The 115,000-nt window shown below is 47.8% G+C and overlaps 2 protein-coding genes across 3 annotated transcripts in view; one reads left to right on the top strand and one right to left on the bottom strand.

Annotated features, from left to right (window-relative positions):
- The window catches only part of LOC129829340 (thyrotropin subunit beta-like), a 1,726-nt gene extending 1,577 nt beyond the window's left edge, over positions 1 to 149 (top strand). The window contains exon 2 of the mRNA XM_055891010.1: positions 1 to 149. This exon is cut by the window's left edge and continues 1,125 nt beyond it. The gene's annotated coding sequence lies outside the window, so the exon portion shown is untranslated.
- A 10,647-nt stretch (positions 150 to 10,796) lies between these two features.
- Positions 10,797 to 112,002, bottom strand: LOC129829439 (CD9 antigen-like). 2 transcript variants are annotated; one of them, XR_008755390.1, is made up of 9 exons: positions 111,740 to 112,002; positions 84,433 to 84,535; positions 76,957 to 77,054; positions 14,761 to 14,835; positions 14,491 to 14,583; positions 12,188 to 12,244; positions 11,994 to 12,077; positions 11,421 to 11,627; positions 10,797 to 11,356 (listed from the first exon to the last, which is right to left on the bottom strand). XR_008755390.1 is itself a non-coding variant. In XM_055891134.1 (8 exons), exons 1-8 carry the CDS (start codon positions 111,806 to 111,808, stop codon positions 11,562 to 11,564), a joined length of 645 nt encoding a protein of 214 aa, XP_055747109.1. In that variant the 5' UTR covers positions 111,809 to 112,002; the 3' UTR covers positions 11,363 to 11,561. The 2 variants fall into 2 exon arrangements, 1 of the variants encoding a protein (XP_055747109.1); XM_055891134.1 differs by lacking the exon at positions 10,797 to 11,356 and having other exon boundaries at positions 11,363 to 11,627.
- Between the last annotated feature and the right edge of the window lie 2,998 nt (positions 112,003 to 115,000).

Raw genomic sequence — 115,000 nt, 5'->3', positions numbered from 1 at the left:
TTGATCATACTATGACCTGCTAAATCATGATGTTGTTTGAAGGATGGTTTGTGAGTATGTGAGGAATTGTAAAGACATTCTGTTCAGTGATCACCACATTTCATGTCTTTTAGGTGTGTTTATTAAATAGATCTGTAGCAGACTGCCTGAACCTGTCAACCCATGTACTGTGGAGCTTGTTCTGACTCTGTGTGTCGACACACACACACACACACACACACACACACACCATTAGTTGCTGAGTCGACCTTTACAGTAGTGACTATGCGTTGGTATAAAACTGTTGCTGGCACCACCAGCACTACTTAGTCAACAGATGTCGTAACTCAATTTTACAATTTTTGTACAATTTTAGAAAAGGACTAACGTGACCATATTTGGAAAATGTCAAGGGACTGGAATATTTTCCGAATGCAAATATGACATAAACATGTGCTTTATAAAGGGTGGCATAAGCACTGCTTAAAACGTCTTATGGATCAAATTCCGTTAGCGGGATCGATTTGACAACATCCGGTGAAATGGCAGAGCGCCAAATTCAAATAAAATTATTAGAAATATTTAACTTTCATAAGATCACAAGTTCAATACATCAAAATAAAGCCTAACTTCTTGTTAATCCAGCCACCGTATCAGATTTTAAAAAGGCTTTACGGCGAAAGCAAAAAAAATGTGATTATCTGAGGACAGCATGCCACCATACAAACACATGACAATCATATTCCAACCCGCAACACAAAACTCAGAAATAACGATAGAATTCCAGCCTTTGAAGATCTTCTTCTGTTGGCACTCCAAAATGTCCCATCAACATCACAAATGGTCCTTTTGTTCGATTAATTCTGTCGTTATAGCCCCAAAATGTCAATTTATTTGGCGCGTTTGATTCAGAAAAACACCGGTTTCAACTCGCCCAACATGACTACAAATTATCTAATAAGTTACCTGTAAACTTTGTCCAAACATTTCAAACAACTTTCCTAAACCAACTTTAGGTATTTCAAAACATAAATAATCAATAGAATTTAAGACGGAATATACTGTGTTCAATAGCGGATAAAATGAAAGTGGAGCGAGCCCCAAACAAAACAGTCCACTTGGCTCGACCACAAGAAAGGAAAGGGCTACTTCTTCATTACTCAAAAGAAAATTATCAACCAATTTCTAAAGACTGTTGACATCTAGTGGAAGCCATAGGAACTGCAAGCAGATGCCTCATAAATCTAGTATCCCATAGAAAACAAATTGAAAACACAGTATGCTTTAACTTGAAATAAGCAACTTTCTGACAAAATTTGAAATGTGTAATATCTGAAAATGTAGCTAGCTAGATTATCTTACCCGTATACATGGATGGACACTTCTCCCTCTCTGTCCCTCTCTGTCCCTCTCTGTCCCTCTCTGTCCCTCTCTGTCCCTCTCTGTCCCTCTCTGTCCCGGATGTCCTTAGTTTGCAGCCTTCCATGTGTTATATTTTTTACCCCCTCTGCATATTTGCAATAAAAACGGCAGAATCTTTTCCATCTTCTTAGCTATCGTACTCAAATACTTTTGCTTTTTTAAATTTCTACTACGTGATGTCGTTAAAATCTGCCTTAGAAAGGATAACCCTACACATACTGACCAGCTCACGTTATAGACAGAAGCGTACTACATGGCAGGCCAATCCGAACTAATCTCTCGGCATGTCCAGCCCACTCATTATCTCAGCCAATCATGGCTAGCGGGAAGGTTCCTACCTTTTTCTGTGGCTAAACCAACTAGGCTTGTAATTTAACAATTGTTTTTGTATTTACAGATGACATACAAGTTTATTATTAAGGCACATGAAAGTTCCCATGTTCCAAAAGGCATTTCTGGCAAAAAAACGTATTTTGACAAACTCCAAGCGAGCTGTCATGTGCCTTTTACTGAGGAGTTGCTTCCGTCTGACCCCTCTACCATAAAGGCCTGATTGGTGGAGAGCTGCAGAGATGGTTGTCCTTCTGGAAGGTTCTCCCATCTCCAACAAGGAACTCTGGAGCTCTGTCAGAGTGACCATCGGGTTCTTGGTCACCTCCCAGACCAAGGCCCTTCTCCCTCGATTGCTCAGTTTGGCCGGGCGGCCAGTTCTGGGAAGAGTCTTGGTGGTTACAAACTTCTTCCATTTAAGAATGATGGAGGCCACTGTGTTATTGTGGACCTTCAATGCTGCAGACATATTTTGCACTCTTCCCCAGATCTGTGCCTTTGACACAATCCTGTCTTGTAGCTTCTCACAAACATGATGGTGTTCTCTGTTTTTCTCCACGACCCCCATAAGTGTCAGTCATGGCTCATCTATCCATTGATCTATTAATTCACAAGAGCCGAAGACATCAGCCGGAGAACTGTTCTTCCTCCTGTCTCACAAGAGCAGTCACTGTACTTGTAAAAAAGACACCAGTCTTACTGCGGTTCTGATCCAGCTGATCCGGTCTGTTGGAATTCCCGGGAACCTGATATCAAACAAATAATAGGACTGGAAGCCTCAAGCAGCTCCAAAGCTGGTCCACTAATAAAGGCTCCTATAAAAGACTGAAAAACACACCAAGAGCCAACACAACACGCGCCTGATGCAGGTACTCAACCATGTTTTGTCCCAAACCTATTGGAGAAATCATTTTATTTTAGAATTTGCATCAATGCAAAGGGTGGCGTGAAAAATATAACATGTTTGGTTACTACATGATTCCATATCTGTTATTTCATAGTTTTGATGTCTTCACTTATTATTCTACAATGTAGAAAATAGTAAAAATAAAGAAAAACCCTTGAATGAGTAGGGGTGTCCAACCTTTTGACTGGTAGTGTACATGGCGGAGGCTCAATCAATATCGTCTTGATTACGTTCTTGTAAATCAAAAGTTTAAAAAGTGTTGATAGGGGACAGAATGCGGTCGAACCATCACATCATTGGCATATGCGGTTGAAGTCGGAAATTTACATACACCTTAGACAAATACATTTCAACTCAGTTTTTCACAATTCCTGACATTTATTCCAAGTAAAAATTCCCTGTCTTAGGTCAGTTAGGATCACCACTTTATTTTAAGAATGTGAAATGTCAGAATAATAGTAGAGAGATTTATTTCAGCTTTCATCACATTCCCAGTGGGTCAGAAGTTTACATACACTCAATTATTATTTGGTAGCATTGCCTTTAAATTGTTTAACTTGGGTCAAATGTTTCGGGTAGACTTCCACAAGTTTCCCACAATAAGTTGGGTGAATTTTGGCCCATTTCTCCTGACAGAGCTGGTGTAACTGAGTCAGGTTTGTAGACCTCCTTGCTCGCACACGCTTTTTCAGTTCTGCCCACACATTTTCTATAGGATTGAGGTCAGGGCTTTTGATGGTCACTCCAATACCTTGACTTTATTAAGGACTTTGTTGTCCTTAAGCTATTTTGCTACAACTTTGTAAATATGCTTGAGGTCTTTGTCCATTTGAAAGAAAATTTGGAAGACCCATTTGTGACCAAGCTTTAACTTGTGAAGTGCACCAGTCCCTTCTGCAGCAAAGCACCTCCACAACATGATGCTGCCACCCCTGTGTTTCACAGTTGGGATGGTGTTCTTCGGGTTGCAAGCCTCCCCCTTTTTCTTACAAACATAAAGATGATCATTATGGCCAAACAGTTCTATTTTTGTTTCATCAGACCAGACGACATTTCTCCAAAAAGTACGATCTTTGTCCCCATGTGCAGTTGAAAACTGTAGTCTGTATTTTTTATGGCGGTTTTGGAGCAGTGTCTTCTTCCTTGCTGAGTGGCCTTTCAGGTTATGTCGATATAGGACTCGTTTTAATGTGGATATAGATACTTTTGTACCCGTTTCCTCCAGCATCTTCACAAGGCCCATTGCTGTTGTTCTGGGATTGATTTGCACTTTTCACACCAAAGTACGTTCATCTCTAAGAGACAGAACATGTCTCCTTCCTGAGCGGTATGACGGCAACGTGGTCCCATGGTGTTTATACTTCCGTACTATTGTTTGTACAGATGAAAGTGGTACCTTCAGGCGTTTGGAAATTGCTTCCAAGGATGAACTAGACTTGTGGAGGTCTACAATTGTGTGTCTGAGGTCTTGTCCACTTGACATCATGGGAAAATCAAAGAGGCACTGAGTTTGAAGGAAGGCCTTGAAATACATCCACAGGTACACCTCCAATTGACTCAAATGCTGCCAATTAACCTAGCAGAAGCTTCTAAAGCCATGACATAATTTTCTGGAATTTTTCAAGCTGTTTAAAGGTACAGTCAACTTAGTGTATGTAAACTTCTGACCCACTGGAATTGTGATACAGTGAATTATAAGTGAAATAATCTGTCTGGAAACAATTGTTGGAAAAATGACTTGTGTCATGCACAAAGTAGATGTCCTGACCGACTTGCCAAAACTATAGTTTGTTAACAAGAAATTTGTAGAGTGGTTGAAAAACGACTTTTAACGACTCAAACCAAAGTGTATGTAAACTTCCGACTTTAACTGTATATTATTCTTACAGAATTTCCACGTGAAAGATATTGGAAATTTAATCAAAGCCTACTACATGATTCCATATGTCATAGTTCTGATGTCTTCACTATTATTATACAATGTAGAAAATAGTGAAAATAAAGAAAAACCCTTGAATGAGGACACACACACATGTATTTTGTATTGTAGATATGTGGTAGTGTTGGAGTAGGGGCCTGAGGGAACACACCGTGTGGTGAAATCTGTGAATGTATTGTATTGTTTTTAAAACTGTATAACTGCCTTAATGTTGCATGACCCCAGGATGGGGATCCATTATAATAAATACGAAATACAAATACAGGTTTGCATTTTAAATTATGCAGCAACAGCATGATCAAATTAAGATACAGCATCTGTAATGCCTGACTAGTCACATTCTGGTAAAACACTTCAGAAAGGAATGCAAAAGTAAGCAGAGAGACGACGAGAACGGAAGTAAAGAGACGGGGAGAAGTGGGTAAAACGGTTTAAAAGTTTATTAGTTGAACATCTATCTTCCTGAGCGGCTCGGAATGCCATCTGAACTCAAATTACATCGGCCATTAAAATAGAAAATAAATTAACACACAATCACAGACAGCGGAACTGTAACAGGTCTTTAGGGAAATAAGATACGAAACAACTTTATTGTCCTTCACAGGGAGGAGTTTAGTGACCTTGGTATTAGGCTTGGGTGGTATACCGTATATACCGGGGTATTAGGCTTGGGTGGTATACCGTATATACCGTATACCGGGGTATTAGGATTGGGTGGTATACCGTATATACTGTATACCGGGGTATTTGAAATTAGCCGTTGGATGGTTTTTCAATACCGTTGAAATTATTTGACTTAAAAAATAAAAATAAATCTGATTTTGAATATTTGTAGCTATTTTAAGTAAATACTTGCAGTCAGCTTGTGTAATACGTTAGGAGAAAAAGATGATCACATTCTTCATTTCACCGGTCACAAAAACGTTTACATTATGAAGTTTACCGGTAGTCCCGAGTCACGTGGTGTTTGTTTAGAAGCACACAATGACTAGAGACCGGAGCCTTGCGAGTCACTCACTGTTATTCAGCACACACCAGGTGATCTAGTTACAGTAGGGGACTCACAACTAAATGTCGGCCAGCGAGATATCTTCTAACTATTAAAAGTTAACCGTCTACAATGTGCTAAAATGCTCTGCAGTTTTGCATTGGTTTGCTAATTTATTAGCTTGTTAGCTATCTAGCTAAGTGCTTAGCTTCTTCCAAAATCAAGCTTCACTTGGTGGCAGCAGAGAATCCCCTGAGCTGAGATGTCTGTCCTGCAATAGTTTAGGTCAGAGACTAGAAAATGTTCGCAATGCGCTCGTTAGAATTTAATTACTATTCTCTATGGGATTTTACATGTACCCGTTAGCATTGCTAACCTTCAGATTACAGAGGTGGGGTTTGAAAATAGCAGCCCTTGTATTCAGTGCCGTCATTCCCGAATATTCCGGTATGGCACAAGGTCGGTATAAAAGGTAGGACAATCGGGATACCACACAAGCCTGCAGCCGGTATTATTTTCAATAGCGTTTATATAATAGTTATTTTGGGGTAGGTTGGGGGGCTGAGTACTACGCAACAGCCTATAACTATTTATACCGTGGCATTGTTGAATACTCTTTTCTGATTGGCTTGAAGTGCATTCTAGAACGTGCATTATTTCTCTATAACGCCCGGTATATCAGCACGGTAGAATTAAAACCCTATAGTTCATAGTTCAGCTGCTTTCAAAAGCAAAAGTCGAATTGAAAACATTACTAGCATTGTTGAATTCGATTTTCATAATGGCAAGCTAGGACTGCTGGTTTGGTTAGTTAAACTAGCAAGTTCTGTTTGTTTGGTGACCACGGCAACTACTGTCGCTATCTAGTAAACTTGCTAGCTACTTCAGTGGATGTTGAACACATTTCTAGAGGTAAATGTGTTAAGTTATAACCATGGTATGAAAGGAATATTCACCTCGGGGCTCTATGCGTTCTCTGGAAAATAACGCAACTCTGTGGAAGATCCGTTCCACTCCGCTAGTGTGTCGTGGGACACACCTTCCACGTCGTTCATTAGTTTCCATAAAATGCATAGCCCCTCGTTGATTATCCCTTACACGTTAAGTATAGCTACAAGAAACAGGTTAAGTGTAACTAAAAGATATCTAAGATGTTTCAAATTAATTATATCCAGCTCAGGGCTCCAGCTTTGCATCTGGTTTGCTAAGTAGCTATATGTCAAGATCAAGCTTCTTGGTTTACAGCAGAGACATTCTAGCCTGGGTGCCCGTGTCTTGGTTTACAGCAGAGACATTCTAGCCTGGGTGCCCGTGTCTTGGTTTACAGCAGAGACATTCTAGCCTGGGTGCCTGTGTCTTGGTTTACAGCAGAGACATTCTAGCCTGGGTGCCCGTGTCTTGGTTTACAGCAGAGACATTCTAGCCTGGGTGCCCGTGTCTTGGTTTACAGCAGAGACATTCTAGCCTGGGTGCCCGTGTCTTGGTTTACAGCAGAGACATTCTAGCCTGGGTGCCCGTGTCTTGGTTTACAGCAGAGACATTCTAGCCTGGGTGCCCGTGTCTTTAGCTCATCCACTCACTGTTGTCCTGGTCACTGAAAAAGAGACTGGCCTTTCTGTCATCTTCAAATATCAACATTTTATCATGAATGAGATTGAGGCGAACAGAGGAGTTGATCCTGATTCGATAACTCCTCCAGTCTATCCTCCAATCACAACTATTATCCAAATATTGTAACTATCGCTTTTTTTCTCTCTCTCCACAGAACACATTGTTATCAGTTGCTAAGCAACCATTAGTTGTTTGTCCAGACGAAACCAGTCTGTCAAAAGTTGCTAGCTCACTTTTAAAAACTAAATAAATACTGCAATTCAAACTGCTTTGAATTGAATTTAAACCTAAAAATATAATTACTTACCTAGCTAACATCTCAATGTTTTAATTATGTTATTAATTAAATTAAATTTTGTCATGGAAAATAATAAATAATGTTATTTCCAACAACCAACTTTGCCATAAATCCAGCTGCATATTGAACGTTGAGATGGCCGACTGGCCAAAATAGCACCAACTGTGTGCACTTCTGTTAATACCGTATACCCCGGTAAGATACAGAAACGGTATGACCCTCCGCCCCCAACCCTGTAACTATTCCCCAGGTCGTTGCTGTAAATGAGAACGTGTTCTCAGTCAATTTACCGTAAAAAAAACAACAATAAACATCTCAAATTAAATCTTATTCCTTTTAGAACGCACTACTTTGGACCACAGCCGTATGGGCCCTGTTAAAAAGTGTCATGTCAAGGGAATAGGGTGCCACTTTGGACCGCAAATGTACACTACCGCCACTGCTACCAGGGGGGCCTCACAGCTGGCTGTCACAAGGGCCACACTCCAGGCTAACTACACTGCAGACGCCTGCCAGATTTCACAACACTCGGAAATGGTGTTTAACATGTCAGCTAAAGCGCACATCACATGACACAGCCATCTAATGGCCGACTGTGTAGTCGATGACGTAGCACACTACCATTGGTTGTATGCAATGCAACGTTTAGCTAAATGTAGTTGGCCTGGAAGGCGACCATCGTGTCAACAGTCATGCCACTAGCGCTACTTGTTGGCCAAAAAAAACTAAATAACATAACATATCACATATCACTCTTTTAAAACCTTACAGTGTAATGTCTTGGAATCTAGTTGCCGGGCAGTTTAGATATTCCTACAAACGTTGCTTCTGGCCACTGATTAGTTGTTTAATATGTTTGTTTTGTGTTAAAAAAATGAAAAAAGGCACGTGAAGAGAGTGTGCTGGCTGTGGAAAAGCTGTGTCACATGACTACAGAACGTACATAGAAGTGGGGATGTCAGTGGGGTGGGAGGGGAGGACTGGAGTTGAGAAACACTGTTGGAGGGACTGGAGGACTGGAGCTGGGCCGTTGGGGGGACTGGAGCTGGGCCGTTGGGGGGACTGGAGCTGGGCGGTTGGGGGGACTGGAGCTGGGCCGTTGGGGGGACTGGAGCTGGGCCGTTGGGGGGACTGGAGGACTGGAGCTGGGCCGTTGGGAGGACTGGAGCTGTTGGGGGGACTGGAGGACTGGAGCTGGGCCGTTGGGAGGACTGGAGCTGTTGGGGGGACTGGAGGACTGGAGCTGGGCCGTTGGGAGGACTGGAGCTGTTGGGGGGACTGGAGGACTGGAGCTGGGCCGTTGGGAGGACTGGAGCTGTTGGGGGGACTGGAGGACTGGAGCTGGGCCGTTGGGAGGACTGGAGCTGTTGGCGGGACTGGAGGACTGGAGCTGGGCCGTTGGCGGGACTGGAGGACTGGAGCTGGGCCGTTGGGGGGACTGGAGGACTGGAGCTGGGCCGTTGGGGGGACTGGAGCTGGGCCGTTGGGGGGACTGGAGCTGGGCCGTTGGGGGGACTGGAGCTGGGCCGTTGGGGGGACTGGAGCTGGGCCGTTGGGGGGACTGGAGCTGGGCCGTTGGGGGGACTGGAGCTGGGCCGTTGGGGGGACTGGAGCTGGGCCGTTGGGGGGACTGGAGCTGGGCCGTTGGGGGGACTGGAGCTGGGCCGTTGGGGGGACTGGAGCTGGGCCGTTGGGGGGACTGGAGCTGGGCCGTTGGGGGGACTGGAGCTGGGCCGTTGGGGGGACTGGAGCTGGGCCGTTGGGGGGACTGGAGCTGGGCCGTTGGGGGGACTGGAGCTGGGCCGTTGGGGGGACTGGAGCTGGGCCGTTGGGGGGACTGGAGCTGGGCCGTTGGGGGGACTGGAGCTGGGCCGTTGGGGGGACTGGAGCTGGGCCGTTGGGGGGACTGGAGCTGGGCCGTTGGGGGGACTGGAGCTGGGCCGTTGGGGGGACTGGAGCTGGGCCGTTGGGGGGACTGGAGCTGGGCCGTTGGGGGGACTGGAGCTGGGCCGTTGGGGGGACTGGAGCTGGGCCGTTGGGGGGACTGGAGCTGGGCCGTTGGGGGGACTGGAGCTGGGCCGTTGGGGGGACTGGAGCTGGGCCGTTGGGGGGACTGGAGCTGGGCCGTTGGGGGGACTGGAGCTGGGCCGTTGGGGGGACTGGAGCTGGGCCGTTGGGGGGACTGGAGCTGGGCCGTTGGGGGGACTGGAGCTGGGCCGTTGGGGGGACTGGAGCTGGGCCGTTGGGGGGACTGGAGCTGGGCCGTTGGGGGGACTGGAGCTGGGCCGTTGGGGGGACTGGAGCTGGGCCGTTGGGGGGACTGGAGCTGGGCCGTTGGGGGGACTGGAGCTGGGCCGTTGGGGGGACTGGAGCTGGGCCGTTGGGGGGACTGGAGCTGGGCCGTTGGGGGGACTGGAGCTGGGCCGTTGGGGGGACTGGAGCTGGGCCGTTGGGGGGACTGGAGCTGGGCCGTTGGGGGGACTGGAGCTGGGCCGTTGGGGGGACTGGAGCTGGGCCGTTGGGGGGACTGGAGCTGGGCCGTTGGGGGGACTGGAGCTGGGCCGTTGGGGGGACTGGAGCTGGGCCGTTGGGGGGACTGGAGCTGGGCCGTTGGGGGGACTGGAGCTGGGCCGTTGGGGGGACTGGAGCTGGGCCGTTGGGGGGACTGGAGCTGGGCCGTTGGGGGGACTGGAGCTGGGCCGTTGGGGGGACTGGAGCTGGGCCGTTGGGGGGACTGGAGCTGGGCCGTTGGGGGGACTGGAGCTGGGCCGTTGGGGGGACTGGAGCTGGGCCGTTGGGGGGACTGGAGCTGGGCCGTTGGGGGGACTGGAGCTGGGCCGTTGGGGGGACTGGAGCTGGGCCGTTGGGGGGACTGGAGCTGGGCCGTTGGGGGGACTGGAGCTGGGCCGTTGGGGGGACTGGAGCTGGGCCGTTGGGGGGACTGGAGCTGGGCCGTTGGGGGGACTGGAGCTGGGCCGTTGGGGGGACTGGAGCTGGGCCGTTGGGGGGACTGGAGCTGGGCCGTTGGGGGGACTGGAGCTGGGCCGTTGGGGGGACTGGAGCTGGGCCGTTGGGGGGACTGGAGCTGGGCCGTTGGGGGGACTGGAGCTGGGCCGTTGGGGGGACTGGAGCTGGGCCGTTGGGGGGACTGGAGCTGGGCCGTTGGGGGGACTGGAGCTGGGCCGTTGGGGGGACTGGAGCTGGGCCGTTGGGGGGACTGGAGCTGGGCCGTTGGGGGGACTGGAGCTGGGCCGTTGGGGGGACTGGAGCTGGGCCGTTGGGGGGACTGGAGCTGGGCCGTTGGGGGGACTGGAGCTGGGCCGTTGGGGGGACTGGAGCTGGGCCGTTGGGGGGACTGGAGCTGGGCCGTTGGGGGGACTGGAGCTGGGCCGTTGGGGGGACTGGAGGACTGGAGCTGGGCCGTTGGGGGGACTGGAGGACTGGAGCTGGGCCGTTGGGGGGACTGGAGGACTGGAGTTGGGGGGACTGGAGGACTGGAGTTGGGTTGTTGGGGGGACTGGAGGACTGGAGCTGGGCCGTTGGGGGGACTGGAGCTGGGCCGTTGGGGGGACTGGAGGACTGGAGCTGGGCCGTTGGGGGGACTGGAGGACTGGAGCTGGGCCGTTGGGGGGACTGGAGTACTGGAGTTGGGGGGACTGGAGGACTGGAGCTGGGCCGTTGGGGGGACTGGAGGACTGGAGTTGGGCCGTTGGGGGGACTGGAGCTGGGCCGTTGGGGGGACTGGAGGACTGGAAGCTGGGCCGTTGGGGGGACTGGAGGACTGGAGTTGGGCCGTTGGGGGGACTGGAGCTGGGCCGTTGGGGGGACTGGAGGACTGGAAGCTGGGCCGTTGGGGGGACTGGAGGACTGGAGTTGGGGGGACTGGAGGACTGGAAGCTGGGCCGTTGGGGGGACTGGAGGACTGGAGCTGGGCCGTTGGGGGGACATGGAGGACTGGAGCTGGGCCGTTGGGGGGACTGGAGGACTGGAGCTGGGCCGTTGGGGGGACTGGAGGACTGGAGCTGGGCCGTTGGGGGGACTGGAGTTGGGTCGTTGGGGGGACTGGAGGACTGGAAGCTCTGCCTGGTTAGATGATCTCCCTGCTGTTGCGGATGGCACAGCACAACACCATACTAAAGATCATCCCTATAATCTAGAGAGAGAGAGAGAGAAAGAGGGATAGATAGAGAGAGAGAGAGGGAAAGATGTCAATTGTATTTCATACCAGGTCTTCTCTGTTGCTTTAATTTATTGTTGTTCTGATTAATATTGTTGTTGTTGTTAATGGTAATCCCATGTCCACTACTACTATTATTATTGCTGTTGGTCCCACCAATTTTTGTTATGGTAAGTATGTAAGTAATTAAAGTCAATAAAGTCTATTGAATTGAGAGAGAGAGAGACAGACAAAGACAGAGAGAAAGGAAGGAGACATTGTTGGAGAGCAATTTAAAGTTGTGTGTTTATGTGTGTGTCTGTCTGTGGGAGAGAAAGACAGACTCCCCAGTCCTGTTCTCACCATGACTCCAGCGATGCCGATCCCCACGTAACCGATGATGTACAGTTTACTGTTGAAGAACTCCTTGATGCCCACCTCACAGTCCTACACACACGTTAGAAAACAACATAAAAGATTTAAATTAAAATTCCAATCTTTTGCCCAAGTTAGCGATGATGGCTATCCAGGTAGTTATCTACTGTCATTAGTCCCACCTTGGTGTCAGCTGGGGCCTCGGGGCAGACGCTCTGGGACGTTCCACAACAGTTCAGCTGCAGGGGAGAGAGGGAGTGTTACCATGATTACGGATAGTCCTGAATGAATCGTAAATAATGATGAGTGACTAAGTTACAGACATACAAATATCAAACCCCCAAGACATGCTAACCTCTCACCATTACAATAACAGGGGAGGTTAGCATTTTATATCATACCCCCAAGACATGCTAACCTCTCACCATTACAATAACAGGGGAGGTTAGCATTTTATATCATACCCCCAAGACATGCTAACCTCTCACCATCACAATAACAGAGGAGGTTAGCATTTTATATCATACCCCAAGACATGCTAACCTCGCACCATTACAATAACAGGGGAGGTTAGCATTTTATATCATACCCCCAAGGCATGCTAGCCTCTCACCATTACAATGACAGGGGAGGTTAGCATTTTATATCATACCCCCAAGACATGCTAACCTCGCACCATTACAATAACAGGGGAGGTTAGCATTGTATATCATACCCCCAAGACATGCTAACCTCTCACCATTACAATAACAGGGGAGGTTAGCATTTTATATCATACCCCCAAGACATGCTAACCTCTCACCATTACAATAACAGGGGAGGTTAGCATTTTATATCAAACCACCAAGACATGCTAACCTCTCACCATTACAATAACAGGGGAGGTTAGCATTTTATATCATACCCCCAAGACATGCTAACCTCTCACCATTACAATAACAGGGGAGGTTAGCATTTTATATCATACCCCCAAGACATGCTAACCTCTCACCATTACAATAACAGGGGAGGTTAGCACTTTATATCATACCCCCAAGACATGCTAACCTCTCACCATTACAATAACAGGGGAGGTTAGCACTTTATATCATACCCCCAAGACATGCTAACCTCTCACCATTACAATAACAGGGGAGGTTAGCATTTTATATCATACCCCCAAGACATACTAACCTCTCACCATTACAATAACAGGGGAGGTTAGCATTTTATATCATACCCCCAAGACATGCTAACCTCTCACCATTACAATAACAGGGGAGGTTAGCATTTTATATCATACCCCCAAGACATGCTAACCTCTCACCATTACAATAACAGGGGAGGTTAGCATTTTATATCATACCCCCAAGACATGCTAACCTCTCACCATTACAATAACAGGGGAGGTTAGCATTGTATATCATACCCCCAAGACATGCTAACCTCTCACCATAACAATAACAGGGGAGGTTAGCATTTTATATCATACCCCCAAGACATGCTAACCTCTCACCATTACAATAACAGGGGAGATTAGCATTTTATATCATAACCCCAAGACATGCTAACCTCTCACCATTACAATAACAGGGGAGGTTAGCATTTTATATCATACCCCCAAGACATGCTAACCTCTCACCATTACAATAACAGGGGAGGTTAGCATTTTATATCATACCCCCAAGACATGCTAACCTCTCACCATTACAATAACAGGGGAGGTTAGCATTTTTTATCATACCACCAAGACAGGCTAACCTCTCACCATTACAATAACAGGGGAGGTTAACATTTTATATCATAAAATGGGGGGGGGGGTTGATATTCGTGCGTCTAACTTTTTCACTCGTCATTATTCAAAATTCATTCAGGACTGTCCGTAACCACGGTAACATCCACATTAATGTAGAAGTGTTTAGAAACATATTCTATTCTTATTTATAATAAAACTGACTCCAAAATGACTCAATACATTATTTACCAGTAATTTCTATTGGGCACAAAATAATCTAAAACACAACCAAAACAAAGGGCAAATACATCCAACAAGTTTAAAGAGTCACAAGTTTGATGGAGTCATTGTGTGATAGGAATATGGGACCAAATACTCAACTTCTGAATACTTTTATACACATAAGTGAATTTGTCCCAATACTTTTGGTTCACTAAAATGGGGGGGGACTAAGTACAGAAATACTGTAATTTCTAAACGATTCATCAGATAAGGATGTAGATACCCTTAAATTAAAGCTGCCAGTCTGCACTTTAACCTCGTAGTCATTGTTTAATTTAAAAAACCAAAGTGTTGGAGTAGAGACAAAATAACAAAATAAAATGTCACACTGTCCCAATACTTATGGAGGGCACTGCCAATCGGTAGTTCTACTAGAGTTTTGTATCACTGAAATCAACAATAAATCTTATGCATCTTCTATCGTATGTACTATTGTTTTCAAGCATCGTTTTCTTCACCAGATAAAATGTCAGTGTTAATGTAACTTACAACTTTGTGGTAAGAGTTTTGTATCATTGTGTTGTTGTTGCTGTTGCCGTCGTTGTAGGATTTGATGTAGTAGTTCTGGACATCTTCGATTATCTGTGAGAAAAGAATCAGACAAGACCGGCAAAATAAAACTATCATTATATTCTGACAGGTGGCGTTACTGCGACGCAAAACGCCACAACTCCGTCTGATTGGTTATCTGAAGTAAGACAATAAATGACAGTTGGAACCACAATAGCGTGGTGGAGTGGTGAGGTGCATTATGGGTACCTTGTCTTTGTTTAAGAAGCCAAACACACCAGCGGCAACCTCTGCTCCAAAGATGATCAGCAGACAGGCAAAGAACTGAAACACAAACACCGGTTAGAGTGGACTGTTTCCATGGTTTCTGATCTGGAACACAAAGACCGGTTAGAGTGGACTGTTTCCATGGTTTCTGATCTGGAACACAAAGACCGGTTAGAGTGGACTGTTTTCATGGTTTCTGACCTGGAACACAAACACCGGGTAGAGTGGACCGTTTCCATGGTTTCTGACCTGGAACACAAACACCGGTTAGAGTGGACTGTTTCCATGGTTTCAGATCTGGAACACAAAGAACGGTTAGAGTGGACTGTTTCCATGGTTTCTGATCTGGAACACAAACACCGGTTAGAGTGGACTGTTTCCATGGTTTCTGATCTGGAACACAAAGACCGGTTAGAGTGGACTGTTTCCATGGTTTCTGATCTGGAACACAAAGACCGGTTAGAGTGGACTGTTTCCATGGTTTCTGACCTGGAACACAAACACCGGGTAGAGTGGACCGTTTCCATGGTTTCTGACCTGGAACACAAACACCGGTTAGAGTGGACTGTTTCCATGGTTTCTGATCTGGGTTTATCCTGAGCTCTTGGCAACAGATGATTAGGTAACATTGTATTCTAAAGGTACACATACTAGCCACTAATTTGTAGTTTATCAGTGTGTATATAAGTAGCATATAAAGTCCTTTAATAAGTATCATGAACCATATACTAGGCCTTAATTAAGTGATTTCCTATTGCAACGTTATAAGTTATCCGTGTTTGACATGAATGTTGGCTGTAGGGAGAGGTATGTCCCTTACTGTCCAATAAGGTCATATCTGGACAGGTTGGTAGAAATATGGTCCCACTTCAGAACAGGGACCATATAGAGGTACCTGTCCCGTATTCGTCCCATTTGGAGACAGCTTACTGAGAGTTCTTCTTGTGTAACTTGTCCTTTATTATAGCTAATAAACCAGGTTATTAGTGATTGGCCTGTTATACATGACTCATCATGTTTGAATTAGAAATCACTTAGTTAAGGCTTAGCATATGGCTAATGAGACCAGTGGTGTAAAGTAGTTAAGTAAAAATACTTTAAAATACTACGTAAGTGGTTTTTCGGGGGTATCTGTACTTTACTATTTATATTTTAGACAAGTTTTACTTCACTACATTCCTAAAGAGAATAATGTACTTTTTACTCCATACATTTTCCCTGACACCCAAAAGTACAAGTTACATTTTCAAAAGGAAAAAAGGTCCAATTGACACAATTATCAAGAGAACATCCCTGGTCATCTCTACTGCCTCTGATCTGGAGGACTTACTAAACAGAGAACATCCCTGGTCATCCCTACTGCCTCTGATCTGGAGGACTCACTAAACAGAGAACATCCCTGGTCATCCCTACTGCCTCTGATCTGGAGGATTCACTAAACAGAGAACATCCCTGGTCATCCCTACTGCCTCTGATCTGGAGGACTCACTAAACAGAGAACATCCCTGGTCATCCCTACTGCCTCTGATCTGGAGGACTCACTAAACAGAGAACATCCCTGGTCATCTCTACTGCCTCTGATCTGGAGGACTCACTAAACAGAGAACATCACTGGTCATCCCTACTGCCTCTGATCTGGAGGACTCACTAAACAGAGAACATCACTGGTCATCCCTACTGCCTCTGATCTGGTGGACTCACTAAACAGAGAACATCCCTGGTCATCCCTACTGCCTCTGATCTGGAGGACTCACTAAACAAAAATGCTTCGTTTGGAAATGATGTCTGAGTGTTGGAGTGTTGCCCTGTCTATCTGTAATGATGTCTGAGTGTTGGAGTGTGTCCCTGGCTATCTGTAATGATGTCTGAGTGTTCCCCTGGCTATCTGTAAATGATGTCTGAGTGTTGGAGTGTTCCCCTGGCTATCTGTAATGACGTCTGAGTGTTGGAGTGTTACCCTGGGTATCTGTAATGATGTCTGAGTGTTGGAGTGTGTCCCTGGCTATCTGTAATGATGTCTGAGTGTTCCCCTGGCTATCTGTAAATGATGTCTGAGTGTTGGAGTGTTCCCCTGGCTATCTGTAAATGATGTCTGAGTGTTGGAGTGTTCCCCTGGCTATCTGTAAATGATGTCTGAGTGTTGGAGTGTTCCCCTGGCTATCTGTAAATGATGTCTGAGTGTTGGAGTGTTCCCCTGGCTATCTGTAATGATGTCTGAGTGTTGGAGTGGTCCCCTGGCTATCTGTAATGATGTCTGAGTGTTCCCCTGGCTATCTGTAAATTATGTCTGAGTGTTGGAGTGTTCCCCTGGCTATCTGTAATGATGTCTGAGTGTTGGAGTGTTCCCCTGGCTATCTGTACATGATGTCTGAGTGTTGGAGTGTTCCCCCTGGCTATCTGTAAATGATGTCTGAGTGTTGGAGTGTTCCCCTGGCTATCTGTAAGGATGTCTGGGTGTTGGACTGTTCCCCTGGCTATCTGTAAATTATGTCTGAGTGTTGGAGTGTTCCCCTGGCTATCTGTAATGATGTCTGAGTGGTCCCCTGGCTATCTGTAATGATATCTGAGTGTTGGAGTGTTCCCCTGGCTATCTGTAAATGATGTCTGAGTGTTGGAGTGTGCCCCTGGCTATCTGTAATGATGTCTGAGTGTTGGAGTGTGCCTCTGACTATCTGTAATGATGTCTGAGTGTTGTAGTGTTCCCCTGGCTATCTGTAATGATGGTCTGAGTGTTGGAGTGTGTCCCTGGCTATCTGTAAATGATGTCTGAGTGTTGGAGTGTTCCCCTGGCTATCTGTAAATAATGTCTGAGTGTTGGAGTGTTCCCCTGGCTATCTGTAAGGATGTCTGGGTGTTGGAGTGTTCCCCTGGCTATCTGTAATGATGTCTGAGTCTTGGAGCGTTCCCCTGGCTATCTGTAATGATGTCTGAGTGTTCCCCTGGCTATCTGTAATGATATCTGAGTGTTGGAGTGTGCCTCTGGCTATCTGTAATGATGTCTGAGTGTTGGAGTGTTCCCCTGGCTATCTGTAATGATGTCTGAGTGGTCCCCTGGCTATCTGTAATGATGTCTGAGTGTTGGAGTGTTCCCCTGGCTATCTGTAATGATGTCTGAGTGTCCCCTGGCTATCTGTAATGATGTCTGAGTGTTGGAGTGTGTCCCTGGCTATCTGTAATAATGTCTGAGTGTTGGAGTGTTCCCCTGGCTATCTGTAATGATGTCTGAGTGTTGGAGTGTTCCCCTGGCTATCTGTAATGATGTCTGAGTGTTGGAGTGTTCCCCCTGGCTATCTGTAATGATGTCTGAGTGTTGGAGTGTTCCCCTGGCTATCTGTAATGATGTCTGAGTGTTCCCCTGGCTATCTGTAAATGATGTCTGAGTGTTGGAGTGTTCCCCTGGCTATCTGTAATGACGTCTGAGTGTTGGAGTGTTACCCTGGGTATCTGTAATGATGTCTGAGTGTTGGAGTGTGTCCCTGGCTATCTGTAATGATGTCTGAGTGTTCCCCTGGCTATCTGTAAATGATGTCTGAGTGTTGGAGTGTTCCCCTGGCTATCTGTAAATGATGTCTGAGTGTTGGAGTGTTCCCCTGGCTATCTGTAAATGATGTCTGAGTGTTGGAGTGTTCCCCTGGCTATCTGTAATGATGTCTGAGTGTTGGAGTGGTCCCCTGGCTATCTGTAATGATGTCTGAGTGTTCCCCTGGCTATCTGTAAATTATGTCTGAGTGTTGGAGTGTTCCCCTGGCTATCTGTAATGATGTCTGAGTGTTGGAGTGTTCCCCTGGCTATCTGTACATGATGTCTGAGTGTTGGAGTGTTCCCCTGGCTATCTGTAAATGATGTCTGAGTGTTGGAGTGTGCCCCTGGCTATCTGTAATGATGTCTGAGTGTTGGAGTGTGCCTCTGACTATCTGTAATGATGTCTGAGTGTTGTAGTGTTCCCCTGGCTATCTGTAATGATGTCTGAGTGTTGGAGTGTGTCCCTGGCTATCTGTAAATGATGTCTGAGTGTTGGAGTGTTCCCCTGGCTATCTGTAAATTATGTCTGAGTGTTGGAGTGTTCCCCTGGCTATCTGTAAGGATGTCTGGGTGTTGGAGTGTTCCCCTGGCTATCTGTAATGATGTCTGAGTCTTGGAGCGTTCCCCTGGCTATCTGTAATGATGTCTGAGTGTTCCCCTGGCTATCTGTAATGATATCTGAGTGTTGGAGTGTGCCTCTGGCTATCTGTAATGATGTCTGAGTGTTGGAGTGTTCCCCTGGCTATCTGTAATGATGTCTGAGTGTTCCCCTGGCTTTCTGTAATGATGTCTGAGTGTTGGAGTGTTCCCCTGGCTATCTGTAATGATGTCTGAGTGATGGAGTGTTCCCCTGGCTATCTGTAATGATGTCTGAGTGTTGGAGTGTTCCCCTGGCTATCTTTAATGATGTCTGAGTGTTGGAGTGTTCCCCTGGCTATCTGTAATGATGTCTGAGTGTCCCCTGGCTATCTGTAATGATGTCTGAGTGTTGGAGTGTGTCCCTGGCTATCTGTAATAATGTCTGAGTGTTGGAGTGTTCCCCTGGCTATCTGTAATGATGTCTGAGTGTTGGAGTGTTCCCCTGGCTATCTGTAATGATGTCTGAGTGTTGGAGTGTTCCCCCTGGCTATCTGTAATGATGTCTGAGTGTTGGAGTGTTCCCCTGGCTATCTGTAATGATGTCTGAGTGTTGGAGTGTTCCCCTGGCTATCTGTAATGATGTCTGAGTGTTGGAGTGTTCCCCTGGCTATCTGTAATGATGTCTGAGTGATGGAGTGTTCCCCTGGCTATCTGTAAATGATGTCTGAGTGTTGGAGTGTTCCCCTGGCTATCTGTAATGATGTCTGAGTGTTGGAGTGTTCCCCTGGCTATCTGTAATGATGTCTGAGTGTTGGAGTGTTCCCCTGGCTATCTGTAATGATGTCTGAGTGTTGGAGTGTTCCCCTGGCTATCTGTAATGATGTCTGAGTGTTGGAGTGTGTCCCTGGCTATCTGTAATGATGTCTGAGTGTTGGAGTGTTCCCCTGGCTATCTGTAAATGATGTCTGAGTGTTGGAGTGTTCCCCTGGCTATCTGTAAATGATGTCTGAGTGTTGGAGTGTTCCTCTGGCTATCTGTAATGATGTCTGAGTGTTGGAGTGTTCCCCTGGCTATCTGTAAATGATGTCTGGGTGTTGGAGTGTTCCCCTGGCTATCTGTTAATAATGTCTGAGTGTTGGAGTGTTCCCCTGGCTATCTGTAAATGATGTCTGGGTGTTGGAGAGTTCCCCTGGCTATCTGTAATGATGTCTGAGTGTTGGAGTGTTCCCCTGGCTATCTGTTAATAATGTCTGAGTGTTGGAGTGTTCCCCTGGCTATCTGTAAATGATGTCTGGGTGTTGGAGTGTTCCCCTGGCTATCTGTAATGATGTCTGAGTGTTGGAGTGTTCCCCTGGCTATCTGTAATGCTGTCTGAGTGTTGGACTGTTCCCCTGGCTATCTGTAATGATGTCTAAGTGTTGGAGTGTTGCCCCGGCTATCTGTAATGATGTCTGAGTGTTGGAGTGTTCCCCTGGCTATCTGTAAATAATGTCTAAGTGTTGGAGTGTTCCCCTGGCTATCTGTAAATGATGTCTGAGTGTTGGAGTGTTCCCCTGGCTATCTGTAAATGATGTCTGAGTGTTGGAGTGTTCCCCTGGCTATCTGTAAATTATGTCTGAGTGTTGGAGTGTGCCCCTGGCTAACTGTAATGATGTCTGAGTGTTGGAGTGTTCCCCTGGCTATCTGTAATGATGTCTAAGTGATGGAGTGTGCCCCTGGCTATCTGTAATGATGTCTGAGTGTTGGAGTGTTCCCCTGGCTATCTGTAAATGATGTCTGAGTGTTGGAGTGTTCCCCTGGCTATCTGTAATGATGTCTGAGTGATGGAGTGTGTTCCTGGTTTTCTGTAATGATGTCTGAGTGTTGGAGTGTTCCCCTGGCTATCTGTAAATGATGTCTGAGTGTTGGAGTGTTCCCCTGGCTATCTGTAAATAATGTCTGAGTGTTGGAGTGTGTCCCTGGCTATCTGTAAATAATGTCTGAGTGTTGGAGTGTGTCCCTGGCTATCTGTAAATAATGTCTGAGTGTTGGAGTGTTCCCCTGGCTATCTGTAAATAATGTCTGAGTGTTGGAGTGTTCCCCTGGCTATCTGTAAATGATGTCTGAGTGTTGGAGTGTTCCCCTGGCTATCTGTAAATGATTTCGGAGTGTTGGAGTGTTCCCCTGGCTATCTGTAAATGATGTCTGAGTGTTAGTGTTCCTCTGGCTATCCGTAATGATGTCTGAGTGCTGGAGTGTTCCCCTGGCTATCTGTAATGATGTCTAAGTGTTGGAGTGTTGCCCTGGCTATCTGTAATGATGTCTGAGTGTTGGAGTGTTCCCCTGGCTATCTGTAAATAATGTCTAAGTGTTGGAGTGTTCCCCTGGCTATCTGTAAATGATGTCTGAGTGTTGGAGTGTTCCCCTGGCTATCTGTAAATGATGTCTGAGTGTTGGAGTGTTCCCCTGGCTATCTGTAATGATGTCTGAGTGTTGGAGTGTTCCCCTGGCTATCTGTAATGATGTCTGAGTGTTGTAGTGTTCCCCTGGCTATCTGTAATGATGTCTGAGTGTTGGAGTGTTCCCCTGGCTATCTGTAATGATGTCTGAGTGTTGTAGTGTTCCCCTGGCTATCTGTAATGATGTCTGAGTGTTGGAGTGTGTCCCTGGCTATCTGTAATGATGTCTGAGTGTTGGAGTGTGCCTCTGACTATCTGTAATGATGTCTGAGTGTTGTAGTGTTCCCCTGGCTATCTGTAATGATGGTCTGAGTGTTGGAGTGTGTCCCTGGCTATCTGTAAATGATGTCTGAGTGTTGGAGTGTTCCCCTGGCTATCTGTAAATAATGTCTGAGTGTTGGAGTGTTCCCCTGGCTATCTGTAAGGATGTCTGGGTGTTGGAGTGTTCCCCTGGCTATCTGTAATGATGTCTGAGTCTTGGAGCGTTCCCCTGGCTATCTGTAATGATGTCTGAGTGTTCCCCTGGCTATCTGTAATGATATCTGAGTGTTGGAGTGTGCCTCTGGCTATCTGTAATGATGTCTGAGTGTTGGAGTGTTCCCCTGGCTATCTGTAATGATGTCTGAGTGGTCCCCTGGCTATCTGTAATGATGTCTGAGTGTTGGAGTGTTCCCCTGGCTATCTGTAATGATGTCTGAGTGTCCCCTGGCTATCTGTAATGATGTCTGAGTGTTGGAGTGTGTCCCTGGCTATCTGTAATAATGTCTGAGTGTTGGAGTGTTCCCCTGGCTATCTGTAATGATGTCTGAGTGTTGGAGTGTTCCCCTGGCTATCTGTAATGATGTCTGAGTGTTGGAGTGTTCCCCCTGGCTATCTGTAATGATGTCTGAGTGTTGGAGTGTTCCCCTGGCTATCTGTAATGATGTCTGAGTGTTCCCCTGGCTATCTGTAAATGATGTCTGAGTGTTGGAGTGTTCCCCTGGCTATCTGTAATGACGTCTGAGTGTTGGAGTGTTACCCTGGGTATCTGTAATGATGTCTGAGTGTTGGAGTGTGTCCCTGGCTATCTGTAATGATGTCTGAGTGCTCCCCTGGCTATCTGTAAATGATGTCTGAGTGTTGGAGTGTTCCCCTGGCTATCTGTAATGATGTCTAAGTGATGGAGTGTGCCCCTGGCTATCTGTAATGATGTCTGAGTGTTGGAGTGTTCCCCTGGCTATCTGTAAATGATGTCTGAGTGTTGGAGTGTTCCCCTGGCTATCTGTAATGATGTCTGAGTGATGGAGTGTGTTCCTGGTTTTCTGTAATGATGTCTGAGTGTTGGAGTGTTCCCCTGGCTATCTGTAAATGATGTCTGAGTGTTGGAGTGTTCCCCTGGCTATCTGTAAATAATGTCTGAGTGTTGGAGTGTGTCCCTGGCTATCTGTAAATAATGTCTGAGTGTTGGAGTGTGTCCCTGGCTATCTGTAAATAATGTCTGAGTGTTGGAGTGTTCCCCTGGCTATCTGTAAATAATGTCTGAGTGTTGGAGTGTTCCCCTGGCTATCTTTAAATGATGTCTGAGTGTTGGAGTGTTCCCCTGGCTATCTGTAAATGATTTCGGAGTGTTGGAGTGTTCCCCTGGCTATCTGTAAATGATGTCTGAGTGTTAGTGTTCCTCTGGCTATCCGTAATGATGTCTGAGTGCTGGAGTGTTCCCCTGGCTATCTGTAATGATGTCTAAGTGTTGGAGTGTTGCCCTGGCTATCTGTAATGATGTCTGAGTGTTGGAGTGTTCCCCTGGCTATCTGTAAATAATGTCTAAGTGTTGGAGTGTTCCCCTGGCTATCTGTAAATGATGTCTGAGTGTTGGAGTGTTCCCCTGGCTATCTGTAAATGATGTCTGAGTGTTGGAGTGTTCCCCTGGCTATCTGTAATGATGTCTGAGTGTTGGAGTGTTCCCCTGGCTATCTGTAATGATGTCTGAGTGTTGTAGTGTTCCCCTGGCTATCTGTAATGATGTCTGAGTGTTGGAGTGTTCCCCTGGCTATCTGTAATGATGTCTGAGTGTTGTAGTGTTCCCCTGGCTATCTGTAATGATGTCTGAGTGTTGGAGTGTGTCCCTGGCTATCTGTAATGATGTCTGAGTGTTGGAGTGTGCCTCTGACTATCTGTAATGATGTCTGAGTGTTGTAGTGTTCCCCTGGCTATCTGTAATGATGGTCTGAGTGTTGGAGTGTGTCCCTGGCTATCTGTAAATGATGTCTGAGTGTTGGAGTGTTCCCCTGGCTATCTGTAAATAATGTATGAGTGTTGGAGTGTTCCCCTGGCTATCTGTAAGGATGTCTGGGTGTTGGAGTGTTCCCCTGGCTATCTGTAATGATGTCTGAGTCTTGGAGCGTTCCCCTGGCTATCTGTAATGATGTCTGAGTGTTCCCCTGGCTATCTGTAATGATATCTGAGTGTTGGAGTGTGCCTCTGGCTATCTGTAATGATGTCTGAGTGTTGGAGTGTTCCCCTGGCTATCTGTAATGATGTCTGAGTGGTCCCCTGGCTATCTGTAATGATGTCTGAGTGTTGGAGTGTTCCCCTGGCTATCTGTAATGATGTCTGAGTGTCCCCTGGCTATCTGTAATGATGTCTGAGTGTTGGAGTGTGTCCCTGGCTATCTGTAATAATGTCTGAGTGTTGGAGTGTTCCCCTGGCTATCTGTAATGATGTCTGAGTGTTGGAGTGTTCCCCTGGCTATCTGTAATGATGTCTGAGTGTTGGAGTGTTCCCCCTGGCTATCTGTAATGATGTCTGAGTGTTGGAGTGTTCCCCTGGCTATCTGTAATGATGTCTGAGTGTTCCCCTGGCTATCTGTAAATGATGTCTGAGTGTTGGAGTGTTCCCCTGGCTATCTGTAATGACGTCTGAGTGTTGGAGTGTTACCCTGGGTATCTGTAATGATGTCTGAGTGTTGGAGTGTGTCCCTGGCTATCTGTAATGATGTCTGAGTGTTCCCCTGGCTATCTGTAAATGATGTCTGAGTGTTGGAGTGTTCCCCTGGCTATCTGTAAATGATGTCTGAGTGTTGGAGTGTTCCCCTGGCTATCTGTAAATGATGTCTGAGTGTTGGAGTGTTCCCCTGGCTATCTGTAATGATGTCTGAGTGTTGGAGTGGTCCCCTGGCTATCTGTAATGATGTCTGAGTGTTCCCCTGGCTATCTGTAAATTATGTCTGAGTGTTGGAGTGTTCCCCTGGCTATCTGTAATGATGTCTGAGTGTTGGAGTGTTCCCCTGGCTATCTGTACATGATGTCTGAGTGTTGGAGTGTTCCCCTGGCTATCTGTAAATGATGTCTGAGTGTTGGAGTGTTCCCCTGGCTATCTGTAATGATGTCTGAGTGTTGGAGTGTGCCTCTGACTATCTGTAATGATGTCTGAGTGTTGTAGTGTTCCCCTGGCTATCTGTAATGATGTCTGAGTGTTGGAGTGTGTCCCTGGCTATCTGTAAATGATGTCTGAGTGTTGGAGTGTTCCCCTGGCTATCTGTAAATAATGTCTGAGTGTTGGAGTGTTCCCCTGGCTATCTGTAAGGATGTCTGGGTGTTGGAGTGTTCCCCTGGCTATCTGTAATGATGTCTGAGTCTTGGAGCGTTCCCCTGGCTATCTGTAATGATGTCTGAGTGTTCCCCTGGCTATCTGTAATGATATCTGAGTGTTGGAGTGTGCCTCTGGCTATCTGTAATGATGTCTGAGTGTTGGAGTGTTCCCCTGGCTATCTGTAATGATGTCTGAGTGGTCCCCTGGCTATCTGTAATGATGTCTGAGTGTTGGAGTGTTCCCCTGGCTATCTGTAATGATGTCTGAGTGTTGGAGTGTGTCCCTGGCTATCTGTAATGATGTCTGAGTGTTGGAGTGTGTCCCTGGCTATCTGTAATGATGTCTGAGTGTTGGAGTGTGCCTCTGGCTATCTGTAATGATGTCTGAGTGTTGGAGTGTTCCCCTGGCTATCTGTAATGATGTCTGAGTGTTGGAGTGTTCCCCTGGCTTTCTGTAATGATGTCTGAGTGTTGGAGTGTTCCCCTGGCTATCTGTAATGATGTCTGAGTGATGGAGTGTTCCCCTGGCTATCTGTAATGATGTCTGAGTGTTGGAGTGTTCCCCTGGCTATCTTTAATGATGTCTGAGTGTTGGAGTGTTCCCCTGGCTATCTGTAATGATGTCTGAGTGTCCCCTGGCTATCTGTAATGATGTCTGAGTGTTGGAGTGTGTCCCTGGCTATCTGTAATAATGTCTGAGTGTTGGAGTGTTCCCCTGGCTATCTGTAATGATGTCTGAGTGTTGGAGTGTTCCCCTGGCTATCTGTAATGATGTCTGAGTGTTGGAGTGTTCCCCCTGGCTATCTGTAATGATGTCTGAGTGTTGGAGTGTTCCCCTGGCTATCTGTAATGATGTCTGAGTGTTGGAGTGTTCCCCTGGCTATCTGTAATGATGTCTGAGTGTTGGAGTGTTCCCCTGGCTATCTGTAATGATGTCTGAGTGATGGAGTGTTCCCCTGGCTATCTGTAAATGATGTCTGAGTGTTGGAGTGTTCCCCTGGCTATCTGTAATGATGTCTGAGTGTTGGAGTGTTCCCCTGGCTATCTGTAATGATGTCTGAGTGTTGGAGTGTTCCCCTGGCTATCTGTAATGATGTCTGAGTGTTGGAGTGTTCCCCTGGCTATCTGTAATGATGTCTGAGTGTTGGAGTGTGTCCCTGGCTATCTGTAATGATGTCTGAGTGTTGGAGTGTTCCCCTGGCTATCTGTAAATGATGTCTGAGTGTTGGAGTGTTCCCCTGGCTATCTGTAAATTATGTCTGAGTGTTGGAGTGTTCCTCTGGCTATCTGTAATGATGTCTGAGTGTTGGAGTGTTCCCCTGGCTATCTGTAAATGATGTCTGGGTGTTGGAGTGTTCCCCTGGCTATCTGTTAATAATGTCTGAGTGTTGGAGTGTTCCCCTGGCTATCTGTAAATGATGTCTGGGTGTTGGAGAGTTCCCCTGGCTATCTGTAATGATGTCTGAGTGTTGGAGTGTTCCCCTGGCTATCTGTTAATAATGTCTGAGTGTTGGAGTGTTCCCCTGGCTATCTGTAAATGATGTCTGGGTGTTGGAGTGTTCCCCTGGCTATCTGTAATGATGTCTGAGTGTTGGAGTGTTCCCCTGGCTATCTGTAATGCTGTCTGAGTGTTGGACTGTTCCCCTGGCTATCTGTAATGATGTCTAAGTGTTGGAGTGTTGCCCCGGCTATCTGTAATGATGTCTGAGTGTTGGAGTGTTCCCCTGGCTATCTGTAAATAATGTCTAAGTGTTGGAGTGTTCCCCTGGCTATCTGTAAATGATGTCTGAGTGTTGGAGTGTTCCCCTGGCTATCTGTAAATGATGTCTGAGTGTTGGAGTGTTCCCCTGGCTATCTGTAAATTATGTCTGAGTGTTGGAGTGTGCCCCTGGCTAACTGTAATGATGTCTGAGTGTTGGAGTGTTCCCCTGGCTATCTGTAATGATGTCTAAGTGATGGAGTGTGCCCCTGGCTATCTGTAATGATGTCTGAGTGTTGGAGTGTTCCCCTGGCTATCTGTAAATGATGTCTGAGTGTTGGAGTGTTCCCCTGGCTATCTGTAATGATGTCTGAGTGATGGAGTGTGTTCCTGGTTTTCTGTAATGATGTCTGAGTGTTGGAGTGTTCCCCTGGCTATCTGTAAATGATGTCTGAGTGTTGGAGTGTTCCCCTGGCTATCTGTAAATAATGTCTGAGTGTTGGAGTGTGTCCCTGGCTATCTGTAAATAATGTCTGAGTGTTGGAGTGTGTCCCTGGCTATCTGTAAATAATGTCTGAGTGTTGGAGTGTTCCCCTGGCTATCTGTAAATAATGTCTGAGTGTTGGAGTGTTCCCCTGGCTATCTGTAAATGATGTCTGAGTGTTGGAGTGTTCCCCTGGCTATCTGTAAATGATTTCGGAGTGTTGGAGTGTTCCCCTGGCTATCTGTAAATGATGTCTGAGTGTTAGTGTTCCTCTGGCTATCCGTAATGATGTCTGAGTGCTGGAGTGTTCCCCTGGCTATCTGTAATGATGTCTAAGTGTTGGAGTGTTGCCCTGGCTATCTGTAATGATGTCTGAGTGTTGGAGTGTTCCCCTGGCTATCTGTAAATAGTGTCTAAGTGTTGGAGTGTTCCCCTGGCTATCTGTAAATGATGTCTGAGTGTTGGAGTGTTCCCCTGGCTATCTGTAAATGATGTCTGAGTGTTGGAGTGTTCCCCTGGCTATCTGTAATGATGTCTGAGTGTTGGAGTGTTCCCCTGGCTATCTGTAATGATGTCTGAGTGTTGTAGTGTTCCCCTGGCTATCTGTAATGATGTCTGAGTGTTGGAGTGTTCCCCTGGCTATCTGTAATGATGTCTGAGTGTTGTAGTGTTCCCCTGGCTATCTGTAATGATGTCTGAGTGTTGGAGTGTGTCCCTGGCTATCTGTAATGATGTCTGAGTGTTGGAGTGTGCCTCTGACTATCTGTAATGATGTCTGAGTGTTGTAGTGTTCCCCTGGCTATCTGTAATGATGGTCTGAGTGTTGGAGTGTGTCCCTGGCTATCTGTAAATGATGTCTGAGTGTTGGAGTGTTCCCCTGGCTATCTGTAAATAATGTCTGAGTGTTGGAGTGTTCCCCTGGCTATCTGTAATGATGTCTGAGTCTTGGAGCGTTCCCCTGGCTATCTGTAATGATGTCTGAGTGTTCCCCTGGCTATCTGTAATGATATCTGAGTGTTGGAGTGTGCCTCTGGCTATCTGTAATGATGTCTGAGTGTTGGAGTGTTCCCCTGGCTATCTGTAATGATGTCTGAGTGTTGGAGTGTTCCCCTGGCTATCTGTAATGATGTCTGAGTGTTGGAGTGTTCCCCTGGCTATCTGTAATGATGTCTGAGTGGTCCCCTGGCTATCTGTAATGATGTCTGAGTGTTGGAGTGTTCCCCTGGCTATCTGTAATGATGTCTGAGTGTCCCCTGGCTATCTGTAATGATGTCTGAGTGTTGGAGTGTGTCCCTGGCTATCTGTAATAATGTCTGAGTGTTGGAGTGTTCCCCTGGCTATCTGTAATGATGTCTGAGTGTTGGAGTGTTCCCCTGGCTATCTGTAATGATGTCTGAGTGTTGGAGTGTTCCCCCTGGCTATCTGTAATGATGTCTGAGTGTTGGAGTGTTCCCCTGGCTATCTGTAATGATGTCTGAGTGTTCCCCTGGCTATCTGTAATGATATCTGAGTGTTGGAGTGTGCCTCTGGCTATCTGTAATGATGTCTGAGTGTTGGAGTGTTCCCCTGGCTATCTGTAATGATGTCTGAGTGGTCCCCTGGCTATCTGTAATGATGTCTGAGTGTTGGAGTGTTCCCCTGGCTATCTGTAATGATGTCTGAGTGTTGGAGTGTGTCCCTGGCTATCTGTAATGATGTCTGAGTGTTGGAGTGTGTCCCTGGCTATCTGTAATGATGTCTGAGTGTTGGAGTGTGCCTCTGGCTATCTGTAATGATGTCTGAGTGTTGGAGTGTTCCCCTGGCTATCTGTAATGATGTCTGAGTGTTGGAGTGTTCCCCTGGCTTTCTGTAATGATGTCTGAGTGTTGGAGTGTTCCCCTGGCTATCTGTAATGATGTCTGAGTGATGGAGTGTTCCCCTGGCTATCTGTAATGATGTCTGAGTGTTGGAGTGTTCCCCTGGCTATCTTTAATGATGTCTGAGTGTTGGAGTGTTCCCCTGGCTATCTGTAATGATGTCTGAGTGTCCCCTGGCTATCTGTAATGATGTCTGAGTGTTGGAGTGTGTCCCTGGCTATCTGTAATAATGTCTGAGTGTTGGAGTGTTCCCCTGGCTATCTGTAATGATGTCTGAGTGTTGGAGTGTTCCCCTGGCTATCTGTAATGATGTCTGAGTGTTGGAGTGTTCCCCCTGGCTATCTGTAATGATGTCTGAGTGTTGGAGTGTTCCCCTGGCTATCTGTAATGATGTCTGAGTGTTGGAGTGTTCCCCTGGCTATCTGTAATGATGTCTGAGTGTTGGAGTGTTCCCCTGGCTATCTGTAATGATGTCTGAGTGATGGAGTGTTCCCCTGGCTATCTGTAAATGATGTCTGAGTGTTGGAGTGTTCCCCTGGCTATCTGTAATGATGTCTGAGTGTTGGAGTGTTCCCCTGGCTATCTGTAATGATGTCTGAGTGTTGGAGTGTTCCCCTGGCTATCTGTAATGATGTCTGAGTGTTGGAGTGTTCCCCTGGCTATCTGTAATGATGTCTGAGTGTTGGAGTGTGTCCCTGGCTATCTGTAATGATGTCTGAGTGTTGGAGTGTTCCCCTGGCTATCTGTAAATGATGTCTGAGTGTTGGAGTGTTCCCCTGGCTATCTGTAAATTATGTCTGAGTGTTGGAGTGTTCCTCTGGCTATCTGTAATGATGTCTGAGTGTTGGAGTGTTCCCCTGGCTATCTGTAAATGATGTCTGGGTGTTGGAGTGTTCCCCTGGCTATCTGTTAATAATGTCTGAGTGTTGGAGTGTTCCCCTGGCTATCTGTAAATGATGTCTGGGTGTTGGAGAGTTCCCCTGGCTATCTGTAATGATGTCTGAGTGTTGGAGTGTTCCCCTGGCTATCTGTTAATAATGTCTGAGTGTTGGAGTGTTCCCCTGGCTATCTGTAAATGATGTCTGGGTGTTGGAGAGTTCCCCTGGCTATCTGTAATGATGTCTGAGTGTTGGAGTGTTCCCCTGGCTATCTGTAATGATGTCTGAGTGTTCCCCTGGCTATCTGTAAATGATGTCTGAGTGTTGGAGTGTTCCCCTGGCTATCTGTAATGACGTCTGAGTGTTGGAGTGTTACCCTGGGTATCTGTAATGATGTCTGAGTGTTGGAGTGTGTCCCTGGCTATCTGTAATGATGTCTGAGTGTTCCCCTGGCTATCTGTAAATGATGTCTGAGTGTTGGAGTGTTCCCCTGGCTATCTGTAATGATGTCTAAGTGATGGAGTGTGCCCCTGGCTATCTGTAATGATGTCTGAGTGTTGGAGTGTTCCCCTGGCTATCTGTAAATGATGTCTGAGTGTTGGAGTGTTCCCCTGGCTATCTGTAATGATGTCTGAGTGATGGAGTGTGTTCCTGGTTTTCTGTAATGATGTCTGAGTGTTGGAGTGTTCCCCTGGCTATCTGTAAATGATGTCTGAGTGTTGGAGTGTTCCCCTGGCTATCTGTAAATAATGTCTGAGTGTTGGAGTGTGTCCCTGGCTATCTGTAAATAATGTCTGAGTGTTGGAGTGTGTCCCTGGCTATCTGTAAATAATGTCTGAGTGTTGGAGTGTTCCCCTGGCTATCTGTAAATAATGTCTGAGTGTTGGAGTGTTCCCCTGGCTATCTTTAAATGATGTCTGAGTGTTGGAGTGTTCCCCTGGCTATCTGTAAATGATTTCGGAGTGTTGGAGTGTTCCCCTGGCTATCTGTAAATGATGTCTGAGTGTTAGTGTTCCTCTGGCTATCCGTAATGATGTCTGAGTGCTGTAGTGTTCCCCTGGCTATCTGTAATGATGTCTAAGTGTTGGAGTGTTGCCCTGGCTATCTGTAATGATGTCTGAGTGTTGGAGTGTTCCCCTGGCTATCTGTAATGATGTCTGAGTGGTCCCCTGGCTATCTGTAATGATGTCTGAGTGTTGGAGTGTTCCCCTGGCTATCTGTAATGATGTCTGAGTGTTGTAGTGTTCCCCTGGCTATCTGTAATGATGTCTGAGTGTTGGAGTGTTCCCCTGGCTATCTGTAATGATGTCTGAGTGTTGTAGTGTTCCCCTGGCTATCTGTAATGATGTCTGAGTGTTGGAGTGTGTCCCTGGCTATCTGTAATGATGTCTGAGTGTTGGAGTGTGCCTCTGACTATCTGTAATGATGTCTGAGTGTTGTAGTGTTCCCCTGGCTATCTGTAATGATGGTCTGAGTGTTGGAGTGTGTCCCTGGCTATCTGTAAATGATGTCTGAGTGTTGGAGTGTTCCCCTGGCTATCTGTAAGGATGTCTGGGTGTTGGAGTGTTCCCCTGGCTATCTGTAATGATGTCTGAGTCTTGGAGCGTTCCCCTGGCTATCTGTAATGATGTCTGAGTGTTCCCCTGGCTATCTGTAATGATATCTGAGTGTTGGAGTGTGCCTCTGGCTATCTGTAATGATGTCTGAGTGTTGGAGTGTTCCCCTGGCTATCTGTAATGATGTCTGAGTGGTCCCCTGGCTATCTGTAATGATGTCTGAGTGTTGGAGTGTTCCCCTGGCTATCTGTAATGATGTCTGAGTGTCCCCTGGCTATCTGTAATGATGTCTGAGTGTTGGAGTGTGTCCCTGGCTATCTGTAATAATGTCTGAGTGTTGGAGTGTTCCCCTGGCTATCTGTAATGATGTCTGAGTGTTGGAGTGTTCCCCTGGCTATCTGTAATGATGTCTGAGTGTTGGAGTGTTCCCCCTGGCTATCTGTAATGATGTCTGAGTGTTGGAGTGTTCCCCTGGCTATCTGTAATGATGTCTGAGTGTTCCCCTGGCTATCTGTAAATGATGTCTGAGTGTTGGAGTGTTCCCCTGGCTATCTGTAATGACGTCTGAGTGTTGGAGTGTTACCCTGGGTATCTGTAATGATGTCTGAGTGTTGGAGTGTGTCCCTGGCTATCTGTAATGATGTCTGAGTGTTCCCCTGGCTATCTGTAAATGATGTCTGAGTGTTGGAGTGTTCCCCTGGCTATCTGTAAATGATGTCTGAGTGTTGGAGTGTTCCCCTGGCTATCTGTAAATGATGTCTGAGTGTTGGAGTGTTCCCCTGGCTATCTGTAATGATGTCTGAGTGTTGGAGTGGTCCCCTGGCTATCTGTAATGATGTCTGAGTGTTCCCCTGGCTATCTGTAAATTATGTCTGAGTGTTGGAGTGTTCCCCTGGCTATCTGTAATGATGTCTGAGTGTTGGAGTGTTCCCCTGGCTATCTGTACATGATGTCTGAGTGTTGGAGTGTTCCCCTGGCTATCTGTAAATGATGTCTGAGTGTTGGAGTGTGCCCCTGGCTATCTGTAATGATGTCTGAGTGTTGGAGTGTGCCTCTGACTATCTGTAATGATGTCTGAGTGTTGTAGTGTTCCCCTGGCTATCTGTAATGATGTCTGAGTGTTGGAGTGTGTCCCTGGCTATCTGTAAATGATGTCTGAGTGTTGGAGTGTTCCCCTGGCTATCTGTAAATAATGTCTGAGTGTTGGAGTGTTCCCCTGGCTATCTGTAAGGATGTCTGGGTGTTGGAGTGTTCCCCTGGCTATCTGTAATGATGTCTGAGTCTTGGAGCGTTCCCCTGGCTATCTGTAATGATGTCTGAGTGTTCCCCTGGCTATCTGTAATGATATCTGAGTGTTGGAGTGTGCCTCTGGCTATCTGTAATGATGTCTGAGTGTTGGAGTGTTCCCCTGGCTATCTGTAATGATGTCTGAGAGGTCCCCTGGCTATCTGTAATGATGTCTGAGTGTTGGAGTGTTCCCCTGGCTATCTGTAAGGATGTCTGAGTGTTGGAGTGTGTCCCTGGCTATCTGTAATGATGTCTGAGTGTTGGAGTGTGTCCCTGGCTATCTGTAATGATGTCTGAGTGTTGGAGTGTGCCTCTGGCTATCTGTAATGATGTCTGAGTGTTGGAGTGTTCCCCTGGCTATCTGTAATGATGTCTGAGTGTTGGAGTGTTCCCCTGGCTTTCTGTAATGATGTCTGAGTGTTGGAGTGTTCCCCTGGCTATCTGTAATGATGTCTGAGTGATGGAGTGTTCCCCTGGCTATCTGTAATGATGTCTGAGTGTTGGAGTGTTCCCCTGGCTATCTTTAATGATGTCTGAGTGTTGGAGTGTTCCCCTGGCTATCTGTAATGATGTCTGAGTGTCCCCTGGCTATCTGTAATGATGTCTGAGTGTTGGAGTGTGTCCCTGGCTATCTGTAATAATGTCTGAGTGTTGGAGTGTTCCCCTGGCTATCTGTAATGATGTCTGAGTGTTGGAGTGTTCCCCTGGCTATCTGTAATGATGTCTGAGTGTTGGAGTGTTCCCCCTGGCTATCTGTAATGATGTCTGAGTGTTGGAGTGTTCCCCTGGCTATCTGTAATGATGTCTGAGTGTTGGAGTGTTCCCCTGGCTATCTGTAATGATGTCTGAGTGTTGGAGTGTTCCCCTGGCTATCTGTAATGATGTCTGAGTGATGGAGTGTTCCCCTGGCTATCTGTAAATGATGTCTGAGTGTTGGAGTGTTCCCCTGGCTATCTGTAATGATGTCTGAGTGTTGGAGTGTTCCCCTGGCTATCTGTAATGATGTCTGAGTGTTGGAGTGTTCCCCTGGCTATCTGTAATGATGTCTGAGTGTTGGAGTGTTCCCCTGGCTATCTGTAATGATGTCTGAGTGTTGGAGTGTGTCCCTGGCTATCTGTAATGATGTCTGAGTGTTGGAGTGTTCCCCTGGCTATCTGTAAATGATGTCTGAGTGTTGGAGTGTTCCCCTGGCTATCTGTAAATTATGTCTGAGTGTTGGAGTGTTCCTCTGGCTATCTGTAATGATGTCTGAGTGTTGGAGTGTTCCCCTGGCTATCTGTAAATGATGTCTGGGTGTTGGAGTGTTCCCCTGGCTATCTGTTAATAATGTCTGAGTGTTGGAGTGTTCCCCTGGCTATCTGTAAATGATGTCTGGGTGTTGGAGAGTTCCCCTGGCTATCTGTAATGATGTCTGAGTGTTGGAGTGTTCCCCTGGCTATCTGTTAATAATGTCTGAGTGTTGGAGTGTTCCCCTGGCTATCTGTAAATGATGTCTGGGTGTTGGAGTGTTCCCCTGGCTATCTGTAATGATGTCTGAGTGTTGGAGTGTTGCCCCGGCTATCTGTAATGATGTCTGAGTGTTGGAGTGTTCCCCTGGCTATCTGTAAATAATGTCTAAGTGTTGGAGTGTTCCCCTGGCTATCTGTAAATGATGTCTGAGTGTTGGAGTGTTCCCCTGGCTATCTGTAAATGATGTCTGAGTGTTGGAGTGTTCCCCTGGCTATCTGTAAATTATGTCTGAGTGTTGGAGTGTGCCCCTGGCTAACTGTAATGATGTCTGAGTGTTGGAGTGTTCCCCTGGCTATCTGTAATGATGTCTAAGTGATGGAGTGTGCCCCTGGCTATCTGTAATGATGTCTGAGTGTTGGAGTGTTCCCCTGGCTATCTGTAAATGATGTCTGAGTGTTGGAGTGTTCCCCTGGCTATCTGTAATGATGTCTGAGTGATGGAGTGTGTTCCTGGTTTTCTGTAATGATGTCTGAGTGTTGGAGTGTTCCCCTGGCTATCTGTAAATGATGTCTGAGTGTTGGAGTGTTCCCCTGGCTATCTGTAAATAATGTCTGAGTGTTGGAGTGTGTCCCTGGCTATCTGTAAATAATGTCTGAGTGTTGGAGTGTGTCCCTGGCTATCTGTAAATAATGTCTGAGTGTTGGAGTGTTCCCCTGGCTATCTGTAAATAATGTCTGAGTGTTGGAGTGTTCCCCTGGCTATCTGTAAATGATGTCTGAGTGTTGGAGTGTTCCCCTGGCTATCTGTAAATGATTTCGGAGTGTTGGAGTGTTCCCCTGGCTATCTGTAAATGATGTCTGAGTGTTAGTGTTCCTCTGGCTATCCGTAATGATGTCTGAGTGCTGGAGTGTTCCCCTGGCTATCTGTAATGATGTCTAAGTGTTGGAGTGTTGCCCTGGCTATCTGTAATGATGTCTGAGTGTTGGAGTGTTCCCCTGGCTATCTGTAAATAATGTCTAAGTGTTGGAGTGTTCCCCTGGCTATCTGTAAATGATGTCTGAGTGTTGGAGTGTTCCCCTGGCTATCTGTAAATGATGTCTGAGTGTTGGAGTGTTCCCCTGGCTATCTGTAATGATGTCTGAGTGTTGGAGTGTTCCCCTGGCTATCTGTAATGATGTCTGAGTGTTGTAGTGTTCCCCTGGCTATCTGTAATGATGTCTGAGTGTTGGAGTGTTCCCCTGGCTATCTGTAATGATGTCTGAGTGTTGTAGTGTTCCCCTGGCTATCTGTAATGATGTCTGAGTGTTGGAGTGTGTCCCTGGCTATCTGTAATGATGTCTGAGTGTTGGAGTGTGCCTCTGACTATCTGTAATGATGTCTGAGTGTTGTAGTGTTCCCCTGGCTATCTGTAATGATGGTCTGAGTGTTGGAGTGTGTCCCTGGCTATCTGTAAATGATGTCTGAGTGTTGGAGTGTTCCCCTGGCTATCTGTAAATAATGTCTGAGTGTTGGAGTGTTCCCCTGGCTATCTGTAAGGATGTCTGGGTGTTGGAGTGTTCCCCTGGCTATCTGTAATGATGTCTGAGTCTTGGAGCGTTCCCCTGGCTATCTGTAATGATGTCTGAGTGTTCCCCTGGCTATCTGTAATGATGTCTGAGTGTTGGAGTGTGTCCCTGGCTATCTGTAATGATGTCTGAGTGTTGGAGTGTGCCTCTGGCTATCTGTAATGATGTCTGAGTGTTGGAGTGTTCCCCTGGCTATCTGTAATGATGTCTGAGTGTTGGAGTGTTCCCCTGGCTTTCTGTAATGATGTCTGAGTGTTGGAGTGTTCCCCTGGCTATCTGTAATGATGTCTGAGTGATGGAGTGTTCCCCTGGCTATCTGTAATGATGTCTGAGTGTTGGAGTGTTCCCCTGGCTATCTTTAATGATGTCTGAGTGTTGGAGTGTTCCCCTGGCTATCTGTAATGATGTCTGAGTGTCCCCTGGCTATCTGTAATGATGTCTGAGTGTTGGAGTGTGTCCCTGGCTATCTGTAATAATGTCTGAGTGTTGGAGTGTTCCCCTGGCTATCTGTAATGATGTCTGAGTGTTGGAGTGTTCCCCCTGGCTATCTGTAATGATGTCTGAGTGTTGGAGTGTTCCCCTGGCTATCTGTAATGATGTCTGAGTGTTGGAGTGTTCCCCTGGCTATCTGTAATGATGTCTGAGTGTTGGAGTGTTCCCCTGGCTATCTGTAATGATGTCTGAGTGATGGAGTGTTCCCCTGGCTATCTGTAAATGATGTCTGAGTGTTGGAGTGTTCCCCTGGCTATCTGTAATGATGTCTGAGTGTTGGAGTGTTCCCCTGGCTATCTGTAATGATGTCTGAGTGTTGGAGTGTTCCCCTGGCTATCTGTAATGATGTCTGAGTGTTGGAGTGTTCCCCTGGCTATCTGTAATGATGTCTGAGTGTTGGAGTGTGTCCCTGGCTATCTGTAATGATGTCTGAGTGTTGGAGTGTTCCCCTGGCTATCTGTAAATGATGTCTGAGTGTTGGAGTGTTCCCCTGGCTATCTGTAAATTATGTCTGAGTGTTGGAGTGTTCCTCTGGCTATCTGTAATGATGTCTGAGTGTTGGAGTGTTCCCCTGGCTATCTGTAAATGATGTCTGGGTGTTGGAGTGTTCCCCTGGCTATCTGTTAATAATGTCTGAGTGTTGGAGTGTTCCCCTGGCTATCTGTAAATGATGTCTGGGTGTTGGAGAGTTCCCCTGGCTATCTGTAATGATGTCTGAGTGTTGGAGTGTTCCCCTGGCTATCTGTTAATAATGTCTGAGTGTTGGAGTGTTCCCCTGGCTATCTGTAAATGATGTCTGGGTGTTGGAGTGTTCCCCTGGCTATCTGTAATGATGTCTGAGTGTTGGAGTGTTCCCCTGGCTATCTGTAATGCTGTCTGAGTGTTGGACTGTTCCCCTGGCTATCTGTAATGATGTCTAAGTGTTGGAGTGTTGCCCCGGCTATCTGTAATGATGTCTGAGTGTTGGAGTGTTCCCCTGGCTATCTGTAAATAATGTCTAAGTGTTGGAGTGTTCCCCTGGCTATCTGTAAATGATGTCTGAGTGTTGGAGTGTTCCCCTGGCTATCTGTAAATGATGTCTGAGTGTTGGAGTGTTCCCCTGGCTATCTGTAAATTATGTCTGAGTGTTGGAGTGTGCCCCTGGCTAACTGTAATGATGTCTGAGTGTTGGAGTGTTCCCCTGGCTATCTGTAATGATGTCTAAGTGATGGAGTGTGCCCCTGGCTATCTGTAATGATGTCTGAGTGTTGGAGTGTTCCCCTGGCTATCTGTAAATGATGTCTGAGTGTTGGAGTGTTCCCCTGGCTATCTGTAATGATGTCTGAGTGATGGAGTGTGTTCCTGGTTTTCTGTAATGATGTCTGAGTGTTGGAGTGTTCCCCTGGCTATCTGTAAATGATGTCTGAGTGTTGGAGTGTTCCCCTGGCTATCTGTAAATAATGTCTGAGTGTTGGAGTGTGTCCCTGGCTATCTGTAAATAATGTCTGAGTGTTGGAGTGTGTCCCTGGCTATCTGTAAATAATGTCTGAGTGTTGGAGTGTTCCCCTGGCTATCTGTAAATAATGTCTGAGTGTTGGAGTGTTCCCCTGGCTATCTGTAAATGATGTCTGAGTGTTGGAGTGTTCCCCTGGCTATCTGTAAATGATTTCGGAGTGTTGGAGTGTTCCCCTGGCTATCTGTAAATGATGTCTGAGTGTTAGTGTTCCTCTGGCTATCCGTAATGATGTCTGAGTGCTGGAGTGTTCCCCTGGCTATCTGTAATGATGTCTAAGTGTTGGAGTGTTGCCCTGGCTATCTGTAATGATGTCTGAGTGTTGGAGTGTTCCCCTGGCTATCTGTAAATAATGTCTAAGTGTTGGAGTGTTCCCCTGGCTATCTGTAAATGATGTCTGAGTGTTGGAGTGTTCCCCTGGCTATCTGTAAATGATGTCTGAGTGTTGGAGTGTTCCCCTGGCTATCTGTAATGATGTCTGAGTGTTGGAGTGTTCCCCTGGCTATCTGTAATGATGTCTGAGTGTTGTAGTGTTCCCCTGGCTATCTGTAATGATGTCTGAGTGTTGGAGTGTTCCCCTGGCTATCTGTAATGATGTCTGAGTGTTGTAGTGTTCCCCTGGCTATCTGTAATGATGTCTGAGTGTTGGAGTGTGTCCCTGGCTATCTGTAATGATGTCTGAGTGTTGGAGTGTGCCTCTGACTATCTGTAATGATGTCTGAGTGTTGTAGTGTTCCCCTGGCTATCTGTAATGATGGTCTGAGTGTTGGAGTGTGTCCCTGGCTATCTGTAAATGATGTCTGAGTGTTGGAGTGTTCCCCTGGCTATCTGTAAATAATGTCTGAGTGTTGGAGTGTTCCCCTGGCTATCTGTAAGGATGTCTGGGTGTTGGAGTGTTCCCCTGGCTATCTGTAATGATGTCTGAGTCTTGGAGCGTTCCCCTGGCTATCTGTAATGATGTCTGAGTGTTCCCCTGGCTATCTGTAATGATATCTGAGTGTTGGAGTGTGCCTCTGGCTATCTGTAATGATGTCTGAGTGTTGGAGTGTTCCCCTGGCTATCTGTAATGATGTCTGAGTGTTGGAGTGTTCCCCTGGCTATCTGTAATGATGTCTGAGTGTTGGAGTGTTCCCCTGGCTATCTGTAATGATGTCTGAGTGGTCCCCTGGCTATCTGTAATGATGTCTGAGTGTTGGAGTGTTCCCCTGGCTATCTGTAATGATGTCTGAGTGTCCCCTGGCTATCTGTAATGATGTCTGAGTGTTGGAGTGTGTCCCTGGCTATCTGTAATAATGTCTGAGTGTTGGAGTGTTCCCCTGGCTATCTGTAATGATGTCTGAGTGTTGGAGTGTTCCCCTGGCTATCTGTAATGATGTCTGAGTGTTGGAGTGTTCCCCCTGGCTATCTGTAATGATGTCTGAGTGTTGGAGTGTTCCCCTGGCTATCTGTAATGATGTCTGAGTGTTCCCCTGGCTATCTGTAATGATATCTGAGTGTTGGAGTGTGCCTCTGGCTATCTGTAATGATGTCTGAGTGTTGGAGTGTTCCCCTGGCTATCTGTAATGATGTCTGAGTGGTCCCCTGGCTATCTGTAATGATGTCTGAGTGTTGGAGTGTTCCCCTGGCTATCTGTAATGATGTCTGAGTGTTGGAGTGTGTCCCTGGCTATCTGTAATGATGTCTGAGTGTTGGAGTGTGTCCCTGGCTATCTGTAATGATGTCTGAGTGTTGGAGTGTGCCTCTGGCTATCTGTAATGATGTCTGAGTGTTGGAGTGTTCCCCTGGCTATCTGTAATGATGTCTGAGTGTTGGAGTGTTCCCCTGGCTTTCTGTAATGATGTCTGAGTGTTGGAGTGTTCCCCTGGCTATCTGTAATGATGTCTGAGTGTTGGAGTGTTCCCCTGGCTATCTTTAATGATGTCTGAGTGTTGGAGTGTTCCCCTGGCTATCTGTAATGATGTCTGAGTGTCCCCTGGCTATCTGTAATGATGTCTGAGTGTTGGAGTGTGTCCCTGGCTATCTGTAATAATGTCTGAGTGTTGGAGTGTTCCCCTGGCTATCTGTAATGATGTCTGAGTGTTGGAGTGTTCCCCTGGCTATCTGTAATGATGTCTGAGTGTTGGAGTGTTCCCCCTGGCTATCTGTAATGATGTCTGAGTGTTGGAGTGTTCCCCTGGCTATCTGTAATGATGTCTGAGTGTTGGAGTGTTCCCCTGGCTATCTGTAATGATGTCTGAGTGTTGGAGTGTTCCCCTGGCTATCTGTAATGATGTCTGAGTGATGGAGTGTTCCCCTGGCTATCTGTAAATGATGTCTGAGTGTTGGAGTGTTCCCCTGGCTATCTGTAATGATGTCTGAGTGTTGGAGTGTTCCCCTGGCTATCTGTAATGATGTCTGAGTGTTGGAGTGTTCCCCTGGCTATCTGTAATGATGTCTGAGTGTTGGAGTGTTCCCCTGGCTATCTGTAATGATGTCTGAGTGTTGGAGTGTGTCCCTGGCTATCTGTAATGATGTCTGAGTGTTGGAGTGTTCCCCTGGCTATCTGTAAATGATGTCTGAGTGTTGGAGTGTTCCCCTGGCTATCTGTAAATTATGTCTGAGTGTTGGAGTGTTCCTCTGGCTATCTGTAATGATGTCTGAGTGTTGGAGTGTTCCCCTGGCTATCTGTAAATGATGTCTGGGTGTTGGAGTGTTCCCCTGGCTATCTGTTAATAATGTCTGAGTGTTGGAGTGTTCCCCTGGCTATCTGTAAATGATGTCTGGGTGTTGGAGAGTTCCCCTGGCTATCTGTAATGATGTCTGAGTGTTGGAGTGTTCCCCTGGCTATCTGTTAATAATGTCTGAGTGTTGGAGTGTTCCCCTGGCTATCTGTAAATGATGTCTGGGTGTTGGAGTGTTCCCCTGGCTATCTGTAATGATGTCTGAGTGTTGGAGTGTTCCCCTGGCTATCTGTAATGCTGTCTGAGTGTTGGACTGTTCCCCTGGCTATCTGTAATGATGTCTAAGTGTTGGAGTGTTGCCCCGGCTATCTGTAATGATGTCTGAGTGTTGGAGTGTTCCCCTGGCTATCTGTAAATAATGTCTAAGTGTTGGAGTGTTCCCCTGGCTATCTGTAAATGATGTCTGAGTGTTGGAGTGTTCCCCTGGCTATCTGTAAATGATGTCTGAGTGTTGGAGTGTTCCCCTGGCTATCTGTAAATTATGTCTGAGTGTTGGAGTGTTCCCCTGGCTATCTGTAATGATGTCTGAGTGGTCCCCTGGCTATCTGTAATGATGTCTGAGTGTTGGAGTGTTCCCCTGGCTATCTGTAATGATGTCTGAGTGTTGGAGTGTGTCCCTGGCTATCTGTAATGATGTCTGAGTGTTGGAGTGTGCCTCTGGCTATCTGTAATGATGTCTGAGTGTTGGAGTGTTCCCCTGGCTATCTGTAATGCTGTCTGAGTGTTGGACTTTTCCCCTGGCTATCTGTAATGATGTCTAAGTGTTGGAGTGTTGCCCCGGCTATCTGTAATGATGTCTGAGTGTTGGAGTGTTCCCCTGGCTATCTGTAAATAATGTCTAAGTGTTGGAGTGTTCCCCTGGCTATCTGTAAATGATGTCTGAGTGTTGGAGTGTTCCCCTGGCTATCTGTAAATGATGTCTGAGTGTTGGAGTGTTCCCCTGGCTATCTGTAAATTATGTCTGAGTGTTGGAGTGTGCCCCTGGCTAACTGTAATGATGTCTGAGTGTTGGAGTGTTCCCCTGGCTATCTGTAATGATGTCTAAGTGATGGAGTGTGCCCCTGGCTATCTGTAATGATGTCTGAGTGTTGGAGTGTTCCCCTGGCTATCTGTAAATGATGTCTGAGTGTTGGAGTGTTCCCCTGGCTATCTGTAATGATGTCTGAGTGATGGAGTGTGTTCCTGGTTTTCTGTAATGATGTCTGAGTGTTGGAGTGTTCCCCTGGCTATCTGTAAATGATGTCTGAGTGTTGGAGTGTTCCCCTGGCTATCTGTAAATAATGTCTGAGTGTTGGAGTGTGTCCCTGGCTATCTGTAAATAATGTCTGAGTGTTGGAGTGTGTCCCTGGCTATCTGTAAATAATGTCTGAGTGTTGGAGTGTTCCCCTGGCTATCTGTAAATAATGTCTGAGTGTTGGAGTGTTCCCCTGGCTATCTGTAAATGATGTCTGAGTGTTGGAGTGTTCCCCTGGCTATCTGTAAATGATTTCGGAGTGTTGGAGTGTTCCCCTGGCTATCTGTAAATGATGTCTGAGTGTTAGTGTTCCTCTGGCTATCCGTAATGATGTCTGAGTGCTGGAGTGTTCCCCTGGCTATCTGTAATGATGTCTAAGTGTTGGAGTGTTGCCCTGGCTATCTGTAATGATGTCTGAGTGTTGGAGTGTTCCCCTGGCTATCTGTAAATAATGTCTAAGTGTTGGAGTGTTCCCCTGGCTATCTGTAAATGATGTCTGAGTGTTGGAGTGTTCCCCTGGCTATCTGTAAATGATGTCTGAGTGTTGGAGTGTTCCCCTGGCTATCTGTAATGATGTCTGAGTGTTGGAGTGTTCCCCTGGCTATCTGTAATGATGTCTGAGTGTTGTAGTGTTCCCCTGGCTATCTGTAATGATGTCTGAGTGTTGGAGTGTTCCCCTGGCTATCTGTAATGATGTCTGAGTGTTGTAGTGTTCCCCTGGCTATCTGTAATGATGTCTGAGTGTTGGAGTGTGTCCCTGGCTATCTGTAAATGATGTCTGAGTGTTGGAGTGTTCCCTTGGCTATCTGTAAATAATGTCTGAGTGTTGGAGTGTTCCCCTGGCTATCTGTAAGGATGTCTGGGTGTTGAAGTGTTCCCCTGGCTATCTGTAATGATGTCTGAGTCTTGGAGCGTTCCCCTGGCTATCTGTAATGATGTCTGAGTGTTGGAGTGTTCCCCTGACTATCTGTAATGATGTCTGAGTGTTCCCCTGGCTATCTGTAATGATATCTGAGTGTTGGAGTGTGCCTCTGGCTATCTGTAATGATGTCTGAGTGTTGGAGTGTTCCCCTGGCTATCTGTAATGATGTCTGAGTGGTCCCCTGGCTATCTGTAATGATGTCTGAGTGTTGGAGTGTTCCCCTGGCTATCTGTAATGATGTCTGAGTGTTGGAGTGTGTCCCTGGCTATCTGTAATGATGTCTGAGTGTTGGAGTGTGCCTCTGGCTATCTGTAATGATGTCTGAGTGTTGGAGTGTTCCCCTGGCTATCTGTAATGATGTCTGAGTGTTGGAGTGTTCCCCTGGCTATCTGTAATGATGTCTGAGTGTTGGAGTGTGTCCCTGGCTATCTGTAATAATGTCTGAGTGTTGGAGTGTTCCCCTGGCTATCTGTAATGATGTCTGAGTGTTGGAGTGTTCCCCTGGCTATCTGTAATGATGTCTGAGTGTTGGAGTGTTCCCCCTGGCTATCTGTAATGATGTCTGAGTGTTGGAGTGTTCCCCTGGCTATCTGTAATGATGTCTGAGTGTTGGAGTGTTCCCCTGGCTATCTGTAATGATGTCTGAGTGTTGGAGTGTTCCCCTGGCTATCTGTAATGATGTCTGAGTGTTGGAGTGTTCCCCTGGCTATCTGTAATGATGTCTGAGTGTTGGAGTGTTCCCCTGGCTATCTGTTAATAATGTCTGAGTGTTGGAGTGTGCCCCTGGCTATCTGTAATGATGTCTGAGTGTTGGAGTGTGCCTCTGACTATCTGTAATGATGTCTGAGTGTTGTAGTGTTCCCCTGGCTATCTGTAATGATGGTCTGAGTGTTGGAGTGTGTCCCTGGCTATCTGTAAATGATGTCTGAGTGTTGGAGTGTTCCCCTGGCTATCTGTAAATAATGTCTGAGTGTTGGAGTGTTCCCCTGGCTATCTGTAAGGATGTCTGGGTGTTGGAGTGTTCCCCTGGCTATCTGTAATGATGTCTGAGTCTTGGAGCGTTCCCCTGGCTATCTGTAATGATGTCTGAGTGTTCCCCTGGCTATCTGTAATGATATCTGAGTGTTGGAGTGTGCCTCTGGCTATCTGTAATGATGTCTGAGTGTTGGAGTGTTCCCCTGGCTATCTGTAATGATGTCTGAGTGGTCCCCTGGCTATCTGTAATGATGTCTGAGTGTTGGAGTGTTCCCCTGGCTATCTGTAATGATGTCTGAGTGTCCCCTGGCTATCTGTAATGATGTCTGAGTGTTGGAGTGTGTCCCTGGCTATCTGTAATAATGTCTGAGTGTTGGAGTGTTCCCCTGGCTATCTGTAATGATGTCTGAGTGTTGGAGTGTTCCCCTGGCTATCTGTAATGATGTCTGAGTGTTGGAGTGTTCCCCCTGGCTATCTGTAATGATGTCTGAGTGTTGGAGTGTTCCCCTGGCTATCTGTAATGATGTCTGAGTGTTCCCCTGGCTATCTGTAAATGATGTCTGAGTGTTGGAGTGTTCCCCTGGCTATCTGTAATGACGTCTGAGTGTTGGAGTGTTACCCTGGGTATCTGTAATGATGTCTGAGTGTTGGAGTGTGTCCCTGGCTATCTGTAATGATGTCTGAGTGTTCCCCTGGCTATCTGTAAATGATGTCTGAGTGTTGGAGTGTTCCCCTGGCTATCTGTAAATGATGTCTGAGTGTTGGAGTGTTCCTCTGGCTATCTGTAAATGATGTCTGAGTGTTGGAGTGTTCCCCTGGCTATCTGTAATGATGTCTGAGTGTTGGAGTGGTCCCCTGGCTATCTGTAATGATGTCTGAGTGTTCCCCTGGCTATCTGTAAATTATGTCTGAGTGTTGGAGTGTTCCCCTGGCTATCTGTAATGATGTCTGAGTGTTGGAGTGTTCCCCTGGCTATCTGTACATGATGTCTGAGTGTTGGAGTGTTCCCCTGGCTATCTGTAAATGATGTCTGAGTGTTGGAGTGTGCCCCTGGCTATCTGTAATGATGTCTGAGTGTTGGAGTGTGCCTCTGACTATCTGTAATGATGTCTGAGTGTTGTAGTGTTCCCCTGGCTATCTGTAATGATGTCTGAGTGTTGGAGTGTGTCCCTGGCTATCTGTAAATGATGTCTGAGTGTTGGAGTGTTCCCCTGGCTATCTGTAAATAATGTCTGAGTGTTGGAGTGTTCCCCTGGCTATCTGTAAGGATGTCTGGGTGTTGGAGTGTTCCCCTGGCTATCTGTAATGATGTCTGAGTGTTCCTCTGGCTATCTGTAATGATGTCTGAGTGTTGGAGTGTTCCCCTGGCTATCTGTAATGATGTCTGAGTGGTCCCCTGGCTATCTGTAATGATGTCTGAGTGTTGGAGTGTTCCCCTGGCTATCTGTAAATGATGTCTGAGTGTTGGAGTGTTCCCCTGGCTATCTGTAAATGATGTCTGAGTGTTGGAGTGTTCCCCTGGCTATCTGTAATGATGTCTGAGTGTTGGAGTGTTCCCCTGGCTATCTGTAATGATGTCTGAGTGTTGTAGTGTTCCCCTGGCTATCTGTAATGATGTCTGAGTGTTGGAGTGTTCCCCTGGCTATCTGTAATGATGTCTGAGTGTTGTAGTGTTCCCCTGGCTATCTGTAATGATGTCTGAGTGTTGGAGTGTGTCCCTGGCTATCTGTAAATGATGTCTGAGTGTTGGAGTGTTCCCCTGGCTATCTGTAAATAATGTCTGAGTGTTGGAGTGTTCCCCTGGCTATCTGTAAGGATGTCTGGGTGTTGAAGTGTTCCCCTGGCTATCTGTAATGATGTCTGAGTCTTGGAGCGTTCCCCTGGCTATCTGTAATGATGTCTGAGTGTTGGAGTGTTCCCCTGACTATCTGTAATGATGTCTGAGTGTTCCTCTGGCTATCTGTAATGATATCTGAGTGTTGGAGTGTGCCTCTGGCTATCTGTAATGATGTCTGAGTGTTGGAGTGTTCCCCTGGCTATCTGTAATGATGTCTGAGTGGTCCCCTGGCTATCTGTAATGATGTCTGAGTGTTGGAGTGTTCCCCTGGCTATCTGTAATGATGTCTGAGTGTTGGAGTGTGTCCCTGGCTATCTGTAATGATGTCTGAGTGTTGGAGTGTGCCTCTGGCTATCTGTAATGATGTCTGAGTGTTGGAGTGTTCCCCTGGCTATCTGTAATGATGTCTGAGTGTTGGAGTGTTCCCCTGGCTATCTGTAATGATGTCTGAGTGTTGGAGTGTGTCCCTGGCTATCTGTAATAATGTCTGAGTGTTGGAGTGTTCCCCTGGCTATCTGTAATGATGTCTGAGTGTTGGAGTGTTCCCCTGGCTATCTGTAATGATGTCTGAGTGTTGGAGTGTTCCCCCTGGCTATCTGTAATGATGTCTGAGTGTTGGAGTGTTCCCCTGGCTATCTGTAATGATGTCTGAGTGTTGGAGTGTTCCCCTGGCTATCTGTAATGATGTCTGAGTGTTGGAGTGTTCCCCTGGCTATCTGTAATGATGTCTGAGTGTTGGAGTGTTCCCCTGGCTATCTGTAATGATGTCTGAGTGTTGGAGTGTTCCCCTGGCTATCTGTTAATAATGTCTGAGTGTTGGAGTGTGCCCCTGGCTATCTGTAATGATGTCTGAGTGTTGGAGTGTGCCTCTGACTATCTGTAATGATGTCTGAGTGTTGTAGTGTTCCCCTGGCTATCTGTAATGATGGTCTGAGTGTTGGAGTGTGTCCCTGGCTATCTGTAAATGATGTCTGAGTGTTGGAGTGTTCCCCTGGCTATCTGTAAATAATGTCTGAGTGTTGGAGTGTTCCCCTGGCTATCTGTAAGGATGTCTGGGTGTTGGAGTGTTCCCCTGGCTATCTGTAATGATGTCTGAGTCTTGGAGCGTTCCCCTGGCTATCTGTAATGATGTCTGAGTGTTCCCCTGGCTATCTGTAATGATATCTGAGTGTTGGAGTGTGCCTCTGGCTATCTGTAATGATGTCTGAGTGTTGGAGTGTTCCCCTGGCTATCTGTAATGATGTCTGAGTGGTCCCCTGGCTATCTGTAATGATGTCTGAGTGTTGGAGTGTTCCCCTGGCTATCTGTAATGATGTCTGAGTGTCCCCTGGCTATCTGTAATGATGTCTGAGTGTTGGAGTGTGTCCCTGGCTATCTGTAATAATGTCTGAGTGTTGGAGTGTTCCCCTGGCTATCTGTAATGATGTCTGAGTGTTGGAGTGTTCCCCTGGCTATCTGTAATGATGTCTGAGTGTTGGAGTGTTCCCCCTGGCTATCTGTAATGATGTCTGAGTGTTGGAGTGTTCCCCTGGCTATCTGTAATGATGTCTGAGTGTTCCCCTGGCTATCTGTAAATGATGTCTGAGTGTTGGAGTGTTCCCCTGGCTATCTGTAATGACGTCTGAGTGTTGGAGTGTTACCCTGGGTATCTGTAATGATGTCTGAGTGTTGGAGTGTGTCCCTGGCTATCTGTAATGATGTCTGAGTGTTCCCCTGGCTATCTGTAAATGATGTCTGAGTGTTGGAGTGTTCCCCTGGCTATCTGTAAATGATGTCTGAGTGTTGGAGTGTTCCTCTGGCTATCTGTAAATGATGTCTGAGTGTTGGAGTGTTCCCCTGGCTATCTGTAATGATGTCTGAGTGTTGGAGTGGTCCCCTGGCTATCTGTAATGATGTCTGAGTGTTCCCCTGGCTATCTGTAAATTATGTCTGAGTGTTGGAGTGTTCCCCTGGCTATCTGTAATGATGTCTGAGTGTTGGAGTGTTCCCCTGGCTATCTGTACATGATGTCTGAGTGTTGGAGTGTTCCCCTGGCTATCTGTAAATGATGTCTGAGTGTTGGAGTGTGCCCCTGGCTATCTGTAATGATGTCTGAGTGTTGGAGTGTGCCTCTGACTATCTGTAATGATGTCTGAGTGTTGTAGTGTTCCCCTGGCTATCTGTAATGATGTCTGAGTGTTGGAGTGTGTCCCTGGCTATCTGTAAATGATGTCTGAGTGTTGGAGTGTTCCCCTGGCTATCTGTAAATAATGTCTGAGTGTTGGAGTGTTCCCCTGGCTATCTGTAAGGATGTCTGGGTGTTGGAGTGTTCCCCTGGCTATCTGTAATGATGTCTGAGTGTTCCTCTGGCTATCTGTAATGATGTCTGAGTGTTGGAGTGTTCCCCTGGCTATCTGTAATGATGTCTGAGTGGTCCCCTGGCTATCTGTAATGATGTCTGAGTGTTGGAGTGTTCCCCTGGCTATCTGTAAATGATGTCTGGGTGTTGGAGTGTTCCCCTGGCTATCTGTTAATAATGTCTGAGTGTTGGAGTGTTCCCCTGGCTATCTGTAAATGATGTCTGGGTGTTGGAGAGTTCCCCTGGCTATCTGTAATGATGTCTGAGTGTTGGAGTGTTCCCCTGGCTATCTGTTAATAATGTCTGAGTGTTGGAGTGTTCCCCTGGCTATCTGTAAATGATGTCTGGGTGTTGGAGTGTTCCCCTGGCTATCTGTAATGATGTCTGAGTGTTGGAGTGTTCCCCTGGCTATCTGTAATGCTGTCTGAGTGTTGGACTGTTCCCCTGGCTATCTGTAATGATGTCTAAGTGTTGGAGTGTTGCCCCGGCTATCTGTAATGATGTCTGAGTGTTGGAGTGTTCCCCTGGCTATCTGTAAATAATGTCTAAGTGTTGGAGTGTTCCCCTGGCTATCTGTAAATGATGTCTGAGTGTTGGAGTGTTCCCCTGGCTATCTGTAAATGATGTCTGAGTGTTGGAGTGTTCCCCTGGCTATCTGTAAATTATGTCTGAGTGTTGGAGTGTTCCCCTGGCTATCTGTAATGATGTCTGAGTGGTCCCCTGGCTATCTGTAATGATGTCTGAGTGTTGGAGTGTTCCCCTGGCTATCTGTAATGATGTCTGAGTGTTGGAGTGTGTCCCTGGCTATCTGTAATGATGTCTGAGTGTTGGAGTGTGCCTCTGGCTATCTGTAATGATGTCTGAGTGTTGGAGTGTTCCCCTGGCTATCTGTAATGCTGTCTGAGTGTTGGACTTTTCCCCTGGCTATCTGTAATGATGTCTAAGTGTTGGAGTGTTGCCCCGGCTATCTGTAATGATGTCTGAGTGTTGGAGTGTTCCCCTGGCTATCTGTAAATAATGTCTAAGTGTTGGAGTGTTCCCCTGGCTATCTGTAAATGATGTCTGAGTGTTGGAGTGTTCCCCTGGCTATCTGTAAATGATGTCTGAGTGTTGGAGTGTTCCCCTGGCTATCTGTAAATTATGTCTGAGTGTTGGAGTGTGCCCCTGGCTAACTGTAATGATGTCTGAGTGTTGGAGTGTTCCCCTGGCTATCTGTAATGATGTCTAAGTGATGGAGTGTGCCCCTGGCTATCTGTAATGATGTCTGAGTGTTGGAGTGTTCCCCTGGCTATCTGTAAATGATGTCTGAGTGTTGGAGTGTTCCCCTGGCTATCTGTAATGATGTCTGAGTGATGGAGTGTGTTCCTGGTTTTCTGTAATGATGTCTGAGTGTTGGAGTGTTCCCCTGGCTATCTGTAAATGATGTCTGAGTGTTGGAGTGTTCCCCTGGCTATCTGTAAATAATGTCTGAGTGTTGGAGTGTGTCCCTGGCTATCTGTAAATAATGTCTGAGTGTTGGAGTGTGTCCCTGGCTATCTGTAAATAATGTCTGAGTGTTGGAGTGTTCCCCTGGCTATCTGTAAATAATGTCTGAGTGTTGGAGTGTTCCCCTGGCTATCTGTAAATGATGTCTGAGTGTTGGAGTGTTCCCCTGGCTATCTGTAAATGATTTCGGAGTGTTGGAGTGTTCCCCTGGCTATCTGTAAATGATGTCTGAGTGTTAGTGTTCCTCTGGCTATCCGTAATGATGTCTGAGTGCTGGAGTGTTCCCCTGGCTATCTGTAATGATGTCTAAGTGTTGGAGTGTTGCCCTGGCTATCTGTAATGATGTCTGAGTGTTGGAGTGTTCCCCTGGCTATCTGTAAATAATGTCTAAGTGTTGGAGTGTTCCCCTGGCTATCTGTAAATGATGTCTGAGTGTTGGAGTGTTCCCCTGGCTATCTGTAAATGATGTCTGAGTGTTGGAGTGTTCCCCTGGCTATCTGTAATGATGTCTGAGTGTTGGAGTGTTCCCCTGGCTATCTGTAATGATGTCTGAGTGTTGTAGTGTTCCCCTGGCTATCTGTAATGATGTCTGAGTGTTGGAGTGTTCCCCTGGCTATCTGTAATGATGTCTGAGTGTTGTAGTGTTCCCCTGGCTATCTGTAATGATGTCTGAGTGTTGGAGTGTGTCCCTGGCTATCTGTAAATGATGTCTGAGTGTTGGAGTGTTCCCCTGGCTATCTGTAAATAATGTCTGAGTGTTGGAGTGTTCCCCTGGCTATCTGTAAGGATGTCTGGGTGTTGAAGTGTTCCCCTGGCTATCTGTAATGATGTCTGAGTCTTGGAGCGTTCCCCTGGCTATCTGTAATGATGTCTGAGTGTTGGAGTGTTCCCCTGACTATCTGTAATGATGTCTGAGTGTTCCCCTGGCTATCTGTAATGATATCTGAGTGTTGGAGTGTGCCTCTGGCTATCTGTAATGATGTCTGAGTGTTGGAGTGTTCCCCTGGCTATCTGTAATGATGTCTGAGTGGTCCCCTGGCTATCTGTAATGATGTCTGAGTGTTGGAGTGTTCCCCTGGCTATCTGTAATGATGTCTGAGTGTTGGAGTGTGTCCCTGGCTATCTGTAATGATGTCTGAGTGTTGGAGTGTGCCTCTGGCTATCTGTAATGATGTCTGAGTGTTGGAGTGTTCCCCTGGCTATCTGTAATGATGTCTGAGTGTTGGAGTGTTCCCCTGGCTATCTGTAATGATGTCTGAGTGTTGGAGTGTGTCCCTGGCTATCTGTAATAATGTCTGAGTGTTGGAGTGTTCCCCTGGCTATCTGTAATGATGTCTGAGTGTTGGAGTGTTCCCCTGGCTATCTGTAATGATGTCTGAGTGTTGGAGTGTTCCCCCTGGCTATCTGTAATGATGTCTGAGTGTTGGAGTGTTCCCCTGGCTATCTGTAATGATGTCTGAGTGTTGGAGTGTTCCCCTGGCTATCTGTAATGATGTCTGAGTGATGGAGTGTTCCCCTGGCTATCTGTAAATGATGTCTGAGTGTTGGAGTGTTCCCCTGGCTATCTGTAATGATGTCTGAGTGTTGGAGTGTTCCCCTGGCTATCTGTAATGATGTCTGAGTGTTGGAGTGTTCCCCTGGCTATCTGTTAATAATGTCTGAGTGTTGGAGTGTGCCCCTGGCTATCTGTAATGATGTCTGAGTGTTGGAGTGTGCCTCTGACTATCTGTAATGATGTCTGAGTGTTGTAGTGTTCCCCTGGCTATCTGTAATGATGGTCTGAGTGTTGGAGTGTGTCCCTGGCTATCTGTAAATGATGTCTGAGTGTTGGAGTGTTCCCCTGGCTATCTGTAAATAATGTCTGAGTGTTGGAGTGTTCCCCTGGCTATCTGTAAGGATGTCTGGGTGTTGGAGTGTTCCCCTGGCTATCTGTAATGATGTCTGAGTCTTGGAGCGTTCCCCTGGCTATCTGTAATGATGTCTGAGTGTTCCCCTGGCTATCTGTAATGATATCTGAGTGTTGGAGTGTGCCTCTGGCTATCTGTAATGATGTCTGAGTGTTGGAGTGTTCCCCTGGCTATCTGTAATGATGTCTGAGTGGTCCCCTGGCTATCTGTAATGATGTCTGAGTGTTGGAGTGTTCCCCTGGCTATCTGTAATGATGTCTGAGTGTCCCCTGGCTATCTGTAATGATGTCTGAGTGTTGGAGTGTGTCCCTGGCTATCTGTAATAATGTCTGAGTGTTGGAGTGTTCCCCTGGCTATCTGTAATGATGTCTGAGTGTTGGAGTGTTCCCCTGGCTATCTGTAATGATGTCTGAGTGTTGGAGTGTTCCCCCTGGCTATCTGTAATGATGTCTGAGTGTTGGAGTGTTCCCCTGGCTATCTGTAATGATGTCTGAGTGTTCCCCTGGCTATCTGTAAATGATGTCTGAGTGTTGGAGTGTTCCCCTGGCTATCTGTAATGACGTCTGAGTGTTGGAGTGTTACCCTGGGTATCTGTAATGATGTCTGAGTGTTGGAGTGTGTCCCTGGCTATCTGTAATGATGTCTGAGTGTTCCCCTGGCTATCTGTAAATGATGTCTGAGTGTTGGAGTGTTCCCCTGGCTATCTGTAAATGATGTCTGAGTGTTGGAGTGTTCCTCTGGCTATCTGTAAATGATGTCTGAGTGTTGGAGTGTTCCCCTGGCTATCTGTAATGATGTCTGAGTGTTGGAGTGGTCCCCTGGCTATCTGTAATGATGTCTGAGTGTTCCCCTGGCTATCTGTAATGATGTCTGAGTGTTGGAGTGTGTCCCTGGCTATCTGTAATGATGTCTGAGTGTTGGAGTGTGCCTCTGGCTATCTGTAATGATGTCTGAGTGTTGGAGTGTTCCCCTGGCTATCTGTAATGATGTCTGAGTGTTGGAGTGTTCCCCTGGCTATCTGTAATGATGTCTGAGTGTTGGAGTGTGTCCCTGGCTATCTGTAATAATGTCTGAGTGTTGGAGTGTTCCCCTGGCTATCTGTAATGATGTCTGAGTGTTGGAGTGTTCCCCTGGCTATCTGTAATGATGTCTGAGTGTTGGAGTGTTCCCCCTGGCTATCTGTAATGATGTCTGAGTGTTGGAGTGTTCCCCTGGCTATCTGTAATGATGTCTGAGTGTTGGAGTGTTCCCCTGGCTATCTGTAATGATGTCTGAGTGATGGAGTGTTCCCCTGGCTATCTGTAAATGATGTCTGAGTGTTGGAGTGTTCCCCTGGCTATCTGTAATGATGTCTGAGTGTTGGAGTGTTCCCCTGGCTATCTGTAATGATGTCTGAGTGTTGGAGTGTTCCCCTGGCTATCTGTTAATAATGTCTGAGTGTTGGAGTGTGCCCCTGGCTATCTGTAATGATGTCTGAGTGTTGGAGTGTGCCTCTGACTATCTGTAATGATGTCTGAGTGTTGTAGTGTTCCCCTGGCTATCTGTAATGATGGTCTGAGTGTTGGAGTGTGTCCCTGGCTATCTGTAAATGATGTCTGAGTGTTGGAGTGTTCCCCTGGCTATCTGTAAATAATGTCTGAGTGTTGGAGTGTTCCCCTGGCTATCTGTAAGGATGTCTGGGTGTTGGAGTGTTCCCCTGGCTATCTGTAATGATGTCTGAGTCTTGGAGCGTTCCCCTGGCTATCTGTAATGATGTCTGAGTGTTCCCCTGGCTATCTGTAATGATATCTGAGTGTTGGAGTGTGCCTCTGGCTATCTGTAATGATGTCTGAGTGTTGGAGTGTTCCCCTGGCTATCTGTAATGATGTCTGAGTGGTCCCCTGGCTATCTGTAATGATGTCTGAGTGTTGGAGTGTTCCCCTGGCTATCTGTAATGATGTCTGAGTGTCCCCTGGCTATCTGTAATGATGTCTGAGTGTTGGAGTGTGTCCCTGGCTATCTGTAATAATGTCTGAGTGTTGGAGTGTTCCCCTGGCTATCTGTAATGATGTCTGAGTGTTGGAGTGTTCCCCTGGCTATCTGTAATGATGTCTGAGTGTTGGAGTGTTCCCCCTGGCTATCTGTAATGATGTCTGAGTGTTGGAGTGTTCCCCTGGCTATCTGTAATGATGTCTGAGTGTTCCCCTGGCTATCTGTAAATGATGTCTGAGTGTTGGAGTGTTCCCCTGGCTATCTGTAATGACGTCTGAGTGTTGGAGTGTTACCCTGGGTATCTGTAATGATGTCTGAGTGTTGGAGTGTGTCCCTGGCTATCTGTAATGATGTCTGAGTGTTCCCCTGGCTATCTGTAAATGATGTCTGAGTGTTGGAGTGTTCCCCTGGCTATCTGTAAATGATGTCTGAGTGTTGGAGTGTTCCTCTGGCTATCTGTAAATGATGTCTGAGTGTTGGAGTGTTCCCCTGGCTATCTGTAATGATGTCTGAGTGTTGGAGTGGTCCCCTGGCTATCTGTAATGATGTCTGAGTGTTCCCCTGGCTATCTGTAAATTATGTCTGAGTGTTGGAGTGTTCCCCTGGCTATCTGTAATGATGTCTGAGTGTTGGAGTGTTCCCCTGGCTATCTGTAATGATGTCTGAGTGTTGTAGTGTTCCCCTGGCTATCTGTAATGATGTCTGAGTGTTGGAGTGTGTCCCTGGCTATCTGTAAATGATGTCTGAGTGTTGGAGTGTTCCCCTGGCTATCTGTAAATAATGTCTGAGTGTTGGAGTGTTCCCCTGGCTATCTGTAAGGATGTCTGGGTGTTGGAGTGTTCCCCTGGCTATCTGTAATGATGTCTGAGTGTTCCTCTGGCTATCTGTAATGATGTCTGAGTGTTGGAGTGTTCCCCTGGCTATCTGTAATGATGTCTGAGTGGTCCCCTGGCTATCTGTAATGATGTCTGAGTGTTGGAGTGTTCCCCTGGCTATCTGTAATGATGTCTGAGTGTTGGAGTGTTCCCCTGGCTTTCTGTAATGACGTCTGAGTGTTGGAGTGTTACCCTGGGTATCTGTAATGATGTCTGAGTGTTGGAGTGTGTCCCTGGCTATCTGTAATGATGTCTGAGTGTTCCCCTGGCTATCTGTAAATGATGTCTGAGTGTTGGAGTGTTCCCCTGGCTATCTGTAAATGATGTCTGAGTGTTGGAGTGTTCCCCTGGCTATCTGTAAATGATGTCTGAGTGTTGGAGTGTTCCCCTGGCTATCTGTAATGATGTCTGAGTGTTGGAGTGGTCCCCTGGCTATCTGTAATGATGTCTGAGTGTTCCCCTGGCTATCTGTAAATTATGTCTGAGTGTTGGAGTGTTCCCCTGGCTATCTGTAATGATGTCTGAGTGTTGGAGTGTTCCCCTGGCTATCTGTACATGATGTCTGAGTGTTGGAGTGTTCCCCTGGCTATCTGTAAATGATGTCTGAGTGTTGGAGTGTGCCCCTGGCTATCTGTAATGATGTCTGAGTGTTGGAGTGTGCCTCTGACTATCTGTAATGATGTCTGAGTGTTGTAGTGTTCCCCTGGCTATCTGTAATGATGTCTGAGTGTTGGAGTGTGTCCCTGGCTATCTGTAAATGATGTCTGAGTGTTGGAGTGTTCCCCTGGCTATCTGTAAATAATGTCTGAGTGTTGGAGTGTTCCCCTGGCTATCTGTAAGGATGTCTGGGTGTTGGAGTGTTCCCCTGGCTATCTGTAATGATGTCTGAGTCTTGGAGCGTTCCCCTGGCTATCTGTAATGATGTCTGAGTGTTCCTCTGGCTATCTGTAATGATGTCTGAGTGTTGGAGTGTTCCCCTGGCTATCTGTAATGATGTCTGAGTGGTCCCCTGGCTATCTGTAATGATGTCTGAGTGTTGGAGTGTTCCCCTGGCTATCTGTAATGATGTCTGAGTGTTGGAGTGTGTCCCTGGCTATCTGTAATGATGTCTGAGTGTTGGAGTGTGTCCCTGGCTATCTGTAATGATGTCTGAGTGTTGGAGTGTTCCCCTGGCTATCTGTAATGATGTCTGAGTGTTGGAGTGTTCCCCTGGCTTTCTGTAATGATGTCTGAGTGTTGGAGTGTTCCCCTGGCTATCTGTAATGATGTCTGAGTGATGGAGTGTTCCCCTGGCTATCTGTAATGATGTCTGAGTGTTGGAGTGTTCCCCTGGCTATCTTTAATGATGTCTGAGTGTTGGAGTGTTCCCCTGGCTATCTGTAATGATGTCTGAGTGTCCCCTGGCTATCTGTAATGATGTCTGAGTGTTGGAGTGTGTCCCTGGCTATCTGTAATAATGTCTGAGTGTTGGAGTGTTCCCCTGGCTATCTGTAAATAATGTCTGAGTGTTGGAGTGTTCCCCTGGCTATCTGTAAGGATGTCTGGGTGTTGGAGTGTTCCCCTGGCTATCTGTAATGATGTCTGAGTCTTGGAGCGTTCCCCTGGCTATCTGTAATGATGTCTGAGTGTTCCCCTGGCTATCTGTAATGATATCTGAGTGTTGGAGTGTGCCTCTGGCTATCTGTAATGATGTCTGAGTGTTGGAGTGTTCCCCTGGCTATCTGTAATGATGTCTGAGTGGTCCCCTGGCTATCTGTAATGATGTCTGAGTGTTGGAGTGTTCCCCTGGCTATCTGTAATGATGTCTGAGTGTTGGAGTGTGTCCCTGGCTATCTGTAATGATGTCTGAGTGTTGGAGTGTGTCCCTGGCTATCTGTAATGATGTCTGAGTGTTGGAGTGTTCCCCTGGCTATCTGTAAATAATGTCTAAGTGTTGGAGTGTTCCCCTGGCTATCTGTAAATGATGTCTGAGTGTTGGAGTGTTCCCCTGGCTATCTGTAAATGATGTCTGAGTGTTGGAGTGTTCCCCTGGCTATCTGTAATGATGTCTGAGTGTTGGAGTGTTCCCCTGGCTATCTGTAATGATGTCTGAGTGTTGTAGTGTTCCCCTGGCTATCTGTAATGATGTCTGAGTGTTGGAGTGTTCCCCTGGCTATCTGTAATGATGTCTGAGTGTTGTAGTGTTCCCCTGGCTATCTGTAATGATGTCTGAGTGTTGGAGTGTGTCCCTGGCTATCTGTAAATGATGTCTGAGTGTTGGAGTGTTCCCCTGGCTATCTGTAAATAATGTCTGAGTGTTGGAGTGTTCCCCTGGCTATCTGTAAGGATGTCTGGGTGTTGAAGTGTTCCCCTGGCTATCTGTAATGATGTCTGAGTCTTGGAGCGTTCCCCTGGCTATCTGTAATGATGTCTGAGTGTTGGAGTGTTCCCCTGACTATCTGTAATGATGTCTGAGTGTTCCCCTGGCTATCTGTAATGATATCTGAGTGTTGGAGTGTGCCTCTGGCTATCTGTAATGATGTCTGAGTGTTGGAGTGTTCCCCTGGCTATCTGTAATGATGTCTGAGTGGTCCCCTGGCTATCTGTAATGATGTCTGAGTGTTGGAGTGTTCCCCTGGCTATCTGTAATGATGTCTGAGTGTTGGAGTGTGTCCCTGGCTATCTGTAATGATGTCTGAGTGTTGGAGTGTGCCTCTGGCTATCTGTAATGATGTCTGAGTGTTGGAGTGTTCCCCTGGCTATCTGTAATGATGTCTGAGTGTTGGAGTGTTCCCCTGGCTATCTGTAATGATGTCTGAGTGTTGGAGTGTGTCCCTGGCTATCTGTAATAATGTCTGAGTGTTGGAGTGTTCCCCTGGCTATCTGTAATGATGTCTGAGTGTTGGAGTGTTCCCCTGGCTATCTGTAATGATGTCTGAGTGTTGGAGTGTTCCCCCTGGCTATCTGTAATGATGTCTGAGTGTTGGAGTGTTCCCCTGGCTATCTGTAATGATGTCTGAGTGTTGGAGTGTTCCCCTGGCTATCTGTAATGATGTCTGAGTGATGGAGTGTTCCCCTGGCTATCTGTAAATGATGTCTGAGTGTTGGAGTGTTCCCCTGGCTATCTGTAATGATGTCTGAGTGTTGGAGTGTTCCCCTGGCTATCTGTAATGATGTCTGAGTGTTGGAGTGTTCCCCTGGCTATCTGTTAATAATGTCTGAGTGTTGGAGTGTGCCCCTGGCTATCTGTAATGATGTCTGAGTGTTGGAGTGTGCCTCTGACTATCTGTAATGATGTCTGAGTGTTGTAGTGTTCCCCTGGCTATCTGTAATGATGGTCTGAGTGTTGGAGTGTGTCCCTGGCTATCTGTAAATGATGTCTGAGTGTTGGAGTGTTCCCCTGGCTATCTGTAAATAATGTCTGAGTGTTGGAGTGTTCCCCTGGCTATCTGTAAGGATGTCTGGGTGTTGGAGTGTTCCCCTGGCTATCTGTAATGATGTCTGAGTCTTGGAGCGTTCCCCTGGCTATCTGTAATGATGTCTGAGTGTTCCCCTGGCTATCTGTAATGATATCTGAGTGTTGGAGTGTGCCTCTGGCTATCTGTAATGATGTCTGAGTGTTGGAGTGTTCCCCTGGCTATCTGTAATGATGTCTGAGTGGTCCCCTGGCTATCTGTAATGATGTCTGAGTGTTGGAGTGTTCCCCTGGCTATCTGTAATGATGTCTGAGTGTCCCCTGGCTATCTGTAATGATGTCTGAGTGTTGGAGTGTGTCCCTGGCTATCTGTAATAATGTCTGAGTGTTGGAGTGTTCCCCTGGCTATCTGTAATGATGTCTGAGTGTTGGAGTGTTCCCCTGGCTATCTGTAATGATGTCTGAGTGTTGGAGTGTTCCCCCTGGCTATCTGTAATGATGTCTGAGTGTTGGAGTGTTCCCCTGGCTATCTGTAATGATGTCTGAGTGTTCCCCTGGCTATCTGTAAATGATGTCTGAGTGTTGGAGTGTTCCCCTGGCTATCTGTAATGACGTCTGAGTGTTGGAGTGTTACCCTGGGTATCTGTAATGATGTCTGAGTGTTGGAGTGTGTCCCTGGCTATCTGTAATGATGTCTGAGTGTTCCCCTGGCTATCTGTAAATGATGTCTGAGTGTTGGAGTGTTCCCCTGGCTATCTGTAAATGATGTCTGAGTGTTGGAGTGTTCCTCTGGCTATCTGTAAATGATGTCTGAGTGTTGGAGTGTTCCCCTGGCTATCTGTAATGATGTCTGAGTGTTGGAGTGGTCCCCTGGCTATCTGTAATGATGTCTGAGTGTTCCCCTGGCTATCTGTAAATTATGTCTGAGTGTTGGAGTGTTCCCCTGGCTATCTGTAATGATGTCTGAGTGTTGGAGTGTTCCCCTGGCTATCTGTAATGATGTCTGAGTGTTGTAGTGTTCCCCTGGCTATCTGTAATGATGTCTGAGTGTTGGAGTGTGTCCCTGGCTATCTGTAAATGATGTCTGAGTGTTGGAGTGTTCCCCTGGCTATCTGTAAATAATGTCTGAGTGTTGGAGTGTTCCCCTGGCTATCTGTAAGGATGTCTGGGTGTTGGAGTGTTCCCCTGGCTATCTGTAATGATGTCTGAGTGTTCCTCTGGCTATCTGTAATGATGTCTGAGTGTTGGAGTGTTCCCCTGGCTATCTGTAATGATGTCTGAGTGGTCCCCTGGCTATCTGTAATGATGTCTGAGTGTTGGAGTGTTCCCCTGGCTATCTGTAATGATGTCTGAGTGTTGGAGTGTTCCCCTGGCTTTCTGTAATGACGTCTGAGTGTTGGAGTGTTACCCTGGGTATCTGTAATGATGTCTGAGTGTTGGAGTGTGTCCCTGGCTATCTGTAATGATGTCTGAGTGTTCCCCTGGCTATCTGTAAATGATGTCTGAGTGTTGGAGTGTTCCCCTGGCTATCTGTAAATGATGTCTGAGTGTTGGAGTGTTCCCCTGGCTATCTGTAAATGATGTCTGAGTGTTGGAGTGTTCCCCTGGCTATCTGTAATGATGTCTGAGTGTTGGAGTGGTCCCCTGGCTATCTGTAATGATGTCTGAGTGTTCCCCTGGCTATCTGTAAATTATGTCTGAGTGTTGGAGTGTTCCCCTGGCTATCTGTAATGATGTCTGAGTGTTGGAGTGTTCCCCTGGCTATCTGTACATGATGTCTGAGTGTTGGAGTGTTCCCCTGGCTATCTGTAAATGATGTCTGAGTGTTGGAGTGTGCCCCTGGCTATCTGTAATGATGTCTGAGTGTTGGAGTGTGCCTCTGACTATCTGTAATGATGTCTGAGTGTTGTAGTGTTCCCCTGGCTATCTGTAATGATGTCTGAGTGTTGGAGTGTGTCCCTGGCTATCTGTAAATGATGTCTGAGTGTTGGAGTGTTCCCCTGGCTATCTGTAAATAATGTCTGAGTGTTGGAGTGTTCCCCTGGCTATCTGTAAGGATGTCTGGGTGTTGGAGTGTTCCCCTGGCTATCTGTAATGATGTCTGAGTCTTGGAGCGTTCCCCTGGCTATCTGTAATGATGTCTGAGTGTTCCTCTGGCTATCTGTAATGATGTCTGAGTGTTGGAGTGTTCCCCTGGCTATCTGTAATGATGTCTGAGTGGTCCCCTGGCTATCTGTAATGATGTCTGAGTGTTGGAGTGTTCCCCTGGCTATCTGTAATGATGTCTGAGTGTTGGAGTGTGTCCCTGGCTATCTGTAATGATGTCTGAGTGTTGGAGTGTGTCCCTGGCTATCTGTAATGATGTCTGAGTGTTGGAGTGTTCCCCTGGCTATCTGTAATGATGTCTGAGTGTTGGAGTGTTCCCCTGGCTTTCTGTAATGATGTCTGAGTGTTGGAGTGTTCCCCTGGCTATCTGTAATGATGTCTGAGTGATGGAGTGTTCCCCTGGCTATCTGTAATGATGTCTGAGTGTTGGAGTGTTCCCCTGGCTATCTTTAATGATGTCTGAGTGTTGGAGTGTTCCCCTGGCTATCTGTAATGATGTCTGAGTGTCCCCTGGCTATCTGTAATGATGTCTGAGTGTTGGAGTGTGTCCCTGGCTATCTGTAATAATGTCTGAGTGTTGGAGTGTTCCCCTGGCTATCTGTAAATAATGTCTGAGTGTTGGAGTGTTCCCCTGGCTATCTGTAAGGATGTCTGGGTGTTGGAGTGTTCCCCTGGCTATCTGTAATGATGTCTGAGTCTTGGAGCGTTCCCCTGGCTATCTGTAATGATGTCTGAGTGTTCCCCTGGCTATCTGTAATGATATCTGAGTGTTGGAGTGTGCCTCTGGCTATCTGTAATGATGTCTGAGTGTTGGAGTGTTCCCCTGGCTATCTGTAATGATGTCTGAGTGGTCCCCTGGCTATCTGTAATGATGTCTGAGTGTTGGAGTGTTCCCCTGGCTATCTGTAATGATGTCTGAGTGTTGGAGTGTGTCCCTGGCTATCTGTAATGATGTCTGAGTGTTGGAGTGTGTCCCTGGCTATCTGTAATGATGTCTGAGTGTTGGAGTGTGCCTCTGGCTATCTGTAATGATGTCTGAGTGTTGGAGTGTTCCCCTGGCTATCTGTAATGATGTCTGAGTGTTGGAGTGTTCCCCTGGCTATCTGTAATGATGTCTGAGTGTTGGAGTGTTCCCCTGGCTATCTTTAATGATGTCTGAGTGTTGGAGTGTTCCCCTGGCTATCTGTAATGATGTCTGAGTGTCCCCTGGCTATCTGTAATGATGTCTGAGTGTTGGAGTGTGTCCCTGGCTATCTGTAATAATGTCTGAGTGTTGGAGTGTTCCCCTGGCTATCTGTAATGATGTCTGAGTGTTGGAGTGTTCCCCTGGCTATCTGTAATGATGTCTGAGTGTTGGAGTGTTCCCCCTGGCTATCTGTAATGATGTCTGAGTGTTGGAGTGTTCCCCTGGCTATCTGTAATGATGTCTGAGTGTTGGAGTGTTCCCCTGGCTATCTGTAATGATGTCTGAGTGTTGGAGTGTTCCCCTGGCTATCTGTAATGATGTCTGAGTGATGGAGTGTTCCCCTGGCTATCTGTAAATGATGTCTGAGTGTTGGAGTGTTCCCCTGGCTATCTGTAATGATGTCTGAGTGTTGGAGTGTTCCCCTGGCTATCTGTAATGATGTCTGAGTGTTGGAGTGTTCCCCTGGCTATCTGTAATGATGTCTGAGTGTTGGAGTGTTCCCCTGGCTATCTGTAATGATGTCTGAGTGTTGGAGTGTGTCCCTGGCTATCTGTAATGATGTCTGAGTGTTGGAGTGTGTCCCTGGCTATCTGTAAATGATGTCTGAGTGTTGGAGTGTTCCCCTGGCTATCTGTAAATTATGTCTGAGTGTTGGAGTGTTCCTCTGGCTATCTGTAATGATGTCTGAGTGTTGGAGTGTTCCCCTGGCTATCTGTAATGATGTCTGAGTGTTGGAGTGTGTCCCTGGCTATCTGTAATGATGTCTGAGTGTTGGAGTGTGTCCCTGGCTATCTGTAAATGATGTCTGAGTGTTGGAGTGTTCCCCTGGCTATCTGTAAATTATGTCTGAGTGTTGGAGTGTTCCTCTGGCTATCTGTAATGATGTCTGAGTGTTGGAGTGTTCCCCTGGCTATCTGTAAATGATGTCTGGGTGTTGGAGTGTTCCCCTGGCTATCTGTTAATAATGTCTGAGTGTTGGAGTGTTCCCCTGGCTATCTGTAAATGATGTCTGGGTGTTGGAGAGTTCCCCTGGCTATCTGTAATGATGTCTGAGTGTTGGAGTGTTCCCCTGGCTATCTGTTAATAATGTCTGAGTGTTGGAGTGTTCCCCTGGCTATCTGTAAATGATGTCTGGGTGTTGGAGTGTTCCCCTGGCTATCTGTAATGATGTCTGAGTGTTGGAGTGTTCCCCTGGCTATCTGTAATGATGTCTAAGTGTTGGAGTGTTGCCCCGGCTATCTGTAATGATGTCTGAGTGTTGGAGTGTTCCCCTGGCTATCTGTAAATAATGTCTAAGTGTTGGAGTGTTCCCCTGGCTATCTGTAAATGATGTCTGAGTGTTGGAGTGTTCCCCTGGCTATCTGTAAATGATGTCTGAGTGTTGGAGTGTTCCCCTGGCTATCTGTAAATTATGTCTGAGTGTTGGAGTGTGCCCCTGGCTAACTGTAATGATGTCTGAGTGTTGGAGTGTTCCCCTGGCTATCTGTAATGATGTCTAAGTGATGGAGTGTGCCCCTGGCTATCTGTAATGATGTCTGAGTGTTGGAGTGTTCCCCTGGCTATCTGTAAATGATGTCTGAGTGTTGGAGTGTTCCCCTGGCTATCTGTAATGATGTCTGAGTGATGGAGTGTGTTCCTGGTTTTCTGTAATGATGTCTGAGTGTTGGAGTGTTCCCCTGGCTATCTGTAAATGATGTCTGAGTGTTGGAGTGTTCCCCTGGCTATCTGTAAATAATGTCTGAGTGTTGGAGTGTGTCCCTGGCTATCTGTAAATAATGTCTGAGTGTTGGAGTGTGTCCCTGGCTATCTGTAAATAATGTCTGAGTGTTGGAGTGTTCCCCTGGCTATCTGTAAATAATTGTCTGAGTGTTGGAGTGTTCCCCTGGCTATCTGTAAATAATGTCTGAGTGTTGGAGTGTTCCCCTGGCTATCTGTAAATGATGTCTGAGTGTTGGAGTGTTCCCCTGGCTATCTGTAAATGATTTCGGAGTGTTGGAGTGTTCCCCTGGCTATCTGTAAATGATGTCTGAGTGTTAGTGTTCCTCTGGCTATCCGTAATGATGTCTGAGTGCTGGAGTGTTCCCCTGGCTATCTGTAATGATGTCTAAGTGTTGGAGTGTTGCCCTGGCTATCTGTAATGATGTCTGAGTGTTGGAGTGTTCCCCTGGCTATCTGTAAATAATGTCTAAGTGTTGGAGTGTTCCCCTGGCTATCTGTAAATGATGTCTGAGTGTTGGAGTGTTCCCCTGGCTATCTGTAAATGATGTCTGAGTGTTGGAGTGTTCCCCTGGCTATCTGTAATGATGTCTGAGTGTTGGAGTGTTCCCCTGGCTATCTGTAATGATGTCTGAGTGTTGTAGTGTTCCCCTGGCTATCTGTAATGATGTCTGAGTGTTGGAGTGTGTCCCTGGCTATCTGTAAATGATGTCTGAGTGTTGGAGTGTTCCCCTGGCTATCTGTAATGATGTCTGAGTGTTGGAGTGTTCCCCTGGCTATCTGTAATGATGTCTGAGTGTTGTAGTGTTCCCCTGGCTATCTGTAATGATGTCTGAGTGTTGGAGTGTGTCCCTGGCTATCTGTAAATGATGTCTGAGTGTTGGAGTGTTCCCCTGGCTATCTGTAAATAATGTCTGAGTGTTGGAGTGTTCCCCTGGCTATCTGTAAGGATGTCTGGGTGTTGAAGTGTTCCCCTGGCTATCTGTAATGATGTCTGAGTCTTGGAGCGTTCCCCTGGCTATCTGTAATGATGTCTGAGTGTTCCCCTGGCTATCTGTAATGATATCTGAGTGTTGGAGTGTGCCTCTGGCTATCTGTAATGATGTCTGAGTGTTGGAGTGTTCCCCTGGCTATCTGTAATGATGTCTGAGTGGTCCCCTGGCTATCTGTAATGATGTCTGAGTGTTGGAGTGTTCCCCTGGCTATCTGTAATGATGTCTGAGTGTTGGAGTGTGTCCCTGGCTATCTGTAATGATGTCTGAGTGTTGGAGTGTGCCTCTGGCTATCTGTAATGATGTCTGAGTGTTGGAGTGTTCCCCTGGCTATCTGTAATGATGTCTGAGTGTTGGAGTGTTCCCCTGGCTTTCTGTAATGATGTCTGAGTGTTGGAGTGTTCCCCTGGCTATCTGTAATGATGTCTGAGTGATGGAGTGTTCCCCTGGCTATCTGTAATGATGTCTGAGTGTTGGAGTGTTCCCCTGGCTATCTTTAATGATGTCTGAGTGTTGGAGTGTTCCCCTGGCTATCTGTAATGATGTCTGAGTGTTGGAGTGTGTCCCTGGCTATCTGTAATAATGTCTGAGTGTTGGAGTGTTCCCCTGGCTATCTGTAATGATGTCTGAGTGTTGGAGTGTTCCCCTGGCTATCTGTAATGATGTCTGAGTGTTGGAGTGTTCCCCCTGGCTATCTGTAATGATGTCTGAGTGTTGGAGTGTTCCCCTGGCTATCTGTAATGATGTCTGAGTGTTGGAGTGTTCCCCTGGCTATCTGTAATGATGTCTGAGTGATGGAGTGTTCCCCTGGCTATCTGTAAATGATGTCTGAGTGTTGGAGTGTTCCCCTGGCTATCTGTAATGATGTCTGAGTGTTGGAGTGTTCCCCTGGCTATCTGTAATGATGTCTGAGTGTTGGAGTGTTCCCCTGGCTATCTGTTAATAATGTCTGAGTGTTGGAGTGTGCCCCTGGCTATCTGTAATGATGTCTGAGTGTTGGAGTGTGCCTCTGACTATCTGTAATGATGTCTGAGTGTTGTAGTGTTCCCCTGGCTATCTGTAATGATGGTCTGAGTGTTGGAGTGTGTCCCTGGCTATCTGTAAATGATGTCTGAGTGTTGGAGTGTTCCCCTGGCTATCTGTAAATAATGTCTGAGTGTTGGAGTGTTCCCCTGGCTATCTGTAAGGATGTCTGGGTGTTGGAGTGTTCCCCTGGCTATCTGTAATGATGTCTGAGTCTTGGAGCGTTCCCCTGGCTATCTGTAATGATGTCTGAGTGTTCCCCTGGCTATCTGTAATGATATCTGAGTGTTGGAGTGTGCCTCTGGCTATCTGTAATGATGTCTGAGTGTTGGAGTGTTCCCCTGGCTATCTGTAATGATGTCTGAGTGGTCCCCTGGCTATCTGTAATGATGTCTGAGTGTTGGAGTGTTCCCCTGGCTATCTGTAATGATGTCTGAGTGTCCCCTGGCTATCTGTAATGATGTCTGAGTGTTGGAGTGTGTCCCTGGCTATCTGTAATAATGTCTGAGTGTTGGAGTGTTCCCCTGGCTATCTGTAATGATGTCTGAGTGTTGGAGTGTTCCCCTGGCTATCTGTAATGATGTCTGAGTGTTGGAGTGTTCCCCCTGGCTATCTGTAATGATGTCTGAGTGTTAGAGTGTTCCCCTGGCTATCTGTAATGATGTCTGAGTGTTCCCCTGGCTATCTGTAAATGATGTCTGAGTGTTGGAGTGTTCCCCTGGCTATCTGTAATGACGTCTGAGTGTTGGAGTGTTACCCTGGGTATCTGTAATGATGTCTGAGTGTTGGAGTGTGTCCCTGGCTATCTGTAATGATGTCTGAGTGTTCCCCTGGCTATCTGTAAATGATGTCTGAGTGTTGGAGTGTTCCCCTGGCTATCTGTAAATGATGTCTGAGTGTTGGAGTGTTCCCCTGGCTATCTGTAAATGATGTCTGAGTGTTGGAGTGTTCCCCTGGCTATCTGTAATGATGTCTGAGTGTTGGAGTGGTCCCCTGGCTATCTGTAATGATGTCTGAGTGTTCCCCTGGCTATCTGTAAATTATGTCTGAGTGTTGGAGTGTTCCCCTGGCTATCTGTAATGATGTCTGAGTGTTGGAGTGTTCCCCTGGCTATCTGTACATGATGTCTGAGTGTTGGAGTGTTCCCCTGGCTATCTGTAAATGATGTCTGAGTGTTGGAGTGTGCCCCTGGCTATCTGTAATGATGTCTGAGTGTTGGAGTGTGCCTCTGACTATCTGTAATGATGTCTGAGTGTTGTAGTGTTCCCCTGGCTATCTGTAATGATGTCTGAGTGTTGGAGTGTGTCCCTGGCTATCTGTAAATGATGTCTGAGTGTTGGAGTGTTCCCCTGGCTATCTGTAAATAATGTCTGAGTGTTGGAGTGTTCCCCTGGCTATCTGTAAGGATGTCTGGGTGTTGGAGTGTTCCCCTGGCTATCTGTAATGATGTCTGAGTCTTGGAGCGTTCCCCTGGCTATCTGTAATGATGTCTGAGTGTTCCCCTGGCTATCTGTAATGATATCTGAGTGTTGGAGTGTGCCTCTGGCTATCTGTAATGATGTCTGAGTGTTGGAGTGTTCCCCTGGCTATCTGTAATGATGTCTGAGTGGTCCCCTGGCTATCTGTAATGATGTCTGAGTGTTGGAGTGTTCCCCTGGCTATCTGTAATGATGTCTGAGTGTTGGAGTGTGTCCCTGGCTATCTGTAATGATGTCTGAGTGTTGGAGTGTGTCCCTGGCTATCTGTAATGATGTCTGAGTGTTGGAGTGTGCCTCTGGCTATCTGTAATGATGTCTGAGTGTTGGAGTGTTCCCCTGGCTATCTGTAATGATGTCTGAGTGTTGGAGTGTTCCCCTGGCTTTCTGTAATGATGTCTGAGTGTTGGAGTGTTCCCCTGGCTATCTGTAATGATGTCTGAGTGATGGAGTGTTCCCCTGGCTATCTGTAATGATGTCTGAGTGTTGGAGTGTTCCCCTGGCTATCTTTAATGATGTCTGAGTGTTGGAGTGTTCCCCTGGCTATCTGTAATGATGTCTGAGTGTCCCCTGGCTATCTGTAATGATGTCTGAGTGTTGGAGTGTGTCCCTGGCTATCTGTAATAATGTCTGAGTGTTGGAGTGTTCCCCTGGCTATCTGTAATGATGTCTGAGTGATGGAGTGTTCCCCTGGCTATCTGTAAATGATGTCTGAGTGTTGGAGTGTTCCCCTGGCTATCTGTAATGATGTCTGAGTGTTGGAGTGTGTCCCTGGCTATCTGTAATGATGTCTGAGTGTTGGAGTGTGCCTCTGGCTATCTGTAATGATGTCTGAGTGTTGGAGTGTTCCCCTGGCTATCTGTAATGATGTCTGAGTGTTGGAGTGTTCCCCTGGCTTTCTGTAATGATGTCTGAGTGTTGGAGTGTTCCCCTGGCTATCTGTAATGATGTCTGAGTGATGGAGTGTTCCCCTGGCTATCTGTAATGATGTCTGAGTGTTGGAGTGTTCCCCTGGCTATCTTTAATGATGTCTGAGTGTTGGAGTGTTCCCCTGGCTATCTGTAATGATGTCTGAGTGTCCCCTGGCTATCTGTAATGATGTCTGAGTGTTGGAGTGTGTCCCTGGCTATCTGTAATAATGTCTGAGTGTTGGAGTGTTCCCCTGGCTATCTGTAATGATGTCTGAGTGTTGGAGTGTTCCCCTGGCTATCTGTAATGATGTCTGAGTGTTGGAGTGTTCCCCCTGGCTATCTGTAATGATGTCTGAGTGTTGGAGTGTTCCCCTGGCTATCTGTAATGATGTCTGAGTGTTGGAGTGTTCCCCTGGCTATCTGTAATGATGTCTGAGTGTTGGAGTGTTCCCCTGGCTATCTGTAATGATGTCTGAGTGATGGAGTGTTCCCCTGGCTATCTGTAAATGATGTCTGAGTGTTGGAGTGTTCCCCTGGCTATCTGTAATGATGTCTGAGTGTTGGAGTGTTCCCCTGGCTATCTGTAATGATGTCTGAGTGTTGGAGTGTTCCCCTGGCTATCTGTAATGATGTCTGAGTGTTGGAGTGTTCCCCTGGCTATCTGTAATGATGTCTGAGTGTTGGAGTGTGTCCCTGGCTATCTGTAATGATGTCTGAGTGTTGGAGTGTTCCCCTGGCTATCTGTAAATGATGTCTGAGTGTTGGAGTGTTCCCCTGGCTATCTGTAAATTATGTCTGAGTGTTGGAGTGTTCCTCTGGCTATCTGTAATGATGTCTGAGTGTTGGAGTGTTCCCCTGGCTATCTGTAAATGATGTCTGGGTGTTGGAGTGTTCCCCTGGCTATCTGTTAATAATGTCTGAGTGTTGGAGTGTTCCCCTGGCTATCTGTAAATGATGTCTGGGTGTTGGAGAGTTCCCCTGGCTATCTGTAATGATGTCTGAGTGTTGGAGTGTTCCCCTGGCTATCTGTTAATAATGTCTGAGTGTTGGAGTGTTCCCCTGGCTATCTGTAAATGATGTCTGGGTGTTGGAGTGTTCCCCTGGCTATCTGTAATGATGTCTGAGTGTTGGAGTGTTCCCCTGGCTATCTGTAATGCTGTCTGAGTGTTGGACTGTTCCCCTGGCTATCTGTAATGATGTCTAAGTGTTGGAGTGTTGCCCCGGCTATCTGTAATGATGTCTGAGTGTTGGAGTGTTCCCCTGGCTATCTGTAAATAATGTCTAAGTGTTGGAGTGTTCCCCTGGCTATCTGTAAATGATGTCTGAGTGTTGGAGTGTTCCCCTGGCTATCTGTAAATGATGTCTGAGTGTTGGAGTGTTCCCCTGGCTATCTGTAAATTATGTCTGAGTGTTGGAGTGTGCCCCTGGCTAACTGTAATGATGTCTGAGTGTTGGAGTGTTCCCCTGGCTATCTGTAATGATGTCTAAGTGATGGAGTGTGCCCCTGGCTATCTGTAATGATGTCTGAGTGTTGGAGTGTTCCCCTGGCTATCTGTAAATGATGTCTGAGTGTTGGAGTGTTCCCCTGGCTATCTGTAATGATGTCTGAGTGATGGAGTGTGTTCCTGGTTTTCTGTAATGATGTCTGAGTGTTGGAGTGTTCCCCTGGCTATCTGTAAATGATGTCTGAGTGTTGGAGTGTTCCCCTGGCTATCTGTAAATAATGTCTGAGTGTTGGAGTGTGTCCCTGGCTATCTGTAAATAATGTCTGAGTGTTGGAGTGTGTCCCTGGCTATCTGTAAATAATGTCTGAGTGTTGGAGTGTTCCCCTGGCTATCTGTAAATAATGTCTGAGTGTTGGAGTGTTCCCCTGGCTATCTGTAAATAATGTCTGAGTGTTGGAGTGTTCCCCTGGCTATCTGTAAATGATGTCTGAGTGTTGGAGTGTTCCCCTGGCTATCTGTAAATGATTTCGGAGTGTTGGAGTGTTCCCCTGGCTATCTGTAAATGATGTCTGAGTGTTAGTGTTCCTCTGGCTATCCGTAATGATGTCTGAGTGCTGGAGTGTTCCCCTGGCTATCTGTAATGATGTCTAAGTGTTGGAGTGTTGCCCTGGCTATCTGTAATGATGTCTGAGTGTTGGAGTGTTCCCCTGGCTATCTGTAAATAATGTCTAAGTGTTGGAGTGTTCCCCTGGCTATCTGTAAATGATGTCTGAGTGTTGGAGTGTTCCCCTGGCTATCTGTAAATGATGTCTGAGTGTTGGAGTGTTCCCCTGGCTATCTGTAATGATGTCTGAGTGTTGGAGTGTTCCCCTGGCTATCTGTAATGATGTCTGAGTGTTGTAGTGTTCCCCTGGCTATCTGTAATGATGTCTGAGTGTTGGAGTGTGTCCCTGGCTATCTGTAAATGATGTCTGAGTGTTGGAGTGTTCCCCTGGCTATCTGTAATGATGTCTGAGTGTTGGAGTGTTCCCCTGGCTATCTGTAATGATGTCTGAGTGTTGTAGTGTTCCCCTGGCTATCTGTAATGATGTCTGAGTGTTGGAGTGTGTCCCTGGCTATCTGTAAATGATGTCTGAGTGTTGGAGTGTTGCCCCGGCTATCTGTAATGATGTCTGAGTGTTGGAGTGTTCCCCTGGCTATCTGTAAATAATGTCTAAGTGTTGGAGTGTTCCCCTGGCTATCTGTAAATGATGTCTGAGTGTTGGAGTGTTCCCCTGGCTATCTGTAAATGATGTCTGAGTGTTGGAGTGTTCCCCTGGCTATCTGTAAATTATGTCTGAGTGTTGGAGTGTGCCCCTGGCTAACTGTAATGATGTCTGAGTGTTGGAGTGTTCCCCTGGCTATCTGTAATGATGTCTAAGTGATGGAGTGTGCCCCTGGCTATCTGTAATGATGTCTGAGTGTTGGAGTGTTCCCCTGGCTATCTGTAATGATGTCTGAGTGTTGGAGTGTTCCCCTGGCTATCTGTAATGATGTCTGAGTGTTGGAGTGTTCCCCTGGCTATCTGTAATGATGTCTGAGTGTTGGAGTGTTCCCCTGGCTATCTGTAATGATGTCTGAGTGATGGAGTGTTCCCCTGGCTATCTGTAAATGATGTCTGAGTGTTGGAGTGTTCCCCTGGCTATCTGTAATGATGTCTGAGTGTTGGAGTGTTCCCCTGGCTATCTGTAATGATGTCTGAGTGTTGGAGTGTTCCCCTGGCTATCTGTAATGATGTCTGAGTGTTGGAGTGTTCCCCTGGCTATCTGTAATGATGTCTGAGTGTTGGAGTGTGTCCCTGGCTATCTGTAATGATGTCTGAGTGTTGGAGTGTTCCCCTGGCTATCTGTAAATGATGTCTGAGTGTTGGAGTGTTCCCCTGGCTATCTGTAAATTATGTCTGAGTGTTGGAGTGTTCCTCTGGCTATCTGTAATGATGTCTGAGTGTTGGAGTGTTCCCCTGGCTATCTGTAAATGATGTCTGGGTGTTGGAGTGTTCCCCTGGCTATCTGTTAATAATGTCTGAGTGTTGGAGTGTTCCCCTGGCTATCTGTAAATGATGTCTGGGTGTTGGAGAGTTCCCCTGGCTATCTGTAATGATGTCTGAGTGTTGGAGTGTTCCCCTGGCTATCTGTTAATAATGTCTGAGTGTTGGAGTGTTCCCCTGGCTATCTGTAAATGATGTCTGGGTGTTGGAGTGTTCCCCTGGCTATCTGTAATGATGTCTGAGTGTTGGAGTGTTCCCCTGGCTATCTGTAATGCTGTCTGAGTGTTGGACTGTTCCCCTGGCTATCTGTAATGATGTCTAAGTGTTGGAGTGTTGCCCCGGCTATCTGTAATGATGTCTGAGTGTTGGAGTGTTCCCCTGGCTATCTGTAAATAATGTCTAAGTGTTGGAGTGTTCCCCTGGCTATCTGTAAATGATGTCTGAGTGTTGGAGTGTTCCCCTGGCTATCTGTAAATGATGTCTGAGTGTTGGAGTGTTCCCCTGGCTATCTGTAAATTATGTCTGAGTGTTGGAGTGTGCCCCTGGCTAACTGTAATGATGTCTGAGTGTTGGAGTGTTCCCCTGGCTATCTGTAATGATGTCTAAGTGATGGAGTGTGCCCCTGGCTATCTGTAATGATGTCTGAGTGTTGGAGTGTTCCCCTGGCTATCTGTAATGATGTCTGAGTGTTGGAGTGTTCCCCTGGCTATCTGTAATGATGTCTGAGTGATGGAGTGTTCCCCTGGCTATCTGTAATGATGTCTGAGTGTTGGAGTGTTCCCCTGGCTATCTTTAATGATGTCTGAGTGTTGGAGTGTTCCCCTGGCTATCTGTAATGATGTCTGAGTGTTGGAGTGTGTCCCTGGCTATCTGTAATAATGTCTGAGTGTTGGAGTGTTCCCCTGGCTATCTGTAATGATGTCTGAGTGTTGGAGTGTTCCCCTGGCTATCTGTAATGATGTCTGAGTGTTGGAGTGTTCCCCCTGGCTATCTGTAATGATGTCTGAGTGTTGGAGTGTTCCCCTGGCTATCTGTAATGATGTCTGAGTGTTGGAGTGTTCCCCTGGCTATCTGTAATGATGTCTGAGTGATGGAGTGTTCCCCTGGCTATCTGTAAATGATGTCTGAGTGTTGGAGTGTTCCCCTGGCTATCTGTAATGATGTCTGAGTGTTGGAGTGTTCCCCTGGCTATCTGTAATGATGTCTGAGTGTTGGAGTGTTCCCCTGGCTATCTGTTAATAATGTCTGAGTGTTGGAGTGTTCCCCTGGCTATCTGTAAATGATGTCTGGGTGTTGGAGTGTTCCCCTGGCTATCTGTAATGATGTCTGGGTGTTGGAGTGTTCCCCTGGCTATCTGTAATGATGTCTGAGTGTTGGAGTGTTCCCCTGGCTATCTGTAATGCTGTCTGAGTGTTGGAGTGTTCCCCTGGCTATCTGTAATGATGTCTGAGTGTTGTAGTGTTCCCCTGGCTATCTGTAAATGATGTCTGAGTGTTGGAGTGTGTCCCTGGCTATCTGTAAATGATGTCTGAGTGTTGGAGTGTTCCCCTGGCTATCTGTAATGATGTCTGAGTGTTGGAGTGTTCCCCTGGCTATCTGTAATGATGTCTGAGTGTTGTAGTGTTCCCCTGGCTATCTGTAATGATGTCTGAGTGTTGGAGTGTGTCCCTGGCTATCTGTAAATGATGTCTGAGTGTTCCCCTGGCTATCTGTAATGATATCTGAGTGTTGGAGTGTGCCTCTGGCTATCTGTAATGATGTCTGAGTGTTGGAGTGTTCCCCTGGCTATCTGTAATGATGTCTGAGTGGTCCCCTGGCTATCTGTAATGATGTCTGAGTGTTGGAGTGTTCCCCTGGCTATCTGTAATGATGTCTGAGTGTTGGAGTGTGTCCCTGGCTATCTGTAATGATGTCTGAGTGTTGGAGTGTGCCTCTGGCTATCTGTAATGATGTCTGAGTGTTGGAGTGTTCCCCTGGCTATCTGTAATGATGTCTGAGTGTTGGAGTGTTCCCCTGGCTTTCTGTAATGATGTCTGAGTGTTGGAGTGTTCCCCTGGCTATCTGTAATGATGTCTGAGTGATGGAGTGTTCCCCTGGCTATCTGTAATGATGTCTGAGTGTTGGAGTGTTCCCCTGGCTATCTTTAATGATGTCTGAGTGTTGGAGTGTTCCCCTGGCTATCTGTAATGATGTCTGAGTGTTGGAGTGTGTCCCTGGCTATCTGTAATAATGTCTGAGTGTTGGAGTGTTCCCCTGGCTATCTGTAATGATGTCTGAGTGTTGGAGTGTTCCCCTGGCTATCTGTAATGATGTCTGAGTGTTGGAGTGTTCCCCCTGGCTATCTGTAATGATGTCTGAGTGTTGGAGTGTTCCCCTGGCTATCTGTAATGATGTCTGAGTGTTGGAGTGTTCCCCTGGCTATCTGTAATGATGTCTGAGTGTTGGAGTGTTCCCCTGGCTATCTGTAATGATGTCTGAGTGATGGAGTGTTCCCCTGGCTATCTGTAAATGATGTCTGAGTGTTGGAGTGTTCCTCTGGCTATCTGTAATGATGTCTGAGTGTTGGAGTGTTCCCCTGGCTATCTGTAATGATGTCTGAGTGTTGGAGTGTTCCCCTGGCTATCTGTTAATAATGTCTGAGTGTTGGAGTGTTCTCCTGGCTATCTGTAAATGATGTCTGGGTGTTGGAGTGTTCCCCTGGCTATCTGTAATGATGTCTGGGTGTTGGAGTGTTCCCCTGGCTATCTGTAATGATGTCTGAGTGTTGGAGTGTTCCCCTGGCTATCTGTAATGCTGTCTGAGTGTTGGAGTGTTCCCCTGGCTATCTGTAATGATGTCTAAGTGATGGAGTGTGCCCCTGGCTATCTGTAATGATGTCTGAGTGTTGGAGTGTTCCCCTGGCTATCTGTAATGCTGTCTGAGTGTTGGAGTGTTCCCCTGGCTATCTGTAATGATGTCTAAGTGATGGAGTGTGCCCCTGGCTATCTGTAATGATGTCTGAGTGATGGAGTGTGTTCCTGGTTTTCTGTAATGATGTCTGAGTGTTGGAGTGTTCCCCTGGCTATCTGTAAATGATGTCTGAGTGTTGGAGTGTTCCCCTGGCTATCTGTTAATAATGTCTGAGTGTTGGAGTGTTCCCCTGGCTATCTGTAAATGATGTCTGGGTGTTGGAGTGTTCCCCTGGCTATCTGTAATGATGTCTGGGTGTTGGAGTGTTCCCCTGGCTATCTGTAATGATGTCTGAGTGTTGGAGTGTTCCCCTGGCTATCTGTAATGCTGTCTGAGTGTTGGAGTGTTCCCCTGGCTATCTGTAATGATGTCTAAGTGATGGAGTGTGCCCCTGGCTATCTGTAATGATGTCTGAGTGTTGGAGTGTTCCCCTGGCTATCTGTAATGCTGTCTGAGTGTTGGAGTGTTCCCCTGGCTATCTGTAATGATGTCTAAGTGATGGAGTGTGCCCCTGGCTATCTGTAATGATGTCTGAGTGATGGAGTGTGTTCCTGGTTTTCTGTAATGATGTCTGAGTGTTGGAGTGTTCCCCTGGCTATCTGTAAATGATGTCTGAGTGTTGGAGTGTTCCCCTGGCTATCTGTAAATAATGTCTGAGTGTTGGAGTGTTCCCCTGGCTATCTGTAAATAATGTCTGAGTGTTGGAGTGTTCCCCTGGCTATCTGTAAATAATGTCTGAGTGTTGGAGTGTTCCCCTGGCTATCTGTAAATAATGTCTGAGTGTTGGAGTGTTCCCCTGGCTATCTGTAAATGATGTCTGAGTGTTGGAGTGTTCCCCTGGCTATCTGTAAATGATTTCTGAGTGTTGGAGTGTTCCCCTGGCTATCTGTAAATGATGTCTGAGTGTTAGTGTTCCTCTGGCTATCCGTAATGATGTCTGAGTGCTGGAGTGTTCCCCTGGCTATCTGTAATGATGTCTAAGTGTTGGAGTGTTGCCCTGGCTATCTGTAATGATGTCTGAGTGTTGGAGTGTTCCCCTGGCTATCTGTAAATGATGTCTGAGTGTTGGAGTGTTCCCCTGGCTATCTGTAAATGATGTCTGAGTGTTGGAGTGTTCCCCTGGCTATCTGTAAATGATGTCTGAGTGTTGGAGTGTTCCCCTGGCTAACTGTAATGATGTCTGAGTGTTGGAGTGTTCCCCTGGCTATCTGTAAATGATGCCTGAGTGTTGGAGTGTTCCCCTGGCTATCTGTAAATGATGCCTGAGTGTTGGAGTGTTCCCCTGGCTATCTGTAATGATGTCTGAGTGTTGGAGTGTTCCCCTGGCTATCTGTAATGATGTCTAAGTGATGGAGTGTGCCCCTGGCTATCTGTAATGATGTCTGAGTGTTGGAGTGTTCCCCTGGCTATCTGTAAATGATGTCTGAGTGTTGGAGTGTTCCCCTGGCTATCTGTAATGATGTCTGAGTGATGGAGTGTGTTCCTGGTTTTCTGTAATGATGTCTGAGTGTTGGAGTGTTCCCCTGGCTATCTGTAAATGATGTCTGAGTGTTGGAGTGTTCCCCTGGCTATCTGTAAATAATGTCTGAGTGTTGGAGTGTTCCCCTGGCTCTCTGTAAATAATGTCTGAGTGTTGGAGTGTTCCCCTGGCTATCTGTAAATAATGTCTGAGTGTTGGAGTGTTCCCCTGGCTATCTGTAAATAATGTCTGAGTGTTGGAGTGTTCCCCTGGCTATCTGTAAATGATTTCGGAGTGTTGGAGTGTTCCCCTGGCTATCTGTAAATGATGTCTGAGTGTTGGAGTGTGCCCCTGGCTAACTGTAATGATGTCTGAGTGTTGGAGTGTTCCCCTGGCTATCTGTAAATGATGCCTGAGTGTTGGAGTGTTCCTCTGGCTATCTGTAATGATGTCTGAGTGTTGGAGTGTTCCCCTGGCTATCTGTAATGATGTCTGAGTGTTGGAGTGTTGCCCTGGCTATCTGTAAATGATGTCTGAGTGTTGGAGTGTGCCCCTGGCTAACTGTAATGATGTCTGAGTGTTGGAGTGTTCCCCTGGCTATCTGTAAATAATGTCTGAGTGTTGGAGTGTTCCCCTGGCTATCTGTAAATAATGTCTGAGTGTTGGAGTGTTCCCCTGGCTATCTGTAAATAATGTCTGAGTGTTGGAGTGTTCCCCTGGCTATCTGTAAATGATTTCGGAGTGTTGGAGTGTTCCCCTGGCTATCTGTAAATGATGTCTGAGTGTTAGTGTTCCTCTGGCTATCCGTAATGATGTCTGAGTCCTGGAGTGTTCCCCTGGCTATCTGTAATGATGTCTGAGTGTTGGAGTGTTCCCCTGGCTATCTGTAAATAATGTCTAAGTGTTGGAGTGTTCCCCTGGCTATCTGTAAATGATGTCTGAGTGTTGGAGTGTTCCCCTGGCTATCTGTAAATGATTTCGGAGTGTTGGAGTGTTCCCCTGGCTATCTGTAAATGATGTCTGAGTGTTAGTGTTCCTCTGGCTATCCGTAATGATGTCTGAGTCCTGGAGTGTTCCCCTGGCTATCTGTAATGATGTCTGAGTGTTGGAGTGTTCCCCTGGCTATCTGTAAATAATGTCTAAGTGTTGGAGTGTTCCCCTGGCTATCTGTAAATGATGTCTGAGTGTTGGAGTGTTCCCCTGGCTATCTGTAAATGATGTCTGAGTGTTGGAGTGTGCCCCTGGCTAACTGTAATGATGTCTGAGTGTTGGAGTGTTCCCCTGGCTATCTGTAAATGATGCCTGAGTGTTGGAGTGTTCCTCTGGCTATCTGTAATGATGTCTGAGTGTTGGAGTGTTCCCCTGGCTATCTGTAATGATGTCTGAGTGTTGGAGTGTTGCCCTGGCTATCTGTAAATAATGTCTGAGTGTTGGAGTGTTCCCCTGGCTATCTGTAATGATGTCTGAGTGTTGGAGTGTTCCCCTGGCTATCTGTAATGATGTCTGAGTGTTGGAGTGTTCCCCTGGCTATCTGTAATGATGTCTGAGTGTTAGTGTTCCCCTGGCTATCTGTAATGATGTCTGAGTGTTGGAGTGTTGCCCTGGCTATCTGTAATGATGTCTGAGTGTTGGAGTGTTCCCCTGGCTATCTGTAGTGATGTCTGAGTGTTGGAGTGTTCCCCTGGCTATCTGTAATGATGTCTGAGTGTTGGAGTGTTCCCCTGGCTATCTGTAGTGATGTCTGAGTGTTGGAGTGTTCCCCTGGCTATCTGTAATGATGTCTGAGTGTTGGAGTGTTCCCCTGGCTATCTGTAATGATGTCTGAGTGTTGGAGTGTTCCCCTGGCTATCTGTAATGATGTCTGAGTGTTGGAGTGTTCCCCTGGCTATCTGTAATGATGTCTGAGTGTTGGAGTGTTCCCCTGGCTATCTGTAATGATGTCTGAGTGTTGGAGTGTTCCCCTGGCTATCCAACAATAATAATGGCATTGTGCTGTCTGGTTTGCTTAATATAAGGAAGTTGAAATGGTTTATACTTTTACTTTTGATACTTAAGTACATTTAAAAAAACAAATACTTTTAGACTTTTACTTAAGTAGTATTTCACTGGGTGACTCACTTTTACTTGAGTCATGTCTATTAAGGTATCTTTCCTTTTACTACAGTCTGAGAATAGGATACTTTCCCAACCACTGAATGAGAGCTAGTAAAGGGCTTATAAGCCCACTGATGAACTACAAATTAGTGTATAATATGTGTACTTTTAAAATACAGTGTTACTGAAGATTCTGTGTTCAGTCAAGATCGGACTAATTATCTATAGCTAGCTTGATTGTGTTTTCTGCCCCTCAGGGAAGTGTGTCAACTCACCGACCCCAGCAGACACTGGGACTCTCGTATGGCTCCACAGCAGCCAAAGAATCCCACCAACATCACTAGACTGCCCGCTATGATCAGGATATACACACCTAGAGAGAGAGAGAAAGAGAGAGAGACAGAGACACAGAGAGAGAGAGAGAAACAGAGAGAGAGAGAGACAGAGAGAGGAAAACAATTCAGATGGAAGATCATTCAGGGTATTATATATATATTCAGCGAGACTGTTGCAGTTCCCAGGAGCACCAGCAGAGGGCAGCATTAGACCATAAAAACAACACTATTATCAACCAGATCATATCTGAAAGAACATTACAAGCTGAACATCATCTGTCAAACTGGACTGGAGTGTTTAACAGACATACTGTAGTGACCAGCAGGAGAGTCAGTACCATAACTGTGGACTAAACAAGACAATGTAGTGACCAGCAGGAGAGTCAGTACCATAACTGTGGACTAAACAAGACATAATGTAGTGACCAGCAGGAGAGTCAGTACCATAACTGTGGACTAAACAAGACATAATGTAGTGACCAGCAGGAGAGTCAGTACCATAACTGTGGACTAAGACATAATGTAGTGACCAGCAGGAGTCAGTACCATAACTGTGGACTAAACAAGACATAATGTAGTGACCAGCAGGAGAGTCAGTACCATAACTGTGGACTAAACAGACATAATGTAGTGACCAGCAGGAGAGTCAGTACCATAACTGTGGACTAAACAAGACATAATGTAGTGACCAGCAGGAGAGTCAGTACCATAACTGTGGACTAAACAGACATAATGTAGTGACCAGCAGGAGAGTCAGTACCATAACTGTGGACTAAACAGACATAATGTAGTGACCAGCAGGAGTCAGTACCATAACTGTGGACTAAACAAGACATAATGTAGTGACCAGCAGGAGAGTCAGTACCATAACTGTGGACTAAACAGACATAATGTAGTGACCAGCAGGAGAGTCAGTACCATAACTGTGGACTAAACAGACATAATGTAGTGACCAGCAGGAGAGTCAGTACCATAACTGTGGACTAAGACATAATGTAGTGACCAGCAGGAGAGTCAGTACCATAACTGTGGACTAAACAGACATAATGTAGTGACCAGCAGAAGAGTCAGTACCATAACTGTGGACTAAACAGACATAATGTAGTGACCAGCAGGAGAGTCAGTACCATAACTGTGGACTAAACAAGACATAATGTAGTGACCAGCAGGAGAGTCAGTACAATAACTGTGGACTAAACAGACATAATGTAGTGACCAGCAGAAGAGTCAGTACAATAACTGTGGACTAAACAGACATAATGTAGTGACCAGCAGGAGAGTCAGTACCATAACTGTGGACTAAACAAGACATAATGTAGTGACCAGCAGGAGAGTCAGTACAATAACTGTGGACTAAACAGACATAATGTAGTGACCAGCAGAAGAGTCAGTACAATAACTGTGGACTAAACAGACATAATGTAGTGACCAGCAGGAGAGTCAGTACCATAACTGTGGACTAAGACATAATGTAGTGACCAGCAGGAGAGTCAGTACCATAACTGTGGACTAAACAAGACATAATGTAGTGACCAGCAGGAGTCAGTACCATAACTGTGGACTAAACAGACATAATGTAGTGACCAGCAGGAGAGTCAGTACCATAACTGTGGACTAAACAGACATAATGTAGTGACCAGCAGGAGTCAGTACCATAACTGTGGACTAAACAGACATAATGTAGTGACCAGCAGGAGAGTCAGTACCATAACTGTGGACTAAACAGACATAATGTAGTGACCAGCAGGAGAGTCAGTACCATAACTGTGGACTAAGACATAATGTAGTGACCAGCAGGAGAGTCAGTACCATAACTGTGGACTAAGACATAATGTAGTGACCAGCAGGAGAGTCAGTACCATAACTGTGGACTAAACAGACATAATGTAGTGACCAGCAGAAGAGTCAGTACCATAACTGTGGACTAAACAGACAATGTAGTGACCAGCAGGAGAGTCAGTACCATAACTGTGGACTAAACAGACATAATGTAGTGACCAGCAGGAGAGTCAGTACCATAACTGTGGACTAAGACATAATGTAGTGACCAGCAGGAGAGTCAGTACCATAACTGTGGACCAAACAGACATAATGTAGTGACCAGCAGGAGAGTCAGTACCATAACTGTGGACCAAACAGACATAATGTAGTGACCAGCAGGAGAGTCAGTACCATAACTGTGGACTAAACAAGACATAATGTAGTGACCAGCAGGAGAGTCAGTACCATAACTGGACTAAACAGACATAATATAGTGACCAGCAGGAGAGTCAGTACCATAACTGTGGACCAAACAAGACATAATGTAGTGACCAGCAGGAGAGTCAGTACCATAACTGGACTAAACAGACATAATAGTGACCAGCAGGAGAGTCAGTACCATAACTGTGGACCAAACAGACATAATGTAGTGACCAGCAGGAGAGTCAGTACCATAACTGTGGACTAAGATATAATGTAGTGACCAGCAGGAGAGTCAGTACCATAACTGTGGACCAAACAGACATAATGTAGTGACCAGCAGGAGAGTCAGTACCATAACTGTGGACTAAACAAGACATAATGTAGTGACCAGCAGGAGTCAGTACCATAACTGTGGACTAAACAAGACATAATGTAGTGACCAGCAGGAGAGTCAGTACCATAACTGTGGACTAAGACATAATGTAGTGACCAGCAGGAGAGTCAGTACCATAACTGTGGACTAAACAGACATAATGTAGTGACCAGCAGGAGAGTCAGTACCATAACTGTGGACCAAACAGACATAATGTAGTGACCAGCAGGAGAGTCAGTACCATAACTGTGGACCAAACAGACATAATGTAGTGGCCAGCAGGAGAGTCAGTACCATAACTGTGGACTAAGACATAATGTAGTGACCAGCAGGAGAGTCAGTACCATAACTGAGACTAAACAGACATAATGTAGTGACCAGCAGGAGAGTCAGTACCATAACTGGACTAAACAGACATAATGTAGTGACCAGCAGGAGAGTCAGTACCATAACTGGACTAAACAAGACATAATGTAGTGACCAGCAGGAGAGTCAGTACCATAACTGGACTAAACAAGACATAATGTAGTGACCAGCAGGAGAGTCAGTACCATAACTGGACTAAACAGACATAATGTAGTGACCAGCAGGAGAGTCAGTACCATAACTGTGGACCAAACAGAGATAATGTAGTGACCAGCAGGAGAGTCAGTACCATAACTGTGGACCAAACAAGACATAATGTAGTGACCAGCAGGAGAGTCAGTACCATAACTGTGGACCAAACAGACATAATGTAGTGACCAGCAGGAGAGTCAGTACCATAACTGTGGACTAAACAAGACATAATGTAGTGACCAGCAGGAGAGTCAGTACCATAACTGTGGACTAAACAAGACATAATGTAGTGACCAGCAGGAGAGTCAGTACCATAACTGTGGACTAAACAAGACATAATGTAGTGACCAGCAGGAGAGTCAGTACCATAACTGGACTAAACAAGACATAATGTAGTGACCAGCAGGAGAGTCAGTACCATAACTGGACCAAACAGACATAATGTAGTGACCAGCAGGAGAGTCAGTACCATAACTGTGGACTTAACAGACATAATGTAGTGACCAGCAGGAGAGTCAGTACCATAACTGTGGACCAAACAGAGATAATGTAGTGACCAGCAGGAGAGTCAGTACCATAACTGTGGACTAAGACATAATGTAGTGACCAGCAGGAGAGTCAGTACCATAACTGTGGACTAAACAGACATAATGTAGTGACCAGCAGGAGAGTCAGTACAATAACTGGACTAAACAGACATAATGTAGTGACCAGCAGGAGAGTCAGTACAATAACTGGACTAAACAGACATAATGTAGTGACCAGCAGGAGAGTCAGTACAATAACTGGACTAAACAGACATAATGTAGTGACCAGCAGGAGAGTCAGTACAATAACTGGACTAAACAGACATAATGTAGTGACCAGCAGGAGAGTCAGTACAATAACTGTGGACTAAGACATAATGTAGTGACCAGCAGGAGAGTCAGTACCATAACTGTGGACTAAACAAGACATAATGTAGTGACCAGCAGGAGAGTCAGTACAATAACTGTGGACTAAGACATAATGTAGTGACCAGCAGGAGAGTCAGTACCATAACTGTGGACTAAACAAGACATAATGTAGTGACCAGCAGGAGTCAGTACCATAACTGTGGACTAAACAGACATAATGTAGTGACCAGCAGGAGAGTCAGTACCATAACTGTGGACTAAACAGACATAATGTAGTGACCAGCAGGAGTCAGTACCATAACTGTGGACTAAACAGACATAATGTAGTGACCAGCAGGAGAGTCAGTACCATAACTGTGGACTAAACAGACATAATGTAGTGACCAGCAGGAGAGTCAGTACCATAACTGTGGACTAAGACATAATGTAGTGACCAGCAGGAGAGTCAGTACCATAACTGTGGACTAAGACATAATGTAGTGACCAGCAGGAGAGTCAGTACCATAACTGTGGACTAAACAGACATAATGTAGTGACCAGCAGAAGAGTCAGTACCATAACTGTGGACTAAACAGACAATGTAGTGACCAGCAGGAGAGTCAGTACCATAACTGTGGACTAAACAGACATAATGTAGTGACCAGCAGGAGAGTCAGTACCATAACTGTGGACTAAGACATAATGTAGTGACCAGCAGGAGAGTCAGTACCATAACTGTGGACCAAACAGACATAATGTAGTGACCAGCAGGAGAGTCAGTACCATAACTGTGGACCAAACAGACATAATGTAGTGACCAGCAGGAGAGTCAGTACCATAACTGTGGACTAAACAAGACATAATGTAGTGACCAGCAGGAGAGTCAGTACCATAACTGGACTAAACAGACATAATATAGTGACCAGCAGGAGAGTCAGTACCATAACTGTGGACCAAACAAGACATAATGTAGTGACCAGCAGGAGAGTCAGTACCATAACTGGACTAAACAGACATAATAGTGACCAGCAGGAGAGTCAGTACCATAACTGTGGACCAAACAGACATAATGTAGTGACCAGCAGGAGAGTCAGTACCATAACTGTGGACTAAGATATAATGTAGTGACCAGCAGGAGAGTCAGTACCATAACTGTGGACTAAACAAGACATAATGTAGTGACCAGCAGGAGAGTCAGTACCATAACTGTGGACTAAACAAGACATAATGTAGTGACCAGCAGGAGTCAGTACCATAACTGTGGACTAAACAAGACATAATGTAGTGACCAGCAGGAGAGTCAGTACCATAACTGTGGACTAAGACATAATGTAGTGACCAGCAGGAGAGTCAGTACCATAACTGTGGACTAAACAGACATAATGTAGTGACCAGCAGGAGAGTCAGTACCATAACTGTGGACCAAACAGACATAATGTAGTGACCAGCAGGAGAGTCAGTACCATAACTGTGGACCAAACAGACATAATGTAGTGGCCAGCAGGAGAGTCAGTACCATAACTGGACTAAACAGACATAATGTAGTGACCAGCAGGAGAGTCAGTACCATAACTGGACTAAACAAGACATAATGTAGTGACCAGCAGGAGAGTCAGTACCATAACTGGACTAAACAGACATAATGTAGTGACCAGCAGGAGAGTCAGTACCATAACTGTGGACCAAACAGAGATAATGTAGTGACCAGCAGGAGAGTCAGTACCATAACTGTGGACCAAACAAGACATAATGTAGTGACCAGCAGGAGAGTCAGTACCATAACTGTGGACCAAACAGACATAATGTAGTGACCAGCAGGAGAGTCAGTACCATAACTGTGGACTAAACAAGACATAATGTAGTGACCAGCAGGAGAGTCAGTACCATAACTGTGGACTAAACAAGACATAATGTAGTGACCAGCAGGAGAGTCAGTACCATAACTGTGGACTAAACAAGACATAATGTAGTGACCAGCAGGAGAGTCAGTACCATAACTGGACTAAACAAGACATAATGTAGTGACCAGCAGGAGAGTCAGTACCATAACTGGACCAAACAGACATAATGTAGTGACCAGCAGGAGAGTCAGTACCATAACTGTGGACTTAACAGAGATAATGTAGTGACCAGCAGGAGAGTCAGTACCATAACTGTGGACTAAGACATAATGTAGTGACCAGCAGGAGAGTCAGTACCATAACTGTGGACTAAACAGACATAATGTAGTGACCAGCAGGAGAGTCAGTACCATAACTGTGGACTAAACAAGACATAATGTAGTGACCAGCAGGAGAGTCAGTACAATAACTGGACTAAACAGACATAATGTAGTGACCAGCAGGAGAGTCAGTACAATAACTGGACTAAACAGACATAATGTAGTGACCAGCAGGAGAGTCAGTACAATAACTGGACTAAACAGACATAATGTAGTGACCAGCAGGAGAGTCAGTACCATAACTGTGGACTAAACAGACATAATGTAGTGACCAGCAGGAGAGTCAGTACCATAACTGTGGACTAAGACATAATGTAGTGACCAGCAGGAGAGTCAGTACAATAACTGGACTAAACAGACATAATGTAGTGACCAGCAGGAGAGTCAGTACAATAACTGTGGACTAAGACATAATGTAGTGACCAGCAGGAGAGTCAGTACCATAACTGTGGACTAAACAAGACATAATGTAGTGACCAGCAGGAGAGTCAGTACAATAACTGTGGACTAAGACATAATGTAGTGACCAGCAGGAGAGTCAGTACCATAACTGTGGACTAAGACATAATGTAGTGACCAGCAGGAGAGTCAGTACCATAACTGTGGACTAAACAAGACATAATGTAGTGACCAGCAGGAGAGTCAGTACCATAACTGTGGACTAAGACATAATGTAGTGACCAGCAGGAGAGTCAGTACCATAACTGTGGACTAAGACATAATGTAGTGACCAGCAGGAGAGTCAGTACCATAACTGTGGACTAAACAAGACATAATGTAGTGACCAGCAGGAGAGTCAGTACAATAACTGTGGACTAAACAGACATAATGTAGTGACCAGCAGGAGAGTCAGTACCATAACTGTGGACTAAACAAGACATAATGTAGTGACCAGCAGGAGAGTCAGTACCATTTTATTGTCCCCAGCACAAGGTGCATGTTGTGTTTATATTTCTGTTCGTTTATAGGGGCGACAACGCTGTTTTTCATACAGTTTATAAACAAACACTTTTGTGACCCGAAATTTACAATCACTCACCACTTCTCCAGGGCCACTTTCAGCCTCTCTGACATCACAAGTCATTGGCTGACATTATGTCTCTCCTCCGTGCTCATTGGTTCATTTATAGGCCTCCTCCAGTCCCGTTGGCTAACTCACACACCCCCCCCCATTCTGATTGGCTGATTCCTGTCCCTGTACTCACCATAAAAGAAGGTGTCTGGCGCTCCGTCTCCGTTCAGCAGAGCGACGGTCTCAGGATCGAACCGCAACCACAATCCAACCGCAAGGACCAACGAGCCCATCAACTAGTAGAGAGAGGAGGAAGAGAGGAGAGAGGAGAGAGAGAGAGAGAGAGAGAGAGGAGGAGAGAGGAGAGAGAGGGGGAGAGAGGAGGAGAGAGGAGAGAGAGGGGGAGAGAGGAGAGAGAGGGGGAGAGAGGAGAGAGGAGAGAGGGGGAGAGAGGGGAGAGAGAGGGGAGAGAGAGGGGAGAGAGAGGGGAGAGAGAGGGGAGAGAGAGGAGAGAGGAGAGAGAGGAGAGAGAGGAGAGAGGAGAGAAAGGAGAGAGGAGAGAAAGGAGGAGAGAGGAGAGAGAGGAGGAGAGAGGAGAGAGAGGAGAGAGGGGGGGAGAGAGGAGAGAGGGAGAGGGAGAGAGGAGAGAGAAAGAGCGTGAGAAAGAGAGAAGATAAGAGAGATGGTGAGTAGAACACAAATAGCCTTCTAACCGTTTCCTCTCGACAACAGACCATCAGCATACACCTACATCACACCCCTCTCCTCTCAGGCCTAGGGCATTTCCACGGTAACGGAATTACACTTTCATTTGTTCACTTTAAAAATGTATGCCAAAAAAAAAAAAAAACATTGATTCCAAAGAGTTGAACAAACCATACAACTCTATGGACAGGGACAACTTTGATCAATTTACACATGCATTTACACAAAAACTAATTTAGTGGAATAACTGCGACGATGGAAAGTTTGGTAACAGAATACGGTAAAAACTCCCACTGGGGATTATTTATGCGGTTTTTACGTTTTCCCAGAAAGTCTTAGATGTCTGCAGAGAGAATGATGTGACATCACACCTTGACAGGTTGTATTTTGGTTACTGAACTACAGTAACGGATCCGAACAACAGCAGGTGAGGCGGATCGACACCCGGTAACGGATCCGAACAACAGCAGGTGAGGCGGATCGACACCCGGTAACGGATCCGAACTACAGCAGGTGAGGCGGATCGACACCCGGTAACGGATCCGAACCACAGCAGGTGAGGCGGATCGACACCCGGTAACGGATCCGAACCACAGCAGGTGAGGCGGATCGACACCCGGTAACGGATCCGAACTACAGCAGGTGAGGCGGATCGACACCCGGTAACGGATCCGAACTACAGCAGGTGAGGCGGATCGACACCCGGTAACGGATCCGAACAACAGCAGGTGAGGCGGATCGACACCCGGTAACGGATCCGAACTACAGCAGGTGAGGCGGATCGACACCCGGTAACGGATCCGAACTACAGCAGGTGAGGCGGATCGACACCCGGTAACGGATCCGAACTACAGCAGGTGAGGCGGATCGACACCCGGTAACGGATCCGAACCACAGCAGGTGAGGCGGATCGACACCCGGTAACGGATCCGAACCACAGCAGGTGAGGCGGATCGACACCCGGTAACGGATCCGAACCACAGCAGGTGAGGCGGATCGACACCCGGTAACGGATCCGAACCACAGCAGGTGAGGCGGATCGACACCCGGTAACGGATCCGAACCACAGCAGGTGAGGCGGATCGACACCCGGTAACGGATCCGAACCACAGCAGGTGAGGCGGATCGACACCCGGTAACGGATCCGAACCACAGCAGGTGAGGCGGATCGACACCCGGTAACGGATCCGAACCACAGCAGGTGAAGCGCCTGGCTGACTGAATTACTGACTGCATGGCTGGCTGACTGAATTACTGACTGCCCGGCTGACTGAATTACTGACTGCCCGGCTGACTGAATTACTGACTGCCCGGCTGACTGAATTACTGACTGCATGGCTGGCTGACTGAATTACTGACTGCATGGCTGGCTGACTGAATTACTGACTGCCCGGCTGACTGACTGAATTACTGACTGCCCGGCTGACTGACTACCTGGCTGACTGCCCGGCTGACTGACTACCTGGCTGACTGAATTACTGACTGCATGGCTGGCTGACTGAATTACTGACTGCCCGGCTGACTGACTGAATTACTGACTGCCCGGCTGACTGACTACCTGGCTGACTGCCCGGCTGACTGACTACCTGGCTGACTGAATTACTGACTGCCCGGCTGACTGAATTACTGACTGCCCGGCTGACTGAATTACTGACTGCCCGGCTGACTGAATTACTGACTGCCCGGCTGACTGAATTACTGACTGCATGGCTGGCTGACTGAATTACTGACTGCATGGCTGGCTGACTGAATTACTGACTGCCCGGCTGACTGACTGAATTACTGACTGCCCGGCTGACTGACTACCTGGCTGACTGCCCGGCTGACTGACTACCTGGCTGACTGAATTACTGACTGCATGGCTGGCTGACTGAATTACTGACTGCCCGGCTGACTGACTGAATTACTGACTGCCCGGCTGACTGACTACCTGGCTGACTGCCCGGCTGACTGACTACCTGGCTGACTGAATTACTGACTGCCTGGCTGACTGAATTACTGACTGCCCGGCCGACCGACCGAATTACTGACTGCCCGGCCGACCGACCGAATTACTGACTGCCCGGCCGACCGACCGAATTACTGACTGCCCGGCCGACCGACCGAATTACTGACTGCCCGGCCGACCGACCGAATTACTGACTGCCCGGCCGACCGACCGAATTACTGACTGCCCGGCCGACCGACCGAATTACTGACTGCCCGGCCGACCGACCGAATTACTGACTGCCCGGCCGACCGACCGAATTACTGACTGCCCGGCCGACCGACCGAATTACTGACTGCCCGGCCGACCGACCGAATTACTGACTGCCCGGCCGACCGACCGAATTACTGACTGCCCGGCCGACCGACCGAATTACTGACTGCCCGGCCGACCGACCGAATTACTGACTGCCCGGCCGACCGACCGAATTACTGACTGCCCGGCCGACCGACCGAATTACTGACTGCCCGGCCGACCGACCGAATTACTGACTGCCCGGCCGACCGACCGAATTACTGACTGCCCGGCCGACCGACCGAATTACTGACTGCCCGGCCGACCGACCGAATTACTGACTGCCCGGCCGACCGACCGAATTACTGACTGCCCGGCCGACCGACCGAATTACTGACTGCCCGGCCGACCGACCGAATTACTGACTGCCCGGCCGACCGACCGAATTACTGACTGCCCGGCCGACCGACCGAATTACTGACTGCCCGGCCGACCGACCGAATTACTGACTGCCCGGCCGACCGACCGAATTACTGACTGCCCGGCCGACCGACCGAATTACTGACTGCCCGGCCGACCGACCGAATTACTGACTGCCCGGCCGACCGACCGAATTACTGACTGCCCGGCCGACCGACCGAATTACTGACTGCCCGGCCGACCGACCGAATTACTGACTTCCCGGCCGGCCGACCGAATTACTGACTGCCCGGCCGGCCGACCGAATTACTGACTGCCCGGCCGGCCGACCGAATTACTGACTGCCCGGCCGGCCGACCGAATTACTGACTGCCCGGCCGGCCGACCGAATTACTGACTGCCCGGCCGGCCGACCGAATTACTGACTGCCCGGCCGGCCGACCGAATTACTGACTGCCTGGCCGGCCGACCGAATTACTGACTGCCTGGCCGGCCGACCGAATTACTGACTGTCTGGCCGGCCGACCGAATTACTGACTGTCTGGCCGGCTGACCGAATTACTGACTGTCTGGCCGGCTGACCGAATTACTGACTGTCTGGCCGGCTGACCGAATTACTGACTGTCTGGCCGGCTGACTGAATTACTGACTGTCTGGCCGGCTGACTGAATTACTGACTGTCTGGCCGGCTGACTGAATTACTGACTGTCTGGCTGGCTGACTGAATTACTGACTGTCTGGCTGGCTGACTGAATTACTGACTGTCTGGCTGGCTGACTGAATTACTGACTGTCTGGCTGGCTGACTGAATTACTGACTGTCTGGCTGGCTGACTGAATTACTGACTGTCTGGCTGGCTGACTGAATTACTGACTGTCTGGCTGGCTGACTGAATTACTGACTGTCTGGCTGGCTGACTGAATTACTGACTGTCTGGCTGGCTGACTGAATTACTGACTGTCTGGCTGGCTGACTGAATTACTGACTGTCTGGCTGGCTGACTGAATTACTGACTGTCTGGCTGGCTGACTGAATTACTGACTGTCTGGCTGGCTGACTGAATTACTGACTGTCTGGCTGGCTGACTGAATTACTGACTGTCTGGCTGGCTGACTGAATTACTGACTGTCTGGCTGGCTGACTGAATTACTGACTGTCTGGCTGGCTGACTGAATTACTGACTGTCTGGCTGGCTGACTGAATTACTGACTGTCTGGCTGGCTGACTGAATTACTGACTGCCTGGGCGACTGAATTACTGACTGCCTGGGCGACTGAATTACTGACTGCCTGGGCGACTGAATTACTGACTGCCTGGGCGACTGAATTACTGACTGCCTGGCTGAATGTAAAAAGCCTTGGATAATAGAAAGAGTGAAGTGCTGCCATGTTATTTGACCTATCGAAAGCGTTTGACACTGATGATCGCGGTCTAAAGAAGCGGTCTTTCGATTGGACTGGGCTCTGATGTTTGCTTATGGTTGAACACTGATCCTCAAGAGAGAACCCGAGCCATCATGGCAGATGGATGTTTCTAGAAGTTCAGAAAGGTGGCCCGCTAGTCATTGGTACTAGCTATTGTTTACTATCTATGTCAATGACATCAATGATAACATGAGAAACTGTCAAATTAATTTACAGGCTTACTATTGGCCAAGCACTTTCTAAATTTGAAATCTGACTTCCGGGTACTGCAGAAGACACTTTCTGATCTTAAGTTAGTGATAAAAATGCTAACAAAACTACATTTATGCTCTTCTCTAAACTACATCATTTTAATCTACATGAATATAAAATGACAAGTCTAAATGGTATAGAAGTTGAACTAGTTTCTTGTTATAAATATCTTTGTATATGATGGTCTCTCTATCCTCTCCCCTCGGGCCTGGTCTCTCTATCCTCTCCCCTCGGGCCTGGTCTCTCTATCCTCTCCCCTCGGGCCTGGTCTCTCTATCCTCTCCCCTCGGGCCTGGTCTCTCTATCCTCTCCCCTCGGGCCTGGTCTCTCTATCCTCTCCCCTCGGGCCTGGTCTCTCTATCCTCTCCCCTCGGGCCTGGTCTCTCTATCCTCTCCCCTCGGGCCTGGTCTCTCTATCCTCTCCCCTCGGGCCTGGTCTCTCTATCCTCTCCCCTCGGGCCTGGTCTCTCTATCCTCTCCAGTCTCTCTCTAACAACGGATTTGCAAGTACTACCAGGCCCCTCCCCCGCTGGATTTCATCCCTCTCTCTGTCTGCAGCGGAGGAGAGGAGGGTGCAGGTCTGGGGACTGGGTAGGAGGGAGGAGAGGAGGGTGTAGGTCTGGGGACTGGGTAGGAGGGATGAGAGGAGGGTGTAGGTCTGGGGACTGGGTAGGAGGGATGAGAGGAGGGTGTAGGTCTGGGGACTGGGTAGGAGGGAGGAGAGGAGGGTGTAGGTCTGGGGACTGGGTAGGAGGGAGCAGAGGAGGGTGTAGGTCTGGGGACTGGGTAGGAGGGAGGAGAGGAGGGTGTAGGTCTGGGGACTGGGTAGGAGGGAGGAGAGGAGGCTGTAGGTCTGGGGACTGGGTAGGAGGGATGAGAGGATGGTGTAGGTCTGGGGACTGGGTAGGAGGGAGGAGAGGAGGGTGTAGGTCTGGGGACTGGGTAGGAGGGAGGAGAGGAGGGTGTAGGTCTGGGGACTGGGTAGGAGGGAGGAGAGGAGGGTGTAGGTCTGGGGACTGGGTAGGAGGGATGAGAGGAGGGTGTAGGTCTGGGGACTGGGTAGGAGGGAGGAGAGGAGGGTGTAGGTCTGGGGACTGGGTAGGAGGGAGGAGAGGAGGGTGTAGGTCTGGGGACTGGGTAGGAGGGAGGAGAGGAGGGTGTAGGTCTGGGGACTGGGTAGGAGGGAGCAGAGGAGGGTGTAGGTCTGGGGACTGGGTAGGAGGGAGCAGAGGAGGGTGTAGGTCTGGGGACTGGGTAGGAGGGAGGAGAGGAGGGTGTAGGTCTGGGGACTGGGTAGGAGGGAGGAGAGGAGGGTGTAGGTCTGGGGACTGGGTAGGAGGGAGGAGAGGAGGGTGTAGGTCTGGGGACTGGGTAGGAGGGAGGAGAGGAGGGTGTAGGTCTGGGGACTGGGTAGGAGGGAGGAGAGGAGGGTGTAGGTCTGGGGACTGGGTAGGAGGGAGGAGAGGAGGGTGTAGGTCTGGGGACTGGGTAGGAGGGAGCAGAGGAGGGTGTAGGTCTGGGGACTGGGTAGGAGGGAGGAGAGGAGGGTGTAGGTCTGGGGACTGGGTAGGAGGGAGGAGAGGAGGGTGTAGGTCTGGGGACTGGGTAGGAGGGAGGAGAGGAGGGTGTAGGTCTGGGGACTGGGTAGGAGGGAGGAGAGGAGGGTGTAGGTCTGGAGACTGGGTAGGAGGGAGGAGAGGAGGGTGTAGGTCTGGGGACTGGGTAGGAGGGAGCAGAGGAGGGTGTAGGTCTGGGGACTGGGTAGGAGGGAGGAGAGGAGGGTGTAGGTCTGGGGACTGGGTAGGAGGGAGGAGAGGAGGGTGTAGGTCTGGGGACTGGGTAGGAGGGAGGAGAGGAGGGTGTAGGTCTGGGGACTGGGTAGGAGGGATGAGAGGAGGGTGTAGGTCTGGGGACTGGGTAGGAGGGAGCAGAGGAGGGTGTAGGTCTGGGGACTGGGTAGGAGGGAGGAGAGGAGGGTGTAGGTCTGGGGACTGGGTAGGAGGGATGAGAGGAGGGTGTAGGTCTGGGGACTGGGTAGGAGGGATGAGAGGAGGGTGTAGGTCTGGGGACTGGGTAGGAGGGAGGAGAGGAGGGTGTAGGTCTGGGGACTGGGTAGGAGGGAGCAGAGGAGGTTGTAGGTCTGGGGACTGGGTAGGAGGGAGGGTGTAGGTCTGGGGACTGGGTAGGAGGGAGGAGAGGAGGGTGTAGGTCTGGGGACTGGGTAGGAGGGATGAGAGGAGGGTGTAGGTCTGGGGACTGGGTAGGAGGGAGGAGAGGAGGGTGTAGGTCTGGGGACTGGGTAGGAGGGAGGAGCGGAGGGTGTAGGTCTGGGGACTGGGTAGGAGGGAGGAGAGGAGGGTGTAGGTCTGGGGACTGGGTAGGAGGGATGAGAGGAGGGTGTAGGTCTGGGGACTGGGTAGGATGGAGGAGAGGAGGGTGTAGGTCTGGGGACTGGGTAGGAGGGAGGAGAGGAGGGTGTAGGTCTGGGGACTGGGTAGGAGGGATGAGAGGAGGGTGTAGGTCTGGGGACTGGGTAGGAGGGAGGAGAGGAGGGTGTAGGTCTGGGGACTGGGTAGGAGGGAGGAGAGGAGGGTGTAGGTCTGGGGACTGGGTAGGAGGGAGGAGAGGAGGGTGTAGGTCTGGGGACTGGGTAGGAGGGAGGAGAGGAGGGTGTAGGTCTGGGGACTGGGTAGGAGGGAGGAGAGGAGGGTGTAGGTCTGGGGACTGGGTAGGAGGGAGGAGAGGAGGGTGTAGGTCTGGGGACTGGGTAGGAGGGAGGAGAGGAGGGTGTAGGTCTGGGGACTGGGTAGGAGGGATGAGAGGAGGGTGTAGGTCTGGGGACTGGGTAGGAGGGAGGAGAGGAGGGTGTAGGTCTGGGGACTGGGTAGGAGGGATGAGAGGAGGGTGTAGGTCTGGGGACTGGGTAGGAGGGAGGAGAGGAGGGTGTAGGTCTGGGGACTGGGTAGGAGGGATGAGAGGGTGTAGGTCTGGGGACTGGGTAGGAGGGAGGAGAGGAGGGTGCAGGTCTGGGGACTGGGTAGGAGGGAGGAGAGGAGGGTGCAGGTCTGAGGACTGGGTAGGAGGGAGGAGAGGAGGGTGCAGGTCTGGGGACTGGGTAGGAGGGAGGAGAGGAGGGTGCAGGTCTGGGGACTGGGTAGGAGGGAGGAGAGGAGGGTGCAGGTCTGGGGACTGGGTAGGAGGGAGGAGAGGAGGGTGCAGGTCTGGGGACTGGGTAGGAGGGAGGAGAGGAGGGTGCAGGTCTGGGGACTGGGTAGGAGGGATGAGAGGAGGGTGTAGGTCTGGGGACTGGGTAGGAGGGAGGAGAGGAGGGTGTAGGTCTGGGGACTGGGTAGGAGGGAGGAGAGGAGGGTGTAGGTCTGGGGACTGGGTAGGAGGGAGGAGAGGAGGGTGTAGGTCTGGGGACTGGGTAGGAGGGAGGAGAGGAGGGTGTAGGTCTGGGGACTGGGTAGGAGGGAGGAGAGGAGGGTGTAGGTCTGGGGACTGGGTAGGAGGGAGGAGAGGAGGGTGTAGGTCTGGGGACTGGGTAGGAGGGAGGAGAGGAGGGTGTAGGTCTGGGGACTGGGTAGGAGGGAGGAGAGGAGGGTGTAGGTCTGGGGACTGGGTAGGAGGGATGAGAGGAGGGTGTAGGTCTGGGGACTGGGTAGGAGGGAGGAGAGGAGGGTGTAGGTCTGGGGACTGGGTAGGAGGGAGGAGAGGAGGGTGTAGGTCTGGGGACTGGGTAGGAGGGAGGAGAGGAGGGTGTAGGTCTGGGGACTGGGTAGGAGGGATGAGAGGAGGGTGTAGGTCTGGGGACTGGGTAGGAGGGAGGAGAGGAGGGTGTAGGTCTGGGGACTGGGTAGGAGGGAGGAGAGGAGGGTGTAGGTCTGGGGACTGGGTAGGAGGGAGGAGAGGAGGGTGTAGGTCTGGGGACTGGGTAGGAGGGAGGAGAGGAGGGTGTAGGTCTGGGGACTGGGTAGGAGGGAGGAGAGGAGGGTGTAGGTCTGGGGACTGGGTAGGAGGGAGGAGAGGAGGGTGTAGGTCTGGGGACTGGGTAGGAGGGAGCAGAGGAGGGTGTAGGTCTGGGGACTGGGTAGGAGGGAGGAGAGGAGGGTGTAGGTCTGGGGACTGGGTAGGAGGGAGGAGAGGAGGGTGTAGGTCTGGGGACTGGGTAGGAGGGATGAGAGGAGGGTGTAGGTCTGGGGACTGGGTAGGAGGGAGGAGAGGAGGGTGTAGGTCTGGGGACTGGGTAGGAGGGAGGAGAGGAGGGTGTAGGTCTGGGGACTGGGTAGGAGGGAGGAGAGGAGGGTGTAGGTCTGGGGACTGGGTAGGAGGGAGGAGAGGAGGGTGTAGGTCTGGGGACTGGGTAGGAGGGAGGAGAGGAGGGTGTAGGTCTGGGGACTGGGTAGGAGGGATGAGAGGAGGGTGTAGGTCTGGGGACTGGGTAGGAGGGAGGAGAGGAGGAGGATACACTATAAAGGAGAGATGGAAGCAACATCCACTCTGGTGTGTCTCCTCTTTATCTAGGTCAGGATCATAAAGAGAGACAGTTGGTCTCCCTCCATCTCTTTCTCTCGCCGTCTCTCTTCCCCCCCCCCCCCCCCCCCCCCCCTCTCTCCCCACGTCTCCCTCTGTCTCCCCCTCCTAGGTTGATGACGAGACATAGTTAACAAAAACTAACTTTTAGGTCAATCCAATAACGTTTTGACAGCAGCCCTTTTGATTTGAATGAAACCTTCCATACATATGTCCCCATTGTAGACGAGCTCCGAAAGGGACCTTTTGGACCAACATTCAACAGATAAAGGAGCTCAAACTGACCCCGTTTTGCCCACAATACCATGAGACATCCATGTCTTCATCACTGGAAAAGAGACAAATCAGTTGAAATTGATATAATTTCAAAAGCTTACAAACAGGGTTGTCAAAACCATTAAAAAAAATATATATATATTAGACATTTAACCTTTTTTGATATTGACGTTGTAGCTTAGACCCTATTTACATAATCTGATGTTGTGTTGTACCTGCCATTGGATGAGACAACATGCTCTTGAATACAGAGTGGGTTTCATGTTTTGGCTGAGAAAACTACTAAAATGGGAATACAATTTAAATGTGTTGTTTTAGAGGGTCAGCCATCGTGGATCATATTGGGATTCAGTGCCTTTCTCAAGGGCACCAGCGACCTGCCGGTTACTGGCCCAACGCTCTAACCACTAGGCCACCTGCCGGTTACTGGCCCAACGCTCTAACCACTGGGCGACCTGCCGGTTACTGGCCCAACGCTCTAACCACTGGGCCACCTGCCGGTTACTGGCCCAACGCTCTAACCACCTGCCGGTTACTGGCCCAACGCTCTAACCACTAGGCCACCTGCCGGTTACTGGCCCAACGCTCTAACCACCTGCCGGTTACTGGCCCAACGCTCTAACCACTGGGCGACCTGCCGGTTACTGGCCCAACGCTCTAAACACCTGCCGGTTACTGGCCCAACGCTCTAACCACTGGGCGACCTGCCGGTTACTGGCCCAACGCTCTAACCACTAGGATACCTGCTGGTTACTAGTCCAACTCTAACCACTAGGATACCTGCTGGTTACTAGTCCAACACTCTAACCACTAGGCCACCTGCTGGTTACTGGCCCAACGCTCTAACCACTAGGCTACCTGCTGGTTACTAGTCCAACGCTCTAACCACTAGGCTACCTGCTGGTTACTAGTCCAACACTCTAACCACTAGGATACCTGCTGGTTACTGGCCCAACGCTCTAACCACTAGGCTACCTGCTGGTTACTAGTCCAACGCTCTAACCACTAGGCTACCTGCTGGTTACTGACCCAACGCTCTAACCACTAGGCTACCTGCTGGTTACTGACCCAACGCTCTAACCACCTGCCGGTTACTGGCCCAACGCTCTAACCACTAGGCTACCTGCTGGTTACTGACCCAACGCTCTAACCACTAGGATACCTGCTGGTTACTAGTCCAACGCTCTAACCACTAGGCTACCTGCCGGTTACTGGCCCAACGCTCTAACCACTAGGCCACCTGCCGGTTACTAGTCCAACGCTCTGACCACTAGGCTACCTGCTGGTTACTGGCCCAACGCTCTAACCACTAGGCTACCTGCTGGTTACTAGCCCAACACTCTAACCACTAGGTAACCTGCTGGTTACTAGTCCAACGCTCTAACCACTAGGCTACCTGCCGGTTACTGGTCCAACTCTCTAACCACTAGGCCACCTGCCGGTTACTGGCCCAACACTCTAACCACTAGGCTACCTGCCGGTTACTGGCCAAACGCTCTAGCCACTAGGCCACCTGCCGGTTACTGGCCCAACGCTCTAACCACGAGGCTCCCTGACGGTTACTGGCCCAACGCTCTAACCACTAGGCTCCCTGACGGTTACTGGCCCAACACTCTAACCACTAGGCTCCCTGCCGGTTACTGGCCCAACGCTCTAACCACTAGGATACCTGCCGGTTACTGGCCCAACGCTCTAACCACTAGGCTCCCTGCCGGTTACAGGCCCAACGCTCTAACCACTAGGCTCCCTGCCGGTTACTGGCCCAACGCTCTAACCAATAGGATACCTGCCGGTTACTGGCCCGACGCTCTAACCACTAGGATACCTGCCGGTTACTGGCCCGACGCTCTAACCACTAGGATACATGCCGGTTAGTGGCCCAACGCTCTAACCACTAGGCCACCTGCCGGTTACTGGCCCAACGCTCTAACCACTAGGCCACCTGCCGGTTACTGGCCCAACGCTCTAACCACTAGGATAACTGCCGGTTACTAGTCCAACGCTCTAACCACTAGGCCACCTGCCGGTTACTAGTCCAACGCTCTAACCACTAGGCTACCTGCTGGTTACTAGTCCAACGCTCTAACCACTAGGCTACCTGCTCTAACCACTAGGCTACCTGCTGGTTACTAGCCCAACGCTCTAACCGCTAGGCTACCTGCTGGTTACTAGTCCAACGCTCTAACCACTAGGCTACCTGCTGGTTACTGGTCCAACGCTCTAACCACTAGGCTACCTGCTGGTTACTGGTCCAACGCTCTAACCACTAGGCTACCTGCTGGTTACTGGCCCAACGCTCTAACCACTAGGCTACCTGCTGGTTACTGGCCCAACGCTCCAACCACTAGGATACCTGCTGGTTACTGGCCCAACGCTCTAACCACTAGCCCACCTGCTGGTTACTGGCCCAACGCTCTAACCACTAGGCTACCTGCTGGTTACTGGCCCAACGCTCTAACCACTAGGCTACCTGCCGGTTACTGGCCCAACGCTCTAACCACTAGGATACCTGCCGGTTACTAGTCCAACGCTCTAACCACTAGGCCACCTGCCGGTTACTGGCCCAACGCTCTAACCACTAGGCCACCTGCTGGTTACTGGCCCAACGCTCTAACCACTAGGATACCTGCCGGTTACTGGCCCAACGCTCTAACCACTAGGATACATGCCGGTTAGTGGCCCAACGCTCTAACCACTAGGATACCTGCCGGTTACTGGCCCAACGCTCTAACCACTAGGCCACCTGCCGGTTACTGGCCCAACGCTCTAACCACTAGGCCACCTGCCGGTTACTGGCCCAACGCTCTAACCACTAGGCCACCTGCCGGTTACTGGCCCAACGCTCTAACCACTAGGATACCTGCCGGTTACTAGTCCAACGCTCTAACCACTAGGCTACCTGCCGGTTACTGGCCCAACGCTCTAACCACTAGGCCACCTGCTGGTTACTGGCCCAACGCTCTAACCACTAGGATACCTGCCGGTTACTGGCCCGACGCTCTAACCACTAGGATACCTGCCGGTTACTGGCCCGACGCTCTAACCACTAGGCTACCTGCCGGTTACTGGCCCGACGCTCTAACCACTAGGCTACCTGCCGGTTACTGGCCCGACGCTCTAACCACTAGGCTACCTGCCGGTTACTGGCCCGACGCTCTAACCACTAGGCTACCTGCCGGTTACTGGCCCGACGCTCTAATCACTAGGCTACCTGCCGGTTACTGGCCCGACGCTCTAACCACTAGGCTACCTGCCGGTTACTGGCCCGACGCTCTAACCACTAGGCTACCTGCCGGTTACTGGCCCGACGCTCTAACCACTAGGCTACCTGCCGGTTACTGGCCCGACGCTCTAACCACTAGGCTACCTGCCGGTTACTGGCCCGACGCTCTAACCACTAGGCTACCTGCCGGTTACTGGCCCGACGCTCTAACCACTAGGCTACCTGCCGGTTACTGGCCCGACGCTCTAACCACTAGGCTACCTGCCGGTTACTGGCCCGACGCTCTAACCACTAGGCTACCTGCCGGTTACTGGCCCGACGCTCTAACCACTAGGCTACCTGCCGGTTACTGGCCCGACGCTCTAACCACTAGGCTACCTGCCGGTTACTGGCCCGACGCTCTAACCACTAGGCTACCTGCCGGTTACTGGCCCGACGCTCTAACCACTAGGCTACCTGCCGGTTACTGGCCCGACGCTCTAACCACTAGGCTACCTGCCGGTTACTGGCCCGACGCTCTAACCACTAGGCTACCTGCCGGTTACTGGCCCGACGCTCTAACCACTAGGCTACCTGCCGGTTACTGGCCCAACGCTCTAACCACTAGGATACCTGCCGGTTACTGGCCCAACGCTCTAACCACTAGGCTACCTGCCGGTTACTGGCCCAACGCTCTAACCACTAGGCTACCTGCCGGTTACTGGCCCAACGCTCTAACCACTAGGCTACCTGCCGGTTACTGGCCCAACGCTCTAACCACTAGGCCACCTGCCGGTTACTGGCCCAACGCTCTAACCACTAGGCCACCTGCCGGTTACTGGCCCAACGCTCTAACCACTAGGCTCCCTGCCGGTTACTGGCCCAACGCTCTAACCACTAGGCTACCTGCCGGTTACTGGCCCAACGCTCTAACCACTAGGCCACCTGCCGGTTACTGGCCCAACGCTCTAACCACTAGGCTCCCTGCCGGTTACTGGCCCAACGCTCTAACCACTAGGCTACCTGCCGGTTACATTTGCATTACATTTAAGTCATTTAGCAGACGCTCTTATCCAGAGCGACTTACAAATTGGAAAGTTCATACATATTCATCCTGCTCCCCCCGTGGGAATTGAACGCTCCACTTTAACCACTAGGCTCCCTGCCGGTTACTGGCCCAACGCTCCACTCTAACCACTAGGCTGCCTGCCGGTTACTGGCCCAACGCTCCACTCTAACCACTAGGCTCCCTGCCGGTTACTGGCCCAACGCTCCACTCTAACCACTAGGCTACCCTGCCGGTTACTGGCCCAACGCTCCACTCTAACCACTAGGCTCCCTGCCGGTTACTGGCCCAACGCTCCACTCTAACCACTAGGCTGCCTGCCGGTTACTGGCCCAACGCTCCACTCTAACCACTAGGCTCCCTGCCTCTAACCACTAGGCTACCAGCTGGTTACTGGCCCAACGCTCCACTCTAATCACTAGGCTGCCTGCTGGTTACTGGCCCAACGCTCCACTCTAACCACTAGGCTGCCTGCTGGTTACTGGCCCAACGCTCCACTCTAACCACTAGGCTGCCTGCTGGTTACTGGCCCAACGCTCCACTCTAACCACTAGGCTGCCTGCTGGTTACTGGCCCAACGCTCCACTCTAACCACTAGGCTGCCTGCTGGTTACTGGCCCAACGCTCCACTCTAACCACTAGGCTGCCTGCTGGTTACTGGCCCAACGCTCCACTCTAACCACTAGGCTGCCTGCTGGTTACTGGCCCAACGCTCCACTCTAACCACTAGGCTGCCTGCTGGTTACTGGCCCAACGCTCCACTCTAACCACTAGGCTGCCTGCTGGTTACTGGCCCAACGCTCCACTCTAACCACTAGGCTGCCTGCTGGTTACTGGCCCAACGCTCCACTCTAACCACTAGGCTGCCTGCTGGTTACTGGCCCAACGCTCCACTCTAACCACTAGGCTGCCTGCTGGTTACTGGCCCAACGCTCCACTCTAACCACTAGGCTGCCTGCTGGTTACTGGCCCAACGCTCCACTCTAACCACTAGGCTGCCTGCTGGTTACTGGCCCAACGCTCCACTCTAACCACTAGGCTGCCTGCTGGTTACTGGCCCAACGCTCCACTCTAACCACTAGGCTGCCTGCTGGTTACTGGCCCAACGCTCCACTCTAACCACTAGGCTGCCTGCTGGTTACTGGCCCAACGCTCCACTCTAACCACTAGGCTGCCTGCCGGTTACTGGCCCAACGCTCCACTCTAACCACTAGGCTGCCTGCCGGTTACTGGCCCAACGCTCCACTCTAACCACTAGGCTGCCTGCCGGTTACTGGCCCAACGCTCCACTCTAACCACTAGGCTGCCTGCCGGTTACTGGCCCAACGCTCCACTCTAACCACTAGGCTGCCTGCCGGTTACTGGCCCAACGCTCCACTCTAACCACTAGGCTGCCTGCCGGTTACTGGCCCAACGCTCCACTCTAACCACTAGGCTGCCTGCCGGTTACTGGCCCAACGCTCCACTCTAACCACTAGGCTGCCTGCCGGTTACTGGCCCAACGCTCCACTCTAACCACTAGGCTGCCTGCCGGTTACTGGCCCAACGCTCCACTCTAACCACTAGGCTGCCTGCCGGTTACTGGCCCAACGCTCCACTCTAACCACTAGGCTGCCTGCCGGTTACTGGCCCAACGCTCCACTCTAACCACTAGGCTGCCTGCCGGTTACTGGCCCAACGCTCCACTCTAACCACTAGGCTACCTGCCGGTTACTGGCCCGACGCTCTAACCACTAGGCTACCTGCCGGTTACTGGCCCGACGCTCTAACCACTAGGCTACCTGCCGGTTACTGGCCCGACGCTCTAACCACTAGGCTACCTGCCGGTTACTGGCCCGACGCTCTAACCACTAGGCTACCTGCCGGTTACTGGCCCGACGCTCTAACCACTAGGCTACCTGCCGGTTACTGGCCCGACGCTCTAACCACTAGGCTACCTGCCGGTTACTGGCCCGACGCTCTAACCACTAGGCTACCTGCCGGTTACTGGCCCAACGCTCTAACCACTAGGCTACCTGCCGGTTACTGGCCCAACGCTCTAACCACTAGGCTACCTGCCGGTTACTGGCCCAACGCTCTAACCACTAGGCCACCTGCCGGTTACTGGCCCAACGCTCTAACCACTAGGCTCCCTGCCGGTTACTGGCCCAACGCTCTAACCACTAGGATACCTGCCGGTTACTGGCCCAACGCTCTAACCACTAGGATACCTGCCGGTTACTGGCCCAACACTCTAACCACTCGGCTACCTGCTGGTTCCTGTCCCAACACTCTAACCACTAGGCCACCTGCCGGTTACTGGCCCGACGCTCTAACCACTAGGATACCTGCCGGTTACTGGCCCAACGCTCTAACCACTAGGATACATGCCGGTTAGTGGCCCAACGCTCTAACCACTAGGATACCTGCCGGTTACTGGCCCAACGCTCTAACCACTAGGCCACCTGCCGGTTACTGGCCCAACGCTCTAACCACTAGGCCACCTGCCGGTTACTGGCCCAACGCTCTAACCACTAGGATACCTGCCGGTTACTGGCCCAACGCTCTAACCACTAGGCTACCTGCCGGTTACTGGCCCAACGCTCTAACCACTAGGCTACCTGCCGGTTACTGGCCCAACGCTCTAACCACTAGGCTACCTGCCGGTTACTGGCCCAACGCTCTAACCACTAGGCCACCTGCCGGTTACTGGCCCAACGCTCTAACCACTAGGCTCCCTGCCGGTTACTGGCCAAACGCTCTAACCACTAGGATACCTGCCGGTTACTGGCCCAACGCTCTAACCACTAGGCTACCTGCCGGTTACATTTGCATTACATTTAAGTCATTTAGCAGACGCTCTTATCCAGAGCGACTTACAAATTGGAAAGTTCATACATATTCATCCTGCTCCCCCCGTGGGAATTGAACGCTCCACTCTAACCACTAGGCTCCCTGCCGGTTACTGGCCCAACGCTCCACTCTAACCACTAGGCTGCCTGCCGGTTACTGGCCCAACGCTCCACTCTAACCACTAGGCTCCCTGCCGGTTACTGGCCCAACGCTCCACTCTAACCAATAGGCTACCCTGCCGGTTACTGGCCCAACGCTCCACTCTAACCAATAGGCTACCCTGCCGGTTACTGGCCCAACGCTCCACTCTAACCACTAGGCTGCCTGCTGGTTACTGGCCCAACGCTCCACTCTAACCACTAGGCTGCCTGCTGGTTACTGGCCCAACGCTCCACTCTAACCACTAGGCTGCCTGCTGGTTACTGGCCCAACGCTCCACTCTAACCACTAGGCTGCCTGCTGGTTACTGGCCCAACGCTCCACTCTAACCACTAGGCTGCCTGCTGGTTACTGGCCCAACGCTCCACTCTAACCACTAGGCTGCCTGCTGACATATCTGTTGTTTAAATGAACCTGTCAATCCTTCAGAGGAAACCTATAGGAATATTGATAATACAATAGACATGACCATTTAAGTTGCCATTGGACCTCTTTGCGGTAGTAATTAGAAGTTGACGTTTCAATTTAAAATCAATTCTATTCGTATGATTGACATGACACCCCCCCCCCCCCCCCCCCCCCCCCCCTTTATTCAACAGCATGTTGCGTCTCAACCGACATACAACACAAACACCTACGAGTATGGAAAATAGGGTCCGAGCTATAACCTATGAAAGTACGGGGGGGGGGAAATATAGTTTTACGCATTTTTTAAATAATTTTACGTTAAAAGGATTTTTTTTTAAGTGACAATAAATGACTTTGACAACGCTGTTTGGAAGCTTATAAATTATATATTATTAATGATATAAAACAGTAAACCGTATCTTTTCCAGTGATGAAGCAAGGATGTCTCATGGTGGCAGGTCGCCTAGCAGTTAAGATCGTTGAGCCACTAACTGAAAATGTCGCTCCTTCAAAATCCCTTTTGCCAACTAGCTGAAAAATCTGTCGATGTTCCCGTTAATCAAGGCACTTAACCTTAATTGCTCCTGTAATTTGCTCTGGATAAGACCGTCTGCTAAATGAAGTCCCATAGATCCCTTCATTACAAAAGCTCTACTACACGAGAATCCAAACCCATCCACAAGGTTTGGTAACTCGAGGTTCCGCGGGTCTCTACCCAACTAGGTAAATCCACTTTACGTTTTACAAAAGGACCTCGTTGCTGGAACCCCACTACAAATACTGGATGTTCTGGTCACAGTCAGGTAATTCAAAATATTGATTACCTTCTTACTGAAGAAAGTCATTTTTTCTATTGTATCTGATTTTGATTTGAATGTGTTTTATGAATCATAAATTCAACTAAACTGTCAATTGAAACGTAAATGGTGGAATATGCAAAATGAGTCAACTTCCAGTACCTTAAATCTCACGAATGTTTTGGCTTTCAGGTCCAAAAAAGTCACTTTCTGAGCAACTCTACCGAGGCCAAACCCAGGCAAGAAACAGCGTTTTATGTGAAATGTTACAGACACAGCTGGACAAGATGGAAACGGACACAGTGACCAAAGACGAGAGGCCACACACAGCTGAAACTTCACTGCATGTATGATGAAATACTGGTTGAGAATGAAACGACTGAACAAAATGAACAACGAAACAGCGAGTAAGTGAAATAAATAGGATTTGATGGTGTTTTACTGGTAAATGGGGACATACGTAAATACCAACAAAATAACTTTTTGGTCAGTGTGGTGTGTCAACTATTTAAAACTGTACTAGAATGCTTAAAAGGCTGCTAAAACTTTTAATAATCGGTATCAGTCAAAAATGTCATATCGGTGCATCCCTAATACATAACGAATATATTGTAAACAAGCACCAATTTAATTCCACTAAATTATGCAAATGAACTTATAGACCAACGAGCATGACTAGTCAAATGTATTTATTGACTGGTATTTCCATCAGTGTCGAGGCTATACAGCATGACCAGTCAACTGGTATTTACATCAGTGTCGAGGCTATACAGCTGCCCAGTCAACTGGTATTTCCATCAGTGTCGAGGCTATGAAACATTATTTCACAAAGGGATCGTTTCTTGTCCTCCTGGACAATTGACCGGGAACCAAATTGTATTTATCAGCTATTACCGGCTAACGAAAACCCTGCTCGTGAGTCTAAAGTGTCACGGCAGCATGTGTGTCACTGATTTCATCAGAGGCTAAGTTCAAGTACAGTGGCAACAGTTTCTTCACTTCCTGTCACAGCGACAACACTTTCTTCACTTCCTGTTGTGTGTGTGAGAGACAGAGAAAGAGAGAGCGCAGGTGCTTGGGACAACCTTGTGAACCTAGAGTTGGTCTTCGCGGCCTGGGAGTTGGCTTCTGATATTCTACCCAAGGCCCAAGGGCAGCCTAAAGCCTGTATCGATATGAATAAATTAAAAATTGCAGCTGTTGCATGTGCATAACGAGGCTACTTGTCAGTGCTCAGCGATTAACCCATTATTGTTTTTTTTTCCATTAAAACGTAACTAATTGACACACATCGGTTCTACTACTTGAATTCCATTTAGTTCTGGGTTTTTTGTTGTTGTGTGTGAGCCAGTTCTCTAGAGAAATCAAATCATTCACGACAGAAATTAAGTCAAGAACTATATGGGATGCTGGGAGTTGTAGCTTTCATTAAGCAAATATTCAACCTCGTTCCGTTCATAAAACCTGGTAATTAACTACGATGACCATAATCCATTGCGCTTGTTTTTACAAATGGGTAAACCATTAGGCTTGCTACTTAGGTTAGATACACACAGACCACATACGCCGCAGCGATAGACAAATGTACACAACAACGAGAGAGTTTGTGAAAGTACGCCTTATCTAATTTGAAAAACGGGTCACTTTGTTTTTCCCCAAACAGCTCTGCAGCGTACTTAGTCAGGCTACCTAAATAGGATGACTACAGACAATACGGGAAGAACAGAGATAACGTGAGATGGTAGAGATAATAGAGTTTGGCTGGCTGACTGCTACCGTCTGAGCAGAGATGAGATGACTTTAAAGCCGCACTACGCATAAATCCCTACGCCATTTACTAGGTGTGAAAATTCGAATCGTTCGCTTAATTTTAGTTTGTGACAAAAATAAACTCGTATAATGTAGAGAATCATTGTACCATCTAAACCACTATGAAGTTTATTTTACATAACTAAAAATACTGTTGTTTCAACTAGTGTACAAAACCCACAGTAAAAGATGCACGTACAAAGCTTAAAGAACAGGAAGCATAGAAATGGCACACATAGAACAGATATACTGCTTCTTAGACTTGCGGTCAAGTAGAATGACAGATCTACAACTACATTTCTATGTGAATTTGGTCAATTCGCCCAAAAAAGTTACATATTGGGACTTTAAGGAAATGGAAAAACTACTATTTGTGCCATGCAACTTCTAAATAAGGGCATAATGTAAGCAGGCCTAGAAAATCCAACAGTGTTGAAAAGCGGCCGTTCAATACCTCAGAGTAATTGGAATATTTCCGTCATTTTTTTTTTTTTTTGTAATTGATAATTTGTGTACCCGTTCGCAGTGCTCTAAATGGGCAGGAGCTCACAGGAGCCGAAGTACTGGCACCTCTAATGGTCTACCGCTCACAGGAGCCGAAGTACTGGCACCTCAAATGATCTACCGCTCACAGGAGCCGAAGTACTGGCACCTCAAATGATCTACCGCTCACAGGAGCCGAAGTACTGGCACCTCAAATGGTCTACCGCTCACAGGAGCCGAAGTACTGGCACCTCAAATAGTCTACCGCTCACAGGAGCCGAGGTACTGGCACCTCAAATGGTCTACCGCTCACAGGAGCCGAAGTACTGGCACCTCAAATAGTCTACCGCTCACAGGAGCCGAAGTACTGGCACCTCAAATGGTCTACCGCTCACAGGAGCCGAAGTACTGGCACCTCAAATAGTCTACCGCTCACAGGAGCCGAGGTACTGGCACCTCAAATAGTCTACCGCTCACAGGAGCCGAAGTACTGGCACCCCAAATGGTCTACCGCTCACAGGAGCCGAAGTACTGGCACCTCAAATGGTCTACCGCTCACAGGAGCCGAAGTACTGGCACCTCAAATCGCTCGAGCGCCCGATCCTTTTACAGAACACACTATATCAGATGTATTGTGTGGCTCTCTCCTGCACCTCAATGTAAACAGTCCAAGCACTGCCTGTGTGACATTTCACTGCGTTGCTTGGAGCTAGTTAATATAAGCATTTCACTGCACCCGCTATTACATCTGCTTAGCTGTGTACACAACCAATACACTTTAAGTTTGTGTGTGTTTACAGTAGCGGTACGTGGGGGGAAATCACTCGGGAAGCCAAGCTTGTATAAAAGCCATATTACAACCTACTGTATGTTGTGATGATTGTGTTTGCTCTAGAACCCCTTCGTTAATAAGACACAGTGATATACAATAAGGCCTGTGATAAGGCTCTAGAACCCCTTCGTTAATAAGACACAGTGATATACAATAAGGCCTGTGATAAGGCTCTAGAACCCCTTCGTTAATAAGCCACAGTGATATACAATAAGGCCCGTGATAAGGCTCTAGAACCCCTTCGTTAATAAGCCACAGTGATAGACAATAAGGCCTGTGATAAGGCTCTAGAACCCCTTCGTTAATAAGACACAGTGATAGACAATAAGGCCTGTGATAAGGCTCTATAACCCCTAAGCCACAGTGATAGACAATAAGGCCTGTGATAAGGCTCTATAACCCCTTCGTTAATAAGACACAGTGATAGACAATAAGGCCTGTGATAAGGCTCTAGAACCCCTTCGTTAATAAGACACAGTGATAGACAATAAGGCCTGTGATAAGGCTCTATAACCCCTAAGCCACAGTGATAGACAATAAGGCCTGTGATAAGGCTCTATAACCCCTTCGTTAATAAGACACAGTGATAGACAATAAGGCCCGTGATAAGGCTTTATAACCCCTTCGTTAATAAGCCACAGTGATAGACAATAAGGCCCGTGATAAGGCTCTATAACCCCTTCGTTAATAAGACACAGTGATAGACAATAAGGCCCGTGATAAGGCTCTATAACCCCTTCGTTAATAAGACACAGTGATATACAATAAGGCCCGTGATAAGGCTCTAGAACCCCTTCGTTAATAAGACACAGTGATATACAATAAGGCCTGTGATAAGGCTTTATAACCTCTAAGCCACAGTGATAGACAATAAGGCCTGTGATAAGGCTCTAGAACCCCTAAGACACAGTGATATACAATAAGGCCCGTGATAAGGCTTTATAACCCCTTCGTTAATAAGACACAGTGATAGACAATAAGGCCCGTGATAAGGCTTTATAACCCCTTCGTTAATAAGCCACAGTGATATACAATAAGGCCCGTGATAAGGCTCTATAACCCCTTTGTTAATAAGCCACAGTGATAGACAATAAGGCCCGTGATAAGGCTTTATAACCCCATAAGCCACAGTGATATACAATAAGGCCTGTGATAAGGCTCTATAACCCCTTCGTTAATAAGACACAGTGATAGACAATAAGGCCTATGATAAGGCTCTATAACCCCTTCGTTAATAAGACACAGTGATAGACAATAAGGCCTGTGATAAGGCTCTATAACCTCTAAGACACAGTGATATACAATAAGGCCCGTGATAAGGCTTTATAACCTCTAAGACACAGTGATATACAATAAGGCCCGTGATAAGGCTCTATAACCTCTAAGACACAGTGATATACAATAAGGCCCGTGATAAGGCTCTATAACCTCTAAGACACAGTGATATACAATAAGGCCCGTGATAAGGCTTTATAACCTCTAAGACACAGTGATATACAATAAGGCCCGTGATAAGGCTTTATAACCTCTAAGACACAGTGATATACAATAAGGCCCGTGATAAGGCTCTATAACCCCTAAGCCACAGTGATAGACAATAAGGCCCGTGATAAGGCTTTATAACTCCATAAGCCACAGTGATATACAATAAGGCCTGTGATAAGGCTCTATAACCTTTAAGCCACAGTGATATGCAATAAGGCCTGTGATAAGGCTCTATAACCCCTAAGCCACAGTGATAGACAATAAGGCCCATGATAAGGCTCTATAACCTCTAAGCCACAGTGATATACAATAAGGCCTGTGATAAGGCTCTATAACCCCTAAGCCACAGTGATAGACAATAAGGCCTGTGATAAGGCTCTATAACCCCTAAGCCACAGTGATATACAATAAGGCCTGTGATAAGGCTTTATAACCCCATAAGCCACAGTGATATACAATAAGGCCCGTGATAAGGCTCTATAACCCCTAAGACACAGTGATATACAATAAGGCCCGTGATAAGGCTATATAACCTCTAAGCCACAGTGATATACAATAAGGCCTGTGATAAGGCTCTATAACCCCGAAGCCACAGTGATATACAATAAGGCCTGTGATAAGGCTCTATAGTCCCCAAGCCACAGTGATATACAATAAGGCCTGTGATAAGGCTTTATAACCCCATAAGCCACAGTGATAGACAATAAGACCTGTGATAAGGCTCTATAACCCCTAAGCCACAGTGATATACAATAAGGCCCATGATGAGGCTCTATAACATTTAAGCCACAGTGATATACAATAAGGCCTGTGATAAGGCTCTATAACATTTAAGCCACAGTGATAGACAATAAGGCCCATGATAAGGCTCTATAACCCCTAAGCCACAGTGGTATACAATAAGGCATGTGATAAGGCTCTATAGTCCCCAAGCCACAGTGATATACAATAAGGCCCGTGATAAGGCTTTATAACCTCATAAGCCACAGTGATATACAATAAGGCCTGTGATAAGGCTATATAACCTCTAAGCCACAGTGATATACAATAAGGCCTGTGATAAGGCTCTATAACCCCTAAGCCACAGTGATATACAATAAGGCCTGTGATAAGGCTCTATAGTCCCCAAGCCACAGTGATATACAATAAGGCCTGTGATAAGGCTCTATAACCTTTAAGCCACAGTGATAGACAATAAGGCCTGTGATAAGGCTCTATAACCCCTAAGCCACAGTGATATACAATAAGGCCCATGATAAGGCTCTATAACATTTAAGCCACAGTGATATACAATAAGGCCTGTGATAAGGCTCTATAACATTTAAGCCACAGTGATATACAATAAGGCCTGTGATAAGGCTCTAACATTTAAGCCACAGTGATAGACAATAAGGCCCATGATAAGGCTCTATAACCCCTAAGCCACAGTGGTATACAATAAGGCCTGTGATAAGGCTCTATAGTCCCCAAGCCACAGTGATATACAATAAGGCCCGTGATAAGGCTCTATAACCCCTAAGCCACAGTGATATACAATAAGGCCTGTGATAAGGCTCTATAGTCCCCAAGCCACAGTGATATACAATAAGGCCCGTGATAATGGCCAGACTAGTCAAGGTTTTCAACAGTTATATGACCTGCAGGATGGCCAGGCAAGGCAATGTTTTCAACAGTTATATGACCTGCAGGATGGCCAGGCAAGTCAATGTTTTCAACAGTTATATGACCTGCAGGATGGCCAGGCAAGTCAAGGTTTTCAACAGTTATATGACCTGCAGGATGGCCAGGCTAGTCAAGGTTTTCAACAGTTATATGACCTGCAGGATGGCCAGGCAAGGCAATGTTTTCAACAGTTATATGACCTGCAGGATGGCCAGGCTAGTCAATGTTTTCAACAGTTATATGACCTGCAGGATGGCCAGGCTAGTTAATGTTTTCAACAGTTATATGACCTGCAGGATGGCCAGGCAAGTCAATGTTTTCAACAGTTATATGACCTGCAGGATGGCCAGGCAAGTCAATGTTTTCAACAGTTATATGACCTGCAGGATGGCCAGGCAAGTCAAGGTTTTCAACAGTTATATGACCTGCAGGATGGCCAGGCTAGTCAAGGTTTTCAACAGTTATATGACCTGCAGGATGGCCAGGCAAGGCAATGTTTTCAACAGTTATATGACCTGCAGGATGGCCAGGCAAGTCAAGGTTTTCAACAGTTATATGACCTGCAGGATGGCCAGGCTAGTCAAGGTTTTCAACAGTTATATGACCTGCAGGATGGCCAGGCAAGGCAATGTTTTCAACAGTTATATGACCTGCAGGATGGCCAGGCAAGTCAAGGTTTTCAACAGTTATATGACCTGCAGGATGGCCAGGCAAGTCAAGGTTTTCAACAGTTATATGACCTGCAGGATGGCCAGGCTAGTCAAGGTTTTCAACAGTTATATGACCTGCAGGATGGCCAGGCAAGTCAATGTTTTCAACAGTTATATGACCTGCAGGATGGCCAGGCAAGTCAATGTTTTCAACAGTTATATGACCTGCAGGATGGCCAGGCTAGTCAAGGTTTTCAACAGTTATATGACCTGCAGGATGGCCAGGCAAGTCAATGTTTTCAACAGTTATATGACCTGCAGGATGGCCAGGCTAGTCAAGGTTTTCAACAGTTATATGACCTGCAGGATGGCCAGGCAAGTCAATGTTTTCAACAGTTATATGACCTGCAGGATGGCCAGGCAAGTCAAGGTTTTCAACAGTTATATGACCTGCAGGATGGCCAGGCTAGTCAATGTTTTCAACAGTTCTGTGTGTCCGCTGATGTAAAATGTTTATTTTTTATTTTTTTAACTAATCCTACTTGTAGACTAGTTGAACTCCAATGCCACCCTCCTCTCTTTCATGTTGGCAAAACAGTCTTTAACTCGGTCATACAGTAGTACACTTTTAGTTTGTTGTCATAGGCTACCTAGCTAAAATGCTTGCTTAACTGACTTCCTCGCATGGTCAACATTGAACCAGCTAAGTTAGCTAGCTAGTTAACGTGAGCCTACAGCTAAGCTACATATTGAACTTTAAATCGTCTCAGGCCAACATATTCACTAAAGTATGGTTAGATCAGAATTACCTGAACAGAGAATTAAGTCAAAGCCACAAGTCCAAAATCCCCATCTCCATCCATGGCGTAGGAAAGGACCGATTTAACATGCTAGCTACAGCAGGACATCAAATAGAAACAGACCAGAAACAGACACGTTTTTCTGAAAATTATGTTTTGCAACGGAAGTAATTTGGTCGGAAGCCAAATCCAAACTGGCCTTCCTTGGGGAACGTTTTGCTGCACCAGACCAACGCTGATTGGCTCATTCTTTTATAATTGTTCTGTATCAAGGGAGGCCAACCGCTTGCCTGCATCAATCAAGCAAATGCTACGGCGGAAACAAGTTATACTATTTTGGTCCAGACAGCATCAGATACATGGGCTACACATACTGAGACAGGCGGGTGCTGTTTCCTTCGCTTGGATTATTTCTCCGGAGAGATTCAGACAAAATTATGAAAACACAGAGACGAAAGATTAAAAAATAATATTAATAATAATAATTTATTGGTGAAATATGTGGGGTTAGTCTGACATCCATGAATACACGCCACTGTGTGTTTATCAATCATATGTCTGTTTTATAATGAATGACACAGGCGCAGAGAGAGAGAGATGGTGTTTGTTCCATACCGCCCCGAACTCACTCCGAGGGGATTCGTTTACCTGGCCCGCGTTACAGTGTGAGGAGTTTCCCGGTGTAAAACAATAGCGTTCGTTTTGGAACCTGGCTGCCTCCCGGGAATGAGCCCCTCTCGAAGTCGGCTCAAAACAAACACTACGTAAATAAGCACGTGGAGTGATGAATAGGATCAGGCCAATGTGTTTTCACATTCAAAGGTGATTTGCTTTTGATAAACGCTTCATCTGCCTTCCCAATGAAAACGATCTTAAATTCAAACATGTATTTTATGTTAAAAAAAAACATGTTTAATGTTTCTGAACGATGCACCTAGTGGTGCAAATTACTGTTTGATATGAGAAGATCGCTACGACCTCCCTGCTTTTGCCCGATGATTTTGACGGGCCATTGCCCAGTTCAACCCGGACCAGCGTAATATAACTCCCTCACTCTATCCGATCAAAAACACGCCGCGTCAAGGCTACGGGAAAGGGGAGATTTTCCTTCAGTGGAAAATGTGTCCGACGAGCCAAAACTCAACCTTCTAGTAGTCACCCTTTCCATGCCGACGCGATTTACTTAATACACACGATGAATAAAGGGCAAAAAATAGCCGAGGGGGGAGACTCAAAAGAACCGGCAAAATGACTAGAGCTGCAAGGTCGCTATTCGAGAAGCAATGTTACAAAATACAAACAATGGGCAAAAATAATCCTGCGGTTAGGTATGTCCGCATGGCGATGCAACATGCATTTGTCGTAGGCTGGACAGGCGAACGTTAGCTGCACCGTCCGCAGCGTCGCCACAACAGACCGCTTCATTCAAACACAAACTCAAACATATTTCGCCTAATAAATAAAAAAAAACGATCACGACTTACCCAGAATATGAAGTTGAAGATGAAAAGTAGATATTTTACACATTTCATTCCTCCTTCCACTTTCCCCATTGTTGGCTCCAAAAATGCAACGCTAATTCTCAAAACGTAAATCGGAGTTTGTTGCTATTCTTTCTCTTTTAAAACTTGTAAACAATATCGGTGCACCGTGCTGCTTTCAAGAACATCAAGCCGCGCTGTCAATATCGTCAGCAGAGGAAAGCACCTGAGGATCCTCTCACTGTGTTTCCAGACCGCCCATTTCAATGTGAGGGGGGGGGGGGTTCCAGACCGGCGGTTCCAACTCGACACAGACAGGAAACAGCAGGCATGCGGACTCGCTGATTCCGGTGCATGGTTGATTCTGATTGGATATGAAGCTGGCTGACCGTGTCCTCTCCTGCCTGATTTGGTCTGATGGTGGTTTGGCCGTTTCTTAGAATTTTCCTCAGACAGAGCTGAATCAGTGGCGATTTTAGCATGTACATCTTGGTGGGACAAACCATTAAAAAAAAAAAATCCATGCCAGCAAAGCCATAGCGCAGCATTAATTGCACTATAACGGTGAAAAACGGTGCCCCAAAAACTGTTACAACATACATAAAGCTGTCCCAACAACAGCGCTTTATTGGCTATCAGGGAAACAACTCATTCAGCCTCATTTACTGCCTTTAAAAAAAAACAGCTGATATGGCTGACTTGCTTGAACAAATGTGGTTTCTACTGACAATCGAGGTGTACAAACCATGGCATATGGGGATGGCGAGCGAATTAGAGGCAATCCGTAATTTCGAATTAAGACATTAATGAGCGAGCTAGGACGGACGCTGTTCAGGACTTTTGAAATGTACAGCGACACAATTCAGAACATGGGCCGTTCTTACAGTTTTCTCCCTTTACGCCAAGTCAGGACCGTAGGATAAATAAAGGGGGCATATAAGCAGTGGCGACCTGTCATTCAGGGAAGACTCCACCTGTTTTGAGCCCCACATTTTGAGCAAAAATAAATTAATACATTTTTTGGGGGGGGGGGGGGGGGGGGGGGCGAATCATGACGTTAGTGATCTTCAGGTCGGAGCTCTAGAAAGAGGCCCGAGTTCCCGACTTGGAATTCCGAGTTGGATGACCTTTAAATGTATTTTCCCAGTCAGATCCTTTTTTTCCGAGTCTCCTGTTGTCTTGAACTCCCTGACGTCTGAGATTCCCGAGTCTCCAGTTGTCTTGAACCCGCTGACGTCTGAGATTCCCGAGTCTCCAGTTGTCTTGAACCCGCTGACGTCTGAGATTCCCGAGTCTCCAGTTGTCTTGAACTCGCTGACGTCTGAGATTCCCGAGTCTCCAGTTGTCTTGAACTCGCTGACGTCTGAGATTTCCGAGTCTCCAGTTGTCTTGAACTCGCTGACGTCTGAGATTCCCGAGTCTCCAGTTGTCTTGAACCCGCTGACGTCTGAGATTCCCGAGTCTCCAGTTGTCTTGAACTCGCTGATGTCTGAGATTCCCGAGTCTCCAGTTGCCTTGAACTCGCTGACGTCTGAGATTCCCGAGTCTCCAGTTGTCTTGAACTCGTTGATGTCTGAGATTCCCGAGTCTCCAGTTGTCTTGAACTCGCTGACGTCTGAGATTCCCGAGTCTCCAGTTGTCTTGAACTCGCTGACGTCTGAGATTCCCGAGTCTCCAGTTGTCTTGAACCCGCTGACGTCTGAGATTCCCGAGTCTCCAGTTGTCTTGAACTCCCTGACGTCTGAGATTCCCGAGTCTCCAGTTGTCTTGAACTCGCTGACGTCTGAGATTCCCGAGTCTCCAGTTGTCTTGAACCCGCTGACGTCTGAGATTCCCGAGTCTCCAGTTGTCTTGAACGCGGCGGAAGTCATGCTGGATTGACAGAATGCATTCAACCGTTTCTGGCCAGTGGTGTTGACTGTTTATCCGTTTAAGATTGGAAAAAGAGACCCTTAAACCCAGACATGGACCACACAGCCACTCCACTGAATAGCAGGCTAATGATTGCTTTGCAACACTTGCAGTTTGCCACTGATTCCTTCCAAACCACTCATTGTTGAATTTGCGATTTCCAACTTTTTGTTTCATGTTTATGGTCGATGAGCACCGATACATTTTATCTATAATTTCTCTTAATTATTTCTCTTCGTATGACAAGGATTGAAAAAGATTTGCCAGTAGATTGTCGACTTGATTCATGATGATGACTGCTAGCTAAGATTGTAAAAGTATGATGTTGACATGATCAGTCCAATCAAAGCGACTGTAGATATAACGTGATTTGATGTCATTTTATCTGTGGCCAATGACCTTGAGCCTTCTTGGATGGGCACTTCTAATGTAACTCTATGGCAGCCCCCAAGGGGCTTGAATTTCTGAGCTCTCCTTGTAGATTTTGCGGTGACGTAGTGTCCCCATGAGTGACAGAACACTGAGCCAATCACGGCACAATTAGAGAACATTACCAACCCCTACGCTCTGTATTTTCCTCTGGCTGCCCCACCACCACAGAAAGCACTGAGCTGGGCTGAAACACCTGCATTTTGGAGCTGCTTTACTCAAGAAAACAAAACAGAGACCATGTTCGTATGCGGCTTTATCAACTCAAATTTAAAAAATAAAAAAATCACATTGTTTACAAACTGATATGTGACACGTATTAATGCCAAAATAACATGCAAAACAGGTGGGAGTCAAAACAAGCTCTGCCACCTGCACTGAATGACGGGTCTCCACTGATTACCTATTGGGAAGCACAGAGCAAAATGCTGTGCTATCTGGCCCTAATCAACAGTACACCATGGCAAACTATTTGACCACAGTGTTTTATCAAAACCTTGACAAAGTACAGGCTCAGGAAGTACAGCCTTGCCATTGAGAAGGGTCGACACAGACAAACCTGGCTTCCTGTAGAGGAAAGGCTGTGCAACCACTGCACAACAGCAGAACCTGAGACGGAGCTCCATTTCCTGACAAAATGTCCAAAAATATAAAACAATTAGTGTTCTTTCCACAAATTTGAAACCCTTATTCAAGGTTTCAAAGACTTCTCTGGTGAGGATAGGCTACCCGAGAGAGAAAGTGCCTCCTACCACTTACCCTTATGACTAGGACCCAGAGGTTTTCCTTTAACCTTTATGACTAGGGCCCAGAGGTTTTCCTGGAAAATTATTAAGCTGCACAAAGCTTGGTGAATTAGTGCTTTATTACACAAGAGACATTTTAAATGTGGAGTCATATGGAACGGTACAACACATGAGACAT

The sequence above is a fragment of the Salvelinus fontinalis genome, chromosome 31 (genome assembly GCF_029448725.1).
Source record: "Salvelinus fontinalis isolate EN_2023a chromosome 31, ASM2944872v1, whole genome shotgun sequence".
NCBI classification, from domain to species: domain Eukaryota; kingdom Metazoa; phylum Chordata; class Actinopteri; order Salmoniformes; family Salmonidae; genus Salvelinus; species Salvelinus fontinalis.
The sequence above is the reverse complement of the archived record's forward strand: the minus strand, read 5'-3'. Positions and strand labels throughout refer to the sequence as shown.

What these genes read in the sequence shown, in the direction of transcription:
- LOC129829439 (XM_055891134.1), bottom strand. Translation starts at nt 111,808, where the DNA reads ATGGGGAAAGTGGAAGGAGGAATGAAATGTGTAAAATATCTACTTTTC. An exon ending in TCTTCAACTTCATATTCTGG is followed by an intron (nt 84,536 to 111,739) that starts GTAAGTCGTGAT and finishes TCTCTCTACTAG; the next exon opens with TTGATGGGCTCGTTGGTCCT. An exon ending in GCCAGACACCTTCTTTTATG is followed by an intron (nt 77,055 to 84,432) that starts GTGAGTACAGGG and finishes CTCTCTCTCTAG; the next exon opens with GTGTGTATATCCTGATCATA.